Below are 143,139 nucleotides of genomic sequence, written 5' to 3'. Positions count from 1 at the left end.
GAGCAAGGGATTGTTCTGGTTCACAGGCTGATGGGATACAGTCCATCGTGGTGGGGTCACATGGCAGCAGGCAGCTCTATGCAGTGGGAACATGCAGCTAAGATTCTTCATATCCCCACACATCTGTGGAATGGGAAGCAGAGAAAGAGGGATGCCTGCACTTAGCTGGCTTTTTCCTTTTTTTTTTTTTTTTTAATCAAATTTTGGGACCCTAGCTTGTCCCATGTTCAGGGTAGTTCTTTATCCTTCAGTTAATTTCCGCTGAAAATGCTCTCCTAGACATATCTAGATGTGTGTCTCTCAGGGGATTCTGAATTCAGTTAGTCGTCAGGCATGGTAGCCTGTCCCTGTAACTCTGGCATGTAGGAGGTGGAAGAAAGAGAACCAGAAGTTTCAGGTTATCTTTGTTTACATAGTGAGTTTGAAGCTAGCCTGGGCTGATATAAGACCCTGTCTCAAAACAACCCCAAAACAAACCAGAACAGGGCTGGAGAGATGGCTTAGCTGTTAGGAGATCTCTTTCTGTTCTTCCAGGGGGTCCAAGTTTGATTCCTGCCTGTAACTTCAGCTCCAGAGGCTGGACTCTGCTGTGGGGGCCCTGAACACACACACACACACACACACACACACACACACACACACACACACACACACACACACACACACTTAAAAACTATTGAACCCCCCCCCCCCCCATAGAATATAGACTGAATGTAGTGGCACTTGCCTTTAATCCCAGTACCTGGGAAGTAGAGGCAGGTGGATCTCTGTGAGTGTAGTCCAGGCCAGCACGGACTACATATCAAGTTCTAGATCATCCAAGAACCCACCTCAAAACTATGCTGGTACTTAGTGTACCACAAATCCCCCCAGTATGGGCTGATTATTATGGTGACGGCTCATCTGCTCCTCTTGGCTGGCTGTTGCTGTTAGAGGCTGAGGTTATCTGAGGGTTCATGTGTCTGGTGGGTCATGCTGGCTTCCCAGCACCTCTTGGGGGTGTGGATGGGTACCTGTAGCTGTTCGGACATGGGATTAAGTCAATAGAAAGTCTTCATTAGCTAGCCAGCAGCTTCACCAGGTGTTCAGGATCCCAGTGTAGCCCCGAGCCTTTCCCAGAGTGAGCTTTTAAGCACAAAAAGACATATGCTAGAATGACATAATTTAGTTAACAAGAACAGTTAGCTAGAAACCAAAAAGCAAGGTTAGGACTTTTAGAGACTATTGACTTGGATGGATAAGGTCTTTGTTTTCTTCTTGGCAGGTGGTGCTGTCTACATGTTGTGTCTATAGCCTGAATAGCACTTTCATCATGGAGTCAGTTGTGCTGAGGTCTGGGGTCCTGTTACAACACCTAGCTGTCTCTTGATGTGGGTTCGGCTAGTTCTGTGAGTGAGCATCCAGGGCTCCGCGTGTTGTGTATGGCCTAACCCTTTCTGATCTGTTCTCTGTACCTAGGCACCTCAAAGACTGATTCATCCTCAAGAGAGGAATTCTGGCTCCATTTCAGTGGTGTATGCTGGGTGATTCTTGGTGGAGCAGGCGGAGCTGAAAATGGGTCTTTGGCCTTTGCTGACGCGGCACATCCTGTAAACTGACAAGATTCAACCCAGGCTTGTTGGTCCAGAGTTGGTTTGGAAACACAGTTATTTCACATAGGCTGAGTACCTGCTGTGTACCAAGTCTGAGAAAGTGGGGAAGCTTCATAGAAACTGTTGTCGTCACTGTCTTGGCTCAGGCCTGCTAGGAGCTGGTCATCAGTTCACAGTGAGGTCGGATAGCTGCAGAAGCTGACCTCACTGGACCCTGAAGCAGATGTCCTCTGGCTTGTGGGCCCTGTGCAATCCACAGCTGTGTTTGTTTCTCTTGCAGTCAGTCTTTCCAAAAGTGAGATCTTCACTCCAGATTACCAGTTGGAGCTTCTCTTATAACCAAGGCGATCTAGTGAGGCAGCCATGGTTGGCTCCTTCCTGTAGCAGCAGCAGGAGCAGTGGGTGAATGAGCGCTGCCTTGCTTCTTGGGCTAAGGCTCCTGGTTTCCTCACAGCTGGCTGTTTCCCCCACCTCATACGAGAGATGTCTGGGTTCCTGCCCTTCAGAACTTGCCTCCTGATGGCCTGCTGGAGAGAATGCCAAGGCTGCAGATCCCAGCATGGTTCTGTGTAGTTGTCCTGGGTGTCTGTCCTAAGTGGTGGCGAAAATGATGAAGTGATCTTATTTCCTGACCCTGTGACAGTGGTCTATCACCCCCATGTTACATATACAGAAATCAGGTGCCACCTTAGGTCCTTTGCTCTGTTACACGGTGGCAATGCAATGAGGCTCATGTAAGTATGCATAGAGTTCAGCTGAATGACAGCCTCAGGACCCTGGCCCCTTCTATGTCCTACCCTAGAACAGTTCTCAGGAGGAAGGACTACACATACTTACCCAGTCCTTGGCCATCTGTTAGCTCAAGAGGTCCTGGTGCAATGGCTGGACAAACATCCCCACATTGCTGTTTGGTTGCAGGTTGCTCAGACAAGGTCTCTGAGCCCCATTTGGGTGGGTCCTGAAGGGCACCTTCACCTCCAAGGAGTTCTTTTGGGGTATTGCTATCTAATTGGGGTATTGCTATTAGGAGGAGCATTGGACAGAACTGCGTAGACTCTCTGGCCATGACACAGGACACACTGGCCTCAACTTGATCTCTTCCCTCCACCCAGGGTGGGTTGCTGAGTACCCACATCCTCCTTGAGACCCTCAGAGTCCAGTCTGGCCAGGGCATGTTTTCTGCTACTCCATGATACTGTCAGCCTGAAAGCTCCCACCCCATATTGATCCCTCCCAGCTAACCCAGACCCACGGCTGAGAGGACAGGAGAGGGTCCACCTGCTACCTCCCTGCTCATTATCAGCCTCCTGCCTGCACACACTTCCATCTGGACACCCCCTCCTTGCCTCCCTCCCAAGGGGACCTTCAAGGCCTTGACTTCTGGAACTTCTAGAGTGAGAAGACAGGATAGGCCGGGAGACTGATTGCCAGTTGATGTCAAGCCGTGGCAGGTGCCTTGTTATGCTAGTCTAAGAAAGTAACATGGGAAAATGTAAACTGAGGCCTTGCAGATCCATAAAAGTCCTGGCATCTTGTCCTGAGGTTAGGGAAGCCTGGTCCAGTGCAGGAAGGGAGATTGGAGCATTACCATTTTATGTGGGGCTGTGCCAGGCTTCCCTTTCCTAAGCACGGCATCCCTCAGGTCGGATGGGATTCTGCCAAATCTGCCTTAAATTTACCCCCCGGAAGCTAAATCTAGGTATGACTCGGTTTCTCAAAGAATTAACCTTTGTCTCCTGAGCAGATCTGCTCAGGTGATGCTTTGAAAGGGAAGGTCACAGAGGAAGCGGGAGCTGACAGAGATGGATCCCTCTCATCTGTCCGCACCTTCCCCACATGAATTCTTCCCTGCATTCACGGACTGTGACACAGCTGCTCAATCTCCTCCCCACCCTGGGTGGTTCAGGATGAATGTGTGGATGAATAAACAGGCGGGTAATCCAATCTCAGCCCCAGCTAAAGCCCTTTGTGCAGTTGCCCTGGGCAACAGCTGGAGTGGGGCTATTGTCTCTATCCTTAAAACCCCATTAGGAGCCCTCTGCCATGCCTCTTCCCTAAAGCAATTAGTGGGAGGCTTGGTTGGTTAGGGCTGGACAGGGTCTCAGGCACTGGCAGTCTGCCCCAAGTCCAGATTTACTTATTTACTGCTTTTGATTAGGTTGGGTACTGAGCTAGATGTGTCTCTCTGTTGAAGTCTGTCAGTCTCTGTCAGGCAGAGCAGCGCTTAGGGTGCTCTCCTCATCTAATTCTTCTGCTCGGGAGTGGCCCTTTTCCAGGGTGGGGCTGGGCTGTCTCTATTTCCTGTTGTGACAACCCCATCTTTATGCCAAAGGGCGGACACTCCCCATATGCATGGCAGATCTTGTTGTATGCAGCCTGGGCGGTGGTGGCATAGGCCTTTAATCCCAGCACTCAGGAGGCAGAGGCAGGTGGATCTTTGTGAGTTCAAGGCCAGACTGGTCTACAGAGTGAGTTCCAGGACAGCCAGGACTACACAGAGAAATCCTGTGCCAAAAAACTAAAAAGAAAAAAAAAAAAAAAAGAGTCTGGCTGGTCCCCACCGCTGCGGTCTCAGGTTCTGGCCCACTGCCGCAGAGCTGGCTGTACCCTTTCACTGTCTTTGGTGTGCAGCCTCAAGTGGCCCCACGACTCCATCTGCTGGTGCTTGTACACCCCCCCCTTTCTTTTTTCTTTTTTGGTTTTTCGAGACAGGGTTTCCCTGTGTAGCTTTGCACCTTTCCTGGAACTCACTTGGTAGCCCAGGCTGGCCTCGAACTCACAGAGATCTGCCTGGCTCTGCCTCCCAAGTGCTGGGATTAAAGGCGTGCGCCACCACCGCCCGGCTGTACCCCTCCCCCCTTTTTATTAAGAAAATTTTTTTCAGTCATTTTACATACCAACCAAAGATTCCCCCTCTTCCCTCTTCCCATCCCCCCCAGCCTCCCCCTCCCAACACATCCCCCACTCCTACCCACAAGAAGGCAAGGCCTCCCATGGGGAGGCACATTTAGTAGAGGCAGTCCCTTCCCCTTGCCTCAAGGCTGCAGGAGGTATCCCATCATAAGTAGTGGGCTCCACAAAGCCCACTCATGCACCAGGGATGGATTCTGATCCTATCCCCAGGGGCCCCCCAAGCAGGTCAAGCCACACAACTGTCTCGCCATGCGAAGGGCCTAGTCCAGTCCCATGTAGGCTCCACAGTTATTGATCCAACTCTCATGAGTTCCCTCACAGAACTTTTCTCCAATGACTGATGGAAGCAGATGTAGAAATCCACAGCCAATCAATAGACAGAGCTCCAGGAGTTTAGTCAGAGAGAAGAGGGATTCTATGAGCAAGTGCCTCAGGATCATGATGGGTAAACATGCAGGGACGACCAAACCAAACTAGAGAGAACCCATGAAAGCTTGTACCCCCTTGAGGTCCTTGGAGAGGCAGGAGGCAGGACTCATGTTACTACTGACAAATGGAAACACAATAAAGTGGGAATAGCTATGGGAAGAGCCTGGCTCTGCCTTCCTGCCTAGCTCTTTCATGGGGTCAGAGTCAATGACCCAGCAGGGAGCTGTCCTGTGTGAGGAGAAATGTATCCTCTCCCAGCTGCCATCAGAGGCTGCCCCAGCCCCAGCTGACACCAGGACCTTGAACTCAAGCATCTGGCTGGACCTAATCCAGTTCCTAATCCACAGAATGTGTGAGCTGATTCCTATGTGTTTAATGCTATTAATTTGGGAGCTATTTATTTGGCTGTAGTAACTGACCGTTGCACCCCATGCTCTATCTCCAGCAGCCAGAGAAGTTTCCTAAAAAGACCCAAGTCCGTCAGGTGGTGGTGGCACATGCCTTTAATCCCAGCACTCGGGAGGCAGAGCCAGGCGGATCTCTGTGAGTTCAAGGCCAGCCTGGTCTACAAAGCGAGTTCCAGGAAAGGTGCAAACCCAAGTCCCCTCACATTTGTTTTCTACTCATGGCTTCACAACGTCATCCCATCAATGTTGTCCATATGACCATCCCCTCCTGTATCCTGTGTCCCTACCCCATTCTCTTCCTCCCCTCCAGCTGCCGCAGGCTGTTCTTTGAACACCCAGGCAGCTTCGGTCTTAGGGTCTTTGCACTCATCTCTCTGCTGGAGATGCTGTTCTCCAAGACTCTTGCATAGTTCAGTCCTCACATTTTTCAAATGTCAGCTTCCTTGTGGGTCCTTCCAAACCCTACCTTGCTAAACTCACATCCCTCCCACTGTCCAAGAACTCGCTGACACCACACTCTCTGTTGCCTCCCCTCTTGCAACCAGGAAATAGGAAATCAGGAGAACAGGGATATTTTTCCCCCTGTGACTTTTTTCTTCCCTGTTGCACATCTAAGGCCTAGAGCGGTGTCTGGTGTACATCAGCTCCCACCTCTGGCCTCTCCTTTCCCCAGAGCTGGTGAGTTTATGAACTAGTGATTTGCACAGAGAGACGGAGGCCACAGCAGGGAGATCCCTTCAGGTTCTGCAATATTCACATCCCACAGGAGGTCCTCATGGAATGCCTGAGCTCGGGCAGTGAAGTAAGAGTGCAGGCTGTGTTGGTTTAGAGTCTGTCCCAGCCGGCCCAGGCTATGTGCTCTAACACCACAGAGCAAGCACCTGAAACATCAGGCATTGAGGTCTCATGGCTCTTGGGGTTGGGAGGAGGTAGGCGGGAGAGAACAGTCAGAGACAGAAGAGTGAGACAGAGAGAGAGAGAGAGAGAGAGAGAGAGAGAGAGAGAGAGAGAGAGAGATGGAGACAGTCAGGAATAGAGAGGAGTGGGGCAAGTAGCTCTGGTCCTTCCCTCTTCTGCCTGAGCACTGTGTCAGATCAGAGCTCTGCTCTCATGGCTTCATCTAACTGTTCTCTCCACAGGCCCACGTCCAAATGCCTCCCGGGGTCGATGCTGTCAACCGTGAGCAGGGAGCCCACGCCGCCGGTCTGTGACAAGTTACCAAGTGCAAGTTCCATTGACTGATGTCCATTGACTGATATTGCCGTGACTTGGGGGTAGTCTCATTTGGGCAGAGGGGAGTAGACCTGGTCCAGATGCTAACCCTAGGAGTTATAAGAGCTGCTCACAGGCAGTTTCATCTCTTTTGTGAGACACACAGAGGCCCCTGTTTTATTGTTAGACAGTAGACTTGGTTATGGACCTGCTTTGGTGGCTGTGGGAGTGTGTGCTGCCCTGGGTCTCTGGTTTTTAGTAGTTACGGAGAGCAAAGGCAGCCTGCTGACGTGTGGCAGAGTAAGAACCACACCTCTGTGTGCTCAATGTAGTGTGGGATGATTTGTTACACAGCTCAGCACTGCCAGGCTTGACTCATACACTCTCCTGACATGTCTCTCTACTCCTATTTCATGGCACAAAGATCCAAAGCTGTTTTACAGGTATATCCCAAACTCCTTATTTTCTAGGTCCCTCAGAAATAGTAAAAAGAAACAAGATGGGGGGGGGGTGTCTGGGGTGGCATTGCAAGGCTGGTGGACTCTCCTCTGGTGAGAGGGTTAGGAGTAAGTTTCCCAGGATTCTATTCCCAGCGGAGTGGCAGATCCCAGATTCTTCCTGAGCAATAGCCTGGATCCAGATGATGAAGTTGAACCAATCCTTCACATCCCAAGCAGGAAAGGTGAAACTCCAGAGACTGGTAGGTCCATGCTGCACCCCATAATTCCTAAATTTCTGAGAACATACACATGGGAAGTTACCAGGAGTCTTCAGTTTAGCACATGCTTCTACATGCTTTGACCAAATCCACAGCGTTTGTTGTATACTGTTCATTGTGGTAGCACTGTGTGTGTATGTCTCCACAGAGGCAGCCTGCTCCCTAGATGGTTCATTGGTCTATTCACACACAATTTCCATACATCTCTAAAGATTACCATTTTAACAGCTTTTGGTAGATACCAAGAAGCAGTTACATTTTACAGTGCATAAATCTAATTTCCTCTGCACTCAATTTTCTCAGGCTTCAGAATCAATTTGGATCTGTCAGGATTTTATTCCAAAGTCTATTACTGCCCAGCTCTTTTCTTCCACCCCTGTCCAAACTTCCCCCTTTCATGGGCTCCATTGCCCTGAAAAAGATGCCTTGCTGATACAAAGTAACAGCTTTTTATCTCTTTACAACGAAATCCAATTAAGGCTGAAGGAGACTCACTTGGAGGCTCCCTGACTCGACATGTCACAACTCTACTCCTGGGTCAGGGTTGTGTCCTTACATTCTTGACTGGCAGGAAGGGGAACTACTGTACCCTGTGGGAGGATGTGCTCTCTGGGCTTCCTGATGTCTGCAGCCAATTGGCTCTGTGTATTTCTACATGAAACTTTCCAACCTGGCTGGGGTAAGCTTCCACTGTAGAATCCAAACTGAACACCAGCCATATTTCAGTACTATAAGCAGGTGCCTCTGCTGAACCAGTTTACAGATGGGAGACAGACACTGATGTGTTAGTTGTCCCAGGGAGTGGCAGAGCCATTGGCTGTCACCACAGGCAGTTCCCACATTTGCTGGTCAACCTGAGCCGGGCATGGTATGACACCTTTCTTTAATTCCAGCCCTCAGGAGGCAGAGGTTGCTGGATCTCTGAGTTTGAGGTCAGCCTGGTCTACATAGTGAGTTCCACGACAGCCAGGGCTATGTAGAGACTCTGTTACAACAAAACAAAAACACCCCACATAAGTAAAATCCCGTCCTTCCTCCAAGTTTTTTGTTTGTTTGTTTTTTGTTTTTGGTTAGGAAATTTTACCATAACAGGAAATGACAGACAGACACTTCAATAACAGAGGGGCTTTTCGAGGTCTCTTAAGAATGAGAGTCAATTTAGAGGGAGTGGGAGACTCGTGTGTGTGTGTGTGTGTGTGTGTGTGTGTGTGTGTGTGTGTGTGTGTGGAGAGAGGGGTGGTGATACCTAGTGTTGGAATAGAGTCACTCCTGGCCTTCTACCTAAGAAGAACCGCACTGAGCTGGCCAGTTTGCTTCTATCTCCTGCCTACCTGGTGCTTGGAGGGTGGTGTATTGGCCAGCTGTCGAGAAGTGTTGAGGTGTCTGTCTGTGCCTAGTCCGTGTGGCCCACCAGGCAACACGCCACAGATGGTGGCTCACAGGCTACAGAGGATCCCTTCTCTAGAGGCTAAAAGTCCACGGTCACAGCTCTGGGGCCTTGGAGTGAGATGGGGCCTCCTGACACATAATTGTATCTTACTGTGAGCTCAAAGGTGGAGGGCATAGCCCTTAAGACACTGGCAGAAACCCACAGGCTCTCCCTCCAGACCACACAAGTCCCAGGGCCCCTGGATGCCACCCCTATGACGACACCTTGCAGTGAGCTGTGGGAGCCCGTTTTCGGGTTCCTCATGGTTTTACCCAGCAGGTCCGCATAGAGGATGATTAGGGCCACGGGCCTGAGTGCAGGTATCTGAAATGGCCTGCACTTGGCTGTGCTGGGGGAGGAGGTCTTTTGCTCCACCCCTTGGCGTCTCTATAAATACCCTGGGGCAGAGACAGTCAGGGCCGGTTGGAAAAGGTTCCAGGCCCTCTCGAGGCTGTCTTTATTTTCTATCTGTTTATCTCCACAATCTAAATCCTTCTATCTAATATTTCCTGCTGCTCACACTCAAGAAAACTCTGGGGTGCTGTGGGGTTGGTGGGTAAATGCCCCACAGTGAGTGTGGGGCCACCCTCACTGTCGCTGTTGCTAATGTGAAACTTGGGTGATAAGGTTTCCAAAGAATAAGCTATAACCTGGCCCTGTTATCTGTTCCCAGCCAGCTGGTGACAAGGTTTGGTGCCAACATGGCGCTGTCCACACTCATAATAGAGTAGGGAAGGAGGAGGAAGTGTGGCCACAGGTGAAGCCTTTTGCTTGTCAACTACATCTGCAACTATGGGGCTGGGGATATGTTCTGGAGGGTTGGGTGTTATGAGAATGGCCACAATGTCCCCCTTTAGGTTTCCTGTGTGTTATTATAGGCCCTGAATCTCCTTGGGAAATCTACACAGTTGTCTAAGTAGCCAACCAAACCCTGAAGGCAGATACCCATCCTATGACGTCACTCCTCTCCTCTCTCTGGGTCTCCTATCTGCCTCTGAGTCTCTGTTTCTGTCCCTGACGTAGCACACCCCCCTCCCCAGGCATGACATTGTAGATGAAGAACCTGTATTCCCCAGTCTTTAAAAATGTTTAAAGATTGGGGTTGGGGATTTAGCTCAATGGTAGAACGTTTGCCTAGCAAGCACAAGGCCCTGGGTTCTGTCCTCCACTCTGGGGGGGGGGTAGGGGGTGGGGGGGAGTTTAAAGATTATTTTATGTGTATGAGTGTTTTCCCTGTATATATGGATGCACACCATGTTCATGCCTGGTGCTCATGGACTCCAGGAGAGGGGTTTTCATCCCCTGGAACTGGGCTTACAGATGGTTGTAAGTGGTCATGCAGGTGCTGAAAACTGAACCTGGGTCCTCTACCCTCTGAGCTAGCGCTCCCCCATCCCCCCTCTCGCCGCCATGTTTTTGAGACAGGGTCTTACCATGTAACTTTGACTGGCCTGTAGTTCCCTATATCTGGCCTGTAGTTCCCTATATAGACCATACTGTTCTTGAACCCAGAGAGGTCTGTGTGTCTCTGTCTCCCAAGTGCTACCACGCCTGCCTCCTCCCTCTTTTGAGACAGGGTCTCAAAAATCCATCTGTAGCTCAGTCTGTTCTCAAACTGGAGATCTCACGCTTTCGTCTCTCGAGTGCTGGGATTACAGGTTGTCACACCATTCTGTCTCGTTCTTCTCTCCTCTGGTCTCACTGCTGTTCTGTGATTGCACACCCCTAACCAGGCTCCCACACATCCTTCAGAACCCTGCTCCCCCACCCTCCTACAGATCTTCCCTTAGGGTTCTCTCTACCAAGGCATGGGCCAGGCCCCCCGTCCATTCCTTGTCTTCCTTTTTATTTTTAAAAGACAAGGTTCTACATTGTAGCCCAGGCTGTCCTTTCTTAGCCCCTTGAGTGAAGGGATTGCAGTGTGCTACTGTGCTCAGCTTTTCTTCCCCTTTTTATATCCCCATCCAGTGCATTAGGGAAACACACTGTGTCTACAGGGAGCTTCTCACCAATGGGCTGCAGCAAGGTCTTTCTGTGGACCACCAGCTCTCTAGTAATGACATGGAGACTTCTTATTAATTATGAAAGCTTGGCCTTAGCTTAGGCTTGCTCCCAACTAGCTCTTTAAACTTAAATTAACCCATTTATATTAATCTATGTTTTGCCAAGTGGCTTGTTCTTTCTCCTCAGTACTGTACATCTGACTTCCTCTGTGTCTGGCTGACAAATCTCCCACCTTAGATTCTTTCCCAGCATTCCTATCTCTGCCTGGAAGTCCCACCTATCTTCTCCTGCTTAGCTATTGGCCACTCAGCTCTTTATTAAACCAATTAGAAGGTGCCTTAGGCAGTGAGGTTAAACAGACATATCTTCACAGTGCACAAAACGATTATCACAACAGTGGGCTCCGGCCCTCCTCCTCCCCAGCTCCTGCTGGGATGCAGCTGTGCTGACAGGGTTAACATATGCACTTCATTAGAGCTCCCAGAAGCCTGTGAGATGCTAGTTTTGGAGAAGCCAAGTCCCAGTAAGTGGCAAGCCTCCATTTCCTGCAGGCCTCCAGCTTTTACTCTGCCATGCACTTTGTCTAAGCTGTGACCCTTCGGGGGTCGAATGACCCTTTCACAGGGGTCACCTAAGACCATTGGAAAACACAGACATTTACATTATTATTCATAACAGTAGCAAAATTGCAGTTATGAAGTAACAAAAAAAACCCCAATTTTATTTTGAGGGTCAAAATTTTGTATTGGGGGTCAGCACAACAGGAGAACTTTATTACAGGGCCACAGCACTAGCAAGGTTGAGAACCATTAGTCCAAGTAGATAACTCATCATGGGAGTGACCTGAATCCCATCAGCAGGCTCCACACACAGGACTGAGGGACCCTGTGAGGCCAACCTCCACTCCAGCTCCCTAAGGCAGTGGTCTGAGCTTTCTTAAGTGGAATCAAACCAGGAGGGGAACAGGTACCAGTGGATAACTAGGGTGTCAGGGTGCTACTCTTTGATGCCCTCCGTCCTGTCATGCGCTTATTAAACACCCACTGTCTGCAGACTCCATTCTGTGTTGCTGAGAAAAGTAGAGGACAAGTTCCTGCTGGCCTGAGTTCCAGGAATGGGCAAGGACACGGGGGAGGGGGAGGGGAGGGGAGGGGAGGGGAGGGGGAGGGGAGGGAGAAGAGGGGAGAGGAAGGGAAGGGAGGGGAGGGGAGGGGGAGGATCAGTGATACCTGAGCCAACAGCTATCCCTCACCCCCCACCCCTGCATCACTGGGTGTGGCTTGGTGGCGGAAAGGAGGTTGGCGCCCTCTTCTGACCTCTTGTGGAATTTTTTCAACAACAACAAAATTCTTGCAGTTCTCCAGGTTCCCAGAGACTATTCCTTTCCATGACAGAGGGAAGCGAGGCAGCACAGACTCCTGAACCTACTTCTTCATCTCCCCAGATAGCAGGGAGGACCTAGGGATTCAGATTCAAGAGGCTGACCTGCTCTGCTGTTGCCTCCCATAGTCTGCACGGGGAAGCCCTTGGTTTCTCATGTGGAAATGGGAAATGGGTTCTTCAAAGGCCAGATGAGCAAGGGAGGGGCTGGGAGACAGCCATATCCAGTCCTGTGGACTAGCTAGATTCCAGTTCCTTCCAGATGTCCGATAGCTGGATACTTTAGGCTATGCCTAAGGACTTGAAGCCCCCAGAGCACGTGGACAGAAAGCCCAGACTGTAGCCACCTCAGAGTTTCAGCACAGGAACAGGGGGGCACACTGCCAGGACCCAACATGACAGGGACAGTGTCTCAGTCTTGGGATTCTCATACAGCTGCAGTGACCACAGCTTCAGGTAGAGGGTTGGTAGTGGGACTGTTGGAGGGAGACGAGGCTGCCCTTCCCTCTTGTCGAGCCCATGTAAGCAGGGCAGAGAAACTGAAAAGGGGACCACTGAGACCTGATCTCAGGTTTCTGTCCTCCTCATTTGTCAGTCTGAATATCTGCCTCTGGGGTCCCTCTGACCAGCAGCACCACTGACACCTGTCAGCTGGGTGGAGGGGTGGGAATGCAGACCTCCCTGAGTCTCCGGGAGCTACATGCTCTGTGACACTCTGCCCAGAGCCCGGTGTGTTGGGGTCCCGTATTGAGATGGGCTCTGCCAACCAGGATGGATGGAGCCCACAAAGGGTAGGCTCTGCCTCAGGACACAGCTAGGCCCCAGCTGCTTAGCTCTGTGGTTGTGTCCTAGGCTGAGGCTCCCACAGAGTGTGCAAGTGTAATGCCTAGTCATTATAGGAATAATTTGCCCAGGTGGGTAGTGTAGCTTTGCTTGTGTGGTGTATGTGGTGTGTGTATGTGGTGTGTGTGTGGTGTGTGTGTGTGTGGTGTGTGTGTGTATGTGGTGTGTGTGTGTGTGGTGTGTGTGTGTATGTGGTGTGTGTGTGGTGTGTGGTGTGTGTGTGTATGTGGTGTGTGTGTGTGTGTGTGTGGTGTGTGTGTGTGTGTATATGTGGTGTGTGTGTGTATGTGGTGTGTGTGTATGTGGTGTGTGTGTGTGTGTGTGTGGTGTGTGTGTGTATGTGGTGTGTGTGTGTGTGTGTGTGGTGTGTGTGTGTGTATATATGTGGTGTGTGTGTGTATGTGGTGTGTGTGTGTGTGTGTGGTGTGTGTGTGTATGTGGTGTGTGTGTGTGTGTGTGGTGTGTGTGTGTATGTGGTGTGTGTGTGGTGTGTGTGTGTGGTGTGTGTATGTGGTGTGTGTGTGGTGTGTGTGGTGTGTGTGTGTGTATGTGGTGTGTGTGGTGTGTGTGTGTGTATGTGGTGTGTGTGTGTGTGTGTGGTGTGTGTGTATGTGGTGTGTGTGTGTGGTGTGTGTGTGTATGTGGTGTGTGTATGTGTGTGTATGTGGTGTGTGTGTGTGTGTGTGTGTGTGTGTGTGGTGTGTGTGTGTATGTGGTGTGTGTATGTGTGTGTATGTGTATGTGTGTGTGTGTGGTATGTGTGTGTATATGTGGTGTGTGTATGTGGTGTGTGTGTGTGTATGTGGTGTGTGTGTGTGTGTGTGTGTGTATGTGGTGTGTGTGGGTGTGTGTGTGTATGTGGTGTGTGTGTGGTGTGTTGTAGTGCCAAGGCAGTCTAACCTGCCTCAGGACTGCTCTCACTCCTGAAAAACATGGATGGGGCCCATGTATCATCCTGCTAAAGACAATCTTCACCAGGACACAGCGGGATCTTCAGGCCGAGTATCAAATGGAGGTGACATTTAGGTAGAACACACATGTCCTTTGGGCCTTGACCTGCAGCTCAAGACAGCACACTGTTACTTTGCTGAACTGTCTTTTGCTTGGGACTGTGCAGCCAGTAAACAGATTGGATGCTGCCACTTAGTTCTACCTCTGAGGGACATGTTGGAGGCCAGAACGGTGTCTTTCTAGAGGAAGACCTGGCCAGCACAACTCTCATCCCCTGGAGTAGAGTGTGAAGGGGGGTCCCTGTATGTCCCCTTCAGATTAGAAATAAGAATTCCCCCAACTGAAGGGTCTTGTAGAAAACACCTGAGCAGTTTTCTTTAAAACTATTAAGGTGGACAGAGCCTAGGCCAGGTCCTGGACAGATGGAGAAGTTGGTAAGAAATCTGAGATCTCAATAGCCCCTGTGGCCTGCCGGAAGCAGAGCCAATTTCACTGTCTTCTGGGGATGTGTAGTAAGCACCGGGGACCTCCAGGAAAGCCTTGGTAAGGTGTGCGGACCTGCCTATGGGTTCCAGGAATGTAGAACCAGAAATGGCCACAAGGTGGCAGCAGCACATTTCATGCCAGCCTAAGAGGCCTGGCCAGGAGGCGGGGTAGGGGGTTGCCTGCCTTCCAAGCTGGCTGCAGGCCAGCTCTGACCAGTAGAGGCTTGACTTAGGGAGCAGCTAGAGGGCAGGTAGGGGTCCTCACAACAAGAAAGAACACCTACTTCTTTAGGCTCTGCTGTGATGTGGTCCTTCCTCTCGTTTAAGTTCCTGTCTTTTGCCTTGTTATTTCTCGGTTTCATTTGTCTCACGCTATCTTTGTCTATTTTCCTTTGTGTGCCTGTCTGCCTTTCCTTTTGATCCCAAACTGACTGGGCTCACATCCTCGGTCTCTCTTCTTAGCTGGGTTGTCTCTAGATGGAATTTTAACTCTCTATACCTCTGTGTCCTCATTTCTCACACGGGAAAACACGGGAAGTCTGTGGTAGGCAGGGCTGCTCCAGGGCTCAGAGGAGCAGAAGTGTGGCTTGGAGGACCACGTCTTGCACACACGTGTTACATTGAAGTGAAGACACCTCCGTTTTATGCGGTCTGAAGCCCTGTGAGAGAGCGCTGGACGTGTGTTCAGGCACTCTCCTGGGCCTTCTCTCTCAGCACTTCCTTGTTGCTTGTCCAGAGGAGCAGAGTTGAGAGGATAGCCAGGCAGTGGTTCAGGCTCCACCTAGCTCTCAGGGTCCCATTATCCTTGTGGTTAGGCAGAAAGATGTGCTGAGGCCAATAACCTGCAAGGACTTCATAGTTCCAGGGCCAGCCTAGGGCTGTGGTCTCCAGAGCCCCAGAAGCCTAGGCCTGGCTAATGCCTGTAAAGTCCCTCTGCTGTTCAGAGGAGAGGACCTGAAATGTAGCAGAAATAGTCTACACAGCTGTGGAGGATGGCACACACTTTAGTACCTATCCCAGAGCCAAGTAGATACCCAGAGCTGATGACATTAAAGACCCCACCTGACACCCACTCTGACATCCCAAACCCTGCCCAACATCCCTGCACAGCCTGGGTTCCTAGGCAGGCAGTCTTCTTGGCAGAGTTGGGAACCTCACATCTAGCAGCCAGCTGACATGAGCATCATGGGGCTTGTGGCCACATCTCTTTTCTAAGCTGCTGCCAATGGCTCAGGGGCAATACTTCATTTTGTTTGTAATTAAAAGAAGGTGCCCTTTAAAAATTGCTTGCTGTTTCAGCATCTAGGCAGCAAATTATCTTAAAGTGGATTTTCTTTGTTCTGGGAAGCTAATTGATGGGTTATGTGTATGCGTAAGCACGTGCATGTGCGTGTGTGTACATAGAATGTGCTTGGGGCTTCTCAGCCTTAGTCATATGATGTAGACATTCAAGGACTTTACAAAGACACAAAGCTCCATGCCTGCCCCAGAAATAGTGGCTCAGATGGTTGGAGAAGCCTTGACTCCCAGGAGGCTGTGAAGGGTATCTTGGGAAGATCTTGATAGAAAGGACAAGATCCTCAGATGCTTGGTGCATGAGGGGCCAGGCCCTGATGCAGAGGTCCCTGCTCAACCTTGATGCTTGAGCTATGGGGAGGACCTGCCCTGCCTTGGAGTTCCAAGTAGGCTCGTCACCAGGCTGTGTCCTTGCTTGTCCAGACTCCATCCTAATGAGTTCTGTCCTACAGAATGGGTGAGCAATCCCAACTCAGTCATCATAGAGGTATCACTGCTCTTAGGGGCTTAAAGGACAAGTTCAAGCCCCATCCTCTCCTTCAGAATGTGGCAGTCTTTGGACATGGGTCATTGCAGATGGAATTTAAGATGAATTCAGAGTGATATAGCATGCTCTAACCCAGAAGCTATGGAAATTTGCATCAACACACACACACACATATACACACACACACACACACACACACACACACACACACACACACACGAAGCCATGTAAAGCTGGAAGCACATTTGGGGGGAGATGCTGCTACAAGGGAAGGAACTCCAAAAGTTTCCACCTCCCCAAGTATCTCAGAACCCAGCTTGTGACCCTAATCCTGCTGTGTAAACCATCCACTGAAGTGGGCACCATCTGGCGGAGGGTAGAACCATTGAAAAGGCCCTGTGGGTAGCAGTGAGCATTTCAATACTAAGGCTTGGCTTAGTCTGCATACCCTGGTAGAATGCTAACATCCTCACAAAGGTGATCCCGCTCTTCAAATCCTGTTTTCTCGAGCTAGGTGTTCTGTATTCCCTAGGGAAGGAGGTCCTTTCCAGTGCTTTCCTCTTACTCCTGGCACTATGGTGAGCTTTGAGGATGTGGGTATGGAAGGATCCTCCCTTCCATGATGGACAGGCTTGTTCAACTCAGCATTAGTGTCTCTGCATCCTGCATGTTCTTGTCAACTGTGCCACACAGAACATTCCCAGGGGTTGCTCAGCTCAGCCCAGGCCTCAACTGGCCCACAAGAGGCCACCAGGTCTATAATACAGGTAAAGCCAAAACACTGTATGACTGAGGATGTCTCTGCAGTCAGAGAAAGTAGTCCCCTGCCTTGTCATTGCTCCTACACTGGAGTCATGGACAGGTCCCTTAGAATGTCCTCAGCTATAGTTTTCATCTGGAGGCAAGCATGCTTCACAAGGATGCCTCTACCCAGGGTAGGTGCACAGTGCCTTTGAACTACTCAACCTTCAAATCTATATTGCTGGTCTTACCAGAACTTTCCAGGGCCTCTGACCCCTCATCCTAGCTGACCTATGTGCACCAGGGCCTGGAGAACGAACTTACAGGGACCCCACTGCCAATTTGGCTCCCCGACTACAGTGAAGGGTAAAGGGAACAAGGACCCTCCAAATCCAAGAGACACACTAGTCTTGTGCCCATGATTCAGCAGACAGGGCCAGGAGTGGTCCCATGGTGCTCCTTTCTGTCCTTTTTCTCTAGAGTTTTTCCTACCTTCCCACCGAGGAGTCCTTTCAGGTGGGCATTATGTGCATCCATGTGTTTCATGCTGCTGGCTTTCCATCTCAAAGCAAGAAGCTATGGAAAAAGGGGGCAGCTGTGGCTGGATTTCTCAGAAGCATTACACATTGACGGTCCTTGGGAGGGGTCGATGGAGACATCAGGGACCTTGGTTGCTTCACTTACACTGGATGGGCCCTCATTTTCCTCTCACAGGGTCAAGTAGATACTGGCTTTCAGGAGCAAGGGGCATGAATTGTGACAGCTCAGGTCAGGGCACTTCCTAGAAATGTTGGAGGAGTCTGTGGATGTGGAGCTATGAGCCAACAGCTCATGCCTATACCCCACTGAGCCCTGGCTCATGGCCTTCTCTTAATACTAGGAGGCCCTCCATTGGCTGCCAGGGAGCACAAGCCTGTAGAGGGCAGGGAGGCTTCAGTGGTCTAGGTTTCAGCCTGAGCAGCTTTAAGAACCATTGGCATTGCCCCGAGAGCATCCAATGGCTCCCAGGAAGCTCTTTGAATTCGATACTGGGAACTACTGTTCTCTCTGCCTTCAAGGTTGCTCCACCCCATCCCCCCAATAAAGTAGTGATCACATGGCTCTGTCCTTCCATTGAGTTTTTGAAGCACATATTCAGGGCCTCATCATAGCTCTCAGCTTGTAGCATCCAGCCTATGATCTGTCCTAGTTTGTGGACCGACACTTGTACTGTCCCCAAAGCTGCATGGCAGATTCTTCTGCAGATACTCTGATGGCATCTTGTCCCCATGAGAATAAGTTCTCTGCATGCATCTGTCAGTAGAGTCCAGCTCTGCCTTTGCTATCATACCCACTCACTTCCATCTGCAGAGCTACATTGCCCCCACCACTTGTTGGCACCAGCTACCTTTTAACCACCTTGCTTCTCTGAGGTGGCCTGGCCTGGTCTGCATGTCCCCTTCCTGTATCTCTAAGATGGTCCTTTCCACCTTTCACCTCTGTCAACATGGGGACATCAACATCCAGCACCTTCCCCAGGCTGTCTGCTCTGCATCTGGTGGCTGGTGCTCCCTTCCAAGCCCCACCCACCTAGAACTAGATTCATCCATCACGGCTTGGCCTTTCTGCTCCAATGCACTTCACCTCAGTAATGTGTCTTCATAAAGTCACAGTTCCTTCGCAAGGGTGATTCTTTCCTCCTTAATGCTAGTCCAAGGAGGTAGAGCCTTCATCATCCCTTTGACATTAGTGGCTCTGCAGAGGAAGGGGAAGCTGGCATGTCCCTGACACCTGAGGACAAATGTGATTTCTAGAACAGGGAGGTGACTTTATTTCCCATAGGCCTGGAACATTGTTTGGAGTGTTGCAAGGATATGAGTGGGTCAGAAAGTGAGCAGTAGCTTGGTGCTTGCAGACCCATTTCCTGCTGGCCCTGGCCCACAGATCTGCTCAGATGCCCTTCAGCTTCCCTGAGCCCTGCTCCCAGACCCTGAAGCTAATGGCCTGTCTATTGCCCACCCAGAGCCCTTGCTGGAGTAGCCCTGACATCTTTTTGGGATTAGCCTGAGTGAGCTGGGCCAGACTTCCCTCTAGCAGATACCATCTGGGTCCTCTTCCAGATTCCATGCCCCATATCCTTCTGTGCTCTGTGCCCAGCTTGTCTTCCACTACCCTAGAGTTGTACAGGCTGTTTCTTTGGTTTTGTTTTCTGGCTGCAAATCTTTGAGGGACAGGAGTATATGGGTTCTTCAGGGAATGGCTCTCATTTGGTATTATGTACCGATCACATGTTTTGAAGCCTCAAAATGACTCACATTTCTCATCTCCAGTGTCCACAGTCAGAGACTGGGCATAACTGAGCCCTTCCCTAGAGACTCTACAAGCTGGAATTAAGGTCATGGCTGAGGTCTCATCAGGGGCTTGAGGTCACTTTCTAAGCTCATGGGGTGGGCAGAGGTCAGAGTCTGACATACTAAGCTGTTGTCTCAGTCTGTCATCCAGGCTCTTCTCAGTTTCTGGGGTGTTACCTCTGTAAATCCAGCAGGAGAATCTCCATGGGGTTTTAGGGACTCCGATACCGAGACAGGCTGCTTCATCATCCTTGTCATTAAGAGTGAGCCTCGGGCTGGAGAGATGGCTCAGAGGTTAAGAGCACTGGCTGCTCTTCCAGAGGTCCTGAGTTCAATTCCCAGCAACCCACATGGTGGCTCACAACCATCTGAAGTGAGATCTGGCATCCTCTTCTGGCCTGTAGTCATACATGCGAACAGAACATTGTATACATGATAAATAAGTAAATAAATCTTAAAACAAAAACAAAAGAAACGAAAAAGAGTGAGCCTCCTCAAAGGCACAACGGCCCCATCATGTCAACAGTCCCCACCCCTGGCTGGGTCAGGGGGGCCTGCCACCTTAACCCTTTCCCCATCCCCTGGGAAGCCAGCGCCCTCAGTAGGAGGGATGGTAGCTCTCCTTGGGGACTTGGTTTGATGGTCTGTGAGATCAGAGGCTCAGATGGGATGTGGCTGGGCTTCAGAGGTAGGAAGAGAGAAGCAGAACTTTCTGTAGCCAGTGGGACTGGAAGCTTCATACTCAAGGTTCAGGAAGCCCCCAAACTAGAGTGTTCTCTACGCTTCCTCCTCGTGCTTTTAAGCTATGCTTGATGTGGAAAGGCCTGTCTTGTTCTGTTTAACCCTTTCTGGGGGCCTGAGACAGTACTGTGGCTTAGAGCAGAGAGGGCCAGTTTGGATGGTATACCTTGAGCCAAAGCGCTGGCCAGAAGGATGCAGCTGCTTCCTACTTTTGACCCAAACTCAGATTCCTTCCATTAGCACCCAATCAATCAGTCTTAGGAGGCTTCAGGGTGTAGGAGCACAGCTCCATGTCAGTCAAGGATCCACCTCCTCCTGGTATGGGGTGGTGGATGTTGCAGGAGACCAGGACACTGTTCATGACCTCATGACTGGACCACAGAGGCAGGAGTGTGAAATTTTGGGACTCTGAGGCCCTAGAGCTGTGTGCCATTGTTGATGTCAATCAACTCTCCTGAGAATGACAGGTGCTTTGATCAGTCTATTACTATACGTGGCTGGGCCTCAGTGAATCCTGGCGGATGTCTGCGTGGGTAAACAGTGGTATAGTCCATGTAAGTAAGAGTCTGAAGTCTGGGGCTTAAGCCCCACGCTGGTTGGCATCAGGGGCACCCTACACTACTAGTTTAAATGTTATTAAATATGTACCAGTTTTAAATCCCATTGTTCTCTGTTGTATTTCAAAGCCAAGAAGTTTAGTTTCCCTTCACTTTTAAGGCCTCACAGCTGTGACGATCAGCGGCTCTGCTGATTGTCATGGTCTGTGGCTCTTAGCCCCAGAATACCAAAACATGGCTTTCTAACCACAGCTCCGAGTCTCAAGAGCCCAGTGGCATGTTGGTGCCCTCCTTAGGAACTCTCAAGACTCCTGCCCTTCTCTAGCAGCTCAGTCGGCTGCCAGCATGCCTCCCGAGTTGCTTGTTCCATTCGTTTGAATCCATCTGTGAACCTGGCTGACCCTGAGTATATCAGAGATCAGATCTCAAGCCCTATCTATACACCACAATGTCATTCTGCAGTTTCCCTGACCCACATCCTACTCTTTTCTGGGGCTTCACAGGTATCTGCGACCCCTGGGGGGTGCTGGAGAACTGCTGCCCCAGTGGACACTGCCTTAACTTGGCAGCTGCAGAAAGGAAGCTCTGGCCTTGTTCTTAGGTAGGTAGAAGCAAGGCCTGCCACGCATACACCCTGCTTCTAGCAGAGCCTGTGCATCTCTTTACTCACCAAGTGCATCCCAGTGTGCAGGACAGAGCTGTGAATCTTGTTTTAAAATTAATTACATTTTATCGACTGCTGGGCAAGAGATCAAACACAAACAAATCTCCCGTAATCCCCCTCAAATGCAGAGCAGGGCCCCAGCGAGCTCAGCATGGGGGTCTCTGTAGCCAGTCACTGTTCTACCTGGCAGGAGGTGGTGTGGCTGCAGGGCTCAGACCACACAGCACAGATGGAGAGAGGACTAAAATCTCTCTGATTCCAGGTCCTACCGGAGCATCTGGGAGGGGAACTTTTCCCAGACATTCAGTCTTCCCAGTGTGCCCTCCCTTGATAGGCAGAATGCTCATTCATAGCTCCTGCTACTTACTTGCAAAAAGCAAGCTGAATGAGGCGATGCTTGCCTGCTTGGCCAAGCTTTGCTGTCCTAGGATGGAGAACAGCAACACGTGTGTGCCTGTGTGTGTGTGCCCGTGTGTGTGTGCCCGTGTGTGTGTGTGTGTGTGTGTGTGTGTGTGTGTGTGTGTGTGTGTGTGTGTGCCGTGTGTGTGCCCATGTGTGTCCGTGTGTGCCTGTGTGTGTGCCTCTGTGTGTGTGTGCCCGTGTGTGCCTGTGTGTGTGCCTATGTGTGTGTGTGTGTGCCGTGTGTGTGCCCGTGTGTGCCCGTGTGTGTGTGTGTGTGCCCATGTGTGTCCGTGTGTGCCTGTGTGTGTGCCTCTGTGTGTGTGTCCGTGTGTGCCTGTGTGTGTGCCTCTGTGTGTGTGTGCCCGTGTGTGCCCGTGTGTGCCCGTGTGTGTGTGTGTGTGTGTGTGTGTGTGTGTGTGTGTGTGTTCAAGGCAGAATTTCTCTGTGTAGTCCTCTCGACTGGCCAGCAAGCTCCAGGGCTCTTCCTGTCTCTGTCTCTCCAGCATTAAAGATTCAGGCATGTATCCCCTCATCTGACTTTTTATGTGGGTTCTGGGAAGCTAAACACGGGTCCTTATGCTTTCGTGACAGACATCTTACAGACAGCCATCTCCCCAGAGTTAGGTGGATCTTGGTTGGTTTATCATGTATGCCCCAATGTATGCACCCCGAGGAAGGCTACTCCCACTGCCCTTCTCTTACAAGGCTCTGAATAAAGACTAGTACGCCAACCCAGCGGTCCATGGCAAGCTGCAGTCAGCACACACCACAAGATGTCAACATTTAGCCTAATGGGTTCTGCTGAGTTCCATCCTGTATTTTAACAAACAAAAGCCCAGCATGCCTCAAGTTCTTGGGTAAATCACATGGTAGCCTTGAGACATAGTCTTACAGGGAAAATCTCTCTGGCTTTGCCTGGGAAGCCCAGGCCTGCCCAGCAAAGTCTAAATGTCCTTGATAGCTTTTTGTTCTTTATCCATTTACTTCATTTTGATCACACTATGTTATTACTTTCTCCTAGATAGTGGTTTTTTTTTGTTTGTTTTTGTTTTTGTTTTTTTATTTTTTTTGTTTTGAGACAGGGTTTCTCTGTGTAGCTTTGAGCCTTTTCTGGAACTCGCTTTGGAGACCAGGCTGGCCTCGAACTCATAGAGATCCGCCTGGCTCTGCCTCCCAAGTGCTGGGATTAAAGGCGTGCACCACCACTGCCCGGCCCTAGATAGTGTTTTGCTTGTTTGTTTTTGTTTTTTGAGACAGGGTTTCTCTGTGAAACAGTCCTGGCTGTCCTGGAACTCGCTCTGTAGACCAGGCTAGCCTCAAACTCAGAGAGATCAGCCTGCCTCTGCCTCCTGAGTGGGATTAAAGGCATCCACCACCACTGCCTGGCTATCCTAGAGAGGCTTAATGAAAGGCAGATGGGTCCTTGGAGAGGGCAGCATCCATGCTCGGGGCCACACCTGAGTGCTCCTGCTTTCTGATGCCTCCTGACTTGTGGCCTATTAGTGACCCTGAGGTCCCCTCAGAGAAACTCTCCTCATAGCTCACCTATCCCCTGAGAAGCCCAGGTCAATGTTGCCATCCTATGATACTTCAGCCTACAGAGGGGGCATGGTGATTCTTCTGGCTGCCACAAGCCACTGCTGACCCTGCCTCTTCTTCCCTCTCCAAGGTTCCCTCCCCATTTCAGGGTCTCCTGACCTGTCGGTCACCTAGGACATGGTCAGTCTGTGGCTCCCACATCACCTCCCTCCATGTCACCTTGGATTTTCCTGCTGGAAGCCTGTGGCTTTTGTTCACATTGCTGGATGTCTTTGTCACCCACCTGGGCTCTGGCTCTTGCCTACTTGGTACCTCCTGGACCCCTGTGCAGTCAGGCACATTCTAGTGCTGAGCTGTGACTAGATGTCACGGTGATGGTTATAGCTCAGCTGCAGTGGTCACCCATGAGAGTAGAAACCAACAATGAGCTGAGGCACCCAGCCTGGGAGAGCAGCCCAGTCCTGCTTCATTGAGACTCAGCTAGAAGATGCTGCCAGCACCTGTGGATCCTGCTCAGGATCAGATGATAGACATGTGGGTTCACAGGCCTGTCACACACTCACAACAGGTCATTGGTAGATGACCCTGGGTTATTTTTATTTTAACAGAGTCTCACTATGTCGTCCTTATGGCCTGGAACTTACTATGTAGATCAGACTGGCCTTGAATTCAGAAATCTACCTGGCTCTGCCTCCCAAGTGCTGGAATTAAAGGTGTGTACTACCACACCTGGCTGACCCTGTACTTTGGGGATGTTATGAACTGTCTTCCGAGGATTCGTGGATAAGTGTCCAGCAATATTTCCAGGATTCATTACAGTTCTCCCTCATCCTGTTAAAGTCAACACTATAGATATAAAGTCAACACTACCTGCTATATCTGCAGGGAGCTCATGACCAGCTGGACTTAGGAGATGCCTGAATTCTGTTCTTCGAGGCAGTTGACCTTCCGGGAGCGTCCTCACGGGGTATGCCTGAGTACTGGGGGAAGGGGTGCAGCCTGACTGGCAGGCTCAGTAGAGCACAGGGCTGAAAGCAAGATTGGAGCCGGTCTGAGGGAGAAGGTAGGAGCCCTGCCTTGCTCAACAGGAACCAGCTGCGCCCCTCCTGGGAGGTCCCTCACACACAGCATGGGAAGGCAGGTGTGTAGAGGCCTGGGTGCCAGAAGCGCCTTGGTATGGAAGCCTCTGCTCTGCGTCCAACCTCCTGGCCAGCGGCTTCTCCAGCACCTTCCTATTTTTAGCACTCTGTACATCTGCCTGGCTTCCTCGGCACCTCTGGCCTGGACCCTACAAATTACAGACATGTTATCTGAGACTGAGCTGCAGGCAGAAATTGCAGTCTATTAAGATTTGAAGAGATTTAACGTAACAAGACAAACAGGAGAAGGAATTTAATTTAGTGATAAAAAAAAGTAATCAAATCTCTGCTGTGGACACAGGGCAGTTGCCTGAATCACTGAATGTTTCCATACATCAACATGTAGTCCATTATGAAGCAATTAACATGGTGACTGGTTTTCCAGAATGACCAGCCTGGCAGGTCCCACCCCTCCAGTTGGGTGGACGTTGTGAGGCCAGCTGGGAAGAGACAGCAACTTGAAAAGAGTTTTGCAAGCAAAAGCACCGAGAGCATGCTCTTGATTTGGACTCTCTGTTGTCTTTTCCTTTTTCTTTCTTTTTTTTTTTTTTTCCAATCTCAGACTCCTGGAAGTCTCATTTACAGGCATTGTGCGGCATCAATGCTGGTATTGCCTGCCTTCTGCTGCTTCAGCGAACAGCCCAAGCGTTGTTTCTCCTGCTCAGTTGTCTGCTTTGAGGAGTGCCAGCAGCTCCCATCACATTTGTGGTTTTTGGGAAGCAGCTGTGGCCCTTCTGGTCAGCACTCTGGGTGGAGGGGTGTAAGAAGCCCCTGACTCATGTCCACCCAGCAAGGGCTGTCCTTTCTTCGCTGACATCTCTCCAGCAGCTCCCTCAGCACGTGGAACTCAGCCCAGATCCCTGAGGACTTGGCCTAAGACTTCCTCTTCTATATTGAATGACGGCTAGGGCTTCCTGCTTCGTCACTCAAGCTGGTCTCTGCCTGGGACCTTTGTACATCTTTTTCTTCTGCCTAAAACTTAGATTTTTTTTTTTCCGGAGCTGAGGACCGAACCCAGGGCCTTGCACTTGCTAGGCAAGTGCTCCACCACTGAGCTAAATCCCCAACCCCATTATTTTAGATCTTTACATCGAGATATAAAATGACCCAGCTCTTTGGTGTATTTGGCTAGCACCATACATCTAAAGCCCCACTCATGTAAGGGATAGGCATTTACTGTAAGTACTCAGTTTTAAAATATTTATTTTCCCTTTAAGTTAAACAAAAATGTTGGGGGCCAGGGCAGTTTGACCCCATAATTGTTAGACCTGTCCCTGCTGTCCTGCTGCAGTGGAGGACTCCCAGCCTATCGTCTGGCTAGACTGCCTTTATAAGACAAGCTGGCTGAGTCAGGCCAGATGGCAGGTGCCTTTAGCAGAGGCACGTGGATCTCTGCGTTCAAAGTCAGCCTGGTTTACAAAGTGAGTTTCAAGGCCAGCCAGGACTATGCAGTGACACACTGCCTCAATCCATCCCCACCCCCCAAAAAGACAAGCTGACTGCCTTGAGCATTACATACAAGCCTCACAGCGATGTGTTTGACCACAGGAGCTGGCTGCCAAAGCACAGCTCTGGCTCCTGAAGGTCCTGTCCCAGCCATGACTGTTCCAACAGCCCAGTGAACTCTAGCAGTCACTTCCACTTAGTCAGAGTCTGGCACAAGAGCTGTAAAACTAGTCACCGAGGACACAAGGGTCCTGGAAACTGAAGCCTAGCCAGGAGGTGCAATACTGGTGAAAGCTGCTGCTGCTGCATTCACTGCTGCTGGAAGCTAGGGATTATAGTAGCTGCCAAATTCCAGGGCTTCTGGTTGGTAAAGCCCAGAGCAATAGCCTCCAAGCTGAGACCAGGGAGCTTTTTGGCTTCTAAAGCTGTAGCAATAAGCCCCTAGCTCCCTGGGCCTGAAGTTGTGAGCCTCTAGGTCTGTCAGTCCAGCCCTAGGCCAGGGGCCACTTAGGTCCCAGAACTATCAGCATGGGAAGAGCATCTTCTTGCTTCCCACAATTCCTATCTGGGTGGCACCGGAGGCCCCAGCCAGCTGGTGAGGAACAGTGTGGCTGCTTTCCCCTTATGTTCACTTCCTGGAGCTGCTGTTAGCAAACAAGAACAAGGCCAAAGGAACTTGTATTCTCAGCTAGAGGCCATCGGCCTGCCTCCTCTCCAGCCTGTGTGTCTTGTAGGCTTTTCTCACCCACCAGTGCTGCCAGGATCCCAGGCCTCCAGGTTCAGCCTCCACCTTTGTCCTCACAGCTCGTGGTGTGTGTGTGTGTGTGTGTGTGTGTGTGTGTGTGTGTGTGTGTGTGTGTGTGTGTGTGTATGTGTGTGTGTGTATGTGTGTGTGTGTGTATGTGTGTGTGTGTGTATGTGTGTGTGTGTATGTGTGTGTGTGTGTGTATGTGTGTGTGTGTGTGTGTGTGTGTGTGTGTGTGTGTGTGTACGTGCACCAGTCTAAGCCTCTCTTCACATTTTTTTGAGACATGGTTTCTCTCTATGTAGTCCTGGCTGCCCTGGAACTCACAGAGACCTACTTGTCTCTACCTCTGGAGTGCTGTGGTTAATGTCGTGCACCACCACACCCTGCTACTCTCTCTTCACTCATATTTATAAAGAGAGGTTATGGGAGCTGGACAGATGGCTCAGCAGTTAAGAGCACTGGCTGCTCTTCCAGAGGTCCCCAGTTCAATTCCCAGCAACCACTTGGTGGCTCACAACCATCTATAATGAGATCTGGGGCCCTCTTCTGTATACATAATACATAAATAAGTAAATCTTTAAAAAAAAAAAAGAGAGGTTACTGGATCTAAGATCCACCCTAATTCAGGGTGGTCTCACCTAGCACCCTTACTTACAAAGACCTTTATTTCTTCTCCTCCCTTCCTCTCTTCCTCCCTCCCTCCCCCTCTTTCTTTTATTGATTTTTCGAGATAGGGTTTCACTGTGTAACAGCGCTGGCTGTCCTGGAGCTCACTCTGTAGACCAGGCTGGCCTCAAACTCAGAGAGCCACCTGTCCCTGCCTCCCGAGTGCAAACAAGGGCAGATCACAGGCCCTGAGGCTGAGGACTTGGGTCTCAACTCAACATTTATTTTCCTTGTATAGGTGGAAGATTGTCTGACTTGGAGATTCACTGATCACTCAGCTAAAGCACAACCATTTTCTGTCACCCTCATTTCTTTGGTGCAATATTTTATCTATTAGTGATAGCTAACAGGGCAGCCTAAGAATCAGAACAATATAATTCAGCAAATGCCGATGATATGGCTTCAGGAAAGGATTTTAAACAGGTATCAAAACCTTTGTTGAAGGACTGAGGAGGAGCACATGGTAAAGGTTGGTTTTGAGTGTGACAGCTGGATGGTAGAAAGCAGGTCATTACTGCCTACAAGCAATGTGGCTCTGTTCCTCTGGTTGTCAGGAACCAGAGGCCATCGCTGTGCTCGACTTCAAGATGCCCAGTTCAAGCCAGGAAGAAGTATATAAATGTAAAGTCTTCACTTGAAATCCCCAAACCCTTTATTGTGTGAGTCTATGCCACATGTGCAGGTACCTGCAGAGACCAGGAGAGGGCATCAAGTCCTCTGGAGCTAGAGTTACAGGCATTTGTGAGTGACCTGCTGTTGAGACCCAGACTCAGACCCAGATCCACTGTGAGAGCAGCACACACTCTGAGCTTCTGAGCTGTGTCTCCAGCCCCTGGTGTCCAGATTCTTCAAAGTGCCCAAAAGAGGAGAGCAGCCTAAATAGTACCTCAGGAAATAACCAGGCCAGGCCAGGCACTGAGACTAATGTCCTAAGGGACGAACCCATTCTCGAGGATTCTGCCCGGTTGGAAGAGCTCTGTGACCTTAGTGAAGGCAGTGGAGTTCTGGATGGGCACTGTGCTTTCCACAGTATGGCTATTCAGGAGGATGTTTAGGTCAGTGGAGCAAACTTGAAAATGATCTGATTACTGAGAAGGAAACACAATGAAGGGAAAGGCCACAGGCTGGCTGTCGACAGCAGGTCACAGTGGAGCATAAGCCATGTGGCTTTGTTTGGGGCAAAAATCACACTACATGCATGTATATGTAAGTGTGTGTGCACATGCATATGTCTGTAAGGCATGGAAAGAAATGCCATAGACTGGTCAGGGCAGATGTCTGAGTTAGGAACGAGAGGTTTCTGGTTTTGTTATCTTATTTTAAATTTTTTTGGTGCTAAGGTTGAACTTGGGGCCTTATAGGCACAAGGTAAATGATCTATCATTGAGCTCTTTCTGTATTTTTATTTATATATTCATTTTAAAAGTTTAAAATATATACTTATTAACCAGGCGTGGTGGCACTCGTCTTTAATCCCAGCACTGAGGAGGCAGAGACAGGCAGATCTCTGTGAGTTCGAGACCAGTTTGGTCTACAGAGGAAGTTCCAGGATAGACAGAGCTATTACACAGAGAAACCCTGTCTCAAACCCCCCACCCCCCTCCCACGAATTACTTTGAAGAAAACATTCTTGTGAATGGCCAAGAGTCATCACAACTAAATATAGTCCATTACCCAAAGCCCACAGCCCCCAAGACACCAGGAAAGATTTTCCTCCCACACAGCCTGTGGACAGCGGTCCCCTCTGGAGTCTCAGTCAGGATGTGGCTGGGATGCTGTTGCTTGATTGAGTGATAATGGCACTTCCCAGGGCTGCTAGAGGGCCTCACTCCCTTGTCATGTGTACATCTCCAGAGTTGCCTCTTGTATCTGCTTGTGTCTGGTCAGATGTCCTGTGAGAGAACACAGCCTGTGGTGGACTAGTGCTGGCTTCTCACCAGATGCTAGACAGAGCACATCTGTGCTCAGTAAAACCCTTGCAAATTCCTGTCCCTCTTGGAGCAAACTGTACCCCTCACCCTGAGTCAGATGCCACCCATGCTGGCACTGTAGAACTATAGCAGGAATCTTAAATGGTCTTATTAATAAAATCAAACCCAAGGCCAGTTATTGGGGTGAAGGCTGGAAGATCAGAGAAGCAGAACAAGCCACAGCTTCCTCACCTTGCCAGTTCCTCAGCTGATCCTGTTTCCTCAGACTGGGAGCCTCTGAGTCCTCATTCAGAATGGGTCTCAGCTGAACTGCTGCTCCAAAGCCTGAATGCTTAACCAGCCAAATGCTTCTAGTTTCTGGTCTTCACGCCTTATATACCTTTCTGTTTTTGCCATCACCCCCTGAGAGTAAAGGATCACTTCTTGGGATTAAAGGCATGTGTCACCATGCCTGGCTGTTTCCAATGTGGCCTTGAACTCACAGAGATCCAGAGGGATTTCTATCTCTGGAATGCTAGGATTAAAGGCATGAGTGCCACCATTTTCTAGCCTCTGTATCTAGTGGCTGTATGTTCTCTGGCCCCAGATAAATTCATTGGGGTGCACAATATTTTGGGGAACACAATACCACCACAGTAGAATCACAGTGTGATCCTCAGGTCTCCCAGCAGGCTGGAGCCCCAGAGAAGGGTCATTGCTTCACTGGGATCCAAAGGACATTGGAAACTTCTTATGGAGCACTGAGACCTCATGAGCAGGGCCATGGCCCTGGAGTGGAGCCTGAGAGGATGCTTGGCTGTCAGGAACATGAACTGCCAGGGTCTTCCAAGCTCTGTTCCTCAAGAAGGTGATCAGAGTGTGTTCAGAATGTTCCACATCCTGTACCATGAACTAGAAGACAAGGCTGAGCCTACTGTGTGTCCTTAGGCCATAGTGCTAGACTACATCACCAGGACCATAAGCTTTTGCTGTCTCTGACATTGGAGGCCTCTTCTCCAGAGTGACACATTCACTGGAGGTGGCTCTTCCTCAGTCCTGCAGAGCAGCCTTTGGCAAGCTGCCTGGGAGTGTCACTGAACCAATGGTTTCAGTTGTAATTGAATGTGGAAATGTATTTCACCAAAGAATCACTGTTATTATTTGGTGTTTGAATTTTGAATAAAGTAAAAATAAAAATTCCCAGCGCTAGCCTGACTGCAATCATGAATCTCGCCCCTGTTCCCCACACAGCAAGTCATGTATTCATGGAACAGTCACACTAATGGATTCAGGGCTGTGATTATATTGGTAATTGGATACATAGATTAGCTGTTTCTTTTGTGTGTGAGGGCTGGCTCAGCGGATAGAGTTTGCCTAGCATGCATGAAATTCTGGGTTTAACCCCCAGCATCATTTGGTGGTTCATGTAATCTGAGCACTTTGAGCATGGAGAAAGGAGGAGCAGAAATTCAGGGTAAGGGTTAGTGACCTGGCTCAGTGGGTAAAGGCACTTTATCCTGAGTGTGATTCCTGGGAAGAGGAGAACACCAACTTCCACAGGTTGTCTCCTGACTTCCAGAGGAGTACTGTGATAGATATATTCCACATTCAAGCAAGTAAATAAATGTAATAAATGCAAAAACATGTTCATCATCAGCAAATTTCAGGCCAGCCCAAGATACATGGGACCCTCCCTCAAAAATAAAATGCCTTTAATTCCTGTACTCTGGAGGCAAAGGCAGATGGCTTTCTGTGACTTCAAGGTCAGACTGGTATACACAGGGAGTTCCAGGACAGCCAGGGCTACGTACTGTGACCTTGTCTCAACAAACAAAGGGGGGGGAAAAAGCCAGAAACACAAAAAACAAAGATCAAGGTCATCTTCATCTACTTAGAGATTTTTGAGGCAAGCCTGGGCTACATAAAACTTGTCTCAAAAACAAAAAAACACAAAAACAAAACAAAACACAAAGCAGCTATACAGCTATACTACCCTGAACATGCCCAATGTGTGGATAAGTGTGTATATGCATATATATGTAAGAGCATTCTGTGCATGTGTGTATGAGCATGCATTTGTGTGTGCACATATGTATGCATGCATATGATATATGTGTGTGTGTGTATGTATGTTCAAGTGTGCACACACTGCACATGTTTATGTATGTATGCATGCATGTGTGGGTATCCACTCATGCAGCAAATATACACTGACTGAAGCTCCCTCTCCAGCCCTCATTAATATAGAGAGAACCCACAGCACACTGCATGTATGGGCTCTAGTTTGGCCTCCTGTGGCTACAGAGGGTAGAATTTGGATATACTGGACATGCAGGGAAGGTGGCTCACACCTACTGGAAGCCTCTTTAGCTTTGAGCTTTTGGGGACAGAGTGACTAGTACAGTGTGGCTGAACACACCAGAAGGCTTCCTCAGAGTAGTGTGGATCCCTGTCCTCCCTGGGTGGTGGCCTTCTGTGGCTTTTCCCTTCCCCCTTTCCATACTGTGCTGTCTCGCAGAACAGCACAGGAGTTGTGGAGCTGAAGGGATCCTGCTTGTTGCTGAGGCAGCCAGGGCTCCTGGATTCCTTGACCTACCAAATGGCTCAGCCAATCCCGGGGCTCCACAGACAGCAGGTGAGTGGGACTGGCCAGGCAGCCCCAGCGGAGGGACGCAGGCAGAGTGTGTGGCAGGGCTACAGAAATAGTATGCATCCCGGAAATAGACACGGGAGGTCATAGGTGATGTGGATATGGGCCACTGGGGCACTGGATGTCATCCCAGGAAGCACTTTGCTGCATTCAGAAACCCTGGAGAAAGCAGCTCACCTGCCCCCACTGCTCGAGGACAGTCAGTTGGGTTTTTGTTCTAGGGGTGCGTATTCAGGGAGGGGTATTTGTGATTTCACACCCAGTCCAGATCAAAGGTTGTTACCTAATGAGTAGAGTTTGTGCCCGTCAACTGCCCAGTGCTCTGTGAAGGTGATGCCGCCTCATGGCACAAGCTGGGTAGATTTCCTTCTTCCTCCCTCTTCAGGAGTGACCAGTGCTTCTGGGCTGTGCTTCAGGGACCCATGAGGTCCCTGCCCAAAATGGGGATTTCAGGGGCCAGTGGCTTGCTAGCCCTTTTCCTCAGTAGAGATGCTTTGTCACTCCGCAGGCAGCAACTGGGGATGTTGACACACGGACGGTGAAGGTCCAAGGCCCTGCTCACAGCCTTGGGCCACTATGTAAGCTGTGCAGCTTGCCTGCTTTTATTATTGGCCACTTTGGTGGAGGGGGTACTCTACAGTTACTTTAAGAATGCCACAGAAAGGGCTGGAGAGATGGCTTAGTGGTTAAGAGCAACCTTGGCCCAACCTCTCTGAAACTGTGAACCAACTCAGCAGTTCTTCCGCTCACATTCCTTCTCTCGGGCATCTGGTCACAGCGACAGAAAGTTAATCCACTGTACACGTGAAGAGAAGAGACTGCTCTCTGAGCCAAGTGCTTGGAGCTGTTAGAAGTCTGGACAGCTGGCACCATCTTTTCACCAGAACAGGCAAGGAATCTGGAGACAGCCAGCTATGAGGCATCAGCCAGGAGAAAGAGGCTTGGTCTTGACGGCATTGGCTAAGCTCCTGTGTAACTTGAATTGCTAAATGGTCTCATAATAAAAAAACCTGGAGCCTGGTATTGGGGTATGAAAGATCAGAGAGACAAAGGAACACGCCACTGCCATGTCTCACCTCACCAACTCCACGAATCCTTTGACTGAAATCCTCTGAGTCCTCACCGGAGAGGCTCTAGGTGAAAAAAGCCTCTAGCTGAAAAGCCTTTAGTTTCTGTCTCGTCAAGCCTTATATACCTTTCTCCACCCAGCGGTCACTTCCTGGGATTAAAGGCATGTGATTCCCAAGTACTGGGATTAAAGGTGTGTGCCACCACTGCCTGGCTGTGTTTTCTCTCCTAGACTGAATCAATCTCATGTTGTCCAGCGTAGTTTTAAACTCACAGAGATCCAGACGGATCTCTGCCTCCTGAGTGCTAGGATTAAAGGTGTGTGCCACCACTGCCTGGCCTCTATGTTTAATCTAGTGGCTTGTTCTGTTCTCTGTTCTTCAGGCAGATTTTATTAGGGTACACAATATATCACCACACTCCTGGATCTTGGCCTGAAGTTCACACTATCCCTGAGCACTAGTACGCCCCCCTCCTTTTTTTGTTCTACATCCTTTTTTTCTGATTTATGCTGTTCCTAGTTGAGATATCTGCCATCTGAAGCTACTGTATGGGCCCTGACTATTGCACACAGCATTCTTTTAAAACCTTTTTAGAGTTATTTTTTTATTTTATGTGCACAAATGTTTTGCCTCTGTGCATTGATGTGTACCATGTACATGCCTGATGCTCCCCAAGTTCAGAAAAGGGTGTCAGATCCTTTAGAACTGGAGTTACCAATGGTTGTAAGCCACCACACAAGGACTGAGAACTGAACCCAGGGCCTAGACTGAGCCGTCTCTCTAGCCCCTGCAGACACCATTCTAATGGAAGCAACTACATTTCTGAGAGAAAGATGCAGAGGCTCAGGGTTTCATGGTTAATGTTGAGCCAGCAAGCAGAATTCTGGCTTCCTGACTGTGACTTCTGTCCTAATGGCTAGGGGAGGGTGGTGGAGGGTAGTACTATTCCGGGCTGTGGGAAACCTTTCTCCAAAGTCAGGGAGTGGCTAAGGCCACTTGCCAGTGCCCTCCTGAAGGAGATGGGAGGTCCTTCCTTCTTCAAGAAGCATCCTTGGAGCCTTGTCTATAGCTGGACACTTTACTGAAGTCACCTTTGCAGAACTGGCCTCCAAGTGTTAAGGTCAGGTCCCCTGTAGGCTGCTCTAAAAAAGATATGTTGCCTGGGCCAAGAAGGCTGAGCCAGAGACTCAGGATGTGTTCTGGGGCCCAGCAGGGTGTTGAGAGGCAAAATATTCTGAGAAAATGTGAAGTTCCTTTTTGTTTAAATTAAGCAGATTAAGAGGAAGCAGGGCTAGGCACCCATCTGCTGGTGCCATTTGCACTAACTGGGTGCCTACAGAGGAGAGGCAGGTTTGGGGCTTGGGTATGGCCTCTCCGATTTTGCTTCTGATGATAAGAAGTCTGGCATCTCCAAACTGGTCAGCTGAGGAGTAGGAACCTTGAACCAGGCATTAAGTGACTCCTTCCCTCTCGTGACGGCTGAGGACCTCCTGAGATCCCCACCTACAAACCTCCACCCTCAGCTCCCTGGAGAGCTCCCATTGCTGGAAGCCAGGCTTTCTTTGTGGGTTCTGGATTACTTGGTACTTCTGAGTACTTGGCACGAAGCCTGAGTAACTGGGGTGCATTGGCCAAGGCATGGATTTAAGGCTATCTTCCGTGATTCATGGTTGATGGATCTAAGGGGGTTGATCTCATTTGAGATTAAGTTCAGCTGCACCAAACAGAAACCCAAGTACAATTATTTAAGTAAATGTGGGACAGACAGGCAATATGGGGCTCAAAGAGCTGCTGGAGGATGTCAATGAGAACTCAGACTTGCTTCCTGGTCACTGTCTTTAGGGAACTAGAAAATGGCTGCCACACCCTAACCATCACATAGACATTCAAAAATCAAAAGAAGAGAAAGGAAGCAATTTTTAATGTCAGGACAAAGCTTTCCCAGAAATTCCCCAGAGATGTTTCCTTTCATGCCTTGGGGCTCAGACTATAATGCATAATCTTATTTCAGGGGATCAGGCAAATGTCATTATTTACGGTTGAGTACAGACGCACTAAACACCAGACCATGCTGGGTTTTGTGAGGAAATGGAGATGGATTCAGTAGACAGCTGATGACTGCAGGCTCTGACAGATTCAGGAGAAATGTCTTCGTGCACAGAGCAGGGACCCTACCATCTACAAAAGGGAGCAGGTAGGTAGGAGATATAGCCTGAGGGGCTTGGGCATGGCAATGGACAATTCAGGTTGGCTTTAAAAAGCACCACACTTTATCTATAGAGAGGAAACAGAGCAGAAAGCATGGTGACCCTACTATTAACTCGCCGTGTGAGAGGAAATGTCACCAATTGGTAGACATAATGATGTGTGGTTATGAGCCAAAGTGGATGTTCTCACAAGGATCACAGAAGGTTTGCTCTGTGTCATGCGCTGTGTGATAGATAGCCGCATGGTGACATGTATCTGCCATCATGTACCCTAGGCCAACTCTCAGCTCTAAGGCTAATGCTGTTCATTTAGCCCCACAATGCCCATGCTTTATTGTGCCCATTTTTGCAATGAAACCTTGAGATGGTATCACCCAGGTGCTAAGCAGCAATCAAGGAGCAATGCCAGAGTGGAATTCAGGTCTGATAGATCCCCAGCAGGATCTGAGGCCAGCTAGAGCAGGCAGCCTAGGAGCCTCCTGCAAGGGCTGAATAAAGAGGGGTCAGCCAGGGTTCCTTCTATGTGTGACACCCGCTTCCCCAGCAGAGGCGAGCTTGCTGAGTAAACGTGGAGCCGGTGATGGCACCAACAACTTCGTCTCTAATTAGTACACTCAGTCCAGATGTAATTACCCATAATTTGAGGAGGGAAATAATCTCATATTTACCTTGCAATTTGCAAGAGCGTCTTAGTGGATGCTTTGTCTCTTGCTCACTGCAGAAACTCAGAGCCCTTGGAGGATCTTGGAGGATGTGTGTAGTACCCTTATATGAGGTATGTGGTGCCAGCAGCTGATTGTCCAACCATCTGGGCTGCGCTCTGAAATTCCACTGGGGTGAGGAGTTCTAGACAACAGCTCTGCTGGGCCCTGTCTCAAGGGTCACCAGACTGAACTTGCCACTGGTTCCTGCGGTTACTCCAAGAGGAGTGTCATGTTTGCAGAGAAAACTGCCAAGTTGTCTGTTGGAGGTTGACAGACCGTGGAGGAGGCCTCTGCAGCTGTTACATGAGAATATAGGATACATGGCCTACAGGCCCAGTGAGGGTCTAGCAGGACCACACTCTAGAGAGTAGAGGTTCCAGAGCCCTCTGTTAGGGGTATCTGGTGTCTGCCCTGAGATGACCTTGAAGAGGACAGATGGGTGGGTGGTCAGGACCTTCTTCAAGGTGCGACCCACTAATTATCACAAATGGCTTGTTTCTGAATCCAGAAATCCACACGAAAGACCAAGGAGAAGGCAGCATGTGCCAGCACCTGGCCTGGCAACTTGAGGCATTATTTCCTACCCACTGACAGTACTGGTCTCCCAGCCCCTGTGCAGAGCCCAAACTCTGCCAGGCACATTTCTGGGCTTTTTTTCTCCAGCACTAGCCTCTTCTATCTTCTGAGTGCTTAGGTCACCAGTGTGCACCACCACACCTAGTCTGTGCTATCCTGGGGATCAAACTCAGGTTGTATACATGCTAGGTGTGGTGGCCTCAGGCAGCTAGGTGGTCAGTTCCAAGCATCAAGTCTATAATAGTTTATCAAGTCCAGGCAGGAGACAGACTGCCACTTCAGGGATGTGGGCTGGCCCTATTGGACAGTCCCAAGATAGAGTTTCACAGTATGGCTCAGGCAACAAACTCATGGCAATCCCTCTGCCTCAGCCTCCTCTGTGCTGGGATCACAGGCACGAGCCACCGTATCTGGCACTATCCTTTATTTATTGATTTCCTCATTTCATTTTTAATGGACAGAAAAACAATTTATACAGAATCTTCTAGGAAGGCTTCCCATGACTGAAAAGTTTAAGTTCAGAAAGGCCCAGGCATAGCTCTATCCAGGTGTTTCAATCACATTTTCAAGGTCCCTTCTCCTTCCTTCACCATCGTCCTCTTTCGACTGTGTCACCCATAGGCTGGATCCCCACGAGCTGGCCTCCAGGAATACCATCTTGCCGAGCTTGAACCTGCTACCCTCCTGAGTCAGTCTGTGGAATAGGATAGAATGTGCTAGCTGGCCAGAATGACCAGATGTTTGCTCTGGAAGCAGATAGCAGGTAAGTGTCACCAAACTCTGGGTGCTGGGAGTCAAGGTGACTCCTAGAGACGGAGGGGAGTGGGGAACACTGCGTTCCGAATAGACAATGGAACAAGCATCTCACACACCAGCTAAACCCAGTGCCTGGCTGAGGGACAAGAAAGGGAACCCAGGAAGCTTGCCTGGGGTTTCCCTTCCCGTTTTCACCTCAGGGGTGGGAAGAGCCTGCCCAGTGTCTTCCCTTTACAGATCCTCCTGAGCCTGGGTTTCTGCTTCTGGAGTGGTGACAGCTTTCAAGGGGTCCCCTGAGGGACCGCAGCTCCCCCATCTCATCCTTCCTACCAAGTACTGAATAAAAGGCTGGAAGACAAGGAGGCAGGGTTTCTCCTTCATGGCAGGCTGAGTCAAGCCCATGAGCATGCTCATTAGGACCCGCCGCAGCATCCTGTCTTTGAAAGGGAAGGTCAACAGCATAAACGGTCAAAGCTCAAAGATAATGAGAACAACTAAGCTGCTTTGTCCTGGGGAAGGACCGGTGTCTGACATCCTTCCTTATCTCTAGACCAGGCCTCTGAGATCACCCACAAGGAGAGTCAGAGACAGCCATGACGAGGACAGAGAATTGAGCTTCAGAAGGGGACGCTTCTAGGTGGCAGTGTCCGAGGTGGGTGGGAAGGGCTGCACAGGTTTTGCCCTCCCTCTGTCTTGGTGATCCTTGGACAGATCTCTCTTCTCCGGGGCTTTTTTGAAGTGTTTATCCAATTATTCTTTATCAATAAAAAAATTCAGAGTCAGATATCGGGGTAAGAACCTGAATGATCAGAGAAGCTGCAGAGAAGCCACCAGTGACCTCCCACCTTATCAGTTCCTCCATCCAAAAGGGCTGAAATCCTCTCTCAGTACCGCCTTTTTACTTCCTGTCTCCTATCTGTCCTCAATCCAAGACCTCTATGGTTAATTTTGGTCAGCTAATGGCTAGCTCTGCCCTCTGACTCAAAGCAAACTTTATTGTCAGAATGCCATCAGAATATCACACACTTTTTGACCGTTGGGAAGCTAGCGATCAAATAAGCATGCCCATATTGCTATAAACATTGGTAAGCGCTACTTGAGACTATTAGGAGAAGAACAAGAGTCCTGATGCATTCTGGGAGTGCGAAAGGCTGAGATGTAAAGGATGAGCAGCCGTTAGCTGATGGAAGGGAACGTCAAGGGGATTCCAAATGCTGAGCACAGGAACACCGTGTCCAAAGGCCCCAAGATGAGAAAGGCTAGAGGACAGGAGTGGGAAGTGAGAAGGAAGAGTGTAGAGTGAGTGAGAAGGGAGAGGATGCAGGGTCAGGCTGCATGGCTTTTCTAAAAGTCTGTTCTAAAAGCACTTTGGGCTTCTAGATGCTGATGAGTGTCTCACAGGGCAGATTAGATTCTCAGAGCAAGGATGGTGGGCCTGGGTGAGTACACTAGACCTGTTTCCACCCACGCTAGCTATGTAAGTACACTGGGCCTGTTTCTACCCATTATAGCTAAGTGAGTATACCGGACCTACACCCATTTGTTATATTTAGTTGAATATACTGGGCCTGCTCCCATCTATGATAGCTGGTCTCATGGATAATTTAGGGGATTCTGGACCCACAGAAGATCTGCTGCCCAGCACCGACAGAGACAACTCCTAGGGGACACACCAGTAAGATCTGCCATTTGGAGAGATTTGGAGCTGATAAGGGACCTGCTGAGACCTGGGTGGACCCTTCTCAGTGGCTACCCATCTGAGGGCCTTCTGCCCCTTTGGTGTCCTCTGAAGACAGAATACACGTCACCTTGGCAAGAGACACAACCACAAACAGCTCCAGTAGACTGTGGTGCTGAGAGTGGGCAGCTAGACAGAGGTTCCACTGTGTGGAGAAGAGACCTGTGTAGCCCTAACGGTGCCTTAACAGTCAGGCTTTCTGTAGGCCTGGAGCATCTTCATCTGAGACGGCCATGTGGCTGTTCTGAACCTGGAGCTAAGTGCTAAGAGGGGCTGTATTTCTTCTTCTGTATACAACTGACCTTTTTCTGGCCGGTGTGACTTTTTTGTTTGTTTGTTTTTGTTTTTTTGGGGGGACAGGATTTCTTTGTGTAGCCCTGGCTATCCTGGAACTCTCTCTGTAGATCAGGCTAGCCTTGAATTCACAGAGTTCTGCCTGCCTCTGCCTCCCAAGTGCTGGGATCAAGGGTGTGCACCACCACTGCCCAGCTCAGTGTGATCTCTTTAATCAGAATAGTTTTCATCTTTCATGAAACGAGTCTGTTGCTCTCGTTCTTGCTTCTTGGAGGCATCAGGTTCTCACGCAGCCCTGATTTCCTGATACTGGAAGTGGTGACGGTTGATGACCCTGATCCGAAAGAGGCCAACCAGGGTCCCGGGGTTTCAGAACTTGGGACCAGAGAACTGAAAGGCAACATAGCCACATCCATAGCCACTGGTCTTGGTAGTCCCCATAGCCATTCAGCTGGAGGTATCCACTAGTTCACATTACCTCCTTCATATCTGTCTCTCTCATGGGCACCAAGTGCTGGATGTTCTCCAGTTTACACCCACTACAAGAGATGCTGACAAGGGTCCTCATTCTGTACAGCCCACGTTGGGGTCTACCACTGTCTGGGTACAGAAAGAGGACAAGACGCAAATGTGGCTCAGAGTTCCTGACTCACGTATGGGTCTGGGAGCTTCCAGGGATGCATCATGGAGGAAGTAGGTGAGGATGAGGTTGGCAAAGGGAGAGAATAGCAAGGTCTGTGATGGCGACAGAGCTTACAGGGTCCGTGTTCTCAGTTCTATTCTACATCACTAAAGCTGGGGTCTTTGTTATACATCAGAAGATTTTCATTGCATCCCACAGACAGTGCAGATACTTGGAGCAGAGGACCAGTTAGTGCTCAGGCTTCCCTGCAGGAGCTGAAGACCCACTGGCCCATTCTTCGGGTTTCCAGAGCTCACTACTCCACAACACAGGTGTCATGCCCCAGCACTGATCCAGCTTGTCTGCAGAGTCCCAGAAGAGACGAGGTTCAGATGGGACCCTTAACGGGACAATGTACCTGATGCTTTTTGCCGTACCTGCTGACACCCTCCCCCCATGACACTAGGCACCAGGTTACCCTCCTTTCAGAGACAGCCATATTCCGGAGTCTCCAGGTTTTCTGCCTCAGTGGGGAAAGGCTTGGAAAGCCTTTTTCATTTCTTCTTTCTGGTTTGTTTTTAAAGTACAGAAAGCAAGCTGTTCTGTGCCACTGGAACATATGAGAGGAAGCGCAGTTTTCCACACACAGTCGCTTCCCATCTCAGACCCCATGACTGCAGAGTTTCAGAAAGTAAACACTGCAGATCCAAGCGGAGTGCCAGATGGTGGGCTGAAATGCTAGAACCGACTCACGGAGGCTGGAGCATGCACGCAGGGCTGGGAGCTCCTCGCCTCTCCTCTGCCTCTTCAGATGTCCCTGGTGTTCAGGAATGGAATGTGAGAGTGGGATGGACAGTCAGCTTTCTGTCTTTCTGTGTCTTCCACCACATAAGAACTTGATCCAGCAAGCACATGAACCTCTGGAGGACCCTGCAGTGACATCCAGACTGCAGCAGAGACCATGGGAACCAGCCCCATTTTCTGAAGCTGCATTTCACATTTATAATTAAAATTGATGAGACATTGACTGTCGGGGTGAGAATGACCACTTCTGGCTAGTAGTGGCTCATGAGGCCATTGGTGCAGGTGGTATAGGAGGGACGGAAGTGACTGGCAGATTCCCGTGGGGAGGTTAAGGGATCCACCCTCATTCTGTTAGCACTTGAAGGGTTTGTTCTTGAGCATGGGGAGGTTGCCTTCAGAGACATAGACAAGGGGAGAAGCTCTGGTAGATGGAGGGCATATCACAGTCCCGAGGAAAGACCCACCTGTGAGCAGCTCTGGCTTTCCATATCATTCCTGCTGCAAGTGGTCACTGGAAGATGCTGTGGGTGGAGAGCAGGAGGGCACAGCCAGCTGCAGGGCTCTAGGGACGATGAATTTGTTTCTCAGGTTGGCTTTTGCTCCGAATGGACCCCCTGCTCTGTGTAACTCTGTCCAAAACTCCCAGGATATCCCCAGAGAGGCTCATCATTGCTCCTGTTGTGGACCCACAAAAGGAGAGCTCTGGCTGGCCTGGCGGAGAAGTTGCTGTGGGTTACTAGAAGTGGTAAAGTGCTAAGAGGCACTGCCAAGGACACTTCTGGGGCCCCCACGCCAGGCAGTGTCTCCGACCCACAGAAGCCCAGGCCATTCACTGCTCCTGCCCTTGTGGAGGTTCCGGTGAGCAAGGCCCCTCTTTGCTTGGGGACACATCCTCTTCCACACTGTGTCTGAGGTCAGGACTCAGTGTGCTTGGCTCTGGACAGTTCTGGCACCTACTTTTCAAGCAGAGCCAAAGGGGAGCTGTCCCTACAAATGCGACTTGGTGGAGTGCTTTTTGAGGGAGCGGTTTGTTCTTAGGAGACTCTCCTGGAGCTGGGCAGGGAAAGCTCAACAGAGTCCCTGCAGAGTCTGGGTGGATCCCAACTAAATCTCAGGAACAGGGTCCTGATGACTACATACTGAGCAGCCATGGCCTGGAGCATGACAGTTCCCCTCAGGGACCCACATTGAAAAGTCAGTTTCTGGCAGCCTCATCTTATCTCCAGGCCCATCCTGCGGAGGAGGAGAGTATTCAGGAAGACCTGTCTTATTCATCTATTCTGACTGCCTTCCTCCCCCGTGTTGGGAAGACAGGGGAGGAAGCATTTGGACCAGTCTGCTGGAAAAGAGAAGCATGTATTGTTGGCAGGAAGCAAGGGGCTTTAAATCCATCCACTTGAGAAATGTGCCTTTGAGAAGGAGCATATGGCTAGACTGAATTGAGGGCACCATCCCTTCCAGCATCTTCTACCAGTAGCCAAGTCTAGGGCTGGGGTCTGGGGATAGCAGAGAGGAGTGGGGAAAGAGCAATAGGTTGAAAGTTTTGACATGTTCCTGGTGTATTTGAGGCAGTGGTGGGCTCTGGCTTCTGTGTTTGGAAACTAGAAATATGACACTTGGGGTCAGGGGGCTCTTACCCATCCACGACTGGACAGGAGGCTCACCTTGGGATGCTGGCTCTTTTAATTCTGTTTCTAGACATTCACAGGGTCTGGGGCCTATTTATTTGTCTTTGGTGCCAGCAATTATCCAGAAACTGCTCTGATGATATCTGTCCCATTCGTTTGGGAGATTGTGGCACTATGTGAGGAAGGTTGTGACAGGTACCCTTGAGGAACATGTGCAGCTCACAGGTTCTCCATAGATTGGAAACATAGGAGGCAGGTGCAGATAAAGTAAGACTGCTGTGAAGGAACCCAGGGCTGGGACTGTGGGTTTCCATGTCCAGCAAATCACAAGAACAATCTGGTCCTCTGACCACAGCTATAGGTTTGTGGAGAAAAGATGTGAAGCTGCCATAGGCCATGTCTAGCCCATGGCCAGATGGAAGGTGCTCAGAGAATGAGAGGTAGAGGGTCCTTGGAATTCTGAGGTCCAGTGAACGATGACACTCCACAGGCAGGACCAACCTGGAGATAAATCCTTCCATCCAGAGAGGCTCCAGCCCTTCTCCCTGGAGCTTAGAAATGCAGAAATTCAGAATGATTTTCAGTTCTGGGCTGGTATAGTGTCTGATATCTAGAAAGTATTTGTGAGAATAAGGAGCCTGTGTGTGTGTGTGTGTGTGTGTGTGTGTGTGTGTGTGTGTGTGTATCACCTCTCCCCAGACCCCCATACTTACTTTCTTGTGGTCAACTTTCACTGAAGAGACATCAAGCAGCTAAGGATCACTTGAGACAGTGGAATGCCAGGCACACAGGGGGAAGCTCCTCCCAGTGGGCTGCTCACAGATGGAAAGAGCAGAAACAGGAACAGATAAAAGGATCCTGAAGCAGTGGGGTGTGTGACTTGCCTGGATTAGACACTTCCTATTTCTCAAATATTTTTTCATTGGATATTTTAATTGAAAGCACCTTTAATTAGTTATGAAGCTGTAAATCAAACCGGGGGTCTTGGGCTAGACAAGTGTTATAGGGAGTCAACACAGATACCCCATGACCAAGTTCTCAGCATAAAGGAGATTTATTTGTCCCAGAGGGACAGAGGGCATGGATAAAGCACAAAGACGGGAGATAGAGGACGAGGGAGAAGGGGAAGGGGAACAAGGGAGAGGTGAGAGAAGAGGCAAGAGAGAGCGGAAGGGGTATCTGTCCTGCGGGGGCCCACTGGCAATGGTGGTTTATAAAGGGAAAAGGGAAAACCCTGTGTTAGGATGAGGTGTTTCATTTTAATTTGGGCATGTTAATTCAGTGAGCTAGAGGGGGCTTCTGATTGCTGGACTTCAATACTTTAATAGCTGGACCTTCGTAGTCAGCCTCAGGAGGAGGAAGTGGCCAAATAAGGGAATGGACCTTGGTGGTCAGCTTTAGGAAAGTAGTCTAATGGTTTTTAGCAAGGCAGAGGAGTGGGGGAGGAGGGCAAGGCCTGACAGAGCCATGTTTGCCATATTCAGGCTGGATAGAGTCTCTTCAAGTGCTCTACCCCAAGCTACGCTGGAGCTTCTCACCTTCAGATTGTGCTGACTTCACAGACAAGGAAAGCAAATGCTTGTTTGAGTCACTGGACAGTGAGAAATGGATGTGAGACAGATGCTTTCGCAGTGAAGGAGAGATGGGGGAGAAGACTGTCTTGTAATTTATGACTTGGTATCTTACTTCGTCATCTGTTGCTGTAACAAAACACTCCAGGCAGAGCACTTTATGACAAAAGAAGGTTTATGTAGTTCATTGTTCTGCAGGCCCAAGAATACAGTGCTGGCTCAATCACTTTCCATTAGATCCTGCCTCTTAAAGCTCCTACCACCTCAATGCCAAGCATTGCATGAAGTTTGGGGTGTCAAAACACAGTCTAAAAATGGAGTTGTATGAGGATTCTCAGCACTTGTGGGAAAACTCCAAGACACCAAAACAAGGGTCTTGTGACTTCTGTTTTCTCAAAAAACACAAAAACTGTTCTTGGGTTATGCTTTTGTGCCCCTCACAGATGTAGCAAATAGGAGTGAGTTCACTTCATATTATTCATTACAACTGGCTATTGTTGTTTGTTTATATACCTCTATGGAAAAACATATTTCAGCCACGTGCTGCTTGTCTGCCATGGGCGCCTTGCCCTAAGATTGCACACTTTCCTCATGTGACTCCTTGTAACCCTCAGAGTATAAATTGTCTGATGCTCGGATGAAGTTGGCTATTACATGAGACTTTAGTTCACCTCATTTATCAGCTACATTTTCCCAGGTCCCACCGCCTCAGTAAACGTGGGGGACATGTGGAAACCATAGCCAAACCACAACACTGCTCAATATACGCTGGGGAAGAGTGTCAGGCAGGGCTTCTTGGCAGGGGAGCCAGAGTTGAAACAAGACCACAAAAGACTCAGGAGTCTGGAGGACTTGCTTGCCCAGAGTACAGACAAGGAGCCCAGGGCTCTTCAGAGGCATTCCTGAGCAGTGGGCTCTGAGGATGGGACAAGATGTCTGAATAGTACAGATGCTGTCAGGCCCGATTCTCAAGGGACCAATGACTAGTCTCAGACCAAGCCCAGGAGACACTGTTCGCTTATATCAGAATCTCAAAGTTTAGGTCTATTGAGGTGCCCAGAGAGGGAGAACATGGTCATTCTGTTTCCAAGTGTTCCAAACCCAGGGCTAGGCTACTGGTCAGGGAGCGCCCAGTCCTCTGAGCATCCCATCCTGCTGATTCCAGAGAGGCTATTGGCTGACACAGCCTGTGCCTTAGCTGATAGAGGTGGGAAAATTCATCCCACTTCAGGGAGAAGGAGATTGAAGCTGAGCAGTTGCTTAAGTGATGTTTAAGTGCTGCAGAAGTCAGCCTGGTGAGAACTTTCCCAGTAAAGTCCTCCACAGAAGATGAATGTGCCAAGACTGTTTTGATTGTGTGTGGCAGAGCTCAGCCAAACACATCAGAGCAAGCACTTGGGTTGCACAGCTGCCTCGGGCACAGCTGCCACAGGGTAGAAGGCCACCCCAGATCTCAGCTATCTCCTGCTACTAGCTCCTCAGTCCAGCTTTCTGTTGCCAGAGAAGACATACCCCAGAACTCTTACTCATATTCCACATGGCATGCAAAACTAATGGTAAAAGGGTTGGGGATTTAGCTCAGTGGTAGAGCGCTTGCCTAGCAAGCGCAAGGCCCTTAGTTCAGTCCTCAGGCCCCCCCGGGGGGGTGAGGGGGGGAAGAGGACGTCCAGGACAGTATGTTTTGGAGCTGGAGAGATGGCTCAGAGGTTAAGAGCACCGATTGCTCTTCCAGAGGTCCAGCAACCACATGGTGGCTCACAACCATCTGTAATGAGATCTGGCGCCCTCTTCTGTATACATAATAAAGAAATAAATCTTAAAAAAAATAAAAAATAAAAAATTTAAAATTTAAAAATAAACCAAAAAACTAATGGTAAAAGAGTGCATTTGGCATCTTCTAAAAAAGGCCAGGAAGAAAGTCATGGCCTGGCTTGGGCGATGGTCTTCTGTGGGAGCCCGTTTTCGGGTTCCTCATGGTTTTACCCAGCAGGTCCGCATAGAGGATGATTAGGGCCACGGGCCTGAGTGCAGGTGTCTGAAATGGTCTACACTTGGCTGTGCTGGGGTGTGTGTGTCTTTTGCTCCACCCCTTGGCGCATCTATAAATACCCTGGGGCAGAGACAGTCAGGGTCTGTTGGGAAAAGGTTCCAGGCCCTCTCGAGGCTATCCTTTATTTTCTATCTGTTTATCTCCACAGTCTAAATCCTTCTATCTAATATTTCCTGCTGCTCACACTCAAGAAAACTCTGGGGAGCTGTGGGGTTGGTGGGTAAACGCCCCACAGTCTTCCCAAAAGCCAATATCTGGGCAAGAACTATGTTAATGGGTTGGTACACACAGAACGTTCTTGGAGCTGGGAGTTGGTTGTCTTTATCTCTACCAGTGGGTTTAAAGTAAGTGAATCCTCAAAAAAAATCTTACAAGAAGGAAATGGATGCTTGCTAACCAAATAATAGAGGTGACTTGAGTATAAGAAATGGCATGGCCATTCTTTCCCAGCTAGACACACAGGCAAAGCTGGACACAGTGTGTGATTGAGTTTGATCAATATCTTCAGAACGGTGCCTGCTGGACATTATTAACAATGGGTTCCCAATCCACTTCCACTCCCCCTGTTCCTGCCTCAGCTCTGACCCAAATGTACTTATATGGGCTGATAATATGAGGTATGTTGGGAGAACTCTCATGGAGCCAGAGGTACCCAAATCAATCTGATGAAAGAGACTCCATGGTGTAGATGTGATGATAATCATGATGATGGTGATGATGGACAGTGATGGGTGATGATGGTGGTGATGGGTGATGGTGATGTTGGGTGAAGGTGATGATAGTGGTTAGTGGTGGGTGATGGTGGTGATGTTGATGGGTGATGATGGTGATGGATGATATGGTGATGGGTGATGATGGTAGTGATGGGTGATGATAGTGGTTAGTGGTGGTTGATGATGGTGATGGTGGTGACGGTGATGGGTGATGATGATGGTAGAAACAACAGTGATGAAGACCAGTTATAGTGGCACACGCCTTTAATCCCAGCACTCGGGAGACAGAGGCAGAGGCAGAGGCAGACAGATCTCTGTGAGTTCAAATCCTGGCCATCCTGATCTACATAGTGAGTATAGTGAGTTACAAGATAGCCAGGGCTATCTAGGGAGACTGAGTCTCAAAAAACCAAAAACCAGAAACAAACCAAAAAAAGAGAAAGAAAGAAATGGCAATAACAATGGTGATGATGATGAGGATGACAGTGATGATGTTGGAGATAACAGTACTGAGACGGTGATACCAGTAGCAATGGAGGTTATGGAGATGATGGAGATGATGGTGATAATGATAATATGATGATGACAGTGATGATGGTGATGTTGATGATGATGCTTCTGAAGATGCTGATACTGGTGTCATTACACTGTTACCAGTCTAGGAGATCTGAAGATAAGTCAGGGACCTCTACAAACACTACCCCAAATTTGATCACATGGAAGGGAGGAAAAACAAATGGCCAAAGTGGGCTGAACAGCAATTGCTGCAAACTGAATTTCTACAAAGTTCTTTTAGAAGCAGCACCGCTTGCTCAGCCCTGTTTGCTGATTGATGAAACTTACAGGGAAACCAGAGATATTTTAGGTGGGAACTGCTGAGACACACAGATACTGGGGCTAGGGAAATGGCTCACTCAGTAAAGTGCTAGCCACAAAGGCTTGAGAACCTGAATTTGGATCCCCAGCAAGGCATAGAGGCACAAATTTGTAATCCGGCACTGGTAATCGTTGGTAATCTGGTCTGGCAAGTTGGTGAGCACTGGGTACAAGGAGAGATGCTGTCTCAAAATATAAGGTGGAGAGTAATAAAGGAAGATATTTATGTTGACCCCTTGACCTCTACCTGCTTGCATACACACCTGCAAATGCACATGCATGTATATAATATATACAATGTACACACACAAAAAGTTTATAGATATTAGCTAGGCAGTGGTGGCACGCATCTGTAACACCTTTAATCCCAGCACTCAGGAGGCAAAGACAGGCGGATCTCTGTGAGTTTGAGGCCAGCCTGATCTACAGAGAGAGATCCAGGACAGGCACCAACAAAACAAAACAAAACAAACCCCCCAAAAAAACTCCCCCAAAAAACCAAACCAAACCAAAACAAAAAACAAACAAACAAAAAAAAAAACTACACAGAAAAACCCTGTCTCAAAAAACAAAACAAAACAAAAGTTTATAGATATTGACAATTAACTTGAATTTTTGAAGAAGTGTTGATGGGCAAAAGGTTTATCTACTGGAAACGTGTGTGTGTGTGTGTGTGTGTGTGTGTGTGTGTGTGTGTGTGTGTCTTTTTGTGATAAACAGGGTAATGGACAGACAGACTGAAAGCAGGGGCTCCTGAGGCCTCTGCACTGTGAGCTCCTAGAAGGCTGGTCAAGGCTGAGGCCTCCAGCAGCTCCAGGCCCCATACACGTACCCACATTTCCAAGGCCTGGAGAATTCTGGGTCTTGGGGCACTATCCTGGAGAAGGCGGGAGGGGCTTATTGAGATGGTAAGAAGGACCCCAACGGAAGAGAAACCTAGACGGTGGCTACAGGGCCGGGAAGTCAGTCTCCCTCTCAGGGCCCGGCTCTGTGGGAATCTCAGCAGCCCCGCTGTGCAAAGTGTTTGATATTCAAATTAAAATGGTGCTTGTTTGGGAAAACTCGGCTCCACAGAAGACTTTAATTGGTGCCTGTGGGAACATTTACACTTATGGAGAATTAATGAAAACTTTGTTGCGGCATTTAAGTAGAAATCTTGGGAATTTCACCACCAGCACGAGGCACTCACTCTGAGATTCCATTTCTATACCTTCAAGGGGACAATGAAGGAGACAGGGCCACAGATGGCTCTCCATTGCTAGGCCCTGTAGGGAGTAAATGCCCCTCTTTGGGCCTTGGTCATGGAGTTCTGAGGCAGAACATGGAGCCAACAGGAGGCCTGCAGGGAAGAGGATGAAGCGTAAAAGCTGAGCATGTGGAGCTCGGCTCCCTCTCTGATCAACAGTAATGATGGCTGGCTTCCACCGAGTCCGCTGGTAGCAAGATGCTGTTATTCCTGTTTGCACACGTAAATTCCGAAGTTCCCTCATCAATCATCAATTAAGAAAACACCCCGCAGACATGCCCGTAGGCCAGTCTGCTGGAGGGAATTCTTTAGTGGAGATTCTCTCTTCCCAATGACAAACACTACCCAGCACAGGCTATGTTCCCAAAAGTGCATTATCCAGCAATTTCATCACTTTGTGGACAGACAGTGTGTGTACACCAACTAAGATGGTAATGACATCATTAGGTGATGTGATCATGGGTCCACTGCTATGTATGTAATCTGCTGTTGACTGAAACATTTTTTTGTACAACACATGACTGAACAAACACACACACACACACACACACACACACACACACACGTACACACACACAGACATGCACATGGCGCAACATACTGTATATATATGTATGGCTAGTCATACACAGTCACATATACATATATGCATGCAAAAAGACACACTTGCCAGTACACACATAAAAATGCACACCTAAAGGCATGCACACATGTGGGAACACACAAGCTCGGATACACATGAAAATGCATACCTGCAGGCAGACACATACAAATGAATGTACATACAGGTGCACACATAGGCAAGCTCACTTATGCCAACTCATTTATTCAGGCACACAGCATTGGAATGCACATGTAGGCACACAATGTATGCAGAAGCACACATGCAAGCATATATACACGATGGTGCATACACATGCAGGCATTAAGTGTGTTTATATGAAAGGATATAAATACAACCACAAAAGCAAAGGAATACATTCATATAATAATACATATATAGGCATAATATACAGGGGCATACATGCTGGCACACTCATGCAGAAACTTATATATGCAGGAATAGATGCATGCACACACAAAAACACACATGTAAGCATATACATGCAGGTACTACACATGCAGAAACACACATAAAAAAACATGCATGCAGGCACATATATATTCAGGCACACACAGAGCCAGGAGCCAGGCTTACTTCTAAGACCTGCCCAGTTCCCATGCTGCCCTGGCTCACAGGGGCTCTGCCTTCCACCCCGTCTTACCTATTGGGATGCTGCTTCTGAGACACCAGCATGTCTGACGGGGCCCTACTTTGTGACTCTCCCTACCTGGCTGTTCTTCAGAGTTGCTTCACTGTGAGGCCAGCTCCCCCCCCCCCCCCCCCCCCCCTCCACTACACAGGCTCCCAGACAGCCTCCCAGCAAGAGGTGACAGGCTGGCATACAATCTCCTGCTTCTGATTGGTGGGCCCTCTGTGTGCCTTAACAGTTTGTGTCTAAGCCCTGGAGCACTTCTCTGCTGGTCCTGACTCCCAGAGTGGCCACAATGACACCAGAGGTCAAGGTTCAATAACAGAAATCAGAGGTCATCAGTTCCTCCCGAGGCTACTTGTGTGTGTGTGTGTGTGTGTGTGTGTGTGTGTGTGTGTGTGGTCTCCTCTGTGTCTTCTCATTTTCTTCTGTGGGTTTTTGTGCCCAGAAATCATTGGATTAGGGCACCCCACTCCAGAACAACTTTGTCCTAACTGATGAAGCTAAGGCTGTTCACAATGAGGCCACATTCTGAGGTGCTGGGGGGGGCGGGGCACAGGGCAGGACCCACCGTATCGTGTGAATTTTCGGGAACCTTAAACCTGTAAGGCCCGTGAAACGGGGGCAAGGTACGAGCCACGTCAGTGTGACGTAGTCGGAGCTGTTGTAGGACAAGACATGAAATGGTACAAAGACGCCCAGGACTACGGAGCTGGCCAGGGAGCCCCACTCCACTCGTGAAGCTGCCTTCTGTTCACTGTGGCTCTTGATTGGTGGAGCCGTCAGCTGGGGTGCTCTGCATGGAATGCGCTGAGTGTTCCTCAGGGCCACTGGTGCCACATGGCCGGATGTGGAGGTTGCTGGTTCCTTCCCTGCCATCACACGCCCTGTTCTCTTGGGGCTCTCTGTTTCCTGCTCTGTGGGCACCCTAACCCTTCAGACATGTGATGCCAAAAAGAAGCTGACCAGCCTGTCTGAACCTGCACGGTGTGACCAGTGCCCAGAAGGGCCACGCCCAGTTCAGGCCTTCCACGTCCTGTTGCTGTGGCTGGCTACCTGATCTCATTTTCTGTCTTTTTCAAGACTGGTCTTGGTTTCCTCTCAGAGGACGCACCGTCCCCACCCATAAACCCGGTTTCCACTCTACTTGCTCAGGTCAGTGCTTGTCGCCTGCAGCTGAAGACCTTGGCCGACTGAAGGCATCCATCCCTAGGTAGTGGGCCTTGCCTCCCAGCTCTCAGACTGGGATTTCCAGGTTCCTCCCTCTGATGCTGTGGCATCTGTAGCCCAGGGATGGCAGCAGCAAGAACACAAATCGACTTCAAGAGCGCCCATGTTAAAGTCTTGGTCTTCAGCTGCTGGCGTTATCCGGGATCTTTGCTTCTTCTTTCTTTCTTTTCTGTTTCCTGCTGGCTGTGAGGTGGGGAACTTCCTCTGCCCTATTCTCCTTACATCATGTGCTGCACCCAGACAAAGCAGCCATGGAATGAATCTCTGAAACCATGAGCCAAACCAGCCTTTCTTCCTTGTAGGTTCCTTGTCTCAAGTACCGTGTCACAGCAGTAGAAAGCTGATTACAACACACGTGTTCTTTTGTCTGGATACAGTGAGCCCAGCTAGCCTGCAGGAGGAGGGTGCAGCATCTCCGCTAAGGTCAGACACCCCAGAGGGATCAACAGAGCCACTCACTGAACACAAAGGACCCACGACAGTCACATGAGCACAGGCAGATGCTCCCTTCATGCCTCTTATGTTGTCTGAGCAGCTGTCCTTACCCAGAGCAGCTGTAGGGTAAGCTGGCATGTAACTTAAGAGAACCATTATTTTCCTGTGGGGTCCCAGTGAGTCCCTTGGTGTTGAAAGGTGACCAACAGGGCTGGGGTGGGGTGGGGTGGGGTGGGTCGAGCGTCTGACCACCAACAAGATGCCTCCTTCCTGTGGGGTTCCTCCCCTTCTGGGATGCTTTCAGGCACCTAAGAAAGAGCGCTGGAGGCGACGGATCCCACGAGGCAGACGAAAGAGCCTCAGGAGCAATTTCCTTTGATAAAGTTGTTAAGAAAATTATATGTAGTACTGAAATTATATAACTGTTATTATGAGTTGTTTAAAAATTATTTGGATTTAATTGATCAATTAGATTAAATTATATAGTAGTAAAAGTTGGCAAAGGCCCAGGCCAGCACTGGTGGAATTTGAACAGCACACAGTCCTGGCGCAGGCACCTGATACTATGCACATTTTTTTTTTTAGATTAAAAAATTTGTGTGTTTGTGTGTGTGTGTGTGTGTGTGTGTGTGTGTGTTTGTGTGTGTGTGTGTTTGCACATGCGCGCATATGAATGCAGGTACCTGTGGAGGCCAGAAGGGTGTTGGAAGCCCTGCAGCTCAAGTTAGAGTTATTGCGAATCACCCAATGTCTGTGCTGGGAACTGAATAACTTTGGTCCTCTGCAAGAACAGCAGATGTTCTTAACCACTGAATAATCCTTCCATCCTCTGCATTAAAAAAAATGAGTTTGTGACAGGCTATTCTAATGGTTTACAACAGTGAGCCAGGTGAGGTGGCTATGGCATTAGCTCATGAGTCCTGGAGAGGACATGTATGATCGGGTCCCTTCTGATGTCTGCTCAGGATGCAGACTCTGCATGGTAATGGTAAGAGTGTCCCCAGCCTTGCCCACATTCTACCTAATTTCTTCAATCAGGTTAGTGTTCCTCATAGGTGACCAACCAATAAAATATCAGAAATCAGTGAAGGGTTAAGACAAAAGAAATCAGTCTCCTTGTGTTTTTATTTATGAGTAAAACAATTTTACATATAGTGGCTCAGAGGGCTAGGGCACCTCAGAGAATGTCTGTAAGTCGCTTCAACAAAGTCTCAGCGTGTGAAAACCCTGATTGGCTCGTTCCAGTGAGTACTGTGACAGGAGGCTCATGTGTCTTTAAGGGTTTGTGTCGTATAACAGGAAGTATAAAGATACTTTCCTTTGGGGGTGGAGACACAACTCAGTTAAGAGCACTTGTGGTTCTTTCAGAGGACTTAAGTTCAGTTCCCAGCATCCATGTCAGGCTACCTATAACTTCACCTCTAGGAGATCCAATGCCCTCTTCTGGCCTCTCTGGGTACCTATACACAAAGGTGCACAAATACACACACACACACACACACACACACACACACACACACACACTATATATATATATATATATATATTGGTTTTTCGAGACAGGGTTTCTCTGTGTAGCTTTGGAGGCTGCCCTGGATCTCACTCTGTAGACCAGGCTGGCCTCGAACTCACAGAGATCCACCTGCCTCTGTGTCCCGAGTGCTGGGATTAAAGGCGTGTGCCACCACCGCCTGGCTTATCTTTTTATTTTTTTAAGACAGGGTCTTACTATGTAGTTCTGGCTGGTCTGGACCAGACTAACCTTGGACTCACAGAGACCCACCTGTCTCTGCCTCCTGAGTGCTGAGACTAAAGGCATGTCCACCACACACAGCATAGGAAATAAATCTTTTAAAATGTTTTCCTTTGATGGTACAAAAAACCCTCTGATTTTTTTTCCCCTAAAAATTAATTCATAGAGTGAAGATAGCTTAGGAAAGTGGTATCCTCCATTATATTTGTCTTGTGGTTTGATACAACATGTTAAACCACCCCTCCCTCTCTCCACCTTCACTTCCTCCTTCTCTTTATTCCTCCCTCTCTACTTCCCCTCTCCTTCCCTTTCTTCCTTCCAGAAGGGTCTCATGTAGCTCAAGCTGTCTTCAAACTGACTATGTAGCCCATGTATGCAGACAGTCTGGTGACCCTTTGTCCCAGCCAGGGAAGGGTCCAGCATCCACGACACAATCCTCTGCTTCTGCACACATGTCAGAAACACTCTCAGGACACAGTTGGTCTCCCGGTCCCTGGCCCAACCCTTTGTTCCTAGTAAGGTGCAAGGTACAGGGAGTGGTCCCTCTGGCCCCAACAGGCCTTAGGTTCCTTCTCCCTCATCTGTTCATAGGAAGATGCCCAGGCCTCTCTGAGAGCTATAAGACACAATAAAGTCACCATGAAATTCAAAGACTCCTTGTGCTTCTGTATAAACAGACACAGAGCACACAGTGAGTGTCTCAGGGGCACAGAGCACACAGTAATGCCTCCAGGTGCCTGGAGCACACAGTGAGTGTCTCAGGGGCACAGAGCACACAGTAATGCCTCCAGGGGCATGGAACACACAGTGAGTGTCTCAGGGGCACAGAGCACACAGTAATGCCTCCAGGGGCATAAAGCACACAGTGAGTGTCTCAGGGGCACAGAGCACACAGTAATGCCTCCAGGGGCATAGAGCACACAGTGAGTGTCTCAGGGGCACAGAGCACACAGTAATGCCTCCAGGGGCATGGAGCACACAGTGAGTGTCTCAGGGGCACAGAGCACACAGTAATGCCTCCAGGGGCATGGAGCACACAGTGAGTGCCTCAGGGGCTGGAATCTGGTGCTGAAGAGCAGCCTTGGACGGCAAACAGTAGTACCTGGGGTCCCCAAGCACAAAGATGCTGGCTTGCAGGGCCAGTCCCTATGAGCTTCAGGAAGCTACAAGCTCTAGGATGCTGCATCTGAGCCATGTGGATGCAGACAATGAGAGAATCCTGTAACCCTTAGGTGAAGATGTTAGCCAGAAATCCCTGTTCACCAAAGCTCCTTCTCCCAGCCACCGCTGATCACTGATCCCCTGGTATGAGAGCAAAGCTCTGAACTGGGCATGTTGTCCTGGGCACTTGCCACCCACTCTGAGAGCAGGCCAAGGACACCAAGGCAGGTGCTGCTGCTTCTAGCCTGCTGATTTATGAAGAATGCATAAATGTGATTCGGGACCAGCTTGCTCCCAGGTACTAAATAAAATGAAAAGATGGCACTGGGCGCAGTGTCTGCGAGCACCACACGTGTACAGTCCAGCTATGAATCTTCCTTACGACAGTTGTGCTTTGTGGCTTATCTCTGGGGAGTTCTGTGAGGAAACCGGGGCTGGAAAGATTGCCAGGAGGGGAGAGGGAGACAATGTGAATATCATTATGCAGACAGAGAAAGATGACCTGGGAGAGCCAGCTTGGCCTGTCCCTACTCTGCTGTTCTCAGTCTCCCAATATGTCCTGCATGCTGAGCCTGGCTGTCTGTTTAGGCAGTGGGCCTTATAATCCTTGCAAAGTCCATGAAAGTCCTTCTCTGATGCCTGGGGAGATCTCAGAAGAAAGATTCCTCCCTCTACTCCCCACCCTCTGCTGACATTCTGGCTAAATTGGATTTGGAGTTAGTAAGGCAGATTTTATTAGTAAACAACAGAGACTAAGCCCGAACTAGATTAATCAAAAGAGGAAATATATTGATTTATATAACCATAAGTTGTGCAATGAATGGAGAGCTCTAGGCATAGCTGGATCCAAGAGCTGAGGTGATGTCTTGGGTGGGGCGGTCCTTGGGTGTGTGTGTCTGTATGTGGGTTCTCAGTATCCTCAGGAGTCATCTCTATCATGCTCATGAGGTGATTGCTCTGCTGGAAACTCAGGTTCCTTCAGGTCTCTGGTATACCCTTTTCATCAGCCTGCCATACGTGACCCTGGTTTGTGTGTTTCTGTCTAAAGACATTTTTGGTACCTATTAGCCGTTCTGATGTGCTAATGCACTAATGAATATTAGTAATGACCTCAAGCTGAGTATCAGTACTGACCTCAAGCCTGGGTGGGTTGCTCTAGTAGTGGGAGGGAGCTGCCGGGAGGCATAAGCTGTTTCAACTTACACGTCAGCCCACCTGACGTGGTTCTGCAGCCACCCACACACCATAGGTACAGAGTCCTGACATACATGTGCCCAGCCCCTTCTGCTTTTTAACCAGCTCACAGATCCAGGACACTGCTCTCTTGTGGCCCGTGTAGGTTGGGCTGTGAGTACTTTGGTGTAATTCTCAGTGGGGTAGCTTTCTTCCCATCCCAGCTTCCCTTGGGAGGAAGGGCAGCATTGCAGGGAAAGATAAAGGTGGCTCTGGGTGGGGCTCAGCTGTGACAGGGGCTGTGGGGAAGGCAGAGCCCAGCCTGGAGCTTCTGCCTCACCTGAGTGGCACACGCATCCTCCATGACCCGTGTGACATCTGGCCTGAGCCGGAGACCTCAGCTCATGTTCACTCTTCTGCTTCTGCCAAACCTCAGTGAGGTACCACCAAAGCAAGCACAAAGCCCATGGAAAGCTTGGTGGGAGCCCCAAGGCTCCCCAGGAGTGTCCACCCTTAAGAGATATTCACACGGAATATAGGCTTGTGCACACCCATGGAAGAGCTGACTACATTCCCATGTTAGCTCTAGTCTATCACGGGTGTGGTGTGGGCAAACTGAGTGGGAACTCCTTTCTCTCCATGACCTACAAGAGCTCAGCTAGTGACTCAACTTCTGTGTGCGGCTCAGCAGGGAACTGGTCTGTGGAGAGGTGTTCAGTGCAAAATTGTGGAAGATGACTGAGGCTGAGCACCCCACAGTGCCCCATCTCCCCAAAAGGTGACCCCAGTGTCTCTCTAAGGGCACCCCGAACTCCCACTGCCCTTTCTTCCTGCAGCCTGCACCCAGAGAGTGACTGTGGCTCCCATGACCTGTGGTGATGACTCCATGTGCAATAGTCACTGTGGCCCACAGAGGCTCAGGGACTCAGGAGACATTTCTTACTGAGGGATACCAAAGACAGAGCTGGTATTGCAGGAGACCGTGGAAGAGGACATTGGGGGACAAATGCATTTTCAGGCATTATGTCTCAAACAGGGCTCTCTGCTCCCCAACAGTGCTGCTTTTGCATGCCCCGTGACCCCAGGCTGTATTCAACACCAAGCACTCTGCAGCTCTTCCAAAGCCAATAAACCCAGGTTAGACCTTCAAACGAGTCTCCTCTCGCTCACCCCCGGGTTCCGTGTGCTCACACTGCCAATGGAATCCAGCCAAATACTGACTCAGGACCTGCTGCTGGGTATTCACATGAACCGCATTCATATCACTTTCTATAAACATATAATGAAAAGTTTTTGATTTTTTTATTTGAACATCAGTGGCTAATAAATTTGATTCTGGAGCCAAGTTGTCTGGGCTTAAATCCAGACCAAAGCTTCCCTGCCAGCATGACCTTGGCCACGGATACATTCTCCTTGGAGCCTCAGTTTTCTCTGGTGGAAAGTTAGGCTATACCCATTTCAATCTCCGTCCAATGACTGTTAGAGATAGGTGGTTAGTAGCCACCCTGGCTCAGAAGGGTGCCTATGCACAGAGCTGTGTGAGTTCTGTTCTATGGTTCCAAGGCTGCCCTTGCAGACTTGTGAACATCTCAGACCCTGGTGTGTCACACACAGAACAACACATTACACCAAATGCGGGATTCTATGTGTTGTTCTGTGTGTGACGTTTCAGGCACTGTGGATACACTGGATGACAATTCATGGAAGAAGTCCAGTGTCTGTGAGTCACCCTGCTGTCCAAGATTCCTGAAGTGTGAGGTGTAACGGCTCCATCTCGGCAGGCAAGATCCATGGCGAGTAACTGTGGCGTGCTGGCCTCAGTCCCAGTGGTCGGGGCCTCCCTGATTGTGTCCCCTGAATCCCTGCAGTGACATATTTTCTGTAAAAGTCAGGAAAGGAGCAGTGCGACTTTCATTCCTCCCACTAAGAGGTAGAATGTCCTCAAGCTACACAGGACATGTTGGCCTATGGAAAAGGCAGTGTGGAGGAGAGCCTGAACTAGGAGCCAGAACCTCTACCCACTCACCCCAAGTGTGAACAGATACCACATGGACACACATGAAAGACACAACACACACATGCATACACAGAAATTGCACACACATGAACACATAGGTACATACAAACACACACACATCACATATTGCACACACACATAATCATAAGGACGCAGCACATGCATACATACATAAACACACACATACAGACACGTCACATACTACTCGTGCATATACACCATGAAGACACACCACAAATACGCACAAACATGTAGAGACATGTCATAAACCCTTTGTACATGTGCACATTCACTAACAAAGGAGACTCATGAACACAGAAACGCGCACACAAACACAAGTACACATACATGAACACATATGCATACCCATGGACAAACACAGGTACATATGCAGACACATGGGCACATGCACACACAATGGACACATAAACATGCATGCACACATGTGGATATAGCCACACATAACAGGTACATGCATGCACAAACACTCACATGCAGAACCAAGAGCTACAAAGTCCCAGAGACCTTGTCTTTCTGTGTGAAAGACCCACCACAAAGTAAGCTCCTAATAAATGCTCCATCATTTATTCATTCAGTAAATATTTGCTAAGCACCAGCTACATGTCAGAAATCGTTTCAGGCACTGTGGATACACTGGTAACCAGGCAGACAGGAGCTCATATCCTGCGATCCCGGCTAACAACCCATGCTGTGTGACTTCCGTCATCTCTCCTGATTCCAGCGGTCTTATCCAGAACTGCCTATGTGGGGCTAAATTAGAGCTGGGGAGGCTGGCGTTTGTTGCTGTTTTTCTTCCGGCCGAGCGTGCACCCGAGCTCTGAGGGTTTGGGGAGCCTGGTTAAGATTTGCTTTTCTTTTATTTGTTTGGTCCTGATGCTGCAGTCGGATTGCTCAAGTCTCCAGCCTCCTCTACTCTTTTTAATCCCTCGGTCCCAGACGAGGGCGGCCAATCAGATTAGGTTTGGCCACAGTCAAATCAAGGTGGCTCTGACTCACTCCTTCGCCCACAAAGGCACCTCACCACACCCCGGTGTGCGCCCACAGCACAGTCCTGACCGGCGTTCCCTAAGGCTTCGTGTCTGTAGGGATCAAGCGTGTGTTTTATCGCCCTAGTTAAGCACGGGGTGTAGAGGGAGGTCCGAGACTCTGCGTGGTACCGCGCTCTGGGCCTCGCTCTTGGCGGGCCTATCCTGGCCAGGGGTGGCGCGCGGGATCGGTTTGGGGCGGCGGGCGGGGCAGCGGGCGCCGCGTGCATGCTGATGAGCTCAGGCCGCGTCACTGCGCACCGGCGCCGGGGTTTGGAGCGCGCAGGAGTCGGGCGCGCAGGAGCGGGGCGCGCAGGAGCCGGGCGCGCAGGAGCGAGCGGAGCGCGCAGGAGAGGGACGCAGCAGCCAAGGCCTCGCGCCGCCTCCTGGCCCAGGAAGCTCCCGGCAGGCGGGCCCTGCTGACTATGCGGGCGGTGCCTCGTGCCCGCAGCCCCGGGCGGTTTCTGCGCGCTGGAGAGGAAGGGCGGGTCGCGGCGGCCTGGAGCGTGGAGCCCGCGTGTCGGTGCTGAAAGAACAGCGCCCGCCCTTGCCCGGCCCATGGTCCCTATCCCGGCCGGCCGCGCTCAGGCTCCTGCGGCCCCGGGGCTCCGGGGATGCCCGGAGGGTGAGGCGGCCCGGTCCGAGCCGCGCTCATGGCGGTGGCCAGGAAGATCAAAACTTTGCTGACGGTCAACATCCTGGTGTTCGTGGGCATCATCCTCTTCTCGGTGTACTGCCGCCTGCAGGACCGTTCTGAGGCGCTGGTGCAGGTCGTGCGAGGAGCCGATCGCCGGATGCGCAATCGGCTCTCCAAAGCGAGTGCTCTAGCCGACCGCGAGGCCATCCTGCAGCGCTTGGACCATCTGGAAGAGGTGGTCTACAACCAGCTGAATGGTGAGCCGCGGGTGCCCCGGGATGGACGGGAGGAAGGTTCCTGTGTCAGGACATTACTGTGTCCAGGAGCGGCTGCTCACATCCACCCCACAGTATCTTCCAGGGTCCAGGGTAGAAGCTACTCTGAGTCCTGCAGAGGGAATACAGGAGGTAGCAGGAAGTCTGAGAGGCCTTCATTGGCAGAGGGCAGTAATAGTGTGACCGCACCATCCATTCTTCCTGTGAACACTTGGGAACTGTCCCCTGCCTCCCCTACAATGACTCCAAACTTACTACCCAAGAGAAGTCGAACTTCTCAAGGAAGAGCCTCTAAGGCACCGCCAGGAGAGTAGTGAGGGGCTCAGGCAGTGACTAGATCCACCGTGACAGGTCCCAACAGTGGCCAGTTCACAGCCAGGGGCCAGGGGTATCTTACAGAGCTGTGAGAGTGGGGGTGACATCTAGGTCCACAGCAAGGACCCAAAGAATCTTTCCAAGCCGTGGGTTTAGATTGGACTCACTCCTCTCTCCCTGGAGAGATGGGAGGAGGGCATGACGGCTGCCCCTCTAAAGTGGCTGATCCCATCCTCCTCACTGCAGGGCACAGAGGGTTCCTTTCCATTGAAGCTGTGCCCTCTGGCCTGGATAGCCCTTTTCAAGGATGCTCAGGGCTCCCACAGAAAGTTTTGTTGTAGGAGAAGTGTGAGAGACCACTGGTGCTGTGTTGACAGATGGATTCAAGTGTCTGGCAGGAATGTGTAGGAGCCAAGTGCTCACATGGACTGAGGTCACAGTGCTTGGGAACCCCTGAGGCATGAAAGTGTCTGCTTCTGGTGGCCTCTTTGCTTTTTCATGAGGAAAGTGGGGCGGGGTGGGGGGCTCAGCCAGGTCACAGCAGGTCACAGTAGATGGGGTAGCTGTTGGGAATAAAATAGTTACATGTTGGGTGCAAGATGAATGCACCTTCTCTGTCCCCAAGGGCAGCTCCGTGAGGTTTCAGGTTGGTGTGAGCCTACCGCACCAGCAGGCTTCTCCAGTGCTTTGTGGCTTTGGGCAGAGGCAGCTCCAGCAAACCTCTTTCTGCAAGTGCTGGGAACTGTCTTCAGCAGGCTGTGACTACAGCCTACTGGGCATCTTCAGCAGGGTGGGCGTCGTCTTCAGCAGGGCTCAGGCCATACGTTGCCTGCTTGCTGCGAAAAGTGTCACCTGGGAACTCCTGAGAGAACTGGGTTCCAGGCATACCTCTGAGCACAGCCTCGAGGGACCAGGTGCCATCTGGGGACACAGGCAGCTCACGTGTCCTCATGATAACAAAACCCTAACTTCCCGAGGGCTTTCTCACCACCCACGGAGCTCCTGGAACCCACGGCAGTCCTGACCAGCTCCGTGGCTTCTCAGTCAGCTATTCAGCTGAAGGCACAGAGGAAGAAAGTTGAGTTGGAGCAGTGGCTTGGCCATGCCGCCGGTGTGATTCATCTTCTGGAAGACGCTGGGCCCCGTAATAGCACGGAGCTTTATTGAAGTGTATTTGCCAGGGTGTTATGGTCTGTTTTATGGGGTGAACCAGAGGATTATATAAAAACATTGGCACCATTTGAGCTTGTATAACATCATGCTGGCGAGCCGGCCTCATGAGCTGTTTTGTTCTCTAGTTCCCCAAGGACAAGAGGGGCCGGTATTTGGTGGAAGGAAAAGCTGGGCCCCTCGGTCAACTTTGCTGACATTGACGAGAACAGAATGAAGTTCCCCCCTGGCCTCTCTGTTCCTCTGCCCCTGCCAGTTCCATTCTGCCCCTCTTCCTTTCCTAGTCCCCTCTTCTTCACCTGTCCTTTATGCCTTTCCTCCCCACCGCCACTCAGCAAATCCCTTCCCTTTTCTCCTTGCCTTCCCCAGTTCGCCTTTCTCCTCTTTCTCGGTGCTGAGGCATGCTTGCCTTCCTCTCTGATTCATATGCTTAGCAGAGTCTCAACTCGGTTGTCACTCAATATTTGTCCAGGGAAATAAGCAGAACCTAAGTCTAGCATTGGTCTCAGGTGGGTTCTGTGGGTGGGGGGAGCACAGAGTTTTCAGGGGCTGTCAGTTTAAATGAAGTCATTTAATTTAGGCATCCTTATCCCACTCCCGGTCTGGTTCAAAGCCTCTGGTGGGGGGTGTGGAGGGGAGCCACATGAACTTCCTGGAGGAGGCCAGGTACTCTTCCTGTCACAGCCTGTTCTATTTTAGATCCTGGAGATGTGGGCTTGACCCCCAAGGATTTCTACCTGGACCTTATCTCAACTGCATTTAAACACTAGGAGGGAGCAATTGCTTACATCTGCCTGGACTCTCCCTTTGAACTCCCTCCTGGCTGGGGAGATGAACAAGAAAGAGGAAGTCCTGGGGAGCGAGGGGTGTCTTCTTCCTTTGAGCCAGGAGGCACAGGAGGGTGCTTCGGTGTGTTGGGTATGCCACTCTCCTCATTCTCTTTGGCTCCGTGACCTCATGACATGTCTTATTGACCCTAGCAGAGCACCCCTGTGTGGTGCAGACTCAGGCTCATAAGGACTGGGAAGAAGCGTTTTGTGTGGAATGGTGTATGGTCCCTTTCATGTGTGCTTGAGAATTGCTTCTAAATCCAGCGCTCAAGGCAAGAAAAAATGTTTATGGGAAAAACTCATCCTCTGAATATCTTAAATTGCACATAAAGCCCAGTGTCCATGGCTGTGTGAGCAGCTGGTCCAGGCTCTCAGGAGCAGTAAAATTTAAATCCTCCAGGCTTGGTGCTGCTTCCAATCTGATGCCAGGATTTCAACCCCTTTCCCCTAGTGATTGGGAAGTGGGAATTCAGGCTTTTTTTTTTTTTTTCCCGAGACAGGGTTTCTCTGTGTAGCTTTGCGCCTTTCCTGGATCTCGCTCTGTAGACCAGGCTGGCCTCGAACTCACAAAGATCCGCCTGGCTCTGCCTCCAGAGTGCTGGGATTAAAGGCGTGTGCCTCGGCCGCGGCCGCGGCCGCGGCCGCCACCGCCACCACCACCGCCCAGCGAATTCAGGCTTTTGTAGGTACTGGGTTTGCCCCTCTATGAGTCTGTGAAGCCCAGCCCCGTACTCAGCTACTGAAAGCCTCATAGGGTGGAGGAAACCATTTGGCCCAGGATCTCACGCCCTGGGGGGCTGGGCTGTGCCCTGAATTCAGAAGTAGTCCCCTCTTGGCCTACATACCCAGTGACCAGAGGAAGAAAGGCGTGGAAGTTGCGCTAGGGTAGACGGTTGTTCTTGAGGGGTCATTTCTAAAATCAGAGGACATGTGCTTGTTAATTCTCTCTCATTTGTGCTGCCCCAGCCCACGTGTGTTCGCCGTGCCTTCTTACAGTTGCACTATTCAAAGCTGCGGTTGGCCTTGTGGTTGGGAGAGAAAAACTAGGAGCCAGGAAGTGGAGTGACTTGCCAGGGTCGTCTAGGAAGTTGGTGGCAGCAGCTGCTTGGAGAGAGAGCAGGACCTGCATTTCTGATATTATCACAAACTCAAGTTAAAAGCAAACCAGAAGATCTCAATGTGGGCCCCAGATGCCAGCCACAGAAGTCCTGGCTCAGATGGTGTCTGTCTACTTTGTAAATACTTGCTTGCCCTCCTCTGGGGTGCTGGTCTAGTTCTCCTGACGAAGTGCTGGTGTGCCTCTTCCCCTGACTGCAACACCTGTGCAGACTGCTGTGTTTGCTCCCCTCCTCCTTTTCTGGTGTTTTAGAGACAGGATCTCTCTACTGTCTAGCCCCAGCTGGCTTGTTTCTCTGTTGTGTACACCAGGCTGGCCTTGAATTCTCAGAGATCCACCTGCCCTCTGCCTCCTGAGTGCTGGCATTAAAGGAGTGTGCCACCATGCCCGGCTCCTTTGGTGCCCTTTAAGTGAATAGTTTTTTCTGTGGTTGCATCTCTAGGGCCTGACACCCAGGCAGGGTGGCACACTCCTGGATATTTGAGTAAATGGGCATTTCTCTGAGTTACACATTGCTTTCAATAGAATAAGTTTGATTTTTATTTATTTATTTATTTATTTATTTAGAGACAGGGTCTCTCTCTACATAGCCCTGGCCTCCTTGGAACTCTATGTAGACCAGGCTGGCCTCAAGGTCACAGAGACCCCCCTGTCTCTGCCTCCTGAGTAGCGAGATCAGAGGCATGTGCCACCACATTTGGCTGAGAATAAGATTATTTTAGGCCATTGTATTCCATTGCCATGCTTGTTGGCAGAGTGCTGAATGGAAAGTGTTGTGGAAGGTCACACACTGTTGCACAGCTGTCGAGATTCAAAGGAAGCAGCTTGAGTGAAGGGGATGCAGGGAATGTGGAGTGAGCCACGCCGCAGGAGCATGATTGTTCTCATGCTATAATCCTGGGTTACTCAGCTCTCGTCTGTTTCCTGCCAGGAAGTGTGCCCTGCAGCCCAATCCCAGTGTGCACAGCTTTAGAAGTAGGTTTCATGTAGGGTTGAGATGGAGGGGCTGGTTGTGGCGATTGTTAAAGGGCAGGAGTTCTGAGTTGCCTTCCTGGCAGCAAGGCTGGGACTTCCGGTCAGCACTGATCTTCCCAGCCATCTCGTGTTGGGCACAATGAATTACCATCTATAAAGGCCTTTGGGAGCTGGAGCAGAGGCCAGAGGGAAGGAAGGGGAGGCTGGGAGGATTGTCGAGCAATGGTATGGCTTTTCCTTATAACCTTTGGCTTCAGAGTAGTGAGGACTGAGCCTGAGGTGAGGTGTTGGAGTTCGGGATGGCTTGATGCTATGGCTGGGGAATGTGGCAGTCCCCCACCTGCTGCTGTGTCAGGTGTGACAGGACATGCCCCAGATCTCTGTCCTACCAATGGCCATATGCTCAGATGTATCTGTATCCTTAGAACACTGGCTGAGTACAGTGAGCTTATCTCTTGGATGTCCTTACAAGGGGTGGCCCATTTCTGTTATGCAGGGGACCAAAGACAGGTGGTAACAGACAGAGGCACAAGAAGATGATGAGGTTGGAGGAGGGTGTGGGGCTGGACCTGGGGATTGGCTTCAGGCTCCCTTGGCAGGTCCAGCACACATCCCTCTTGAGCCTCTGGTTATGCAGGGGTCTTAGCTTCTGGAAAGGGGCCCCTTTGGAACTTTGCCCACTGGAGAAACATGGAGGATATGCCCCATTTGCAGGGAACATGGTTGCAGGCAGAAGGGTTCTTGTTCCCCTGCAAGTGTTACTCCTCAAAATGGCCCACTGCTGGTTCCAGGTGGCCTTCTCAGCTCAAGCCCATTGGTTGTTACCCTTCTCAGAGTATATGGTCCTACATGCCCCCTCCCCAAGTGGCAAGAGTGGTGGCAGCTGGGAAAACAGCTGCAATTGGTTGGATTGGCTGGACTCTGCCCACCCTTCCCTCTTTTACAGCCTGCCTACTTCTGACAAATAACTACTGAAAGTCAAACAGTCACTGTCCCGCTGGAGGATGGCCCTGGCTCCATAGCTGGGAAGGTCAGGGCGTGTGATGGCTGCCATTCTGTCTACGCTGTGCAAAACTCTTAGAGCGGCTTTGGTTATGGTTTGGGTTATGGTTTCTTCAGTTGGAAGCAATTTGGTTCTACCTTGCTGGAGTGGTTTTAAGATTCCTGCTACACCTTGCTCCTCCCAGATGGGCTGCACAGTCTTCTGGATACCCGTCTTCATCAGAGATACAGACCATACACAGTTGTATGGGGACCCCTGAGCCTCCATACGACAAGCAACCATATGACGTGGAGCTGAAGCACACTGCCATGCCGTTTCCCTGTGAGCAGTGGACCTAGTCTGGCTGAGTCTGGGGCTGCAATCTACACAGACGTGGGGCGGGGAGGAGGGACCAACTTGTAGGAAAGCGCTCACAGGTGGTGGCCCCGGCCTCAGGATACACTGGGGTGGAATGATTATGTTTACAATCTGGCTTGCAATCAGCATATTTCAGTCTGTTACAGATACACTACAGAACTGTAAAAGATGATTTATCATTCGTTCGTCGGAGACTGGATAAAGTGAGCCTCTGCGAATTCTTTTACTGTATCTGCCTCCACAGACAGGCAGGTGAGGGCTGAGGTGGTTAAGAGGGCCGACTGCTCTTCCAAAGAATCAGGGTTTAATTTTCAGCACCCATATGGCGACTCACAGCCATCTGTAACTCCAGTTCCAAGGCACCCACAGGCACCGTAGGCATGTGGAGCACAGACGTACACGCAGCTAAAACACTCATACACATTAAAATTTTTTTAAAAAGCCAAAGAAATGCAAGTGAGCTCTGGGTCTCGAGACCAGCTCATCCACCTCACTCTGTCTCAGAAAAGATGCCCTGATAGGGAAGGAACAGGTGTAACGTCCAGCAGGAAGAGGTAAGGACCGCTGAGGGAGGCAGAGTTAGCATTCTCCCACTTGCTCAGCAGGGTCCTTGAACTCTGTAAAGATGAGTGTGACAGTTCCTTTAAATTTTTTTCAGAAGGAGAGGCTCACTTTGCAAGTCATTTCAAAGGTTTTTTTGGGAGGAAGACGGCATTGTAGCTAACACGTGGCAAAGTGGTCATTAGCACCATTCCCAAGCACTCTCTGCTGCCCCCTTCTCTATGGAGCATCCCAGGATTGTTCAGTGGCTCTTTGTTCCGCAGCCCTTGCTGACCAAGAAAACAGACCTTTGTTCCATAGGATGTGCACACTGGTGAAGGACAGGGTACCCTATGGAGATGTATGAGGGGAGTATGTGAGTGCTTATCATGAGATCCTTTCAAGTTAGGAGCCCTGTGAACTCACCCCGTGCTGGCAGGGGCCTGGTGATACCCAAAACTGTGCTGAAAATTCCATACTTTCGAAATACAGCAGGCTCCACCTGCAGAAGGGAGTGGTCTTCTCATGCACCTCTTTGGTTGAGCAGTGACCTCACATAAGGACAGGGTGGGTACAGAGCTCTTTCAGCAGAGGTGATCTGCAAAGGGAGTGAGTGACAGAGCAAGTAGGTGGGTGAGGGACTTGAGGTGTCATATGGGTTGAACTGTGTCCTCCAAAATTCTCATCCCCCAAACCTTAGAATGTGGCCTTATGTGGAGGGAGAGAGGGTCTTTGCAGATATTGAAGATGAGATTATGCCGTCTGGGGTGAGCCTAAATCTAATGACATCTGTCTCTATGAGAAGAGGAAAAGGGGGTTGGAGAGAAGGCTCAGCAGGTAAGAACACTTGCTGCTCTTTCAGGGAACTGGATTTTGATTCCCAGTGCCTACCTACATCAGGTGGCTCCCAGTTGTAATTCCAGCTCCATGGGATCTGATTCCCTTATGAGGCCTCTATGGACACCTGTATGCAGGAAATGAGAGAGAAGACACAGGAAATGGTTTATACGGTCAGAGGCAGAGACAGAGACAGAGCAGTGTGGCCTTAAGCCAAGGGATTCTGGAATCTGCCAGGAGCTGAAAAGACAAGGTGCCTTCCTTAGAACTTCCACAGGGACAGGACTCTGTTCATTATGCCTGAATCTCAGACTTCCGCACTTCCAACTGGAGTGAAATCCAGAAATCCATGTCAGGCCCCCAGGTATGGTGCTGTGTTGTGTAGCTGAGGATCTGCACACAAAGGGACAGCCAGGAACTCTCTCCAATAAACATTTGAACTGAGACATAAATGAAGGGAAACAGATAGAGTGGGTGTCAGCAGATGCAAAGGACCTATAGTGGTGTGAGGGCCCTAGTGAATAATGAGGGAGAGAGAAGTATTGTATAAGGTATCTTTGGGGAGGCAGGCAGAGGTCATCTTGGTCTCCTCAGTGGCTTGTCAGGTCTGCAGGTATCAGCTGTGCTCCTTGGCTCCTGGGAGGTTCTGGGAGATTCCTAGGGAGATGACAATAGAAATGCTCTAAGGGATGCCTGATTTTTTTCTTTAAGATTGTGTGCATGCATGTGTGTGTGTGTGTGTGTGTGTGTGTGTGTGTGTGTGTGTGTGTGTGCATGCGCCATACCTGCAGAGGCAAAGAGGGCTTTGTGTTTCCTGGAGCTGGAGTTACAGATGATCGTGAGCAGCCCAATATGGATGCTAGGAACTGAACTTGGGTTCTCTGAAAGAGCAGAAAGTGCTCTTAACCATCAAGCAACTTCTTCAGGCCAGAAACCTGGACTTTTAGCTAGGACGATGCTTCTGCCTTACTGACAGGTTTTAAAAAGCATCCATGATTTCTCTTGGATATTTCGGACCAGAAGAGCTTGACCCAGTCAGTGATGCTTTTGTTGTTTAGCAGAGGGGAAAGAGCAGGGTTCCCAGGCAACCCAAGAGCTGGACTGTCCCTCCATCCATGCTGGAGGGTGTTACTCTGGTTCGCACGGCCTGTGACTGACCAAGCCCAGTCAGGGCTTCGAAATTCAGTGCTGCAGCTACAGGGCCCAGCGACTTTGTCTCAGGTGTCCTATGTGTCCAGTTTATTGATTTATGGATTGTGAGGTGCTGAATACTGTCCCTGATCCCACCGTCTGCCAGAGACCAGCCCTTTACAGCTGCAACTCCAGCTACGTCCCCAGGGAAGCCCTGCCTGGCTGAGCGCCCCTATTTTCATTAAGAGTGTGGCCATTGACCAGCTGGGTTCCTCTCCAGTTCTGCCCTTCCCTGTGGGCATCGTCTGCCTCTCTGAGCCTCAGTTTCTTCACTTGTGAAGTAGATATGAGAGTCTTGTAGGGTCTGGAGGAGTTATTGTAGACAGGAGCCTTACTACATGTTTTGTAGAGAAGGGACTCTGTGACATGTGCACCCCTCATCTGTAAACAGGCAAGTGAGTCTGACTCACAGCATGGACCTCCAACTTTCCAGTCAGAGTCAACAACACTATATATAGCCTGTGGCAGTTTCCAAGGCAGCCTCCTTATTGACCTCCAAGAGGCCATCCCCGTGTGTGTGTGTGTGTGTGTGTGTGTGTGTGTGTGTGTGTGTGTGTGTTTAGGTGTGGGGGTATGACTGCCTGTCATTGCTCTACTTTAAAATTTTCTATTTACTAGTATTTTTGATAAACAATACACGATGTAGGTTATCTTTTTGTTGTTCTTGTTTCCAAGACAGGGTTTCTCTGTGTAGCCCTGGCTGTCCCGGAACTCACTCTGTAGACCAGGCTGGCCTCAAACTTATAGAGATCCACCTGCCTCTGCCTCCCAGATGCTGAGATAAAGGTGTGCACCATCACCACCCGGAGCAGGATGTCGTTCATTGGTAGCAATGCACTGCTTACCTTAGAGACCTGGATCGAGAAGTGGAGACCATGAATGGAATTTGACTGAGAATTTGATTTTCACTGCTCTAGAGGAGGGCGGGACCTGGGAGAGTGGAGCTGATGAATGAGGCGGACGAAAGTCTCATGCACTAGACAACTTCATTCAGAGGCTCAGACAATTCTACTCTGAGGGTTTAGAGGAGACACATGAGTAAAGTGTAGAGGGCAAGGCGCTCTTGGCTAAGACATGGCGTTCCATAGAGGCATACATACAAACAATAGGCAGTTGTAATGAATGATCTGAAGTGAGCTAACTCCTATCCGATCCACTTGGGAGAGGCACGAAAGCATAATCCAAGAACAATTTTGTGTTTTTAAAGAGAGCTTACAAGACTCTTGGTTTCTTGGATGTTTTTTCACAAGCACTGAGAAATCTCCTCACACAACTCCATTCTTGAACTGTGTCCTGACATAGTTAATGTGATAGTTGATATCTTCCAGTGTGAGCTTGCCTGTTTTAGCTTAATCATACACATTATTCACCAAAAATTAGGTCATCATATTTGAGGTATGTGTGATTTGCAAAGAAGTTAGTCATATTTTTAAAATGTATTTCATAAGAATGGTTTTAAGCAAAGTTACCTACCTGGCTATACTCTTGACTTTTAAAAAGAAGGACAAATTTAGTTAATTCAAAAATGAGTCAGTTTCAGGGAATCCGCTGAATAGTGTAAACTTGACCAGTTTGCAAAGACTGTGGGGAGGAAGGAAGGTGAAGTATGGTGCTCTTTGGGGCTCCAGCCTGACTGTCCTCCCTGGGGCCATCAGTGTGACAGAGTTGGTAGAGAGACACAGCCAGCTCTGGGTCTGGCTCCTGGCCAGAGCACCCTGCGGCTCTCAGTCTGATGAAAATAAACGAACAAAGAAGACAGTCTGGGTGTTTGGGTGTCTGGGGAGGGAGGCAGCACAGGTCAGTGTGACATTTTATCATGGTTTAACAGTGTTTGTGTAGGGAGGGTGGCTGGTCACCCTCCCTGCTGGCTGGTGGGCAGAGTCCCTGTGGCCCACATACTTAGGCGCAGTGTGCATGCTCTGTGTTCTGCCTGGGGCTGATTGGGTACTATATTGCCAACCCTGTTGGTATGAGTGCCTGGTGTTAGGGGCTGGACCCTTGGGCCCAGGAGGGATTTGGGTAGTGCTCACCTTTGTCACAGACCATCAAAAGAATGTGCAGCAACTCTCAGGCCCCACAGCATCTCTTTCTGGGTCAGGGCCACCTGGTGCCTACAGCATGGTTCCTGGAAGCACTGACTGACTAAATCAGGCCACAGCCCTCTATCCAGCCCACAAGACCCCTTCAGTGCCTCAGCTGCTGGCAGTGTGTTTTAAAATACATATGCCAAGTACAAATGTTCTTCACAGTGCTGTTCCAGGCCTTGATGTTGTGCCTGGGAACAAATGAGGCCCTGTCTCAGGACCTTCCAGATACTACTCCAGACTCCCTGCTCCATAGCCATGGAGCCCAATGACAACTCCTTCCTGCTGAGTGTACCTGCGTCTTTAGGAGGGGTCTGAGCTGCAATGCAGGAGGGTAGGGAGAAGGCTTTACTTAAGAGGACTAGGTACTCTTCAGGGCCTCTCTGGCTGTAGGTCTTGGGGCCATGTGGCTTTCAGCTTCCAGGAGGATAGGAGAGTGGAAGACATTCTAATTCATTTAGAAAACCTCCAGATCTGTGGTACAGCATAGATGCTATGCATTGAGTTAATACTTTCGGCAGATGCATGGACACAGCACATTGTGCTCTTCATCACGTGATAGTGGAGCCCATGAGATCGCTGGTCCTGGCCCAAGGGCATACATGAATGCAAAGTTGTGTGGTGGGGATCACGTGCACTGGTGTCTCCCAGGCACTACTCACCATGAAGCGTCTCTCTCTGTGAGCTCCTTGGGGAAGGTCCTAGCATCAGTTCTGGGGCTCAGTGTTACTCCTAAGTTGGATCATCCCTGAGAGAGATAATGGGGAGAGCCTTTCTGCCTATGTCTAATGCTTATGAGAAAGCAGGGCTGAGGGGATGAGGCAGGATGGCCACATGGCAGAGACTGGCCGGGCACTCTGTGACTTTCAAATGAACACTATGCAGGTGTCCAATCTGTATGACTAGCTGAGCCCATTTTTTCATGTAAACCCAATAAATTCTCATTCAAATTTCTAATACAACCAATCAGAGTAAATCCTGAGAAGATTCATGTAATATATTTTGTTCAAAATATACAACCTTGGTTACAGTGTGGATTCTGAGTACCCTCTTGAGGATACATGCAGCAGGTCCACCAGTGTCTGTCTGTCACCTTCTCACCACCATCATGCCTCTGTTGGTGGCCCTGGCCAGATGAGTTCCATGTTGAAGTGGTATACCTAGTCTAAGTTTCTTCCTATAACACCAACTTCCAGTGTGCTCCTGGCCATGCTGCAGGTGCAGGATACTTCCCTGAGGAAAGTATGCCAAGAGCTCCATGGGCCCCATGTCTTGGTGAGGGCCGGGGAGAGAGAGAGAGAGAGAGAGAGAGAGAGAGAGAGAGAGAGAGAGATGTGCCTCTTCTGTCTAGTGCCTGGTGTAGGCTCAGACCCAGGTGTGAGTAAGTAAGACTGGTTAGTGGAGGCCCAGGGGGCTGTCATTCTCCTGGGGCCTAGAGGCACTACATGCTTATCTTTATAGTCGGCAGCCTGCTGTCTCCAGATACCACCCCGTTCCACTTCCAAGGCCCCAAGATCACATGAGGACCCTCCCCATCCCAACCAAGAAGCAACCTGTCTCGTCTGCCCCCTCACCCTCACTCCCACCTTTTGAGGTGTACATGCCCAGCTTTGGGTAGCGGCTGCTATTGTGTTGTCCGGTAAGCAGTATGCACAGACTGCTCAGCCGTGTTCAGTGTTTAGGAGAAAGCAGATAAGCAGAAGGCTGAAGTAGGGGTGGGAAGTCTTGGCATTTTCAGTGGTGCCCAGATGTCCTGGGGCAGCAGTGCCCAAGGAGTGGCCAGAAAAGGGCATGGAGTATGTATGGTCAGCGGGGACCGGATTATGGAGACTCTGAGTCTGTATTTTCTTTCAAATGCTGTTAGAGTTAGGGAGCATTTGGGCCAAAGCAGAGTGTGGAATGTAGTGCGTGATAGTTGTGTGTTGTTTGCTGTATGGGTGGACTATATTCCTGGTCCCTTACTCTGAAGATACTGATTCATCTCATCCGTCAGTTGTGCAAACTCAAATGATCTCCCTGACCACAGTCACTCTTCCAGAGAGCCAGGTCAGTATAGGTTAAAGTACTCAGTGGCTAAAGAGCGTGTGCCTTTAAGATGGAAAGAGGCAGTATTATTGGATATTGGTTGGGACTGCTGGACATTTGATAAGACAAGAGGGCCCAGGATTGATGGCCCCTGTCCTTGATTGGGGACCCAGGCAAGGAGAAAGCAAGACTCACTAACACCTTGGACAGCCCCCTTCTGAAAGTTGTGGGGCAGGGTACTTATAACATGGCTGGACTTTCCTCTAAGATTTTCCATTTTCCCAGGGAGGCAAGAATCAGGGCATGGGCTGAGACCTGTAAATTACCTTCCTCTCCTTCCCTCAGTCTCTCTCTTTAGAGATACCTCTATGGCACTAGACAGTTTGTTTTTAAAATATTTGTAATTTTTATATATTTTTTTGAAACAGAGTTTCTCTGTGTACCCTGGTGTCCTGGGACTCTGTAAACCAGGATAGCCTTCAACTCTGCCTGCCTCTGCCTCCAAGTGCTGGGATTAAAAGCATTTGCCATTATGTCTGACTAAAAGTTTTGGTTTGTTTTCAAGACAGGGTTTCTCTGTGTAACAGTCCTGGCTGTCCTGTAATTCGCTTTGTAGCTCAGGTTGGCCTCAAACTCAGAGATCTTCCTGCCTCTGCCTCCTGAGTGCTGGGATTAAGGGCGTGCCCTGCCACACCCAGCTTTATTTATTTTATTGGTGTTTTACTTGTATATATGTCTGTGTGAGAGTGTTGGATCCCCTGGAACTGGAGTTACAGACAGTTGTGAGCTGCCATATGAATCCTGGGAATTGAACCTGGGTCCTCTGGAAGAGCAGCCAGTGCTCTAAAACACAGAGCCATCTCTCCAGCTCCCTACACTAGACAGCTTTTTTCTTTTTCTTTTTTTTTTTTTTTTTGAGCTGAGGATCGAACTCAGGGCCTTGTGCTTGCCAGGCAAGCACTCTACCACTGAGCTAAATCCCCGACCCGTAGACAGCTTTTTAAAGTATGTGTTTGAATGCATGTTTCCTTTCAGGTAGGGGTGTTACAGAATGTGCTACATGCTCAGGTAGGAACATTGGATTTTATTGGACTGAGACTACCAGTCTACAAGGTGGGGAAGTATGGTCTTTAATTTTTTATTTTTATTTTATGTGTATGGGTGCTTTTTAAACTGAATATATGTCCATATATTATTTACTTGCCTGGTGCCTGTGGATGCCAGAAGAGGGCATTGGCTTCCCTGGAACTAGAGTTATAGATGGTTGTGAGCTGCCATGTGGGTGTTGGGAACTGAACCAGAGTCTCCTGGTCTACTGGAAGAGCAGTTAGTGTTCTTAACCACTGATCTATTTCTCCAACCCAATGGTAAGTGTTTTTAAGCTGTGGCACTACCTTTAAGGCCAGAATCCCAGGGCTGCTGAGCACACCAGACTAACTGCCATCCTGATGTGTTTTTTCATGCCCCAGAGTGCTGTGCTCTGCCACTACCAGGCCTTTTCTGAGATGGAACCAAGGACTCAACAGACCTCAGCGGTAAGGATGGCTGGGGCAGGTGGCTGCCTGGACTCTCAGGGGCACTGTTCCCAGCAGCCTCACTGGTGAGTGCTGGCCCCTTTGGAGAAAGTCTTAGGGTCAAAGCAGCCTCACTTCCCATGTTCCATGTCTCCTACCTGCTCTCAGTTCTGAGTGAGCCTCAAACACACAAACAAAATAAAAATCAAACTACTGTAAACACAAAGATGTGTGTGTGTGTGTGTGTGTGTGTGTGTGTGTGTGTGTGTGTGTGCACTCTTGGTCCTCACAGACACCTGTGATGGCACTGGTCCTTAACTTGTATTGCTCAAGAGGAGACCAGAACCCAAGAGACCTCACAGATCAGTGATGGCAGAGGTGGGATTTGAACCCAGGTGTGACCTCCATACCTCACTGAGCCTGGCCAAGGAGACATGACCTAGTTGGGTCAGAGCTGGGTGTCATATCTCCTACTTATTGCAGTAAGAAGGATTTTTTAAATTTTTATTATTTTGAAAAATTACATTTATTTATGCATTGTGTAATGTATGTGCGCATGCACGTGCATGTGGTTACTAATGTGCACACATGGAGGTCAGAGGAACCTTAAGGGAGTAGTTCTCTCCTTTTACCATCTGGGTTCTGGAGATCAAACTCAGGTCAGGCTTAGCAGCAAATGCCTTTACCCACTAAGCTATCTTGCCCAGCTTGGAACTGTTTTTATTTTAATATACAATCATCAGTCACTCTATTCATGTCCCAATTTAAAGACTTATTTATTATGTATACAGTGTTCTGCCTACATGTATGGCTGCACACCAGAAGAGGGCCCCAGATCTCATTACAGATGGTTGTGAGCTACCATGTGGTTGCTGGGAATTGAACTCAGGACCTTTGGAAGAGCAGTCAGTGCTCTTAACTGCTGAGCCATCTCTCCAGCCCCCTTCATGTTCCAATTTAAAGCCAAGCAATTCTTGGTTTTACTTTCAAGTAGGCAGATCATAGGCAGTGTCTGGGCTATGCACGGAGGAATTACCACACATTCCGAGAAAGCTGTGGGAAATACCTGCTGGTACTCCAGCGCTCAAGCACTTGACGGTGGCTGGGAACATAGAGATGATCTTGATTGGCAGGAGTGGAGTGTGTGATTCCCACAGGTTGAATAGTTGGGCTGGCCCCACCTCTGTGCTTGCAAAGCCTCAGTTATGTGAGTGATATCTTGTTCCTCAGTGTCTTCCTATGTAAATGGGATGGTAGGTGCTCACCTCTGGAAGAATGCATGGGACTTTGGGAGAAGTGCCTGGCATGAGGGGTCTCTTGTCAGGAAAGATCTGACTCTCATGGGTTCTGGTTACCATTTCCTCAATGCTGTCATTTCTGCCATTCACTGACCACTTGACCTTCCCACCCAGCTCCACAGGATCAATGGCATTGTTCTTTAAAACTAATTTTTAAGAAGATTTATTTATCTTAAGTATATGTGCACCAAATTTGTGCAGTGCCTACAGAGGCCAGAAGAGGGTGTTGGATCCCCTGGAATCGGAGTTACAGACTATTGTGAGCTGTCTGTCATGTGAGTGCTGGAAACCAAACCTAGGTCCTCTGCAAGAGCAGCCAGTGCTCTTAACCCCTGAGCTATCTCTCATCCAGCCTGATGGTATTCTTCTCTGATGCTTCCATGTAACCAAAAGTCGTGAGTTTCAGGCTTCCACAGGAACTGGGGAGGAGGTGGTGGATGTGAGCCCTGTGTGCCCTGAGCCCAAGGGCAATGCTGAGCTCTGCAAACTGGCCTTTCTCTGAGATCCTCCAGTCAGGTGTGAGAAGCAGTAGCCAGTGTCACTGTTCTCTGAGGGTGGTGTGCTGTCAGAGGTGTGAAAACCCGCAAGAGCACAAGGGAGCGATGTTTTGATGACAAGTCAGATGGCTTCATGGAAGGGGAGGCCTTCGAGCTATTTGGTGTTGGCGTGATCTGGACCCAAATTCCAACTGGATGACCTCGGGGGAAGTTATGGTCTCTCTTTGAGCCTTGGTTTCCACATCTGTGAAATGTGACTTATCATTCCCTGTGATTGGATCAATGAGATTAAATATGAGGCCTGGAGAGGGCTTGGTGAAACCAAGTTGATCTTCAGAAATGATAATGAATATTTAGAAAAGACAGTTGAAATGATGGAGGATGTGGATAAATGGGTAGGATAATGCCAGACATGCAGTAGATAAATATTGCCTGGTGGGATGAATGGATGGCTAAGTGGTTGATAGATGAATAGATATATGGGTGGATGGACAGATGGATGCATGGACAGATGGGTGGATATCTGTACTATGATGTCCACCACCACTTCACTCAAGTGTCACTGTTAAGGTCACCCTAGACCACCCTGTCCTTGCTGCCAATAATCATTAGACCCATCCTGGGGTGGCTGGTTGCTATATGGTGAAGCTGTGTGGCATTTGTGGGCTTACAATGTAGGGAAGAGCTATGAAATCCTGTGTTCCAGGGGCTTCAAGTCCCCCCCTCTCCCCCGCTTTCTCTCAGTTGAGTTCAGAAGCTCTATGGGAGGATTTATCAGATACAGTCTCTGAGGACGTTTCCCAGTTACTGTTATGCCCTGCAAAATGTTAGTGACCTCATCATTTAAGGATATTGGTCTATGCTATTGGCAACCTATTATTAGTGCGGGTCCCCGGGGAATCTTAAAAGACCTAACTATAATGAAATGAGCTGTTGTATTTGGAGAGAGTGGATAAAACTGAAGCAGTATGAGACAGACATTATCCACAGAGGCAAACCAGGGCTGTCATTATCACCTGTCCTTTGTGATCATCCAAATGAATAGCCAGGTACATTAAGTAAGTCTGTACTTTTAGGGGGCATGAGAGAGAGAGAGGAGCAAGGGGTGCTGGAGGGATGTCCTGTTTGTCCCCAGTCTTTTTGACCCACCCACACACTCTACAAGATTGGCAGCCAAGGTCTCGGAACCGTGAAGGAAGCTTTGTATAGATCCTGGAAGGTAACAGTGGCTATTTCCCCACTGTAGACAGTGAGGTCCTGCTAGCTGGACAAAGATGGAGGCCACTGGTACTTTGGGGACACAGGGGTAAAATGAGGACCACTGTCTGAAGTCAGCCTCCATTGCTCTTGCAGGATTCATTCACTGTGTCTTGTCTGTTTATATGCCTTGTTATACAGGCTGTGGCCATTGTCATGAAATCTGATTGTAAGCATGTTTTGCAGAGGCTGAGGATGGAGAGGATTCCCTTGGAGGGGGCCAAGGTTGTTTCTCTGGGCTCCCGAGGACTTGCCTGGTTGGTCCTTTAGTCCACCCTCTAGGTCATTAAGTCCAAAATTGTTTCCATATATGGCTGGACACGGAGGTTTCACTCTCACCTGGCTTTGGGGAGATAAAATGACTCTGCTGATTTCTTCCACTTGAAATGTCAGATTCATAGCATCCAGAGCCCCCATCAGGACAAAGTGCAAGTACTACCCAGCTCTCCTGTCCCACACTCCTGCTGCCTTCTCTCTGGGTGACATACTTCATCAGATGTTTATTACTTTAAATTTTTTAAAATGTATTTATAGGTGTTTGGTGCACATGTAAGTCTGTGTATGACAGTGTGTGCCTGGGCCCACAGAGTCCAGAAGGTGATGTCATTTCAGCTAGAACTGGAGTTAGAGGTGGTTGTGAGCTGCTTTGAGGGTTCTGGGAATCAAACCTGGGTCCTTTGGAAGAGTAGTTAGTGCTCTTACCCACTGATCCACCTCTCTAGCCCTGTTTATTACTTTTTAGAAGTTGGTTCTGTTCTTTGTCACATTCTTAGTTGTCTTCAGTGAACACATGTTGTCCTGACCTACTGCCACTATCAGATCCTAGCTAACAATGAATCCTTTCTCTGGGCTTCTGATGGCCCTGGGTGTCATGGGAGATGTCTGCATCCCGATGGTCTTAGACTGCAACTAGGGGAAGCTGCCCCTTGGACCTGGTTGTCATACCCGACACCTTCACTTTCAAGGTCAACCACCCTTTTCCCCAGAGGCCTTTCCTCTGCTTCTTCCTCTGGGATGGACTTGTGGCTGGCAGCCTGTGTACTCAAGGCTGTTTCCTCTCTCAGAACATTGGCTGCTGCTGCGGTGACAGATGGAAACCAGTGACTCAAAGAGAAGCAGGGAGCTCCAGAGCCACACAGCCTTCCAAGTTGAAAATCACAGCCACCCACGAGCCCAGGTACTCTGTGCGGAAGAGGTGGGCTGGCCAAGTGTGAACTGAGTTTGCTGGGGGCAGGGAAGTTTGCTGGGGTTTGGCGGGAGCTGGCAGCACATCTGTTCCTGCGGGGGCTCTTGCCTGGCCAGGAGACACTAGCGGGTTCTTCTTGGCAGGCCCATGGATAAGTTGGCAGCCTGAGTTTTCCTGTGCTGAGAGCTTGTCTTTCTTTGCCTTTCTATGGGAGAGAATTCAGTCTCTGATAATCAGAGACTATGTGACTTGAGTTCTTTGTCTCAGTACGCTTCAGAACCACCGCTGAAGAGCATCCCTGTGTTGTCATCTTTCTGTGGCACATGGGCTCCAGAGGGAGGTGGATATTTTCCAGGGCTAAGCCCATCTGAATCCCTGTCATGCATAGCGCTTAATGCTCACTTCACGGCTGCTCCAGCCGCATGCATTGAGTCCTAGTTCCAAGCAGGAAAAGGGCATAGGATTGTGGATAAAAAGCAGAGCTCATATGTTACAGTGATGGATATACTCTTTAGAGTTGTCTCTCAGACCGGCATTCAGCAGGTCCCATGTAAATGTCGATGACGACCTATGGTCAGACTTACTCCCAGCTGCAAGGCCCTCGTGGAAGTGAGTGGTCCACTAGAGCTGTTCAGACCATTCTGCATGAAGCAGACAGTGGGTCTGTTGGCTAAGTGCAGGGAGGAGCAGAGGCTGCCAGACATCACCACTGGCCCTCCTCTTCACCTGCAGCTTCCTCTCTTTCTTTAATTTCTTATTTCCTGGGGCTGATGTAACAAATGACAAGTCTGCAGGCCACTGAGGTGGAGGCATGGGTAGCTTTTCCTCCCCTGACCTCCCTCTTGATGGTCCTAGACATCCAGGGATCCTAGACTTGCCATCACATTCCCTGCTGTGCTGTGCCTGTCATGAGGATACTGGCTACTAGATTTAGGGCTTCTTAATCCAGAACAATCTCATCTCCATACTCCCACTTAATGATATCAACAACAACCCCCTTTACAGACAAGGCCACATTTGTGGTCACTGAGGGTTGCCTCCATATTCTAAGATAGAACTTGGGTTCTCACTGCTTTCCATCCCCACAGCTCCCTCCAGAGCTGACTGCTACCCCATCACACAGCTCTTTCTCTGTAAGCCATTGCTGAAGTCATTGCTCTGAGGGTTCTCTTAGCCCCACATCAAAGTGCACAGACCCACAGGAGCAGAGGCAACAGGTAGTAGTGTTGGCCAACATGCAGCCCACAGCCACTATCTCTGCTGGCCAGGCCTAGAGGAAGTGCTCCACTCCCATACACACCGATCACGATGCATGCAGCTATTTGCAGGTGTCTTAAGGTCTGGGAGTCCCATGAGACGGACCACAACCATCAGCATATGGGGTCTGAACACTTATGATGCTGAGTGGGCATTTGCTTGACCCTGCTGTTCTTGGGCTTGTGGAAATAAAGGACCACAAATGAAGGCCTGGGGTGCAGAAGCCCAAAGTGGGTTTTACGGAACTAAAACCTCAGTGTCTGGAAGCTGTGCCACCTGCAGAGACTCTGGGGCTGGTCTCTCCCTGTCCCTTGCAGTCTTAAGAACCCACTACCATCCCAGCCTCCCCACCTTGTTGTAGCAGGAATCTTAAAGAGTCTTATTAATAAAATCAAACCTGAGGCCAGTTATTGGGGTGAATGCTGGAAGATCAGAGAGACAGAACAAGCCACAGTTTCCTCACCTCGCCAGTTCCTCAGCTGGTCTTGTTTCCTCAGACTGCAAGCTTCTGTGTTCTCATCCCAATGGTTCTCAGCTGAACTGCTGCTTGAAAGCCTGAATGCTTAACCAGCCGAATGCTTAACTAACCAAATGCTTCTAGTTTCTGGTCTTCACGCCTTATATATCTTTCTACTTTCTGCCGTCACTTCCTGGGATTAAAGGTGTGTGTCACCATGCCTGGCTGTTTCCAATGTGGCCTTAAACTCCAAGTGCTGGGATTAAAGGAGTGCACCACCACCGCCCAACTTCTGCTATGGCTTGCTCTGACCCATTTTCTAGCCACCATTTCTGGCTGTGTTCTAGTGGCTGTTCTGTCCTCTGACCCCAGGTAAATTTATTAGGGTGCACAATATTGTGGGGAACACCACACCACCACACCTTGTGATTGCCTTGCTGCCTGGTTCTCACACATTCTCTTCACTGTGTCAGATTTTACACTACCCGTGGCTGTATTCAGCCCCCATCCCGCTTCCCAGTGAAACAGATTTCCCATATCAACCTGCTGGACTCAGTCACACCCACAAAGTCCCTCTGTATAGGCACACACAGCTTCCCAGAGTCCAGCCAAACCCAGTCTGGCACACAGACTTCCATATTCGTCTGTTAACCATTTCTTCCAAACTATACCAGGATAGGAACCTACATATTGATGCTTCTCTTGAAATCTTAGGTCGCCTGGCACCCTTGGTGCCAAATTCTGGCTGGAAATATTTGGTTAGATCTTAGTGGCCCAGTGTAGCTATCAGCCCCAATCCTCACCACCACCTCTAGTCCCCAGCATGACAGTGAATGACATATTTACCCTACAATTCCTGCCATAATTTTTCTCAGGAGTGCAGCTTGAGGAGGTGTGTAGGAAACTGATTCAAATCACACCTCAACTCCTGAGTCATCCTTGCCTGTCTTCCTGCTTCCCAACTGAGTCAGCCCCTTGTGCAAACAGTCTCACGCCCACCCTCTGGCAATGGCACCACCCCCAGTGATCTTGTAACTAAAGAAACATGTTCCCTCCTCCCAGGTCACAAGGAAAGAGCTTTGAATGACTATTCTGTAAAGGTGGAATCAGTGCTGGCTTTGCACATCACTAGGCCACTGCCTTCGGTGGCTGTGCCGCCATTGGATTGGATCAGGAGTGGAGGCTGTGTAGCATCTCACACTGGGCTGCTTGCCTCTTGTAAGTCAGACCACTGCCTCTGAACCAGACGAGGACCTGGGCTCTGAGCATGGAGTAGACTGCCCTCTCTTGTCTTGTGACCTGCCCCCCTGCGGACAAGGAGAGGTACAAGTGTGTAGTTCCTCCTGCTCTTGGCTCTTGCCCTGGACACTTGCTTCTCACAACCAGGGCAGCTCATGCTCATTTGTACCTAGACACTGGATTGCTCCCCAGTCCCAGGAGTCATGGTTTGCTTCGGTGTCAGGCTGGTCCGTGTCCCCCAGCTCTAATCCACCTGCTAGGAGGTGACACCTGAAGGCCCAGAACACAGAGCAACTCAAAATTCCTCTCCTCACGCACTTATTCATTCACGAGAATGATCTGGAGGTTGTTTAAGAATTCCAGAAACCAGCTGGGTGTGGTGGCAGGAATCTGTAATCCCAATATTTAGGAGGCTGAGGTGGGAGGATTACAGATCTGAGGATCCTGTCTTTAACATAGAAAAAAAAAAAAAGCTTAAGAATTCCATTGTCCAGTGACGAAACATGTAGTGAGGAACAAGCCACTGCTGAGAACTGATGAGTGTGGCTGAGGGACACACCCACAGGATGGATGCTTTGAGAGACAGTCAACTGTTCTGAAATACTTAGAAAAATTAAAGGGATAACAATCACGAGGAGATTATATTGTGAAGGAGCAAGCACAGTTAGAAAAATAAAGATGAGCCCTGATGTGGTGGCAGGTGGGTTGAAAATTTGAGGCCAACCCAGGCTATAGGGAGACCTTGTCTCAACACTTAAAAAAAAAAAAAAGGAAAAGGAAAAGGAAAATATATACAAACTTCCAAAGCTGAAATATATTGCCATTAAAATTAAAGACTCAGTGGGTGGACCATACAGGGAATCAGACACTGCTAAAGAGAAGATGTAGTACCTGGAAGATGTTCTTGAGAAAATAGCCTGTACAGCGAGGAAGAGGAAAGCAAGTGTGTGGATGATTTAAGGCACACGGAGAGGCAGACCCCAGAAGACCTGGAATAACTGCAAGATGGGGCATGGAAAATAAGCCAGCCACGATCTAGACAATTTAAATAAATCCACCACATACATCCTAGCAAAATTACAAATCGGCAGCCCCTGACAGAAGGAAAACCCCTAAGCTCCTGTTGAGAATGTAGAGTGGGTTCAAAGGGATTCTCACCCTGTGATAATGGGTCTGGAGGCACCTGGGAAGCTGTGTGGATTGGTAAGGAGGGAACTGCCAAGCCTCCACCCCCACCACCATCACCACCATTTTCTTCCTTCTTCCTCCTCCTCCTTCACAGTTAGCTGCAAAAGTTCAGCCATTTAATAAGAAAAGCTCCCCACCCTTGCTCCATGACAATATCCTGAGAATGATGGGCTTAGCCGGGTGTAGGAGGCCATGGAAAGCCAAGGAAAATGAAGTAAGTCAGACTCCTGGGAGTGTGAACTGGGTTGGGTGTGGAGGCCTCTTGGCTCAGACACCAGCACGAACTCCAGCCCTGACTTCTGCTCTTGACTCAGAAGCCAAGACATGATCAGACTCAGCAGTTAAGTCAGCAAATTGTAACCCTTGAGGGTTAAGATAAAGGTGTATTCAGAGGGAGAGCAGAAGGAGAGGTGCCGTGGACAGATGTTGCTAACAGGTCCCCAGGCTGTAGCCGGCACCGAAGGAAGAAAAAGCTCTAGATTCAGAGGCCGAGAGTGGGAAGTCTATGAACAAAGGTCCTGTTGAAGAAGAGTCTGCAGCTCCTGGCTGTGGAAGCAACATTTGGGACCAGGGCCACTCCAGGGACATGAAGCCCCTCAGCCATTGCCGTACAGACTTTGAGGTTATTTAGAGGAGAGTGGAGATAGTGAGTGATCTTAGGCAAGAGGCAAGCACGCCTGCAGAAAACTTAGAACTCTCATTAAGAAGCAGCATGTGCTGGGCGGTGGTGGCTCACACATTTAATCCCAGCACTCGGGAGGCAGAGCCAGGCGGATCTCTGTGAGTTCGAGGCCAGCCTGGTCTACAGAGCGAGATCCAGGAAAGGCGCAAAGCTACACAGAGAAACCCTGTCTCAAGGGGGGGAAATGCAGCACACAGGAGAAGGAATAGGGCAAAAGTATGGTGACACGTGATTCGCCAGGGATGCGCTACAGTCTTCTTCACCATGTTCCCAGACATAGAGAAAACATGGGAAGACCCAAGAGAAGAAATAAACCATCTCTGGAAACTGAGTGAGGGGAGACTTCTCAGCTCTGTCAAATCAAACATTACAAACTCTTATTTTTATTTATTTATTTATTTTTATTTTTAAGAGATGTATGCACTGTTCTCAAGACTTGAGCCTGCAGGGCCAGCGAGATGGCCCAGCGGGTAAAGGCACTTGCTGTCAAGCCTAAAGCTTGAGTTTGATCCCCAGAACCCACATGGTGGAAGGAGAGAACCTACTCTTGAAAATTGTTAAAAAAAAAAAAAAAAAAAAAAAAAAAAAAACCTACTGTTTGGTTGTGTACCATATCCTAGGAAGCAATTCTTGTTATGTAAATAAGAGCATTTCTGTGGCATCAGGTTACAAGTAATTTTGATTAGCTGTACAAATCTACCATTCTGTGGCTGTAGTCATGTAAAGGGGAAACCCATGTTTTCTTCCTAGGGAATGCTTTTTGGAGTTTGGTAGAAACCAGGACCTGCATATACCTCATCTGTGCTATCATTCTCCTGTTGTGGGACAATCTTTTTGTACACTGAGAAGATGTGTCTCTGCCAAGACACCTTCTGACTTGTTTAATAAAGAGCTGAGTGGGAAAAAAAACAAAAAAAAGAAAAGAAAAAGAAAGAAAATTATCTTGTCTTCCACACGTGTGTAATGGCAAGTGCATATACATGCTCACAGGTGCACAACACACACAATAATGTAAAAAATCCAAAATTTGTTTTTGTTTTTTTTTCAAGACAGAGTTTCTCTGTGTATCTCTGGCTGTCCTGGAACTCACTCTGTAGACCAGGCTGGCCTTGAACTCACAGAGATCCACTGTATCTGCCTACCAAGTGCTGGGATTAAAGGCATGTGCCACCGCTGCCACTACCACCACCACCACCACCACTACCACCATCTGGCCAAAGAATTTAGAGTTAAGCCCAATCCAGGTGTGGTGGCACATTCCTTTAATCCCAGCACTTGGGAGGCAGAGGCAGGGGAAGCTCTGTGAGTTCACTGTTGGCCTTGTCTACATAGCCATGGCTGTCCTGGAACTCACTATGTAGAGAGACTCTGTCTCAAAAAACAAAACAAAACAACAAAAAAGCCTGAGGCTGCACCAAGTAAGCCCACCCTGTGAGTCATGTTCTTGGCCCAGACACAGCTGGTAGAATCTGTAGACGAGAGATGCCGGTTATTTGCACATGCTCACATAAAGCCCTAGCCTTGTGTCTCCTGTGAGTTGAAGGGGACATGATATTGAACATCATAAAATACTCAGAAACCAAATGATTGAAAAATTGTTCAGGCTCAGCCTGATCTGCATTTAACTTCATTGTTTATATTAATATACTGAAAAACAATTAAAGTCAAAATGAATTATATTGCTTAAGGTCTCAGAGAAAGCACACAGTCATTAAATAAAGAGGAGACAATAAGTAGAAATTAATGAAATAGAAATTAAAATGAGGAAATAGAGAGACCGGTAAAAGCTGTGAGGCTTTGCTACCCTGGTGACCTGGAGAGTTAGGTGGGTCCTGGGTATTGTCTCTAAATCTCCCAGACCTCTCTCTGAACCCCATGTTTGCCCCAGTCACTTCTGTGGTGGCCTGAGTGTCCTCCCTCTTCTGAGCAGAGCTGTCCTTCCCTGCAGCCAAGTCTCAGTGTTGAGCTAGACACCAACCTCATTTAACAAAGTCCCTCTGCCTCCTGGGGCTTGAAAATACCCCCCCACTCCCGCCCCAGCCCTTGCTTCCCATGTCTTGTTTTCTCCTGCTGCCCTAGCTCTTCACTGACACCCCATCCCCTCTCCCTCTGGAAAGCCTACTTCCCCACCTGCGCGCCAGCACAGTCCCTGGGCCCCCACCATGTTCACCTCAGTGACTTACCCATGTGTGAGACTGAACAGTCTCCTTCCCACTCTACCCAGGCACAGACCCTCCTGTAGCCCTTTGCCGAGGATCAAGTCCCCTCACCTCCCCTTGTCCCCCCCATACCAACCTTTTAAAGTTTTAAAAACACCCTCCTCTAGCCCACCATGCCCTGATCTCTGCCCAGAATGCCTTGTCTCATCTCCTGGTACTGACCCCAAGTGTGGAACTGTCACCACAGTGGGTGCTCACAGGCTGCCCTTGTCCATCCCATGCTTAGTTCCCTGCCCCTGCCATGTTTCCTGAAGACAGCATGCACCTGCCCATTGGTGTGGGATGGCTTCTGTCAAATTTTTACATGTGTGCATATATGTGTGTGCATGGGTGTGCACACATGCCGTGTGTATGTATACAGAGTCCTGAGGAGGCCAGAGGAAGCCATGGGATCCCCTAGAGCTGGAGTTACAGGCCTTTGTGAGTCATCTGTGTTGGGAACCAAATTCCGGTCTCTGGAAGCAATGCTCTTAGTCACTGAGCCATACATCACTCTAACCCCTCTCTGTGCCTTTTTAAAAAATGGACAAAGGAATAAAAAGAACTGTTTCACATTGAGTTTTTATGTTTATGGCTGTCCAAGTGAAGTTTTAAAAGAATCTTCCGTGGCAGGAAAATGCTAGGACAGAGTGAAAAGGGCAAAGTGTGAACTTAATCTGTCCCTTGTGTTCACTGTGGTCACAGTCTTGGAGAAATAACGTGGGACACTAAACTGTAGATATTGATTTTTCTCTCCATGATGAGACCCTTGGGTGATCCTGAGTATGCCTTCTAGGTCTTCCTGCCAAAGCGAAGGATATGTGGTAACATCCCCCAAGAGTGTTAATCTAAAAAGCTGGTCTGTTACTCAAGGGAATCTCTTTCTTGACTGGCCTCGTGGGATTAAAGACAATGCTCTTCAGCTATTGGAATGAGGTGCTGGCAATCTTCCATCCTCCGCTGAGGACTTTTGTGCCTGGGTGGCTGGTTGGACTCATTATACGATGGTGTTGGACCTTGAATAGCTCCATCTTTTCAGCAGGAGACCAGATCCATGGAAGGTGACCCTAGATTGAGTGCTGGGAGCTGGCTCTTCGATTATTCAGCCACTTAGAGTCACATGACATCAGGGCTGCCCCACAAGCTGCAGTGTTGTTCAGCTAGAGGAGAGTTGGGGACTGGAAACCAGAAAGCACTCCATCCTAGCTTCTCCAGGAACTGTCGTACTTTAGGAAACTGTGTCTCCACCTTCTGCACAGGAGGATAATGACAAGGCAGCTAAGCCCCCTGGAATAGACACACGTTGGGTCACCCCATGTGAGAAACAGTCCATACACCAGAAGCTTTTGCCCCCAGATACCAGCAGAGCTGGGTCAGGCCCAAGTGACAGTGTACTGTACGGGCTGTGGGTGTGTAGCAAATAACAACAGGCTCTGAAGTCAAGGAGTCTGCAAGTTTCATCTCTCATGGTTCCGGGGAAGCCTTTCCACCCTTTCCAGCTGCTAGAAGTTCCAGATGTCCCTGGCTTGTGGTCCCAACTCTATCTGTGCCTTGCACACAGATGGCCTTCTCTGTGGGTAGACATCCAAATCCTTTTGGTTCTGAGGACACCAGCCATGCTAGACTTGGGGCTTAGCCTCATCCCATGTGATTTCATTTTACTGTGATCACATCTATTTTTGGGCCACATTCGTGGCTTTTGAAATCAGGACTTAAACACATATTAAACATATTTGGAAGATGCAGTTCAGCCCACAGTAGTGTGTGTGGTCTGGTCTCTTGTGCTTTGTGAGTGTAACACTTACTCTGTCCATTGAAGCTGGGGATCCCAAGGACCGGGAAGGAATGAAACAACATCATCCTCTATCGTCTACCCCAAACCCATGTGCCCTTCCTGCCCAGTCTGTACTCTACCCCAAACCCACGTGCCTCTCCTGCCCAGTCTGTACTGTGCCTAGTACTTAGTCTGCAGTAAGAGAGAAGATTCCACAGCCGCTGCACAGAAGTCTGGCCAGAGGGGGCTGCCCAGCTCAGTATGGATTTTGTCAGAGCCTCCGAGTATGGGTGGCCATATAGACTATTAACATGGTAGAACAGGCCTCGTGACTCTTCTATCACGGAAAGGTCATCTTGGTGTCCTTCCAGGCCTGCCCTCATTTCCTGGCGAGATCAAGCAATTCCATCTCTTTACAAGAATTTCTTCCTTTCTTTCTTTGTGAAATAGGATCTGAGCTGACGCAGGGGGAATGCAGGGAGATGTGAGGCCAGGATCCCGGCAGGGAGGTACCAGAGTGACCTTCCTTAAAGGCAAAATCCAATTTGGAGTTTTCAATCAGTGTAGCTGGCACAGATTCCCACTCCCAACAACTGAGGGGAGCTGAAGCCCATGCAGGTGGCTCTGACTTCCAGTCTCACTCCCAGGCTGGTTTTGGAGATCTGCTTTGCTCATGCTGACCCCTCTCCACTGGAGGCCCCTGACCTGAACACCTTGATGCCCAACAGCCTCAGAGATGAGTCTGTGTGGAACCCATTTGTGAATCTCCTCAGATTCTCACATCTTCTGGTGAGGCTTCCCAGAAGCCCTGCAAATAGCAGGGAACAGGTATATCCTTAAGGACAGATGAACATGTACCACCTAGAACTCCTCCTGTGGCCCTTGGGCACACTTTAAAAACAAGGTGTGATTGTTAGTGCTGATTGTCAACTTAGATGGATCTAGAGTTGCTCAGGAGACAAAGCTCTGGGCTTGTCTGTGAAAGTTTCCAGGTCAGGTTAATTGAGATGGAAGAGTCACCCTGGATGGGTGGTAACTTTCATGGGCTGGGGTCCTGGACTGAACAAAAAGGAAAAGGCGAACTGAGCGCCAGCATTCATCACTCCCTGCCTCCTGACTGTGCGTGCAGAGTGACCCCATGCCTCGTGCTCCTACCACCTTGGTGGACCGCACCCCCAATCTGTCCTTCCTTAAGTTGCTTTTAAAGTGAGGATTTTTGTCCCAGCAATGAGAAAAATAGTTAATATATACAAGACTTCTCCGAGAAAAGTAAGGTGTGTTGTGTGTCCTGTGGGGTCAGACGCCATGAAGGATGGTGCGGGCCAGGAGTAGACCAGCAGAGCACCTCGAGTCTGCTTTGATTCATCACAGAGGAGGTTCCTAAGCAGGAGCCCAGCCTGGGCCCTGGATCACCACCTCCACTGAACTGCTTGAGGGAGGCCTTGTCTGGGCTGTTTTGTGACACTGGGTCTGTTTCCTCACCTGTTCTCCAAAGGGTTGAGGAGGTCATGCTCTGGGGCTGTGTGAGTACAGACAGACCTCCAGGGGTCATCCATGGAAGGCAGAGAATACGGACCACGATACTGTAACAAGAAAGAACTCCACAGGTGGGCCAGTTAGCCATGAGGATGTAACAAGGCATCAAGCTGGTGGTCCAGAAAGTCTCAGAGAATGAAAACAAAGAAGGGACATCAGCAGGAGGAAGAGGCAAGAGGAGGAATCTTCATTTAGGGAAGTTCCAGGGCTGGGGGCTCAGTGGTGAGGGTGCTGCTGCTCTTCCAGAGGGCCCAAGCTCTGTTCCCAGCACCCATATCCAGTGGCTCACAACCACCTGTAACTCCAGCTCCAGAGGATCTGATGCCCTCTTCTGGCCTCCACTGGTACCTGAAAACACATGGTACACATTCACACAGACATAGACACATACACATAGATACAAATACAATAAAATACAAAAATGTTCTTTAAAAGACAAATATTTAAAGGCAGTTATAGAAGAGCAAGTTGGAAGGCAGACAGAAATATAATCTCACAGTTAACAGAACACATCTCCCAGAATGAAATATTTCCTGAAGGCTGAACATGACCACAATAAATTCCAGATGGGAGAGACAGCCAGCCAGCTAGAGGAGAGACAGAGAGACAAAGGCAGAGATGACAGAGAGATAGAGACAAACAGATAGTATGAATGAGAAATAAAACCTGTGGAAGGAAAAGGGTCTCTTGTGCTGGAACTCTGTCCTGGGACTGGGTGAATAGGAGAAGCTTAGGAACTCTACATCCAGCAAAGTTATCTGCCAATCCTAAGGAGAAAAAAAAAGTTTTTCAACTGCTTTATTGCTTAGAAAATTCTCTTTCCATATTTTCATATACCCATGAAATATGATTTGGTAATATTTTTCCGTCAAGTGAAAAGCAAGTCCCAGACCTAGGAGAAGTGGAATTCACAAATCAGAGAGCATAAGAAGGGTTCCAAGGACGGTGGCTGGGCAAGACAACCCAGATTGTGCAGGAAGTAAAGGGTCCCTCAATGAGGGTGCTGAGAGCTGCCTAGGATTCCACCACTTTTCCCCACTCCACAGTGAGAAGCCTGGGGTACAGCATGGACAGCAACTGTTTCCAGCTATGTTGCTTGGCGTGGTCATGTGCTTCCTAACACCGTGACCTTGGCTGTATGACTTGACTCTGCACCTCAGATTGCTCTCTACGCATTGAAGTGCCTCATAGACGGCCCTCCTAGGGGTGCTGTAGAGAAGGCGGGAGTGGACATGGCTGCAGAGCGTGTGCCAACACACGTTGTTATTGCCACATTTGCATGCTCATGCCAGAGCAAGATGGCAGGTGTGTGTGTGTGTGTGTGTGTGTGTGTGTGTGTGTGTGTGTGTGTTGGTGATAAAAATCAACATTGCCTTGATATTTGAAAATTCTTCATTACGTAGCCTGAGGCTGGTTAGTGATGGGATGACATTTTGATCGTGGTGGGTTTCTCAATGCTGGGCTCACTAGTGAGTTCTGCCCATGTAATTTCACAGGATAAATAGGATTCATTTCTTGTTTTAAAACCTCACGGAATCTTGCCTGTGTTTGCAGAGCATGATAGGGCTATTGCAAACACCCTTGAGGGACACTGCAGAGTCATGGGCAAGAAGCCTGTATGTCCCTTATCTTACACGTTGGGCATCGAGGGACATGGCGGAAGTTGATGCTCCCTGATATAGAAGGGACATGGCGGAAGTTGATGCTCCCAGAAATAGAGCCTTCAGCATTCCTCTTGAAGTCACAAGGGCAACCACCAGAATCGCTAAAAATACAACAGAGTTGAGGAAAATTGGGGGAAGGCGGTGCAGGGGAGGTGACATGGGCGGAGGTGGAAACAGACCCCACTCATTTTTCACACTGAGGAGCCCTGGGACTTGTCTCTGGCTCACAAAGCAGGAACCAGATCCATATGGCTATCATGGTTATGATGCTCACATACTGGCTGTGATATGGAAAGAATGCACAGGCCAAGAAGAGGTTAACACTTTGAAGAGTGGGATTTGCAGGCAGGCGAGCTCAGGTGATGTATTCTGGATTGACTGGATAGTCCATCAAGTGTATATTTTACTTTTATAAGTGAATCCCCAAAGCTGGGTACCAGCACCCCCTGAACACCCCCAGCCACCCTCCAGCCAGGCAGCAAGATCTGAGGACAATTGCTCTGAGGGTGTCAGGGCTGGTCTCCTGCCTGCTTGGAAGTTGCCGCATGTCCACCCCTGGGAGTTGCCTGTCTTTTCCCTTTCAAAATGAAAGGCACAAAGTGTAATGTGTTTAAAAAGAGTAGAATTTTGCCAGGTGTGGTGGTGAGGCAGGAGGGAGCCATCCAAGGCTACATAGTGAGTTTTAGGCCAGCCTGGGCTGGCACAGGAGAGCCCCGTGTCTAAAGCATGATTTTTAGATATGTTGCAATATTAAGATAAAAATAAGCCTGTGAAGTAATGTGTCTCATACTTTTTCAATTTTATATTCAATGCATATCCTTCAATCCTATACAAACATCAACTCTATTTTTGAACAATTAAAATGGAATGTTCCAGAACACACAGAGGTCCAGGAGCCTGGACTGAGTAGAAAACTCTCCCTGGCTATTTGGAGTATGGAGGTTCACACCTCATATTACCTAGCTGGATCTCCACCAAGGAGAGCAAAGGGAACTGTCTCTGCATGTGGTTGTTGCCCTGGACCATAGCCCTCTAGGAGGGATGCTCTGAGCCATGTCCACTGACTGCTGAGAACCTTCCCTAGCGGGGGTTCCTCTCTGCCCCATCTAAGATTCTGAGCAGAGCAGGCTCTGTCCTGGCTTTCTGCAGAGTCAGTGCCCCTCTTCACTGGCTTCCCTTCTCCGGTGCCTTGATTCCTCTGCTCCCCGAGTGATCACCTGTGTCCTCAGAGAGAAACTGTACGTGGCAGCAATTTGCAATTGGTCTGGAAGACAAACACTACCCATGCCCATGGTGGGGACAGTGTCATTGTATTAAAACATTTATTTTAGTTCGTTACAATTAAAATTTTATGTATTAATTAACTTTACTCTTTATTTTAGATTTTATTACACATTGTTCGGTGTGGTGGTGGTGGTGGTGGTGGTGGTGGTGGTGGTGGTGGTGTGTGTGCATGCTTATGCCACAGCATGCAGGTGGAATCAGAGGACAACTTTCAGGAGTCAGTTCTCTCCTTCCACCATGTGGTTTCTGGGGATTGAACTCAGGTCATCAGGCTTGGTGGCAAGTACCCTTACCCTCTGAGCCATCTCTCTGGCCTCGACTTACCCTTTATAACAACTTCAGGATTAAAGAAAGAATGCACATAGAGTCCAAAGAGTGGACAGTCTTGGCTTCTGCATCTCCTCTGGTGGCATCTTAGGTCAGCGCAGTGATCTTTTATAGTAGTGAACTGATAATGGTACAGGACTCGTAGCTGAGGTTAAGGGTCCTACTGGACCTTCTTGTGATGCTGGGGTTCAGTCGTGAATGCACAGTGACTTACTCTTATCATCATGGTGTCATATAGAGTAGCCACACTGTCCTCACTTATGTGTGACACCTTCCCACAACCTTGCCAGCCTTGTGTCTCTTCTGGGACACACTGGGCTGGGCTGGGTGTGCTGGGAGCGACTTCAAGCATCTGCTGACCTGTCCTTTCTTGTCTTCTCCAGGCCTCGCAAAGCCCATCGGGCTGGTGGAGGGGCCAGGTGGCCTGGGCCAGGGAGGAGTGGCTGCCACTCTGCAGGATGATAGCCAAGAGACGGAGAGCAAGTTCGAGGAGTTTGGGTACAATGCACAGCTCAGTGACCGCATCTCCCTGGATAGGACCATCCCTGACTACAGGCCTAAGAGGTGAGCAGCCTGGCCTCCGCAGCTGAGGACTGGAGGAGGGATTCTGATGGCCAGGAGTGCAAGGCTGCAGCTAGCTGGACCCTTGTCTGTGTCTCTGTCTCCCTTGACCCCTCTGTCTCTCTTTGTGTCTCTTCTCTGTCCTCCTCAATCTTTCTAAGTTTCGGTCTCTTTCTGTTTATTTCTGTCTCCCTCAATCTTTCTAACTCTTTCTTTCTGACTCTCTCTCTTGCCCCTCTGCTGTCTGCTATATGCATCCTTTGGATACCCAGCCACTGGCTCAGTCCCCTTTCCCATTGGACTCAGAGGCTGGCAGGCTGGAGGTGGCTGGGCTGCCTATGTGAGTGCAGCTATAGCTGTGTGCATGTATACATGCACATATATGCTCTGATGGACTCGGACACCTGATTATTATCCATTCCAGAAGCACAGAGGAGCCTGACCAGAGCTGAGCTTGAACGAACACTTGGTAGGAGGATTAGCCAGGACCAGCATCCATGACATCAAGGCTTTGAGTTGGCAGCAGAAAGCTGGCTGCTCTTGGGCTCCATCACAGACTACCAGGACAGGAGGCCTAGACAGGAAACCTCTCAGCAGCATCCTGGTGTCTGAGCTCAGGGTTCAGCATGCTGCCAGAGTGCCTCGAGGGGCCTGGTGAAGGTAGATGAGTGAGTGGTGAGTCTGTTTGCAGTCCATCTACTGCCCAGCGGACCCAAGACTAGTACTGTGTCAAGGAGCTTGCTGAGGAGGGTGGGGCCAGGAAGAGGATAGAACAAGAAGGTCAGGGAGGTGCCTCATCAGAGCAGTGGGTACAGTGATGGAGAAAAAAAGGAGTGGACCACCCCCACCAAGTTCCTCTGAGTCCCAGTCTTCAGGCTGCTTTTGAAGATTTCATTCTCCACCTCCACCTTGCTCTGTGCATGGATTTAAGTAGTAAGATGGTCAAAGCCCAGGTCCCAGGTGGCTGTGAAGGCCCAGAATCTGGAACAGTTCTCTGGGGCTGTGCTTAAAGCAGCTCCCAGGATGATGCTGGGGTTGGGTGCTCCTCTGAGTGTGGAGCGGAGACTGCAGCTCCAGGGAGATCCTGGTAGCTGTGCTATTTCTTAAGTCCCAAAATAACCTGTATTTTTCATGCCTGATTCTTTTATTTTTGGGCATTTTCTGAAATTCAGAAGTTGAATTATTTACATCATCATGAGACAGACCCAGGGAGCTAGTTGCTGCTGCCTTCAAATTTGGGGTAGCTCAGAGGTTTCTGACATGCTTTGACAGAACCCGGTGAGACCTGTTAGGTTCTTTCTCACAGCCTCCCGACCTAGGTTGGGAGGGCAAGGAGGAATTACGGAGAGTATGGATAGGGTCCTGATGTGGACAGTCCACCTGTATCAGAATGTCACCCACTTGTCTTGCCAAGGATCAAGGAGCTCTCCCTGCTAGACATTCCCTGTCCCAGTGAGTATATCACTCAGCTCTTGGACCGTTTCTCCTCGTGTCTAGTTTCGTGTGGTAAGGCAGAAGCTCCACTTTAGGTGACTGAGGCATGTGTGCCAGGCAGGTGTATCAGAGCGTAAGGATGATGGGAAGCAGCCCGGGGAAACTGAGCCAGGAACATGGTGGAGCCGTTGAGAAATAAAAAAGGAGAAGGGGGGCATCCGAGCATGCAGGCTGATGGGCAAGGTGATGTGGGCAGGCTCTTAGATGATGCTTGGAGAGACACCCATCATACCTCTGAGGGGTCCCCCATGTGACTGTATAACATGACAGCCCCCAACCTAGAGTCTTTGTAGAGGCCTCCAAATTCCTGCCCCCCAGAACCACGGCAAGAAATGGCGATTGTATTGAGTTGTAAGCTTAGAGGCTGTTGTGCGCAGTCAGCAATAGGGTGTCCGGCAAGGAATGCCAAGGTGAACACGTGGGCTCCAATGACAGTGGTGTCTGTGAGCATTGCCTACTCAGCTAACAAACACCTGGTGTTTGGTGGCAGGTGTCCGTGGGTAGCTAAGTGGGAAAACTGAGCATTGCAAGCTCAGGCGAGGCGCTCTCAAAGCTTTCTTGCTGTGAGTTCCTCAAGGGCTTCACTCACATCATGGCCAGAACCTTCCTGCAGGACTGGAAGACACGGCCATCAGAAACTGGGCTGCAGGAGTGTATGCGTGTGTGTATGCACACACGTGAGAGTGTCCCACAGGCAGCACCATCCACTCCAGTGAGTTCTCACGCTTCCTTGTCAGAGCCATACTTGGACTCCTTTTGTCTGGGGGTGGACGGCTTTTCTAATTAAGCGGCAGCTTTAATTATGGCACAAAGTGTATCACATAGATGTTGATTACTAAGCCTGCCCCTGGGATGATGAAAGGAGGCCGGTAAATCCAAATTAAACAGTGTCATCAAAACGAACAACCTTCCCCAGAAGCCACAGCCATGATGTCCCCTGTCTCATGTTTGCAGTCTCCATGCATATTCATCGTCTGAGCTAGCAACAGCGTGGCTGTCAGCTCCGGTAAGTGCAGACCGAGCGCATGGCAAACAGAAGGCTGAGCTGGCTTCTTGGATCCAAGCTGGCAGATAGATCTGCACTGTCTACTGGACAAACCCTAACCCCCGCCCATCCCTTAGTGCTGTTGGTCCTTGTGAGGAAGGCAGGAGTTGTTGACACTGAAGATCTCAGGGGAACTGGGACTCTCTGAAGACATGACCCATGACCTGTGTTCTGCAGTGCCATGGTTTTTTCAGTTTGTTTTGTTTTGGTGTTGGTTTTCTGGAGGCTCTCTTTGTGTGGCCCAGGCTGGCCTGAAATCCACAAGCCTCTTGCCTCAGCCTCCCAAATACTGGGATGACAGGTATGTGCCACTACTCCTGGCTCTGGTTTTTGCTAGACATAGAGCTGTGGACAGAAAGGCCTTGTCCTGGCTGCACAGCTAGTCCTTACCAGTTCCCCCTCCTAGGTCTACACTCTGGTAGGGGCGTGCAGGGCAGCTGGAAGGCCCTGCAGAAGAGCCAACCCAGCAACTGTTCTCTGAACGGTGCTCCAGACCTGTCCCAGAAACCACAGACTGAAACCTAAGCCCACAGTGGAAGCCACTGATTGTTCTTGCATCCTTAAATGTGGACCACTGGAGGTGGGGTGGGCCCACAGAGCACAGGGCTGGCCCTATGCTTCTCAGTAGGCAGAGCTGGACACAGAGTACATTAGCTGTGGTAAGCCCTCAACCTCCATAGGCCTGTGGTCCAGCCTTCCCCTTTCCTTCGGTGTGATTCTAACCAGGGCCCCCTAAGCACCCACAGCCCCTGTGGAGAGCCTGGCACAGCTGCTGAAAGTCCGCAGAGGACACTAAGAGCTGAGCTGGACCAGAGGATAATGTGTCACCTAGACCTGGGAGATCTGCCAGCACCAGTGACCCAGGAATGGTTTGAAGATTGTCACTGCCTGGAGGACAGGGGACATACGTACAGCCCTGTGGGACTCGCAGAGGCTGCCTGTCTCCAAGTGGATAGTTCACTCAGATGGTGACCCTCTGACCAGTTTGAGGTCCCTCCCTGTCTCCCTTTGAGAGTGGGCAGTATGAGAGGGCCCTGCACGTGTCTATGTACATTTGTGTGTCTTGCTTCTGACATGTGGTTGAGGTGTGTCTACGTCTCCAAAAAGGAGTTCCTATCACTTTTCTGGGCCTTTGAGAAGAGGGCTGGTAGGGGCAGAGTATGTGGGCTTGCCTTCAGCTTTTGGTTCTGGTGACTTTTAGTCCTTGCACATGGAAGTGTTTCTAAGGAATGTGTGTGTCCATAACTCCAGGGACAGGCACTGTGTAAATGTATGTGCCTCCACAGGTCAGTCACAGGACAACTGGAGGTGTCTTTGTGGGATGTGTCTGGATATCTAGGCAAAATGCTATGCATACGTGTGTGAGTGTGGATGTGCATATGTGCAAGAGTGCACATGTGTGTGCTCATCTGTGCAAATATGTGTGTATACCTGTGTGTGTATGTATATGTGTGGGTATATTGCAGGGCAGTCTTGCCTTCAGCAACATGGATGGGTGGATGGATGAACTCTGGATCCTTAGGGTCTCCTTGCTTTGGCTCGTGGAAGTCACCACTCCCCTGCAGTGGGAGTGCAGGAGCACAGGTGGATGCCTAGCTGAGGATTTTGAACTCATGTGTGAGCTCTGCATGGATGAGCGTGTGTTTCAAGCAAGGCAGGACACTACCATTCAAGCATGGCAACAAACTGTCCCCAAGGACCAGCCCTCTAAGAACCTCCCCCATACAATGTTCCCAGAAATGAAGGCATTGTTTCCAAATGAGCAACTTTCTGTCTGCTGAGGCTCAGCTCAGCATGAGACATGCGTCCTGTTGTCTCACAGTGAGTGGCTCTCAGGGATGCACCACCACTTCGCTTCCTGTCATCCACACTGATCTCTCCAGGGCCCAAGCGGCAGCTGCACGCATTTCCATTAGCACCAGTGATCTAGGCATCTGAGGAGAGGTGCTCCAGTCCTTGGCAAGTGTGTTGTTCCTGCCGATTCTGTGGCAGGATTCCCCATCTCCCTGTCGTGAGCAGGAATCTCTGCAGCATGTGGTCCCTTTAGTGCACTTCCCAGCCTCAGCCTCAACCATCCTCCTCCAGCTCATGCTCAGCCATGGATTTGCAGAAACCCCACTGTGTGCCAGCAATGGGAGGGGACAATGTCCACAGTGAACCCCTGTGTTCCACTAGTTGGTTGATTGCTGCCTATCCGTCCTCATGGTTGAACACGCTGCTTTATTCTGCTTGGGGACAGCACTGCACTCTGCCAAGGTTTGGAAACAAGGCAGAGCTGTGCACCTTGTGGTGCACAGCAAGCCAGAAAGGCAGTGTGGCCAGCCATGAGAAAAACTAAGATCTGGTTTATTCCTCTCTGACAGACATGATGGATGCTATTGATGTTGGGAGGAGCCTCTGGCTCCTGTACACTGAGTTACTCTGGGGAGGTGGAGTAGCAGTTTATTCTTTTCCTCTGTGGTACTGGAGTCCTGGGGTCTGGAATGGTCGTGAGCGTTATCTCAGCCTGCACAGCACCTCTAGGGGACCCAAGGTTAGGAGGGGACACAGGGTGGTCTGAGACATTACCTCATGGACACTTCACACCTTCGGTCTGGAGTACCACACTGACTCCATATTGTAAAGTCATCATTTGTCTGAAGAGGGACAAGGCACCTCGAGGGCACATGACATATAACTCTGTAACACGCAGAGGGTAGCAAGGATATTTGTCAGACCTACACCAGCGCTCCTAAGGACAGAACTGGGAGTGGAACGGGTTCAGCTCGGTGTCGTGTCTGAGCTTGCTGGAGAAGACGTCCTATTACCTTTTTTAGTGGAAAAAAAAAACAAACCTGAATTCAAAATGGGATCGGGAAGCTGAGAGATGAGACAAATAGCAAAAGCTCAGGGGTGTATGTGAGGAGGGATGTGAGGTGTGTGAGCCAGCAGATACTGGTTTCTGTGTTTGTCAGGTGTTGAAAGGACTGCACGACACTGTTCTGTTTGTCTGTTTTTATCTCTCTGCATTCTCTCTCTCTCTCTCTCTCTCTCTCTCTCTCTCTCTCTCTCTCTGTCTAGTTAGTTTGTCTTTATTTCTGACTTTGTCTTTCTTGGAGGTAATTACAGAATAAAGGTATTTTCCACCATCTTTCCTGGGGGGTGTCCTAACCATGAGACCAGGTTCTAGCAAGTGGGAGCACTGTCTCCTCCTGCACACCATCTCATCCTTCTGCTTGGCAGGCATTGATATTTCTGGGGAGGGGGCCATTACTCCTTCACTCCTGGGAGACCCTGGCTCTTCTGCAGGTGACCACGAGTCCAGTGGCCTGTGCTCACTTCCCAGACCAGTGGACGGAGAGTGGGAGGAAAGCCTGGCCTTCTCAATGAAGGCCCTGTGCTTGTTAAGAGGAAGGTTGCTACAGCCAGTAAGGGAAAGCAAGCAACATGCCAAAGGGAAGGCAGTGAGCAGAGACTGAGCCCCGGGGACCAGGAACCAGGGAGGTAGGCACTGTTGCTCTCAGCTGCCCTTGCTAGGCTGAGGGCCAGAGTCAGAACACTCTCAAAGCACACACCCTAATGAACCAGTTCTTGCTGGTGGAAGGTTCTTTGGAACAGGGCATGTACCCAATGGCCAAGTCCATGGGCTTCCAGCCAACTAACCCAGAAACAGAAGGAGAATTGGTACAGTCCTTCCCGACCCAGCCAGCCACTGCTTCTCTATAGCACATGGCAGTGATTTGCAGATGCTCAAATGGCATTGGCCTATATTATATGTCCACCATCATCCTTTCATGAATGACTAGTGGAGAGAAGACCCTGACAGAGGACACAGGTGAGGGACATGGACATGGTCCATGTGCTGGGTGAGTGTTGTACATATAACTACCCCCAAAGCAAACCAACCACCGTCTCACTTGCAAAAGATGACCCCAGCTGGGGTCATTGACTGTTTACATCCCCTCATAGGGGGGTAGGAATGATTCCAAGAGGGTCACCTAGGCATCTAGTGTCTCCCTGCCACCTGTTATATACCATTCTATTCTAATTGCATGTGGCCTCGGGAAGGGGCTAAAATATATAGGACAGGGAAGACTAGTAGGCACCCCTGCTGGCTAACGACTCTGGTGTGGCCTTTTGAGTATACGGGGCAGGGAAGACTTCATCTGTGAAGCTGTGGGAAAATCAACATCCCTGCTGGCGAACGACTCTCTGGTGTGGACTTTTGAGGGCAGCCCTCACACTCCTGTAAATAACTCCTCACCTATGCTCTGTGAGAAAACCCAATTGCTTCCCCAGATGAACTCTGGTGGCGCTGTGCCTGTTTGTTGTTGGGTCCTTAGGAGAAGTAAACATGATTTACCTCCCACATCCCTCCTCCAGGAAGGAACTGTGGTAACACTAAGAGCAAACCGTGGGTAAGGGACCCAGGACACAGCAGCCTGTAGGCAGGGTACAGAGAACAGCTGCACCCCTCCCTTCCCTGTGGAGCTGTGGGGTTCCTTCTGCGTGACTCCAGCTCCTGCAAGCCTGCTGATGTTTTACATGCTTTGCAAGTTCATGAAATTGTATGTTCCAACTTTCCCCCTCCACGGGTAAATGGACTGAGGTCTTCTTGTCAGGAAGCGTTTGTCTGAGTGATGAAATCTCCATGGTTAAGCACACGCAGTCCATATCAATGTGGTGCTGCTCAGCGGTTGTCCCTTGAAAGTCATGCAGACAGCTTAGGAGGCAGGTATGCAGCCTGGCCGTGAAGGAGGTATCTGCTGGGGGAGGCTGAGTCCTTTACTATGCTGGGTACAGGACATTCATTCCATGTTCCGCTCCTGATGCTGACTTGGGTTTGAATCCCTGCGGCTGAGGGAGAGGGTCCTCATCTCTCTCTCTCTCTCTCTCTCTCTCTCTCTCTCTCTCTCTCTCTCTCTCTCCCTCTCTCTCTCTCTCTTAAACTTTATTTTATATGCATTGATGTGAAGGTGTCAGGTCCTGGAGATCTGAACTTACAGACAGTTGTGAGCTGCCATGTAGGTGCTGGGAATTGAACCTGGGTCCTCTGGAAGAGCTGCCAGCGCTCTTAGCCATTGAGCCATCTCTCCAGCCCCAAGGGTCCTCATCTCTAACAGGGGTATTTGGGGGACTCTTGAGAGAAAAGGCTGAGTCCACAAAGAGTGGATGGTGAGCAAATGCTGTCCGTGTTCTCAAGTGACACAACCCCTTGGACTCTAACTCAGTCTGAATGTGAAATGAACATTGTAGCTCCTAGTGTCACAGACTGATCTGTGTCCCCAAATTCAGTTTGAAATATTAACCTACAGGACTTCAGTTGCTTCATTTGGAAGCAAGCTACTATGGATGTGATTAGTTAAGGAGAGACCCCCAAACCCCACGTGACTGTGAAGAGGAGGAGGCAGCGTGTTTGTACACCCCTAGATTTTCTTTTCTTATATATACACAGAATTTTAAATTACATTAAATTTAATTTATTGTCTATTTGTTGATTTGTGGGCTTGGCAAGCATGCATGCCACAGCACATGTCTGGAAGTCAGTGGACAATTTGCAAAAACCATTTCTTCCCTTCCACTTTGTGGGACTTGGGGTTGATAACTCATGTTATCAGACTTGTCAAGTGCCTTTAGCTGTTGAGCACTGGCATAAAAGGGAAACAGTCTCTGGAAGCAATAGGGACATGTGTAATTCCTGCAGACTCCCCTGCCCCCATCCCCAGGGCTTTCTGGATGTTGATGCTGCGTCCTGGACAGACCCCCTAGCTCTTCTTCAGCCTTTCCTCGCTTTAATAATGACGGCTTGTAACTGTGTTGTTTCCCTCGGTATTATCTACCCTCACGCCCGGTGTTGTTCCACCTCTGTCTACTTTTGCTGCTCATTCACACTCCTGCGTCTAAAGGGGTCAGGTGGTACCCACCAAGCGCATCCTGTAGCATTCTGCATCGCACAAATGTAGGTGTGTTTAACTGAGCAGCCTTTTCCATTTTGAGGAAGGAAGCTTTATTTACTTTGGTACAGCATCCCACAGCTTTCAGTGAGTCCTATCCCTTGTTTTCACCCAATTACCTGAGGTTCATTTCCTCTTTTTATCCATTTCTTCTTTCTTGTTTTAAGATAGGGTCTCATTCTATCCCAGGTTGATCTGGAACTCACTATGTATCCAGGCTAGCCTCAAACTCATAGTGATCCTCCTGCCTCATCCTCCTGAGTACTGGGATTGCGAGTATAAGCCACCTGACCAACCTGCCTCCCTCCCTCCCTTTCTTATTTGGATTTTATTTTGTGTATGGATGTTTTGCCTGTATATATATATGTATATGTATATATGCATATATGTATATGTCTGTGCATCACTTGCATTCCTGGTGTTTTTGAAGGCCAGAAGAGGGTGTCAATTCCCCTGGAACTAGAGTTACAGATGGCAAGTCACCATGTGGGTGCTGGGAATCGAACCTGGGTCCTCTGGAAGAATAGCCAGTGCTCTTAACTACTGAGCCATGTCTGCAGCCCCTGGGTTGGGACAGGGTCTTATATATCCCAGTATCTTAGAGTTTCTGTTGCTGTGACCAAAAATAACTTGGGGGTTGGGGGAAGTTTGTGTCATCTTACATTTCCAGGTAACAGCCCAGCACTGAGGGAAGCGGAGAGGGGGCGCAGGAATTCAAGCAGGGCAGGGCCCTGGAGGCAGGAGCTGATGCAGAGGCCATGGAGGAGTGCTGCTTACTGGCTTGCTCTCCATGGTTTGCTGAACCTGCTTTGTTATCGTGCCCAGGAGCACCTGCCCAGGGGCAGCTCCACCCACAGTGGGCTGGGTCCTCTCAGGTCAGTAATTAATCAAGACAATACCCCATAGTCTTGCCTACAGGCCAATCTTAGGGAGACATTTGCTCGACTGTGGTTCAGTCTTCTCAGATAACTCCAGCTTGTGTCAAGTTGACATAAAACTAAGCTGGCACACTGGGTTGACTAGAACTTGCAATGTAGCCAAGGATGACCTTGAGTCCTGGTCCTCCTGCTTCTGCTCCTTTGGTTGCTGTCTTTCACACCTGTGTGTATTTGTCAGCCATATTTGTTGCTCTTGGAAGTATGGCTTTGACAACACCCTGCCCCCACGACAGGCTCTCTGTCTCTGGTCCTGGATTCCAACCACAGAGCCCTGTTTCTCTCTGCTTTGTCCTTCCCTCAGCATGCCCAGAGACTTCCCCCTAAGTATCTCACACTGGACTCTAATGGTGCCCCAGAACATTGGTTCTCAACAGCCAGGTGGCCCCCACACACTCCCCTCAATTCAGCAGTCCTTGTTAAACATGTGCACCCAGCAGTTTCGGGCTGAATGTTACTGCTTGCCTGGATGAACCTCAGATGACAGGAGCTGGTGGAGTGAGACTCTCCAGTTATCTAGGGTTCAAATCCTGTTCCTCCTGCTCTGAGACCATGGACACTACTGGAACTACACTTAGGGGATAGTGTCAGGCCCGGGAAGTAAAGCTCCCTCCAATAGACCTCATGAGTTCCTATCCTCTCTCCACCCAGTGGTTCCTGGAGTGCCGAGCCAAACCTCCCATTATAGTAGGAAAGGCTGAAATGGATGAGCACAGGCTCAGCACGTGAGAAGCTGCAGCTTCCAAAGGGAAATGGTGTGGGAGCCCACAAAAGCTTCCTAGTGAGAGCTGAGCTTGCTTTACACAGCAGGGCTGCATTAGGGGATGGCTTGACCTCGTGCATGGTTACTGGTGTTTGGAAGGGTCTGCACTTGGCTGTGCTGGGGGAGGTCTTTTGCTCCACCCTTTGGCATTCCTTTAAAAGCCCTGTAGTAGAGACAGAAGGGGCTGGTGGGTTTGGACCCATGTCCTCCTCAGCTATCTCATTTCTATCTATTTCTATTCTATTTCTATCCACATACTTCTCACTTCTCCCTCCTCAAGAGTACCCTGGGGGGAAAAGTGGGAGCTGGTCTCCCTCAAAACGGTTGGCTCTTTCCTCTGGTAGTATTTCTCGATTTCTACTGATTGCTTTGTTCCTGCTCTTCTGCTGGCTGCAGGGTCTAGAACCCGCCAGGTTGGCCTCCCATAGGGACCACCCCAGTCCCCACTGTCTGCTGCACATCCTCATGACCCCCATGCCTCCACAGGTGCAGACAGATGACACACTCCGAAGACCTTCCCCAGATCTCTGTGGTCTTCATCTTCGTCAACGAGGCCCTTTCTGTCATCCTGCGCTCAGTACACAGTGTGGTCAACCACACACCCTCCCAGCTCCTGAAAGAAGTCATCTTGGTGGATGATAACAGTGACAACGGTGAGTGGGTACCGTGCCTGAAGGGCAGCAACGTTGAGCTCACAGCTTTGCAGCTGTGGACTGGCTCTCGGGGGTGTAGACTCCTGTGGCTGCTCCAGCCAGCGGCTTCTACTAGGATCTTGAAGTCTTAGAGTTGACTTGCCAAGCTTTGAGGCAACAGCCTGGAGGTACAGCCAGGGAAAGCACCTTGCTGAGTATCCTCTCGACCTCTGTTGGCAGCAACACGTGGGGTTCTGGGCTATAACCCTTTGCTCTGTCTTTGTGTTGTTGGGGTGCAGTTCCTTGTGCCTCTTCTTCTCAAGGCAGCTACCAGTGGGCCTGCATTAGTCACTTACACCAGACAGAATCAACTTAAGGAAGGGTCTATTTTGGCTCACAGTCTGAGGGTATATAGTCCGTCATGATGGGGAAGGCATGGCCGAAGGAGTGTGAGGCAGCTTGTCACATCCACATTCAGAAGGCAGAGAAAAATGAATGCTGGTACTCAGCTCAATTTCTCCTGTTTTATTTAGTCAGGACTCCTGCCCATGGGTGGTGCTGCCCACAGTTAGGTTGGGCCTCCCACCTCAACTAACCCAATCAAAAAACTCCCTCATTTAGCCATTTTCAAGTACGTGGTTCAATGATATTGAGGATATCCAACCACCACCTCTACCTCAGAACTCTCTCTCTTCTCTCCTCTTCCTCCTCCTCCTCCTCCTCCTCCTCCTCCTCCTCCTCCTTCTTCTTCTCTCTCTCTCTTTCTTTCTCTCTCTCTCTCTCTCTCTCTCTCTTTCTCTTCTCTCTCTCTCTCTCTCTCTGGTCTTTTGAGCCTCATTCTGAAGCCCAGACTAGCTTGGGATTTACCACACAGCCTAAGCTGATCTCAGACTCACCAAGATCCTCCTGCCTCACCTGCTTGAGTTCTGGGATCACAGGCATGAGCCACCATGTGTTGTCACAGAAACCAGTTCTTTACCTGTCCCAGCTGCCGGCACCTTCCTCCTGCCCCTCTGTGGATTTGACACTCATAGGCATTTCATGAAGACAGTCAAACCTCTGATGTGTGTCACTTGGCACTATGTGACCGTCCCTCCATAGTGCGGCAGTATTAGAGTGTCCATCTATCTCATTAGGACCAAGTGGCTCCCTAGTGTGGAGGGACCTTGCTGGCTGCCCCCTATTTGCACAGGACTTCATTCCTGTGCACAAGGACCTGGCTGGACATCCCCTCATCTGCACAGGGTCGTCGTTCCCATTTGCAGCGCAGTGGCTGGCCCTGCTGTCTACACCACCTCTATCACTGTGGTCTGAGTTGTTCTCAGTTCCCCCTTTGCTCCCTTTAGCACAGCAGTACCAGCTTCACAGGACTGGAGTTTTGTCCTCCCATAGTCTTGCCAGCAAGCTGGCTCCCACCCAACCTAATGTGACCTCACAGAACCTCTTGAAACTCTGATTTGGGAGCAAGACTCACACATCCCAGTCGTGACCTAGGCTCTTGCCAGCATAGCATGCTGACACACATCTCTTTCCCCTTTAGTGGAACTCAAGTTCAACCTGGACCAGTACGTTCACAAAAGGTACCCAGGCCTCGTGAAAGTGGTTCGCAATAGCCGTCGGGAAGGTCTGATCCGTGCCCGGCTGCAGGGATGGAAGGTGGCCACGGCTCCCATCGTCGGCTTCTTTGATGCCCATGTGGAGTTCAACACTGGCTGGTAAGGGCTGGGGTTCATGAACACATAGACATCCTGTGGGGATTCAGAGCAGAGAGCACCTAAGGCTAGGTGGGGCTGTGGCTCTGGAGGTTTCCAGAGATGGTCTCTGTGATAGGCCAAGCCATTTGGCATAAGAGGGGTTGACCTTGTGGGAAATTCTAGATCAAGAAATTCTAGGTACTACTTCTCATTCAGGGGAAGGATTGGGCTCAAATGGGAAACCAAGGGGACCCTGTGGCCCATCCTGTGGTCACAGCAGCAAGACATCTATTACAGGAGCAATCTATCCCTACAGAGTAGATTAGGATCCTGTGGTCCATTGAGGCAGGGACCTGTGCCTGCTTGCTTCTTAGATCAGAGTAGGCCTGTGTAAGCTCAAGACATCCATAAGGGCTGAGCACCTCAGAGTTTCTGTTCTGGAGTTTCTCATGTTTGTTCAGCAAAGGATGCCTTGGAGGACAGTATCTTTTGCTTAGCAAGGGACCTATATAGGGAAAGCCATGTGAGAGGCTTGGGGCCAGAGCTGGCTCCTTGTCCCATGCCGCCAAGAAAGAGTATGTCCCTCCTGCTGACCCTGAGCTTCCTGACTCAGCAAAGCCCTCCTCTGATGACCAGGGTCCCCAGCCATTACTCTCTGCAGGGTGTGCTGTACCTGGAGGTGTGATCACCTGTGATATTTGTTTCTCATATGAAGAAGGGGGCGTTAGAAACCCTGCTTGTGCTGTGCTCTGGGACTCAGTGTCTCTGTGCTTGTCAAGACTGCAGAGTGACACCGAGCAGTGGTGGCACATGCCTTTAATCCCAGCACTCGGGAGGCAGAGCCAGGCGGATCTCTGTGAGTTCGAGGCCAGCCTGGTCTCCAAAGCAAGTTCCAGGAAAGGCGCAAAGCTACACAGAGAAACCCTGTGTCGGAAACCAAAAAACAACAAAAGACAACAGAGTGACATCTGCCGTCACATAGGCGCATGTCACATGAGCAACTGGGACCTTAAGCCACTTTAGGCCAATGTGGTGTGGGAAATGAGAGTGGGCACCACGGGGTGCAAAGAGAAGAGTAGAGCAGAGGAAAGGTGGCCTAGAATAGCACTGCCCTGGGGATACCATGACCAAAGCCCCTCACTGGCTGCTGAAGGTAGCTGGGTTTTGTACTCTGCCAGCTCAGGCACCTGGATCAAGGTGCTTTGGGGCTGTATCCCTCTGAGGCTCTAGAGAGGGTCTTGCCTTCTCTCAGCTCCTGGTGGCCAGGTGTCCCTCAGCCCGTGGCTGCACACCTTCTCCTCTGCTGGCCTTCACGTGGCCTCCTGTCCCTTCTTGGAGCCCTGGTCATTGGCTCAGCCTGTACCAGGCCTGTTGAGATAGCTGGGGTATCACAGTAGTCGTGGCTTGGATGCAGCTTCTCTTGTACGCCTGTCTGAGAGGTGTGGAACCGGGAAATGTTGTCCAACAACCAGGAGCTCAGAGGCACGCTGCACTAACGAGTGGATAGTTCCACACAGGTGTGTGTGCACTGATCCCTATGCAGCACTCAATCCAACCCCCAGGTGGACACCATGACCAACTTCTCAGTTTAAGAGCGGTGGCCTGGTGAGATGGCTGACTTTGATCCCTGGGACCCACATGGTAGACGGAGAGAATCAATCTCTCTAAGCTGTCCTCCGGCCTCCACACATACACTTTGGCATGCACATGTGTGTGTATACACACAATAAATGGCATGCATGTAGGTGTGCACACACAATAAATAAAATGTAACTTGAATTTCTTTTCAAGAGGTGGAAAAAGTGATACAGAAACTCTGAGTTTTAGTCTCTCTCAAAAATGGGACAAAATGGACAACTGGGTGTTCCCTGGTGACCTGGCCCTGGGTGGGTCCTCACTGGGGACCATGAGAGGCCTTGTGAATACCCTTCTGCAGGCTTGGGTTGCTGGTTGTGGTCAACAGGTTGTTTGACAGACCTGGCTTTCTTCTGCTCCTCCCGTGCCTCCCTCCTCTGCCACTCTGCCACACGATGTTATTGTCACCTCCTTGAATCCTATATCATCCATTATGTGTCATCATGCATCCTCCCACAAGAATCGCCTCCTACCGTGGTGTGGGCTGTGCACCGCACAACTGACGCTCTATCTACCGTCAGCTCCCCAAGGGATAGTGGGCACCTGGGAGAGCTGAATTTATCAGTCAGAATGCAATGCTTAACCTGTATAACTCATTTTTATTCAATTGGAAACTCCATTATCTGCGAACAGCATCTTCCTAGCATGGCCTTTATTGCAGGTCCTACCTGTTAGCAGACATGGCATTTACAATCTCTCTGGTATACTTTGTTCATTCATTCATGGATGAGGAGGTGGGTCAGCAGAGGCTCCCAGAGGGACAAGGCTAGGCGCTGGCCCCTCCCCATATCGCCCGATTCTTGATCCTTCCATCTCTAAAGCACAGACCCTCAGCCCACCAGTCACCTCAATCTCAGATATTAGGTGAACCCTAGTTTGAATGCAGCCCTCCAAAAGGAACCTTGTCCTGTGGCAGACAATGTGACCCCAGAGGCCAGGTCTGTCCCTGCTACCTCCAAGATACTGCCCAGCGGATGTCATAATGAAAAAGCCAACTGTTTCGACCCTTTGTTTCTGCCCTTAGAGCCTCTCTTGCCTGTCTCTCCCATGGCATCCTGACCCCCTCCACCCATGCATACTGGGCCCATGGCTGGTAAAGCTGCTCCATCAGTGTAGACCTCCATCCCCTCACCCTAGCGTCCTCCCACTCAGTGCCCAGAACACTCCACACTGGATATCATCTAGAACTGCAGAGCTCACCCCACTCACTGCTTCCTGTTTTCCATACTGCGTTTCACCTCCCACACACCCTCTACGCAGGCCTCATCAGCCACATTCCCCTTAACCGTGGCTTGTTATGCAGGCTGTGCATGGCATACAGTGTATGTAAGCACCACGAGGCACAGATTTTTTTTTTCTTCTGATGAAAATCTGTTTCAGCAAGTGTGGCCCACAATAGGTACCTACCACAGGTACAGGAATGGAGGGGAGAATAGGATTAGGCTAAGAAATCTCTCTGTGCACCCCAGGGCCCTGGCGGATCCATGAAGAACACTCAGATGTCCCTGAGCCTAGCACTGACCAGTCAAGGCCCAGCAGGCTTTGATCAGGGCATCAGGGTCAGTCATTTCTAGGAGTCCAAATCTGCTGTGACTGGGTCCTGTGCGCAGCAGGTGGGGGCTAACCAAGCTTAGATACCAGGCCCAGTTGAAGGGTCTGCACTCATGGCCAGTGGCCTGCCTTCCTTGGGTTGCTGAGGGTTCTGGGATGGCTCTTGTTCATGGCCAGTGCCTTCCGCAGGGCCGAGCCCGCCCTAGCACGGATCCGGGAGGACCGCCGGCGCATCATCCTGCCAGCCATCGACAACATCAAGTACAGCACATTTGAGGTACAGCAGTATGCCAGCGCTGCCCATGGCTACAACTGGGGCCTGTGGTGCATGTACATCATCCCTCCACAGGACTGGCTGGACCGTGGTGATGAGTCAGCACCCATCAGGTGAGCGAAGATTGGTGTGAGGGTGGGGAGGTGCCATCAAAGATGGCTGAGGACCAGAGGGAGGGTCATTTCCTTGAGGAAGCCCCATCCTGGCCTCAAATGAAACATGTACACCTTACAAGGAACAGGGACTGCCAAGACAGTGTAGCCATGGCCGGGGACAGGGCTGGCTCAGATCCAAGTTCAGACTGATGACCAGATTAGGTTGTGGCTTGATTGTATGAAGTTGGAAGAAGGAGAGGCAGACATAGAGAAGGAGACAGAGAGATTAAAAGACATGGCACTGTGGGGGGGGGGGTGTCAAAGACAGAGAGACGGAGAGGGGCCAAGTGAGCGACAGAGACTGAGACAGAAACAGACGAGACAAACAGACAGTGACAGGAGGAGACAGAAAGACTGAGAGAGAAAGGCTAACGGTCAGAGATGTATAAACAAAGACAGAACATAGAGATAGAGACTAAGAGGGAGACAGAGACGCAGACAGGAAGGAGACGGAGAGATGACAGAGAAAGGCAGAGGGCTGAGGAGGCAGCCGTGGAGAAGCCCTGAGCATGGTCTGAGAGGGCAGCCCCTGGCTATGGATTGTGTTCAGTAAAGATACTAGTCTGGCCTCACAGTGCCCTGTGGGACAGTTACTGTTAGTTTGCATTGGTTCCTTAGACTTGAGGAGAGGAGGTTTAAACATTTTAAAAATACATGATGCCGGGCTGGAGAGATGGCTCAGAGGTTAAGAGCACCAACTGCTCTTCCAGAGGTCCTGAGTTCAATTCCCAGCAACCACATGGTGGCTCACAACCATCTGTAATGAGATCTGGCATCCTCTTCTGTATACATAATAAGTAAATAGATCTTTAAAAACAATACATGATGCCAGCATTTCATGAGATCCGAGAGCCTCATTCATTCAAAAGAATTATGGGCTTTGCCCAGCAGGGGCCATGGGAGCCTGTTTGTGGGAGACCCTGCTACTATCTGTCGTCCTGCTGGGTTTTGATGCCATCCCACTTAATCGATCTTCTTTCACCTTCCTGTATGGTCACTCCCATGTTTCTGCAGTTTCTGGGTATCCCCAGAACACCCCCTCCCACCACACCCTCTGATGAGCCCCTGGGGGACTCTGTACCCTCACATCTGGCAGCTTGTTCCACTTTCTCCTGGAGACCCACCTGGGTTTCAGAACTGTCTTTGGAATGAGTGAATATCTCCAGGTGCTGCTGGCCCAGGGCACTGTTGCTCACCTTACCCTATCTCCCCCCAGGGCGGTGGGTCTTGGTGGGACCACCTCCTTGCCTTCCGGTGAAAATGTTGCATTCTGGCTACCGTGCTGTGAGAAGCTTCAGTCCCTCGGACCCGTCTCTCCTATAGGAGGGGTCTCCTGGGGGTCTTCCGGGCCAGTGCACAGCTTGACCCTGCAGACTGTAGAACTAGTTGATTGAAGTGCCTTGCTCATCGCCTCTCCACTGGCAGAGAGCTATTGGCGGTAAAATCCAGATGAAATCATTTGGCACAGAGCAGGAAGGGAAAAAAATCATCCCAGAGGAAATGGTTTCACAATGCTAAGACTGAGGAGCTTTCAAAGCTGGCAAAGTGCCATCTCCCCATACCTCCTAGCTCCACATGGTGGTTTCTTCAGAGATGGGCCGGGAGTCTTGCAGTTGTGCTGGCCTGCAGTGGTTTGCTGAGCAGGGATCTGGGCTCTGGGCTTTGCAGCAAGGCCAGATCACAGAGCTTCCCTGAGCACAAGGCGCACAGATGGGTCCCAAGGGGCTCATTGAAGCAGAGAGTGACAGTCTGAAGGTTATTTTTCTTCATTTGAGATTCATTTCATGATCCCAATTAGCAGCAAGATAAATGCTTTGCATGTGACATTTTAGAAGTCGGTGGAAGTCGGAGGCCCGATGGGAAGCATCTCCTACAGTTTATGGCAGGCTCCGGATACCCAAGAGACAGTGAGGAACAAGCTTGCTGGCCTGTTTGAGTCTGGTGGGATGGTGGTCCCCAAACATGTTTGTTAGAATCACCCAGGAGCCGTTAACCTTGCTGCCAGAAACCAGCTAACCCATGGTGCTGAGTTAACAAATACCACATAAAAGAGATGGTCACCTGGCTAACCGCTGGAAAGATGCTGGATGGAAACCCCAGTTGAAAAGATGCAAGTTGAAACCTTGCATAGACACCACTATGGACACAAGGGGATGGCTGAAATGAAGACTGATAATACTTTTTTCTTTTATTGGAGCTAAGGATCGAACCCAGGGCCTTGTGCTTGCTAGGCAAGTGCTTTACCACTGAGCTAAATCCCCGACCCCTGATAATACTTTTTTAAGTGGGTGGAGCACAGAGAAGCTCATGCCTGGGTAGTGGGAGCCACTTTGGAGAACTAGCACGCCATAACTTCCTGTATAATCTGGACAGTCTATTCCTGGCAGGTGTTTTAAACTGAATGAAAACACAAGACTCCCACACAAGTGCTTATAATGGCAATTTTTAGAATAACAGACTCGGTATAGAAACAAGCCAAATGTTTTGATCAGGTGAGTCCTATCTGATACCACCTCCCTCACCCTGGAGGAACAGGCGTCACAGGGGAGAAGATCCTGACAGACATAACCTCCCTCACGGATTTGCCCTTGGCAGTGGTTTGATACATTTGGAGTGCATCACTGTAGTATTTTTCAGGGAGGATCCACTGGGGCCTCAGTCTCTAAACTCTGGAGTAATAAAGATGGGGATTTCGCCAGGCGTTGGTGGCACATGCCTTTAATCCCAGCACTCAGGAGGCAGAGGCAGAGGCAGAGGCAGGCGGATCTCTGTGAGTTCGAGGTCAGCCTGGTCTACAAAGCGAGTTCCAGGAAAGGCGCAAAGCTACACAGAGAAACCCTGTCTCGGGGGGGAAAAAAAAAAAAAAAAAAGGATGGGGATTTCATCATTGCCTCCCTCCCTCTGACACATGAGGAGAGACGGAGAATGCAGTTCTACATCAGCTCCCTCCCTCTGGAGTATGAGGAAATGCAGAGGAGAACCCTGCCAGGTGTCACCTCCCTCACAGTTTTGGATGAGGAGCAACAGGAGGGATCCCTATCAAACATCACCTCCCTCACAGAGTGTGAAAAAGGGTGGGGTATCATCCCCTCACGGTGTTGGATCAGGAACGGCAGGAGGGAGAACCCTGTTGGTTGTAACCTCCCTCACTCTATAATAAAACCAATCCCGATCAGACAGCACCTACTTTGTGTTAGCAGGAATCAAGGGCAAAATCCCTGTCAAGCATGGCTTCTCTCACAGCTGAGGACCTGACTGGATTATTGCTCCTCACCAAGATTACTTCCACTCACACAAGATCTATGCTGATTCCTCAAAAGTGTGATCAGCAAAAGAGTAGAATCGGACTGTGGATGAGACATGCCATTATCTCCTTAATTAAACCAGCTGGGCCAATCAATGACCTAGCTAAAGGGACCACCCTTCAGGAAGGCAGATTCACCTAACACCATCCTAAAAAGATGGGGGGAATAATTAACCCTTTAATGAGATAATGTGCTTTTCCTTCCTGGAAAGACAGTCCCTGGTGCAGTTATAACAGAGCTGCCATGAGGTTTTGTTAGGTCCCCTGCCACCCACCACCTTTCTGAGTAGGGACTCAGAAAGGCCTAACTTTTTCTTTTCTGTCTCTTTCTTTCTGATACTAGCCTACGCCTAGGGGTGCTCTCCCTAACACTTTGGACTTTTTAGCTCTTCCTCTGAAGCCCTCCTCCCCACCATGTGGCTGCTTCTCTGCCATGCTGGCTTAACTCAAATGCAAAATGGCATGGTTCCTCTCCCAACCCCCTTACTTTGAGACAGGGTCTCACGATGCAGCTTTGGATGGCCTGGAACTTGACATGCAGACCAGGCTGACCTCATAGTCACAGAGATCCACCTGTTTCTGCTTCCCCAGTGCTGGGATTAAGGGTCTTGTCTGCCCTTAATAAAATTATCTTTAAGCTTAAAAAACAAACCAAAACCTGACCAGCTCCTAATTAGAAGGCCTACACAGTCACACACCACCGTGTCTGTCCCGTCCTCTATAGCCTTCCGTGAAGAGCTGAGGGCCACTTAGCAGATTGGGAATGAGAAATAACAGAAATTTCCCAGTTTTGAATACTGGTTCTGAACTGACTGCTCATGACCTCCACTCAGAGCCACAGGTCTGCAGGTCAGGTGCCGTGGAATACCCATCACCCCCAACCCCCATGGCTCCAGTGGGTCTGCAGAATCTCCTCTGCCATTTCCAAATGTGTGACTGGAATAGAACATTGGAGTCAAGTTTTACACAAATAATAGAACTCCCGGAAGTGAAAGAGACATGAAAGAGAGAAGTGTGGAAAGGTGGAGGGAGCCTGTGAACCAGGGCCCAAATGTGACCACAGTTTCTTTCTGGCCATTCCCTGACATGGCCTGACTCTTGGTGGCCTGATATACTCCTGTAATGGCCAAATAATAATATTCCATCCTGTGCACAAACCACTCTATTTATCCAGTCAGCCACAGAGCCCACAGAGACCTGCTTTTTATGGTACAACAGAAACACCCAGGGCCTCGTGGGTCCTAAAGTCCCAGAAGACAGGGTTAGAGGCAAGCGATCTGGTTGGGACAAACAGATCACAGATCCCCAGGCCAGGACCCTTGGGGACCTGTTGCTGTGTCTTACAGTCCTCTGAATGCTGCAGAGGTGGAGGTCATCCTTATAATGACCAGGACACGTACCTAACCTGAGAAGACCTCATTTGAGGTATTGCTCGGTTCTTCTCTTCCATCAATACAGCAAGAATTTCTCATGCAAATAAAGTCAGTGCGCCTGACGCCTGTACTGTCGCTTGTGAGTTTACATTTACTTTGGAGCCAAGCAATAATAAAAAGTCATTACTGGCTATAATAGCCTTAGTGATGGGGAATTTGGCACTTCTCTTCTGTGGAAATCACCCTGGGATTGTTACTGTTAAGAGGAGAGACATACCTGTTGTACATTGTGATCATATCTTAACCAATTGAGTTCTTGCTATTAAAATTTTGTTACTGTTAGCTTTGTGGGAAAAAAATGTATCTTTGCACAAATAAAAAGACAACTGCTTTTTAATACCACTGTGTTTTCAGATGATGTTTACTTCTGCCTTTCCAATCGGTGAGAGCAGAATGTTCAGTTAAATTTGATGCAAACCAATATCTCTTCACTCCTTTTATTGGAAAGATTTGGGCCTGCAGAAGGCTGGGGACCAGGAGTCCTGAGCATCCTCCACTGGCTTCAGCATCAGAAGCTGTGACAAGTCCCTCAGAGTGCCATAGTCTGGGAGAGACTAAGCTCTGGATGCTGAGGGATGCCTTTGTTCTCAGGCATGTGGCTCACAGTCCACGAGTATCTTTTGGTCTGTACGTAGGCACTGCTTTTTCCTCATTTTTCCAGTCTTTTTCGGTTTGCCTGGCAGGCTTAGCACACTCCACTCTGTGCCAATCCATCTACACTTGCAAAGTGTCATCAAGATGGTGGCCACTCACTCTTCACCTCTGCCGGATCCTTTATTGATCTTTGCCTTTCCATGCTACCACTTCCCAGGTGTATGTGCATTGATGGATTGATTTGTTTTGTTTTTGCTTTTTGTTTTTAGAGACAGGGTTTCGCTGTGTAGCCCTGGCTGTCCTGGAACTGGCTGTGTAGACTAGGCTGGCCTCAAACTCAGAGATCCACCTGCTTCTGCCTCCCAAGTGCTGCTGGGATTAAAGGCGTGTGCTACCACTGCCTGGCTGACATTGATGGATTTTTGGTAACTAGATAATTACCATATCCATTCATGATTTCAACAAAATGCCAAAAGGCTTTTTGCTACCATTTTTAAGCATGTGGGTTTAAGTTGAAATATTACATGACAGTTGGCAGTTTGTTGACTACAGCTGAGTAGCTGTGTACTCTGTAATGTCAGAGCGTGTCATTCAGACTGATGTCAGTAAAGGTTCATGGAGCTTTTCATAGTGTACAACTTACACAACTGCCCCATGTATCCCTGAATCTTTATACACCAACAAGACAAGACACTGGGGGAGGGGGGGACTCAGGAGGAACATTTGGAAAACAGTGTCCAAGATGCTGTCATCTGTTGGAGTCACACAACCAAAGCCAAGTTCTTGGACTCTGGTCTGCACTGTTCTGCCAGGGCCTAAGGCATACAAGGACAGGTCCATGGAAGCTGGAGAAATGGCTTCTCACAGTACCCAGGACGCACCTGTGTCTGTGGGAACGAGCAGCATGGGGATGTGAAGGGGCAGATTCGGCTGTGGTCTCACAGGCAGGTGGGGGCTCTGGACCACACCATGACGATACCCTCACTCAGTATCTCTCCTTCCCCAGGACACCTGCCATGATTGGCTGCTCCTTTGTGGTGGACCGGGAGTACTTTGGGGACATTGGCCTGCTGGACCCAGGCATGGAGGTGTACGGTGCAGAGAACATTGAATTGGGAATGCGGGTGAGTAGGCTCGGGGCTGGCATGCTCTAGGGAGCCAAGACTGCCTGCAAAGGTGGGTCTGAGGCCCCAAGCTGCTTGGAAGATTTTTTTTTTTTTTTTTTTTGGTTGCTTGGAAGATTTTGTTAGCCCAGCGAAGCTGAAGGCCCAGTGGGAGTGCTTGCCAGCGCTTTTAAAAGTGAAGCTCTGCCTACGAGCCGATCAAAGCAGATGGAGCTCATGTGTCTGTTAATGCTCCAAACTGTCATTTCCTGTGTGATGCACACTGGCTAGTGGGGTTGCCTGGGCAAGTCTCATCCTTAGAGCAAGGGGCCCAGGTGGACACAGTGGGGAAAATGTTAGATACAGCTCAACACACCTACCACCTTGGTTAGAGGGGGAAGGCAGAGCATCCACAGAAGGTGCCGGTTCCTCTGTGAGGGGAACATGGGAACAGCCTGCAGTGGAGGTGACTGACAGAACTGAGCACAGGGGCCTTGTTGCAGAGCATGGACTTTGACTTCAAGCAGAGAGGTTGTGGAATGGAGGAGATTAAGCAGCCATGAGCCCTTGTGCAATCCCTGTGACTCAGATGTGGGCACAGCCCTTACCCTGAGACTTTGCCTCTGTATCCCTAGGGCACTTGGAACCATTAGCAAGACACACTGAACGCCTCATAGCTGGGTTTTATGGCTACAGAGGTTCCCACATCTTGCCTTCTAGAGAAGGAAATGACTAGAGAAAAGAAAGAGTGTCCCTTATAGGGGAAGACAGAGTAAGAAATGAAGCAGGGAGGAGGTGGGGGCACTACCCACAATGAAGACATTTAGGAAAATACTCTAGTGAGCCACAGGATCCTGGACAGCGAGGCAGGATGTGGCAGGCAAGGACCGGCCAGCGCAAGGCTCTGAGGCAGCATGGGTACTCGGTACACACCCAGTTCATGAAGTAGGACCTGGAGCACTCCAAGGATCCTGATATCTTCTCCCAGGATCCCTCTGACTTGTGGGATGGAAGAGGATAGACAAGGAGGACAAGACATAGCTGAGAGAAGAATTGAGGAGATGGAGGTGGTGGGCAGAAGAGGAAGCCATGAAAAGCGGCTTCCCTGCCATATTGCTCTTGTCCATCTAGAAGGACAGAGGTGTCTCAGAGGTGTTGGGGCTGACTGCAGGTGATCCCGCAGACCCTGAAGTCCATTCCAAGCTCAGCATCCATGCAGTCCTGTCACTCTGAGAAAGACCTCACTGCAGCCTAAGGCCAAGCCAGAAGGGCCTGGGACTCAGCCTTATCTCAAGCTTCAGTTCTGCATGTTTTGTAGAGAAAACAGTTGTCCAATGCTTTTTTTTCCTCTCTCTCTTTTTTTTTTCAATTCTGACAATGTTTTGTTTTATCCTGAAAAAGAAAAAAAAAATCAGGTTGGATTTGGAGACTGGCGGTCAGGGTTCTGATTATGCTGGTAAGGCTCAGGGGCAGAGGCTGTATGGCAGGCCTGTGCTAGGCTCTTGGCCTCCTGGAGGGCAAAGAAGACTCAGATGAAAACTTGAGGTCAATTTAGAATTTAGCAGGAAAAAACAAAACAAAACAAAACCAGCAACAGGTAAGCTGTGAACTTTCCAGCCGTTAGAGAATGGAGAAGATAAGCAGGTGTGGAAGTCAAGGTCAGCCATATGGTGGCAGGCAGCAAGGCTGTGGGGATGGAAACTTTAATAAAAAGTGTTTAGGGAAGCCCAAAGCATGCATTAGAGAGTTGAAATGCGTAGTTAGGCTCTGACCAGCATCCCAGATTAGAAGAAGAAAGGGAATCGATGAATCTTTCCAAGTCGGAATGCACAAAGGTGGACGGACCCAGGAGAACCCCAGGCTCATAGGGACGCACTAGGGGGCTGAAATTCTGGGAAGGAATGTCCTTTTCATTGAGAAATCTCTCTGCACACTTAGAGATGAAGAAAAGTCTTTACCAAAGTGACAGGCCAACCGGCGCTATTAGCCAAATACGAGTTGGCTGCTAATAGAAGATTTTACTTAGTAAAACTTAGGCTCATGCATTTTACAGATCCTGTCATCCTTAAATCTCTTTTAGGTCCTGGCCCCCAGGTCACACTTGGAACAATTTAAACAGAGACAGGAAAGAGACTGCACGTCTGGCCACTTGGGCAGATGGGAGATTCTGATAGCAATGATATTGCCAGAATGATTTCTTAAGTACGTCAGTGTTGTTCTTTTCAAATAATTGTTACCTAGGTTCATCTTGCCTGTCTGGCAGATTCGTGCTTTTCTCAAGAAGAGAACTGGGCACTTTCTGGCAGGCCAGGAATTAACTCTGGTTGTGGCTCAGCACTGCCCCCTTGAGCATGTCCGAGGCACGTTTTTGGGATGGGTCTTAGTGAACATTTACATCCTAGCCTTGTAAACTTGGTTATCTCTAACAAGCCTGGTTAGCATACTACTTACCTTTGGGTCATTTGGGGGTCAGCACCCCCTTAACTAAATTCTACCTTGTGTGATTTTATGTCTCCTAAGCCAATCCATTAACAAATACTTTATATCAGCAATTCTGTTGCTTTTTTTCTTCTACATCAGGAAAAGTACACGATCTTAAAGTGAATCCACTTTCCTAGGGGTGGTCCTGCCCCTGCCCTGCAGGATTAACCGCTAAGGGACAAGACGAGGGTGTGGCTCCACCCAGAGATAGATCTCATTCTGTGCAGAGACCTGCACACAGAATTCAAGAGGGGGCAGTCACTGGCGCATACGCCACAGGCCCCTCATTTGTACAGCACACAAGTGAGCCTAACGTGTATGTTCTATTTTTGTTTATGACTGCATTTATGGGAGCTTTCACTGAAACAGTTTCAGCAAAATAAAATAAATCACAGAAGAAGGAAGAAAGGGTAAGGGCAGAGAAGGGAAGGGATGGGCTAACACAGCATCCTTACAAAACCCTGTGGAGCTGGGCAGGAAGAAGGCCAGCATTCCTCTGAGCCAGGCCACTGCCAAGAAGCTCTGCTTCCCTGCCCCACCCTAAGGCTGTTTTCATTGTTAAAGACTGGAGTCTGGATTCCAAAGCCCCTGCAGGGATAAACTTATCCAGGGAACCCCCAAACCAGAACCCAGCTCTGGCCTATGGAGAGGAAATAAGGTGACCTGCTTTCCTACTCCCACCCCACCCCCAGCCCCCGCCAAGGACCCAGTTTGATCCCTCTGACACCTGTGTGGCTCCAGGTCCCTTTAACTGTGGGGGCAGCCCCTTGCTGAGGTTCTTTTTCTTAGAGAATCCACAGGAATCTCTGGTCTTCCCAAATGTGAATGTTCCCTAGCATTGTCTCTAAAGAGTAATCGATGTAAGATGGCTTCTCCAAGAGCCCTCCCTGTGGTGTGGTTCCAGAAATTTCCAGAGAACGGGCATCTCTGCAGTCAGCAGCAGCAATCATAGAAACTGTTTTGCCTAGATCAGTGTCGATCTATCTGACCCTTCTGGCTGTGCTCCGGTTATATGTGTGGACAAAGGGGCTTGCAAATGTGGAGAGTCAGGGCACCCTGGAATTTGGGCAGCTGCAGTCCGACACCATCCCCACTCATTGTGCCTGGGTGATCTGGAAACAAACAAGGAGCCAGGACCAATCCAAGCTAGAGAGAGCAGAGGACGTGTGCGTGCGTGCGTGCGTGCGTGCAGCAGTGGCTGGCACTTTACAGGGTGCCTGTGGCTTAGTCTGGAATGGGACAGGTGGCGCAGGGGTGGTTGAGAGGGGACAGAGTGGCTCTTAGGAACCGCCGGTGGGGGTGAGGGTCATGGTCTTCGACATTTCTTCATTCTTTAAGCAGGTGGATGTAGAGTGGCTTTCTCGGGACAGAAAGCTGTTACTGGGGACTTGGAAATAATGACAAAGGCAGTCAGGAGCAGGCAGTGGGGTGACCATGTCTGGAACCCATCTCCATGATGACTCAGGAGAGCTGGCTTTTTTTTTTTTTTCTTTTTTCTTTTTTTTTTTTTTTTTTTTTGCCATCTGCAGTGAGGGCAGCTGCCATGCCTAGGCCTTGGAGTCTTGGTGGACTCACATGCTGTGTCCCGGGACTCTGCACTGACCTGCAGTCCTTGTCATCTCTTCTCATTGCTATGACCGAATGCAGAATAAAACAACTTACAGAAAGAAGGAAAGAAAGGTGTATTTTGGCCTGTGGCTTGAAAGCGCAGCCTATCATGGCAGGGAATCACAACAGCAGGAGCGTGGGGCTGCTGACCCCATGCGTCCATGGTCAGAAAGTGGAGAGAGGTGGATGCTTGGTGCTCAGCTGCTTTCTCTTCTATTCAGCCCGGGCCCTCAACAGATGGGATGGTGCTGCCCACATTCAAGGTGGGTTGTCCCTCCTCAGTTAACCCAGTCCAGAAACTTCCTCACAGATGGGCCCAGAGGTTTTTGGGTTTTTGTTTTTTGGTATGTATGTATGTATTTATTTATTTATTATTTTATTTGTGTGTGTGTGTGTGTGTGTGTGTGTGTGTGTGTGTGTGTGTGTGTATGTGGTGATTCTAAGTCTTATCGAGCTGACAATCTAGATTAACAATCACACACACACACACACACAAAGTCCCAGAGCCTACCCCACTGGATGATGGATGCCTCTGCCTGTCCAGGACCCATGCCCCCACCCACGGTGAGAACTTGGATATGGCCATGGTGTCTCCGAGGATCTATTGTCCTGTTATGGCTAATGTATTTATGGGCTCTGGTGTGATTGACCACTGAGGTTAAGAGCCATGCTAGGGAGATACTGAACACCTCATAATTGAAATGCTTGTCTAACCTTAAGCTGCAGGGCCAAATTGCTCCGGACACTCCAGGTGGAGGCTTGTGACCCTGGGCCTTAACTACCAGTAGCCCGATCACTCGGCAGCTTCTGTGATCCTCGGCTTCTGGCTGAAGTAGATAGTGGCGGCAGACATCTGCAGAGCAGCTGAAAGTGTCACCTTCGAGCAATACAGCTCTCAAGAAAGCCTTAGGGGCCGGGGGCCCTTTGACCTAGAGTGACAAGAGTCATAGCTCTCGGGCGTTGGGTGTCAGGATCTTTAACTCTCTGCAGTTCTTCCAGCAACCGGGGCCCATGCTTCTCATCTATGGCTCTTTTTTTCTTCCTTTTTCCAATCTCGACTCCACCCGCTCTCACTTGCCCTCTACCTCTGCTCCCTATGTTGTTTCTGTCACTTTGGCCCTGTCCCTCCAGGGAAGTCTTGCTGCCTCATGTCACCACTGCATCCCGAGCTGCCTCTCCTGTCCCACAACCACCACCGTCTTGTCTTCATGGTGCCAGTTCAGCCTGTTGCTGTCACATCTGGGGGACAGCAGAGGAGGGATTCTCCTCCCAGTGACTCACAAAGTGAGTTGAACAGTTTGCTTTTATAGCCAGGAAGTGTGTGTGGCCAGGGTGCTTGTACCAATTAACCGCAGTCCTTTGTACAAATTGAGGGCTGTGTTTACCCCAGTCACGGCAAAACTCCTCTTGCACCAGCCATCTCCTGTGCAAATGGATAATGATGTTGCGCCTATCACAGTCCTTCTGTGTGTATAGTGCCCCTAACCACTGAGCCATCTCTCCAGCCTCTAGAACTCACTTTCTCTAAGTGGCTCTACAGAATATGAGACCCTGTTCTTCATCCTTCCTTGTAAAATCAGTTTCAAGGCTCAGGCCAGTCCCCATGGGATGGGCCCTGGGTCAGCTGAGATTCTCAGTGTAGGGTGGAAAGCATGGCCCACTCTGCAAGCTGCAGGCAGTTTGCTATGCAGGAACAAGCGCTTGAATTTCTCCTCTGCAGCTGGCTTTCCAGACCAGACTTTGTTAGATTTTTGTCCTGACCTTTATTAAACCTAATGGACGAGACAGAATCATTTCCCCCTAATTGGCTCCAGGACTTTCCTCATTAGGGGACGTGCAGACGGCATCCCCACAATCACAGGGATGAAAATTGACCTCGGGACCACAGAGTTTCTCTAATTGGGTTGAGTTGATTAGAAAGGCTGTGTGGGCCATCATATTAATCACAGGTCAGCAACGGTGGGAACAGGGAATGGCTGACAGAGTGTGGGCCTGTGGCTGCAAACCAGCATCCTGAACAGGTCACACCCCAAAGCCTCTATGCTGCAGTCCCTCTAACAGGGACACTTTACCCCACAGGCCTCACAGCTTGCCTGTTCCTTCCCGTCTCTCAGTTCAGGTGTCACCCCCAGAGTCTCCCATCTTCCCAGCCTTCCTCTTGGAAATCCCTCAGCCCATGGTGGCACCAAGGACCTTCAGACTTGGGAGATGCAAATGCTCTACACTGAGCTCTGTCTCCAGGCCTTGTGAGAACAGAATTCTAGTCAAAGAGGAAGGAGAGGAGGCAGGAAGTTGAAACTGAGCAGTTAATTTGATGAGCACTAACAAAGTGTGTGTCTGAAGCAGGGAGCAGGCCATTCCCCAGGATGAGATTTGAGGCCCAGGAGCATGTCTGCTGGGAGAGCACCTTGGAGTTGTGTGTCAGATCTGAGGTCATTACCACACTGATGCTACTCACATTGCGGTGTCTCAGCTGACGCCTGCAAGAGGGTGGCCTAGAAGCAGCCTGCTGCCAACTCATGAACTGCTGCAGGCTGCTAAGGGCTTTCCAGGAGCACTGGCCACACAGCCCAATCAACTCTACCGCGCAGGCAGCAGGGCTAGCCTGGACCACACTATGGCTGTCTCGAAGCTGTCCTCGTCACGGAGAATGCCTGTTGGACAGGCATGGCCCCAAGCTGAGCCTCTTTACCTACCAGGTCAACATGTCAACAAGCCCCAGCCGTGGCTAGCGGGCATTGCCTAGGGGAAGAGGATGGCGGGTGTCTGCTGCCTCAGGCATGGAAGCAGTGTCACGTGTCTTCAGAGAGCCCCCAAGACTTGCATTCAGGCTTGCCTGTGCTTGCTCATATGCTGCACCACTGTCTCAGCCTCAGTTTCCCCATGCATTGTAGAGGAGCGCATGAGAACCAACTCCTGGGGCTGGGAGAGTATTAAATGCAGTGGGAGCTGACGGTGGCTGTGGCAGGTGCTTGCCCACCTTCTAATCCACTGTTTATTCCCTTTATGAACTCGTGATGTGAACGGCAGTGGGGGGAGGGGACACGCACTGGCTCAAACAGAATTGAAATTGCCACAGTTTGTGTCAGGTGTGCCCCCGCTCGGAGCCTGCTGGTGGATGTGCGTGTGCATTGCCACGTGTGATTGATGTCTGTACCTTAGGCGTGGCCCTGCAGCTATCCTTAGGTGACCCGCTGGGACTGCACATCCGCCGCAGACATGTGTCCATACGTTCCTCGTCTTCTTTCACATGCTCAGACTCATGGGCTCTGGCACCTACCTGGCCTGCATGTGTGGATTCTCTGTGTCACCAGCTGACTACCCACATGGCTCAGTTAACCCCTTATGATATGTCTCTGGAAATGGAGTCTCCCAGCCAGACGAGGCTTGTTTGTGCCGCTTTTGATACTAATGTTAGGCCCCTTTCTGCCCCCAAAGGGATATATGTGTGTCTATATGTATGGTATATTTCAATGTGAGTATATGTATGTGTGTATCTGTGAATGCATATACATGAATGTTTTGTGTAGTATATGTGTGTGCATGTGAGCACATGTGATATTTGTGTGTTTGCATGCATATGGTATGTGTATATGACTATATAATCTATATGTCTATGCGAGTGTGGTGTGTACATGTGTGGAATGACTGTAGTATGTGTGTATGTGTGTGATATGTCTGCGCATGCATGTGGTATATGTATACATATGCATGCACATGTGTATGGTATATAGTGTGGTCTTTGTGCATATGTATATTGTGTGGTGTGTGTATGTGTATACATATGTATGTGTGGTATGTGCACATATGTATGATGTGTGGTATGTGTGTATGTGTATACATATGTATGTGTGGTATGTGCACATATGTATGATGTGTGTGAATGTGTGGTATGTGTATGTGTGTGTGGTCTTATGGTATACATGTGTGGAATGTGTTGTGTGTATGACTGTGTGGTTTGTGTATATTTTTTTGTCAGTGATGCCTGAGGGAGGTCATTGTCCCGGCCTGTGTGTGTGTGTGTGTGTTCACCATATGTTTTTCTTTCCCTGGCTGGCTGAATAGCTGTTCTGCCCTCGGGGACATCAGCTCCTGGGTGGTTGTGAAGCCCCTTCCTGCTGCACCTGGCCTTCCTCTGGGCATGGGGCTTTTCCCTGTGTTTTCTGGAAGAACAACTGGAAGCCAGCAGCCCTTTAAACACCGCTTCCATGCTAAGAACATGGTCAGTGTGCAGTGTGTGCTTGTAAAGAAGTGAGGTCCTGTTACACACTGTTATAAAACAGAGGTCCCTCTACCCTTCTTCACAAGGACATGTACTCTCTCTGTGTATGCAAGTGTGTGTTGGTGTGTATACATAGGAGTCAGTGTGTGTTATGTGTGTGAATGGTGTGTGTGTGTGTGTGTGTGTGTGTGTGTGTGTGTGTGTCCATATATATGTTGTATCTATTTTGAGCTTTCTACTTTCAGCCATTCCCTCATTGTTTTATAAAATACTTTACATCTAGCAACTGAATGTGTCCTCATTATCCGTCTAGAATTTCCTTGGCTATTCTCTCGTTTTCACTCTTGTGTCACGGTTTGAAAATGAAATGTCCCCCACCCCCACACCACAGGTTTGTATATTGAGGGCTTGGTCCCCAGCCGTTGGGGAGGTGAGACCTTGAAGGAGGCGGGACCATGCTGGAGGAAGCAGGTCACAGGAGACAGACCCTTGGCAGGAGGCACAGCTGCCCTGGGCTCCTTCCCGTGTCTCCCTGTCCGTGAGGCAGTCATCACATCTCCCACCTTGCTGCTCAGCCTCCCCTCAGGCCCACAGCCATTGAGGCACTGCAACCTCTGAGGCCATGGGTGGTGACTGGACTTCTCCTTGAAGTTACTTCTCTCAGGCATTGTCACTGTGCCGGTGACATTTGGCAGTGCTTAAAAATAACACCACTGTGTCGGGCGTGGTGACGCACACTTTCAATCCCAGCACTGGGGAGGCAGAGGCAGGAGGATCTCTGTGAATTCGAAATTCTAGTCTACAAAGAGAGTTCCAGGACAGCCAGGGCTATTACACAGAGAAACTCTGTCTCGAAAAACAAGCAAAGCAATCCCACTACATCTGTTGTGATTGAGTTCATGTGATGTCGTGTGTTTGTGTGTGTGTGTGTCACAGAACACTGGATGGAGAGGGAGACTGGCACAGGACAAAAGGGGATTGACTAGAGTTCTCCAGAGAAACAGACCAGCAAGACCTAGGTGGACCTAGAAACCAACTCACAGTTGTGGATGCTGAGAAGCCACAAGGTCTGTGTCGGCACCAGGAGCTAGGGAATTTAAGGGTACAAGACCCAGTTCACAATGTTGACATGATGTAGTCAGCCCCAGGGACAGGCTGCATCTTCTCTGGCCTACTCACCAGGCCAGCATGTTGTAGCTCTTACCTACTGCACTCCAACAACACTTGGTCGAACATCTCATTCCTGGGTAGAGAGAGGGCGACATGAAAAATGAGCCACTTGCTAGCTCGGCTTGAGATGATTGTGGAGATTTGCAGGATAGCTGGGGAGAGCTAAACATAATCGAAACGGCTGGAGCAAGCCTGTGCTTGGGAACCAGCGTGTGAAATTCATTCCTACCACAGAGCCGCAGACCATGAGGGGCTCCCATGTCTGTTTGCTGAGGAAGCAAGCTACTCTACTTTCTGCTGGGATCATGTGTTTGCTTACGGTACCAGAGGCTGCGTGTGTTCTTGTCACATCACTGTGGCTGACGCACCCACCAGCAACTGCTTATGTGAGGAAACATTTATTTGGGTGTGCGGTTTTAGACTCTCAGTCGCCATGGCTGGGAAGGTGTGGCCGCAGAAGCAGGTGTGTCTGTGGTGGCAGGAACCTGGGATGGGTGCTCACATCATGGCTGACTGGGAAGCAGAGCACAACAGGAAGCAGGCTTCACCCCCAGTGACTGACGTGCTGCAGCCCAGTCCCTTGTCTTAGTATTTTCACAGGTTATTAAAACAGCACCACACACTGGGAAGAACGTGTCTGTCTGGCAAACTGGGCTAGAGAGGTGGTTGAGTCCCTACCTAGAGCACTAAGTGGGGTAGATAGGACCCAAATCCACAGTCCTACAACATGGAAGAGAAATCAGGCATGACAGGAAATCCCAAAGGGGAGGCAGCCTCTTGCCCAAGACCTGGTAGATACAGCCTATAGTCCATGGCTTCTTCTTAGACCCTTCCTCTAACAAACACAAAGTATCTGGGCCCCCTAGGAAGTCCAGACTTGAGTGGACCGGGTGTCCTCCCATGGTATTCTGGGTTACCTGGTATGTCAAGTGGCCCTCTCAGCCACTAACCAGGTCCAATCCTCTCACCCCAGGTGTGGCAGTGTGGCGGCAGCATGGAGGTACTCCCCTGCTCCCGAGTGGCCCACATTGAGCGTACCAAGAAGCCATACAACAACGACATTGACTACTATGCCAAGCGTAACGCGCTGAGGGCTGCCGAGGTGTGGATGGATGATTTCAAGTCCCACGTGTACATGGCCTGGAATATTCCTATGACAGTAAGGCGGGTACCGGGCGGGGTGGGCAGATACAGGGAAGCTCGAAGACCCTGAAGTAAGGGACTCTGGAACACAGGGCCACATCCAGGCAGCCTCCCCTGCATAGTGGGACCTGTAGAAAAGGGCCTCTTCTCATTGGTCCGGCGACAGCGGCCACACCCTTCCCCTCACCATAGGTAACTGTTCCAGCCACAAGTGGCCAACAAAGGTTGTAAGTAAAGGTCAGCTAAACCTCACCCCAGTGTTCTTTCTCCAGCTGGTCCAGCCTCTTGGAAACAGCCTTTCCTTTTTCCTCTTGTCCCGTAGTCAGGACATAAGGTGCATGTGTGCTTTATTATATATTTACACATTCATTTTAAATGGGTCTCACTCTGCAGCCCCAGTTGGCCTTGACTCACAAGAGTCTGCCTCTTCCTCCTTTATGCTGGGGTCACATGTGCCTTGCTATGCCTGGCCTACTTAACCTTTCTAAATGTCTCTCTTCATCCTCCTAAACTGGCTCACTGCCATTAAAGCAGCACACCTGGCATTTGGATAATCATGTGGACTGTCCGGATCGGACCACCCCCATCCCTTACCACCCTGCTGAGATGCACAGGACTGACCACCTTAACCCAGGACCTGCAAGGTCCCCTTCCAGGCTTCCCTCCAGCCTCATGGATCAGGACCCCATTAGAGACAAAAACCAAAGGATCTGGTGTCTGTACCACACAGTGATTTGGAGAATACACAACTGTATCTCTTAACATTGGAAAGGAACATAGGACATCACAGCCACACATGAGGCTCACCATCCCCAGAGCCACTCAGTCAAGCTGGAGGGAAACACGTCCCTCACGTGCTTTGTCTTTATATGGCCTGTGATCCCAGGGTCACTCAGGAGTACTCCAACTAACTTAATCCTCAAAATAAGGCAATACATGTATCTAGTATCTAGGAAACTGAGGTATAGTGAGGGTAAGAGACTGTTCCATGGCCACATATGAAAAGTGACAGGACTCAAAGTAGCCCAGGCATGAGCCTGCTTTACTCTTAGACCTGTGGGGAGATGGTGCCTCAGCGGGCCCTGGATGGGGCAGAAGCCACCTTATGACCTGATGGCTTAGGGCCCCCACAGGGCTCTAGGCCCCACAGTGACTCAGGCTGCACAATTCACTGGAAAGACCTCGAACTCAGCAGAACTGCTGTGTTGGCACAGCCAGGGTGGAGATGCATGAATTCACAGTACCCATGATCCTTTCCTGAGCCTTCTGAGCGCTAACAAACATAGCATCCTACCAAGTATGGCTGCCCTGTAGCTCACTGAGCTTCTGTGTCTGGGGCTGTCACTGCGACAACCCCCCCTCCCAGAAGTCAAACTGAGTCCAGGGCCCTGTTATGAGTGTCGCTGAAGCAGAGGCAAACACACAGATCAGTCAGGAAGAACAGTGCTCGGGTCTCTTCCCCAAAGCAGGGCAGGTGTGGACAGGCCAAGTCTGTCCCCACAGCCAGAACCCTCAGGAGGCCAAGATGAGGGCATGGTGGCCCAAGGCTGCAACCAGGGCCACTCTTAAGGGTGGGGAACCCAGGCCCCTGGAGTCCCTGACATGGGGAGAGACCTAACCCTAGGGTAGCTTGGATCTGCAACACTTACACTCTCCCGCATGCTTGTGCCCCACAGAACCCAGGAGTGGACTTCGGCGACGTGTCTGAGAGGCTGGCCCTGCGCCAGAAGTTAAAATGCCGCAGCTTTAAATGGTACCTGGAAAACGTGTACCCAGAGATGAGGGTCTACAACAACACCCTCACGTACGGAGAGGTACCGCCTCTGCACCAGGGCCCTGCTGGGGTGGTGGGCAGAAAGCCCACCTATGCCCCGGGATCCTGTACCCCAGCATCCTGTGTCCTAACACCAGAAGTCCACCTGCATAAATGAGTATATTCTCCTGCACATTTTTGGACATTGAGGCCCCAAATGACATGGGTATGCCCGTGTTCATGAGCAGCACCACTAATGTGCTCACATGGAAGCATACCTACACATTTGCATGTAGAGGTATACCCAAGTGAATGGGTCAGTGAGATGGCTCAGCAGGTGAAGGTGCTTGCTGCCAAGGCTGATGACTTGAGTTCGATCCCTGGAATCTAACATGGTAGGAGCAGAAAACCAACTCCCTCAAGTTGTCCTCTAACGATGCCAGTATCACCCCCTCACCAGGCAAACATCAGACCTGTAGACTTCTTCCTGTCCTCCTATGAGAACTCTGGGAAGATTTAGACCAGAAGGAGGTGTTCCTGTGGTTGCTGGGTAGTGAGGGTCCTCTGTTGAGAATGATAAAATGAAGCCCACAGCTTCTCACAGCTACAGGAGAGGAGGTACTCAGGGTGGTCACATGCACACCATGATAAGTATGCAGCCATACACAAAATAAATGCTAAGTAATTAATTAGGTGGGTTTTTTTGTTTTTTGTTTGTTTGTTTGTTTGTTTTGTTTTGTTGTTTGTTTTTTGTTTTTTTTTTTTGAGACAGAGTGTCTGGCTTCTCTGTAGACATTTCAATATAGACCATACTGGTATCAAACTCACAGAGATCCTCCTGCTGGGATTAAAGGTGTGCAGCATTGTGTCTGGCAAAAATACGTATTTTTTTAAAAAAGAAATATACCCAAATAGATAGGCCTGTGTATACACACACACATGTATAAACAGACATCCACGCACTTACACATGTGTATGTAGACATGCAATCACACACATACTGACAAATGCATAAATTCACATGCCCATCACACGTATTCACACATCTGCACACATCTGTGTATATCTTCACATGCATTCATATCAAGGTGCTTGAATGTATTATTACACAGGAATGTGCATTCATACATGTGTGAATACATGAGCTTATGTATGTGCTCGTTCACTTGCATGCATATACAGGTGCACACACACAAGTGCACACTGTCACTGTGTTAAACACTTTCACCCATGTGCACAAGCTTCCATCAAGCATGGAAGTGCACACATTTGTGCACACCACAGTGCATGCATTATAAGCATATGCAGAAAGGTGTACTTGAGTGCTGGCACACCAGCTGTACCAAGACCCATGTGTCACCCTGAGTTCTAGAGTGCACAGCTGCACACAGAGCCCTCTCCAAAGCTGGAGAAGGCACTGTGTTCCTACCTTGGCCCAGGTCTGGATATAGGTGTCCCAGCACAGAACAGGCAGGCAGAGGGGAGGGCATCCCCACAGACAGTATCTCCCTCCTGTCCCAGCTTCTCAACTGCATGAGGACAGTCCAGCTTCCCTGCAGGGAGATGGTAGACATACTGCCCTGGGACAGCACCCAGGGTAGGGTTGAGGGGCCTGGTGGTCAGTCCTTGTAGACCCATCAACCCTGGAGTTTCATCACCCCTTGGTCAGGTGCAGACACTGGCCATGGAGCTTTCCCGGAAGTGCAGGTGGGGAGGGAAGCAACCATTCTGTCTTCCTGTGGTGTTCTTCCTACTTCTGCTCACTGTGGGATCCGTACCCAACTCTAGATGCTGTGACCCTCGGACTTCTCCTGTCCTAGGGTCAGGTCCATGAGTCCTTTTAGGGACTGTGCTCTGTGATTGACTTCTTGCAAACTCCACAGCCTGCAACCCAGTGGAATGAAACAGAACATAACTCTCCTGGGTCAGAGTGTGAGGTCACCACTGTTCCTGGGGGCTGCAGAGTGGGTGCCCTGTGCTTGTCACATAGAGATCAGCTGGCTGTTGGTCCTGTCACCCCTCCACCAGCTGGGGACTGGAGTGAGCGTTCCAAGTGTATGCTTCAGGGGAACCTGTCTCCTGAGCTCACACAGCCACTTAGACTGCAGTCCTTGGCCAAAGTGTATTAGAGGCAGAATAGTCTCTGCATCTGCACAGGAGGAGACGCCAGCCCAGGGATGTCCCCAAGCTAGTAACATAAGCCATTCTAGTGACCAAATCCAGCCTCACCTGCTGGGGACCTGCTGACTCTCCACACACTCTCAGAACACGCCTATGTGACGAGCACAGCCGTCTCTTCCCAGACCACCTAGAGTTGCCTCCTCCCCAGGCACCCTCACACACCATACCTCCTGCCCAGGGAGGAATGTTGGACGTAAATGTCATACCTTTCTCATTGCAAGCAGCCCACAGACAGCTACAAAGTGGTCACCTCTGCTCCTTAGTGGAAGACAGGGTGGGAGAGTTCCTGGACGCTTTCCCTCAGGGCCCGGGACCCTCCTCAGTGACCTGCAGTTTCTGTTGCTTCTGGATCTAGGTGAGAAACAGCAAAGCCAGTGGTTATTGCTTGGACCAGGGGGCAGAAGACGATGACCGGGCCATCCTCTACCCCTGCCATGGCATGTCCTCACAGGTAGGCAGCATCTAGACTTCATAGTAAAGGAAGGGTGGGCATGGGACGGGTCACGGAGGGTCCCTGTGATGTTGGGGACAAGTTCAGAAGAGACTGGAGCAGTTTGGGACTCTGAAGGCAGCTGGTACCACTAAGTCAAAAACAAGCCCTTTGGGTCAAATGGGCCTTGGCAAGACATGAACTGTCCCCATGCCTTGGTTTACTCGTCAGGTAAATGGGACAGAGGCAGTGTGTGTTTTCTCAGGCGGTCTTGTGGATTAATGGCCATCATGGTGAAGAGTCACCTGGTCTAGACATGATGGAGGGAGAAAGTTGTATTTTCCACTCCGTTCTTGTTAGGTGAGCCCTGCCTTGTGGTTGTGAGCCTGGATCGCTCAGAGAAAGGATTGCTAGACTAAGTGCCTCATGCAGCTCAGGGCTGGGGTTGTTGGTCCCTCTAGGTGGCTGCTCCCAGCTGCAAGTGAATTCCATTCTATGCTGTCGATAATGACATCTCCCCAGCAAGTGCTGAGCTCGGGAGACCTATCTTCTCTGAGCCTGAGCCTCATTCATAAACACCCATCTGGGTGGACCGGGAGCTCTGTGAACCCATGGCTTTGCTGCCTCCAACAGGGGCAGAGAGAGCCAGTGTCTCAGGCTGCCTGGTGCCTGCTTTGACACAGTGGCCCAGTGAGTGGGAGACTGCTGTCCTCCATGCCACCCACTGTAGTGGCTTCTGGGCAAGTTAAGCTTTCTGGACTGACCTCTCCCAGTGGGTTTTCAGCACAGTGGCCTCTGGCTGAGGGCAAAGGGGGATATCGGTGGAGTTCTAAATGCTGCCTCTCCAGCCTCATTAACACTTGTGGCTCAGCCCCGGCTGGCACCCAGTCCAGGATGAGTGAATGTGTGCTAGTGGGATCTGAGCTCCTGATAAGGCCACAGCAGCGCTAAGTTCTCCTTCTAGAGAGGAAAGGTATGGGCCTGGGTGTTGATGAAAGCCTGGGTGTAGACAGGATAGGGTACCTTGAGCTTGAACCTCATTTCCGTTCACCACTCCCACTGTCTTCCCAGCTGGTGCGCTACAGTGCTGATGGTCTCCTGCAGCTGGGCCCCCTGGGCTCTACCGCCTTTCTGCCAGACTCCAAGTGTCTGGTAGATGATGGCCGGGGACGCATGCCCACCCTGAAGAAGTGTGAGGATGTAGCCAGGCCCACACAGAGGCTGTGGGACTTCACCCAGGTCAGTGGATGGGGCTAACAACCCTGTGAAGTCAGACTTCATGGCTGTAGGGACAGCTGAAGGGAAAGACTTTTGCTCATGGTTTCGTGGGGTTCACCATAGCAGCAGAACAGGGCAGCTAAGATCATGAAGCAGGGAAGGGAGGGAGCCTATACCAGCTGGCTTCCTCCTTTCCATCTGTTATTCCATCTGGACCCCCAGACCATGGGGTGTGTGCTAGATGCCCTTGTCTAGTTACCTCTCTGCAAGCACCCTCCTAGACACACCCACAGGTATGCTTTACCACCCATGCACTTCTCAATCACATCAGGTTGATAGTCAAGATTGATCACCTCATGTCCTGTGGCACAGAACGCTGGACTTGAGGCACATGGGAAGAGAGAGGCCCAGCCTCGCCTGTTCCACTGGACTCAGGCAGAGGAGGGCGTGAGGCTAGCCCTGACCACTAGAGCTTCTCGGGGCTCTGAAGCTGACCATTGCCCTGCTGCCCCCTCAAGCCCCGTTCCTCTGGGTCTCTGGGCCCTGATCCAGGTCCAGGCCCCTTATCATCCCTTCTTGCACACCCCGATCCACTCAGCACCAGCCTCTATGGATCACCCATCCTCTGATCTTCTCCTGGCCCCTAGCCTCCAGGGTTCCCACACAGGGGATCCTTGGGAATTGTTCCGTCACTCTGGGCAGTTTGTGGGAAGAGGTGGGCTCCAGCTGCTCTGGCTTTAGGAACGAGTTGCCACTGATGGTTGCTAAGCCACTGAGGGGCTAAGGTTCTCGGGAGGCTGGCCCGGTGGACAGGGAGGGCCAGTGTGGAAGAACATGCTAGAGATGGCTCCGAAGACACCAGGCTTGAGCCGGGACCCATGAATTTTGGGAACCACAGAGATACCAAATAATTAAGAGGACCAAAGAGCACCTAGGAAAAGGACAGTCTTGGAGGCCTTAGATATGTTCTTGGAACCTCTTTGAAACCCAGGGAATTGAACAGAGCTGCTAGCCCAGCTGAAAAAGGAGGGGGGAAATGCACGTAATTCGAGGAGGCAGGTACCTAGGTCTCCGTGGTGTTAGTGCAAGAACCAGAGTGGGGCTTGGATCAGCCCTTACCGGGAGTGCATCCTGGACTCCCATGCTGACTCCGTTTCTCCTGTCCTACAGAGTGGCCCCATTGTGAGCCGAGACACGGGCCGGTGTCTGGAGGTAGAGATGTCTAAAGATGCCAACTTTGGGCTGCGGTTGGTGGTGCAGCGCTGCTCGGGGCAGAAGTGGATGATCCGAAACTGGATCAAACACACCAGGCCCTGACCACTGCCCCACCCCACCTCCGCACACTCAGGCCCTTGGACTCTTGAGTATTCCAGCACTCAGAAGATCCTGGACTGGAGCCAGGATGGAAACTTCTCGCCCAACCCCACAGACCCAGAGCAACGTGGGCCCTGCACACCTCAGGGCTGGGCCCTGTCACCCGGGACCGCAAAGGAGGCCTGGGAGCAGCAGCTTCAGTCTGCAGTAGGAACCAGACTTTCCTGGTACAGGCAGCTCTGCCTGAGGGAGGACATCTGAGGACAGCGCACACCCATGCCAAATCACGTGCCTTTTCTACAGTGTTCCCCAACTGACTGTGAGGACAGCCTCCACGCATGTGCTAAGTCCCTGTACATAACCCACACGGAAAGAAACTCAGCTATTCAGTGCTGAGGACAGGTGCACCTCACGCCAAGCACCCTGTCCTCCTAGCAGGTTCAGGCCTCCCGGCCCAGCTGCCCTCGCTCACCCGCTCAACCTCGCCATAATCTAAGGCAAACTCAGAGGGTGGCCCCTTGTGCTCTGGTAACAAAGCAATGGGAGAGATCACATGGATAGACAGACCCAGTGAACAACACCTCATCACCTTTCTTCCTGAGGACCAGCTTGGCAGTCGTGGGGCATGGGTCTCAGCCTGGAAAGTGAGTCTCTTGTTCTGCCATTTCTGTAGTGGGCATCATCAAATGACCCCTCCGGCCCCTCACTTGTTTTATAAATAAAGTTTTATTGGCACACAGCCATACCTAGTGTCTGAGATCATCTGTGGCTACAGGGTATGAGCTGCAGCACAGAGTGGACGCCACGCTGCCCAGCTAGCAAAGTCAAACACTTAATGTCTTGAACTTTAGGGAACACTTCCAGACATCTTTGCTAGGATGTGTCCACTCTTGTAGTCCAGGAGGGCTGGCCTCCCAATGTTGTTGCCCAGTTGGCGAGGGAGGAAGATAGGCATGGAGGCACTGGCCTTTGGGAGTTGTTTGCCTCTGTTAATTACCCCTGGTGGTCAGAGCTGGAAAATATGTCCTATCACTGGGCAGCTCCATTTGCAGCTGAAAGCCAGAGTTTCTAAGATAGAAGACAGGAGAGTTGTATGAAAATGGCCAATGTCTTCACAGACAGTGACCTCAGGACACAGTGGCTCATCTTATTCTATTTGAAGTCACTGGCACCCATGGACGTTGGCCAGTCACCACAGGCCAGGCAGCTGGAGGTAAGTGTGCTTGCGGTGAGGCTCTGGCTCTGGCTACTACCCTAAAACCCTGGCCATTCCAGGGCTGCCAAACTGGCCTTAGCAGCCATGCTTCCTGACTAAGAGCAGTGAGGGCACCTTGTTCCTTGCTAGGAGGAAGTAGACTGAAAACTAGCTGTCCCCTTAGCCCTCGGGAAACATCAGAACTCACCACTTCCTGCTGGCTGCTGAAAGCGGCTAGCTCATCCCACACAGAGGCCCTCTGCTGGTTTCACAGAGGTAGAACTATGGGCCACCGTTGGCTCCCTGTGCCCTTCCGTAGGGTCAGCAGGAAAGAGTGGTTTCCATACAGCAGAGCCCCCATCTGTCACAGCCCCATCCACACCTATTTTAGCGGAGCAGTCAGACTCTAGAGGGGCCATGGGCCTGGCATGATGCTTTCCAGGAAAGGAGCTGTCACTACCTCCCCCTGCTCAGGACACCAGATTCAGGAAGGAAGCTGCTACAAGGGCCAGAGAACAGCAGGACACCTCCCACTGACCTGCTGCGAGCCCAGTTCCACAGTCCAGGCTCCTGACCTCTTGGAGGAAGAGGTCAGAGCTATTTCCAGAGGTGCACCACACTGCTGTCTTACTAGAGAGACACATGTGCCCGTCCTCCTTCCAAAGCTGGGACCTCAGCACATCACCCTGAGTACCTCCTCTCCTGTAGCTGTGAGAAGCTGTGGGCTTCATTTTATCATTCTCAACAGAGGACCCTCACTACCCAGCAACCACAGGAACACCTCCTTCTGGTCTAAATCTTCCCAGAGTTCTCATAGGAGGACAGGAAGAAGTCTACAGGTCTGATGTTTGCCTGGTGAGGGGGTGATACTGGCATCGTTAGAGGCTAAACATAGCCTGTACCTTCACACAGCAAACATTGCAGGTTCATAGACATGGAACTGTCTTGGTGTGTACCCACTGGGCCAATTAGTAGTCAGGTGAGGTCACCACACTATAGCCATATAGGATCTCACCAAAATATATTCTCAAACCTTGGCAAACCCCACACCTGTCTTCCTCAGCATCTCCCTGGCCTGGCTGGGAGGGTGTGGGGTGTGAGGCAGGGGCCAAGGCATCCCCATGTCCCTGGGCTGAGGCTCTCCATCTGCTATGACAAAGGCATAATAGAGCACCTGCTTTGTGAGATACACTCATGTCTTACAGTCCTGACCTACTCACAAATGGGTACATACTTCTCCGACAGCTACCTGCCCAGGAATGCTCAGGGACAGTTCAAGCCAAAGATGGAGATAGAATGTGTGGGAGGGTATGCTGTAGAGCTTAGCACTTTATGGTTTTGCTGGTGTCAGTACTGCCCATGGCCAGCAGGATGTGTTAGCATTTAGGCATCCTTACTGGCCTGCCCTTAGGGATCTGACAGGATATATCCTCAGTTACAGCCACCCCCTGTGCACATTCGCTACGTTTCCTTATAAAAGGTGGGCCTTGCCCACCTCCCGTCTCTTTCTCTTCCTTTGCTCTTGTCCCCAGGGACCAGTCTCTGCCCCCTTCTCTGCCCCTTCTCTCCCCTCCCCTCAATAAACCTCCCATGTGGGCCCTGTTGAATGGTGTGACTCCTTCCCACCATTTAAAAAATTATAACAGGATGGACTTGCTTGTCTAGACCATGTCGGTCCAAGAGATGTTCCGTGCTGGGACCAGCTTTCGAATCTTGAATTCATGGTGACGTGTGTTGATTCTTCAACTATAAATCTTGGGCTCAGAATAACATCTAATACCATTGTGGGCAGCAAGAAGAGAGAGGAAAAAGGAGGAAGAGAAGAAAAAGGACATTGTGAGATTCAGTTCTCTATATACATTGAAGTAGCACTGAGAACATCTGACCACATTTTATGGCTGGCTAAGCAGAGGCCCAGAGGAAGAGAGTGACTGTGTACAGGTTGGCCACAGTCACAGGGAACATGGGATACAGGTTTCCAGGCTCTAACTGGGTTCCTTCCACCCTGCCTGGCTGCCTCACATAGTTTCTCTCTCCCTCCCTCTCCCTCGCTCCCTCCCCCTCCTCTCTCTCTCCCCCTCTCTCTCAGACAACAATCATGTTTTAAATAGTAATAACCAAACAAATAGAATTGAATAAGACTGAATGAGTCTGTTTCTTTCACTAATTCAATTATAAGTTGGCTTCACAGCCAGTGTAGAAGAATCCATGTCGTTTGGGCAGAAAACAGCTTATTTGTAGCCTTCAAGACAGAGTTTCTCTGTGAAACAGTCCTGGCTCTTGGAACTCACTCTGTAGACCAGGCTGGCCTCGAACTCACAGAGATCTACCTGCCTCTGCCTCCTGAGTGCTGGGATTAAAGGCGTGCACCATCACGGCCTAGCTCTTCCCATCCCTTAGTAGGCTCTCAGCCTTTGGAATAGGGAGAGGCCACATTCTTTGCTTTGATTCCACAGTGGGTCGACCTTTCTGTGGCAGCCCTAGGATATCGGTGCAGGAAGGAGGCATGGAGGCTCTTGAGCTGGTTCCCGTGGGAGAGGAAGGGTGTGGTACAGGTACAGATTTCGGGGCAGAAGATGGGCACCAAGAGATTCCCCCTGGGAAGCCTGCATGCCACCTGGGTGCCACCTAAGTGCTGGATGCCAGGTGGGAATTGCCACTGCTATTCCCTTGTGCACACCCTGAGTCTGGTTGCTTCCCCTGGGGCCCAAACCTAAACACAGTCTGAGCTATCAGAGAATCTTGCCTGGCAAGTTGAACATTTTTATTAGGCAGCATCACATTCCGATGCGTTGTATTTACCAAGAGCGGAGGAGAACAGCAGTATGTTGTAAGGGTTCTCCCTGGGAGTCTTCCCAGTTCTGTCTCCCAGAGCAGCCAGAGATGGGAAAGACCGAGCACCACTGGCGGCCCCAAGCAGGATCCTCTTCCCACTTCCAGAGGTTATGGACCCTCTGGGCTTGTGGCACTCCAGGCTCTGGCTCCATCATCCCGAGTCTGTCTGTCTCCCTGGGGCCGTGTCCTCTCCATCATAAGGACATCAGCCCCTAGCTAGCATGTTCCATTTGACCTTCATTCATATCACATTTGAAAAGATCCTATTTCTAAGTCAGGTCCTATCCTGGGGTGCTGGAGAACAGTATGGGGAAGACAGCATGCTTCTGTTCTCCTTTTGGAACAAACCCAGAAACTTTTCCTGACCCCACAGAAGAACCGAGGAGTACCGTGAATTGAGCAGAGAGGCTTCATGCTCTGGGCCTGGTGTCCCAAGCCTGTACCCTGACTTCCAAGGAGACTGAGGCACAATAGTGGAAAGCTCAAGGCCAACTTGGGCAATTTAGTGAGACTCCGTCTCAAAAGGAGGGCTGTAGCCGGGTGGTGGTGATGCACACCTTTAATCCCAGAGCTTGGGAGGCAGAGGCAGGTGGATCTCTGAGTTCAAGGCCAACCTGGTTTACATAGTGAGTTCCAGGACAGTTAAGGCTACACAGGGAAACCCTGTCTCAAACAAACAAGACCAGCATCCATGATTGTGTGACCTCTGGTGGCCGCAGACTTGCAGGAACACTGTGTGTCCCCAAGAACATTTATATCCACTACTGTGGTGTTCACAGTGACTCTAAGGTGTGCCATCCCTGCTGACAGCAAGGAACTCCAAGCATCGTTTTGAAGTTAGTGAGATAACAAAGCGCCTATTCAAGCTGACAGTTGCAGAGGGCCAGCCTGGGGGCATTGTCACTGCCTGGCTCTGGGAGTCAGACAGCTCCCTGGTGAATGAAGACTGGACCCTGGACTGCATGAAGGAAGCTCCCAGATAAAGCTAAGCTATGTTTCTCCAGGCAGAAGACAGAGTCTCACAAGTTACAAGTTTAAAGAAACAGGGTGGCACTTCCCAAGTACGTGGCTCACAAGAAGCCTTGAGGTTGGGGACTAACACCCGTACATTTGGGTTTCACAGCAGCAGGCAGAGCCAGAACTCAGGAACCCGAGACTGGAGCTGGGAAGAATGCAATGTCAGGCTGTACCTGAGGCAGGATTCTCCAAAGACCCAAATACCCCTAGAGAAGCTGCTGGAGCTGGCATCTTAGGCATTGGTGCCTGCACCGAGTGCGGCCTCCTCATGCTGCTGAGGACGGCTTCCACATGGCCAGAGTTAATTAAGTTCACAATCTCACTAAGTCCTTCAGTTAACTGCCTGGGGGAAAATAACAGGAGAAGGCTTGTTTGTTATTTCTTCTTGCTCTTTTAAGCACCCGATAGTCATTTTTAGAATTAAATTAAATGGCTTATCTGTGCTAACACAAATCGACAGGCCATCTTTCTTCTGCGGCTGAGTGGAGCTGGCCGGCTGTGACTGCTGACATTCCTCATGGAGGCATGGCTTGGCCAGGCTATGTTTACCAGCTTTGAATGACAAGTTCCCAAGTCCAGTTCATTTCTCCCCTCAAAGGGCACAGTTCTGTGGGACGGCATTTTCTCCTCTCAGCCTTCCATGGGGCGGTTCCATAACATGATAGCAGGTCTGCTCTATGTAGACAGTGTCCTCACATAAATAAGATAAGGGAAAGTCACTTCAGTGGATTTTTTCCCCCAAACTTAGTACTTTATTAGGACAAAGACAACCAAATCCAAACCATGTATTGCAGAGAACAAAAGACAGGGAAGAAAGCATCACCTAGCACATTATAATAATTGGTTTGAAGAAAACTAAAGTATGAATCCTAATAAAAACCCAAAGATGTGGTGATGTTGGATGCATGATGCTTCTGTCTAAAAACTGACCAAATTCTCCCTAGCAGAAAGCTTTTTGGAGGTGATAACTTTGGCAGTAGGGATTTTCATACACTGAGAATGCTCCCTTTGAAGCTTGGCAGGGTCAGGGCAGCACAATGCCAGGTGTATGAAAGGCAGCTGTGCACCCTGGCGCCTCCTCCCACCCATCCCCAGCCTGAGAAGCCCTCTGCTCCCAGGCCCCATACCTCCCTCAAACTACACCAGCCACATTCTGCACACGTGCTTACACAGAATTCAGGGGAGGCAGGTGGGAGGGGTCACACGGGACCCAGGGCGCTGCGTTTAGGGGACTGAAGCCAGCCATCTCAGTGGCCCCCAAGCAGCTCCGGTGGCCTGCCCTAGTCAGGTCAAGGCAGCAGGAAGATGCTGGACAACTTGCAGCTTTGAGCACAGTTGCATTAACTGCTCCCCGACCTTGTTGCTTGTACCTCAGCTAGCAGATGTGACCTGGACTGCTAGCCGAGGCCACGTGTGCAGTGTCCTGCCGAGGGGCTAGGACAGCTGTGGTGGGGGTGGGCACATTTCACTTCAGGCTTTATTGTCCCACCACAGTGAGTTGAATCCTCTTCAGCAAAGAAAAAATTAAAAGGAGAGGAGAGATGGCAGAAAGAGGGAGTGAAGCAAGGTCAGGCGTGAGGATGGGGGATGCCAATGAAAGACAGAGGAAGAACCAGGCGGGAAGAAAATACACCCCACAGAAGTGAAGAAATGCCCTTGGAGAACTTGTGTGGGTAGAGTTCTGAAGAAGAACTCAGGATGGGAGAAGAACAGGTTGCAGGGTTAAGGAAACGAGTCTCAAACTATACCAACAGAAAACTAAAACACAAGGCTAAGGAGGCAGCTCAGTTGATACGCAGCCAGCACTGGAGCCTCGAAATCACATAAAGTCAGGCATGATAGCTGTGCTGGCTGATTTATGTCGACTCGACACAGGCTAGAGTCATTTGAGAGGAGGGAATCCCAATTGAGAAAAATGTCTCCATAAGACTGGGCTGTAGGTAAGCCTGTAGAACATTGTCTTGATTAGTGATTGATATTGGAGGGCCCAGCCCACTGTGGATGTGGCCATCCCTGGGCTGGTGGTCCTGGGTTCTATAAGAAAGCAGGCTGAGCAAGCCATGGGGAGCAAGCCAGTAAGCAGCACCCCTCCATGGCCTCTGCATCAGCTCCTGCCTCCAGGTTCCTGCCCTGTTTGGGTTCCTGTCCTGACTTCCTTCAGTGATGGACAGTGAGTGATACGGAAGTATAAGCCAAATAAACCCTTTCCACCCCAAGTGCCTGGTCATGATGGTGTTTCACCACAGAAACAGAAACCCTGACTAAGACAAGTTGGTACCAGGGTATTACCTGGTATTGCTGTGACAGACCTGACCATGCTGCTTTGGGAGGACTTTGCAACTTTGGACTAGAAATGCCACTGAGTGTGGAGAGCTCAGTGAGCTGTTCTGAGGAGCTTGGAAGATAAGAACGTTGAGGGCAGATGATGGAGGCCTGGCTCGTGATGTTTCAGAGGGAAGCAAAGACTCCGCTGGGCCATTTGTGTGAAGCATCTGTGGTGTCTGGTCAGCTGGAGCTGAAGAATCGGCTGTGATTAACAGGAGACCAGAACCACTAAAGTGAAACCTTTGCTTTGCTGGGACAATGGATGCTGCTCATCTGGGGCTGAAGAATCAGCAGTGATTAATAGAGCCTAGCATCCCTGAGATGAAGTCTTCTGGGAAGGGTTTCCCTCAGGGTCAGCACACAGAAGCTGTGTTCCAGAGGCAGCCAAGGTTGCACCTCATGCTGGCAGCTGAACTTGGTCCCGTAAGAGTTCCCCAGGTGTTACTGACTTTGAAGACCTGAAGGGATCATGGAGAGCAGCTGAGGCCTGGCACTGTGTGCAGGGCTGGAGTCCCTGAAGAGAGCCCAGGAGAAGCTGTTGGTGAAAGCTCAGAAGACCTCAGCATTTTGGAGATGCCAGTACCATGGATGACTGGCAAGACCAGCAGCGGTGTGGAGTGGAGCCAGCGGAGCTTAGAAGACAGGCTGTGTGAGCTGCAGACCATGGAACTAGAGAAGTAACCCAAGCTCTTCGGAGGCACCCGGAAGATCGTGAGTGTAATAAATCCCAAATATTGTACATTGGATTCTTTACACTATTGAAATGTGGTTTTGCTTGTTTGGATTGTTAATGTGCCCTTATTCTTTTCTCTTGAAGTATGAAAGTTATTTAACTTATTTTTTGTTTTATAGGAGCCCACAGTTGACTTTGAATTTTTTAAAGAGATTTTGGATTTTAAAAGAGACTTTGAATATTTTTTTCTTTTTTTCAAGACATGGTTTCTCTGTGTAACAGCCCTGGCAGAGACATCTACTTGCCTCTGTCTCCTGAGTGCTGAGATTAAAAGTGTGTACCACTGTGCCGGCTGAGACAAAGCTTTTAAAGTGTTTGAATTGGTAAAAACTGTGGAACTTCTAAGTTTGTAATAATATGTTTTACATTATTTTACATATATTAATCTGAGATTTTGGGACTGAATTAAAAAACTAAAGGTTATGTTTGAAAAGTGTTGTGTGTAAAGTTGACAAGAGGCTAATGTGCTGGCTAATTTTATGTCAATGTGACACAGGCTAGGACCATCTGAGAGGACAGAACCCCAGTTGAGAAAATGCCTCCATAAGACTGGGCTGTAGGCAAGCCTGTAGAACATTGTCTTGATTAGTGATTGATAAGGGAGGGCCCAGCCCATGGTGGATGTGGCCATTCCTGGGCTGGGGCCCTGGGTTCTATAAGAAAGCAGGGGCTGGAGAGATGGCTCAGAGGTTAAGAGCACTGACTGCTCTTCCAGAGGTCCTGAGTTCAATTCCCAGCAACCACATGGTGGCTCACAACCATCTGTAATGAGATCTGGTGCCCTCTTCTGGCCTGCAGTCATACATGCTGTATACATAATAAATGAATGAATGAATGAATCTTTTTAAAAAAAAAGAAAAGAAAGAAAAGAAAGCAGGCTGAGCAAGCCATGGGGAACAAGCCAGTAAGCAGCAACCCTCCATGGCCTCTGCATCAGCTCCTGCCTCCAGGTTCCTGCCCTGTTTGAGTTCCTGTCCTGACTTCCTGTCCTGACTTCCTTCAGGTGTGGTATGGAAGTGTATGCAAATAAACCCTTTGCTTCCCAACTTGCTTTTGGCTATGGTGTTTCATCACAGCAATAAAAACTGTCTAGAATGGTAATTTAAACTTGTGATCCCAGCTCTGGGAAGTGGAGACAGGAGGACCCTGAGGCTCACTGGCTATCCAAACAACCAGTAAGCTTCAGGTCACTGGAAGAGCCTGTCTCAAAAAGCAAGGTGAATGGCTCCTGAGGAATGATGCAAGATTGTTCTTTGGCTTCCACACAAGTATGCACACACACACACACACACACACACACACACATCTTTAGGGAGAACAGAAAATAGCTTTGTTAGTGTTTTCTAAAGGAACATAACTGATAAAATTAATATATCTAGCCTGGAGGTGGTTGTGCATGCCTTTAATCCCAGCATCCAGGAGGCACAGGCAGGTGGATCTCTGAGTTCATGGCTAGCCTGGTCTACAGAGTGAGTTCCAGGACATCCAGGGCTACACAGAGAGACTCTGTCTCAAAAACAACAAAAGAGTTTATGTATAGCTATCCATCTATGTAAGAATAGGTATATATTAAAGGAGATTTATTAGAGTGGCTTATAGACTGTGATCCAGGTAGTCCAACAGTGGGTGTCTCTGAACAGAAAAGCTAAGAATCCAGTAGTTGTTCAGTCCACAAGACTGTTTTAGCAGCTTCAGTCTGGTGCTGGAATCCCAGAGAATTCCTAGAGAGCTGCTGGTCTTCTGTCTACACTGGGATCCTGAAGAAAGTGGGCCCTAAAATGAGTGAAGGAATTCCTCAGCAACAGGATAGATGAGCTTGCCAGTGTGAGTGAGGGCAAGCCAGCAACGAGCTTCCTTCTTTCCTTCCAGAAAACATGGCCCAGTCTTGGGGGAGGTCTTCCCTTCCACAGGTGTGCTCAACTGTTTGGGTTTTAGTTGATTCCAGATGTAGGCAAGCTGGCAACCAAGATTAACCACCACAGGGGCCTACAATATGACTGAGCAGGTAAGGCATTTGTCTCCAAATTCAATAGCCTGAGTTTAAATCCCTGGGATCTACATGGCAGAGGTACTTCTATGTGGTACCAATCATTCAAAATGAGGACAATCAAAAAGCTGAGGCAAAATTAAAACACATTTAGTATATGCAAGTCTTACCTGAAGTTTTGCTCAAAATATTCATAAAGAATGATTGTACAACATAAATAAGGCATTCGTGGGAAAGGTTTGGCACCAACCCCTTGGGTATGACTCCCTTGTGACTTTCCCAGAGATTTCTCACAACTTCCTTTTGCTTCTGGGATTTGTGTAATAATGAGATGGTATCTATCCTCTTCCCACAATTAGGATTGTCATTATAATTAATAACTACATGATAGTATCATTAGCAACTGCATTAGGCATTCTAATGTTAGAATCACACCTTACATGGTTATTCTGCAGTAAGAAGACATTTTATAATGAGAAGTTGCTTAGGCTAGGGTGGTGTTCTGGACAGTGCTTTCCTAGCATGCAGCTCTAGGCCCAATCCTCAGCACTGGATGTGGTAATGTATATTTAATAGGGCGAGAGATTCAGAAGTTCAAGAGTCTTCTCTGCTACATAGTGTGTTCAAGGCCAGCCCTGGAACATGAGATGCTACCCCCAACGCTCCCCCACAAAAAACAACCTAAATTAAACCAAATATGGAAGAAATAATTACACCAAGCAGTGGTAGCCCATGCCTTTAATCCCAGCACTCAGGAGGCAGAGGCAGGTGGATCTCTGTGAGTTCGAGGCCAACCTGGTCTACAGAGAGAGTTCCAGGACATCCAGGATTACACAGGCAAACCCTATCTCAGGAAAAAAAAAATAGCTTGGCATTGATAGCTTGCTAGCACTCAGGAGGCTGAGGCAGGAGGCTTGCTATGAGTTTGAAGCCAGACTGGTTTACATAGTGAGGTTGAAGTCTGGGCTACCTAGCAAGACCCTGCCTGAAGAAAAAGTCCAAAAGGGTGAGGATGGGAGGAGTTTTAAATTAATTATTCGTGGAGTAAAGTCCAGGATTCTCTACTGGGCTGAAGGATCCCTAGAAAGCACCCAGGACCCATCAG

General features: G+C 49.8%; 1 protein-coding gene across 3 annotated transcripts; it reads left to right on the top strand.

The window, feature by feature from the left end:
* The first annotated feature begins 58,910 nt into the window (after positions 1–58,910).
* Positions 58,911–132,681, top strand: Galnt9 (polypeptide N-acetylgalactosaminyltransferase 9). Of its 3 annotated transcripts, XM_036171970.1 has the most exons (12): positions 59,435–59,496; positions 77,589–77,701; positions 91,700–91,880; positions 102,534–102,700; positions 104,220–104,394; positions 107,749–107,946; positions 114,326–114,443; positions 124,877–125,062; positions 126,723–126,860; positions 129,336–129,431; positions 130,482–130,649; positions 131,799–132,681. In XM_036171970.1, the coding sequence occupies exons 4-12, from the start codon at positions 102,544–102,546 to the stop codon at positions 131,943–131,945; spliced, it is 1,383 nt and encodes a 460-aa protein (XP_036027863.1). In that variant the 5' UTR covers positions 59,435–59,496; positions 77,589–77,701; positions 91,700–91,880; positions 102,534–102,543; the 3' UTR covers positions 131,946–132,681. The 3 variants fall into 3 exon arrangements, with proteins under 3 accessions (XP_036027862.1, XP_036027861.1, XP_036027863.1); XM_036171969.1 differs by lacking the exon at positions 77,589–77,701 and having other exon boundaries at positions 58,911–59,496; XM_036171968.1 differs by lacking the exon at positions 77,589–77,701 and having other exon boundaries at positions 58,929–59,496; positions 107,737–107,946.
* Positions 132,682–143,139: the final 10,458 nt, after the last annotated feature.

This window comes from Onychomys torridus, chromosome 22, assembly GCF_903995425.1.
Source record: "Onychomys torridus chromosome 22, mOncTor1.1, whole genome shotgun sequence".
Taxonomy (NCBI): Eukaryota; Metazoa; Chordata; class Mammalia; order Rodentia; family Cricetidae; genus Onychomys; species Onychomys torridus.
This window is presented reverse-complemented; position numbering and strand designations above follow the sequence as displayed.

Excerpts from the sequence above, each read along its gene's own strand:
- Galnt9 (XM_036171968.1), top strand. The coding sequence starts at position 59,256 with ATGGCGGTGGCCAGGAAGATCAAAACTTTGCTGACGGTCAACATCCTG. Across the intron at positions 91,881-102,533 it reads CCTGACTACAGGCCTAAGAG|GTGCAGACAGATGACACACT; the intron begins GTGAGCAGCCTG and ends ATGCCTCCACAG. Across the intron at positions 104,395-107,736 it reads GTGGAGTTCAACACTGGCTG|TGCCTTCCGCAGGGCCGAGC; the intron begins GTAAGGGCTGGG and ends GTTCATGGCCAG.